At 44.9% G+C, this 144,179-nt stretch overlaps 3 protein-coding genes across 4 annotated transcripts; 1 reads left to right on the top strand and 2 right to left on the bottom strand.

The window, feature by feature from the left end:
• Positions 1–7,343: 7,343 nt before the first annotated feature.
• Positions 7,344–11,843, bottom strand: lsm3 (LSM3 homolog, U6 small nuclear RNA and mRNA degradation associated). The gene is made up of 4 exons (XM_030091969.1): positions 11,722–11,843; positions 10,236–10,346; positions 9,984–10,079; positions 7,344–7,884 (listed from the first exon to the last, which is right to left on the bottom strand). The coding sequence occupies exons 1-4, from the start codon at positions 11,740–11,742 to the stop codon at positions 7,804–7,806; spliced, it is 309 nt and encodes a 102-aa protein (XP_029947829.1). The 5' UTR covers positions 11,743–11,843; the 3' UTR covers positions 7,344–7,803.
• A 22,445-nt stretch (positions 11,844–34,288) lies between these two features.
• Positions 34,289–70,321, top strand: abraa (actin binding Rho activating protein a). 2 transcript variants are annotated; one of them, XR_003931539.1, is made up of 4 exons: positions 34,289–35,171; positions 39,597–40,439; positions 64,399–64,416; positions 70,309–70,321. XR_003931539.1 is itself a non-coding variant. In XM_030092300.1 (2 exons), the coding sequence occupies exons 1-2, from the start codon at positions 34,515–34,517 to the stop codon at positions 40,032–40,034; spliced, it is 1,095 nt and encodes a 364-aa protein (XP_029948160.1). In that variant the 5' UTR covers positions 34,289–34,514; the 3' UTR covers positions 40,035–40,740. The 2 variants fall into 2 exon arrangements, 1 of the variants encoding a protein (XP_029948160.1); XM_030092300.1 differs by lacking the exons at positions 64,399–64,416; positions 70,309–70,321 and having other exon boundaries at positions 39,597–40,740.
• rims4 (regulating synaptic membrane exocytosis 4) lies at positions 53,411–92,514 on the bottom strand. The gene is made up of 6 exons (XM_030092301.1): positions 92,257–92,514; positions 69,302–69,446; positions 62,750–62,862; positions 61,563–61,664; positions 58,071–58,210; positions 53,411–53,632 (listed from the first exon to the last, which is right to left on the bottom strand). Exons 1-6 carry the CDS (start codon positions 92,351–92,353, stop codon positions 53,414–53,416), a joined length of 816 nt encoding a protein of 271 aa, XP_029948161.1. The 5' UTR covers positions 92,354–92,514; the 3' UTR covers positions 53,411–53,413.
• Between the last annotated feature and the right edge of the window lie 51,665 nt (positions 92,515–144,179).

Below are 144,179 nucleotides of genomic sequence, written 5' to 3'. Positions count from 1 at the left end.
TCACTGTTGTTTCGGCTTACAGGCTTAACAGCAGTGCAGAGTACCCGGCCTTCTTGGAGTCCCTGGGAGGGGTGCTGGACAGTGCTCCGACTGGGGACTCCATTGTTCTACTGGGGGACTTCAACGCTCACGTGGGCAGCGACAGTGAGACCTGGAAGGGGGTGATTGAATCGCACGGCCTCTCTGATCTGAAACCGAGTGGTGCTCTGTTATTGGACCTCTGTGCTAGCCATAGCTTGTCCATAACGAACACCATGTTTGAGCACAGGGGTGTCCATAGGTGCACTTGGCACCAGGACACCCTAGGTCGGAGGTCAATGATCGACTTCGTTGTCGTGTCATCTGATCTCCAGCCAAGTGTCTTGGACGCTCGGGTGAAGAGAGGAGCAGAGCTGTCGACCGATCACCACCTGGTGGTGAGTTGGATTCGCTGGCGGAGGAGGAAACCAGACAGACTTGGCAGACCCAAACGTGTTGTGAGGGTCTGCTGGGAATGTCTGGTGGAACCCTCTGTCAGCATGGTTTTCAACTCCCACCTCCGGGAGAGCTTCGTTGATGCCCCGAGGGAGGCTGGGGACCTTGAGTCCGAGTGGACCATGTTCTCCACCTCCATTGTCGAAGCAGCTGCCCAGAGCTGTTGTCATAAGGTCTCCGGTGCCTGTTGTGGCAGCAACAACCCCGAACCCGGTGGTGGACACTGGAAGTAAGGGCGGCCGTCAAGCTGAAGAAAGAGTCCTTTCGAGCCTGGTTGGCTCATGGGACTCCTGAAGCAGCTGACAGGTACCGGCAGGCCAAGCGAACCTCAGCCCGAGTGGTTGTGGAGGCAAAAACTCGGGTCTGGGAGGAGTTCGGGGAAGCCATGGAGGAGGACTATCGGTCGGCCTCAAAGAAATTCTGGCAAACCGTCCGACGCCTCAGGAGGGGAAAGCAGGTCTCCACTAACACTGTTGACAGTGGAGGAGGGGAGCTGCTGACCTCAAGTGGGGATATTGTTGGATTATGGAAGGAATACTTTGAGGACCTCCTCAATCCCGTCGCCACATCTTCTGTAGAGGAAGCAGAGGCTGAGGTCTCAGAGGTGGACTCGTCCATCACCCAAGCTGAAGTCAGTGGCAAGGCACCGGGGGTGGACGAGATTCGCCCTGAGTACCTTAAGTCTCTGGATGCGCAGGGACTGTCTTGGTTGACACGTCTCTGCAACATCACGTGGCGGTCGGGGAAGGTGCCTCTGCATTGGCAGAACGGGGTGGTGGCCCCCCTGTTTAAAAAGGGGGACCGGAGGGTGTGCTCCAACTACAGGGAGATCACACTCCTCAGCCTCCCTGGGAAAGTCTATTCCAGGGTACTGGAGAGGAGGATCCGACCGCTAGTCAAACCTCGGATTCAGGAGGAACAATGCTGTTTTCGTCCTGGCTGTGGAACACTGCACCAGCTCTATACCCTCCATAGGGTGCTCGAGGGCTCGTGGGAGTTTGCCCAACCAGTCCACATGTGTTTTGTGGATTTGGAGAAGGCATTCAACCGCGTCCCTAGTGGTGTCTTGTGGGGGGTGCTCCGGGAATACAGAGTCAGGGACCCCTTGTTTAAGGCCGTCCGGTCTCTGTATGACCGGAGTAGGAGTCTGGTCCGCATTGCTGGCAGTAAGTCGGACCTGTTCCCGGTGCATGTTGGACTCCAACAGGGCTGCCCTTTGTCACCGGTTCTGTTCATAATCTTCATGGACAGAATTTCTAGGTGCAGCCAGGGGCCTGAGGGCGTCCGGTTCGGGGACCACAGGATTTCATCTCTGCTTTTTGCAGATGATGTTGTCCTGTTGGCTTCATCGAACCTGGACTTACAGCATGCACTGGGGTGGTTCACAGCCGAGTGTGAAGCAAAAGGGATGAGGATCAGCACCTCCAAATCCGAGGCCATGGTCCTCGGCCAGAAGAAGGTGGTCTGTCCTCTCCAGGTCGGTTTAGAGACTCTGGCTCATGTGGAGGAGTTTAAGTATCTTGGGGTCTTGTTCACGAGTGGGGGACAGATAGAGCCTGAGCTTGACAGGCGGATCGGTGCAGCCTCTGCAGTGATGCGGTCGTTGTGTCGGTCCGTTGTGGTGAAGAGGGAGCTGAGCCGAAAGGCGAAGCTCTCGATTTACCGGTCAATCTACGTTCCCACCCTCACCTATGGTCATGACTGAAAGGACAAGATCCCGGATACAAGCGGCCGAAATGAGATTCCTCCGTAGGGTGGCTGGTCGCTCCCTTAGAGACAGGGGGAGGAGCTCAGTCACCAGGGAGGAGCTCAGAGTAGAGCCGCTACTCCTCCACATCGAGAGGGGCCAGCTGAGGTGGCTCGGGCATCTGGTTAGGATGCCTCCTGGGCGCCTCCCTAGGGAGGTTTTCAGGGCATGTCCCACCGGGAGGAGACCCCGGGGAAGACCCAAGACACGTTGGAGAGACTATGTCTCGCGGCTCGCCAGGGAACGCCTCGGGATCCTCCCAGAGGAGCTGGAGGAAGTGTCTGGGGACAGGGAAGTCTGGGCATCCCTGCTGAGACTGCTGCCCCCGAGACCCGGCCCCGGATAAGCGGAAGAAAATGGATGGATGGCTCTTGATATTCTGTCAGAGCATCATTTACAGTCTGTCTTCCTTTTGTCCTTCTCATTAATAATAAAGAAAGTGGAGACTGCCGACAGCGCCGGTCCCCTCTGGTCTCCCTGACGCTGGTATCGGTGTCGGTATCGGCGTCAGTATCGGCGCGTCCCCAGTTAAAACCTCCGCCTACTCGGTAATTGGCAGGTAACTGGAGAAGCAGCTGCAGTCAGGGCACCTGAGGGACCGGCTGAAACCACCCATGTACGGGTTCAGACGCACACCCTGTTTCCAGGGAGAACTCTGAGCCCCATGGCCGCGCCCTCAGGAGGACGAGTCATGGAGTTAATACTGATTCTTAAAAAAACACAAAGCGAAATGTGACATCTGGCAGCTGCGCTGGAAAACCAATAACCGTCCGACACCACTGCTCGCTGCGATGGACGGAAATAAGCTGCAGAAAATGTTGCCACTGGCATCTCAGACACCGGGAAAATCAAGTGTGTGTGTGTGCGTGCGTTTCATTCAAGGACACATTGATCTAAAGCTCCATGAGCCTTGAATTGGTTTATTTTGGTGTATGTGGGACCCAGGACTCTCTAAATGGCAGTTTTAGTGAGTGTAATAATGTGTGTGTGTGTGTGTGTGTGTGTGTGTGTGTGTGTGTGTGTGTGTGTGTGTGTGTGTGTGCGTGTGCGTGTGCACAAGCACGATGTGCCCTTCAGTCGGCTGTTATTCCTGTCTACAATGCCTCACCATGTGACGAGCCTTCACTGTGAGTCTATTTCCAGTTCTTATCAAGTTTGTGTGTGTGTGTGTGTGTGTGTGTGTGTGTGTGTGTGTGTGTGTGTGTGTGTGTGTGTGTGTGAGTGATTTGAAGTCTAAACCACTGCTCACCAATAGACACACAGGTATAAAAACAGCTCTTTTCTGCGCTGAACCTGTCCTCCATGTTGTTCTGCAGCAGGACCTGAAGTCTTCCTGTTCTCTCACAGCTGATCTCTGGTGCTGCTGCATGTTTTACAGTGCAGACGCTGTAAAAGCTGAGCTGCTGGTAGGACAACAGTAACCAGCAGACACTCACAGTGCTCCGGCTTTCAGCGGAGTAAAAATAGAAGTGTGTGTGAGGAGCGCGATGCTTGTGGGTCACTTTGTTTATTGGGTCGCAGCAGAAGCGGCGCTGAAGTCAGCGGAGCGCCCAGCGATCGGAAACACAGATATTTATATCGGAAATCTGATCTTGTCCCCTTGGTGAAAGACCGGGGTCTGCAGGGGACGTCAGGTCCAGAAGTCCTGGTCTGAATTTCACCAGAACATCACCGAAGACCCCGAACCTGCACCGCGTCGGAGAGATCACCACCAGGCTCAAAGGCCTGGGTCAGAGATCCCACTGCACACCGCCAGGCCACGGCATGTAAACACTAACACACACTCCCTGACGTCCACAACGGGTGTGTGCGCCTCTCTGAGCTCTGGATGAGCGGCCACGTGAGAGCCACCGGTAATCTCAAACACCTGGTTCTGACAGAGGGAGGAAAGTCCAAACAGAGAGGACCAAACTGGACTCAAATCCTGAAAACTCTCAGCAGACTGGCGTGAAAACAGGAGGAGGAAGACATCTACTGAGAGACGGACCAAAGAGACCGTCGCAGCACTGATGCCTCCTGCTGAGAGAACGGTCAAGTACTGAAAATCTGATCGGGTTCATCATGAATTAACTCTTACAGTGATTAGAATGTCCAAACGACAGCGTTCTTAAGCTCCGCCCACACAGCGTCTCACTGAAATGTGATGAATAAAAATGTAGTTAGCATGTTGGGCCGTTAGCAGGAGTGAGTGCACAGAACAGAACGTAAAAGTTGGACTGTTAATATGGGGACAGTCTAAAGACCAGGACCAGGAGAATCTGGACTGGGATTTATGTCACCCTAGAGAAGAACATTGTTCTTGTCCATTTTCTGAGCAGATGAAACTGTTCACTGTGGCCATCGTCCGTATGCAAAGGAACAGAATTTCAAAAAATTTCATGAAGACATTTTCAAAAAGTGTAGTTTTCAGTGGATCTGAGCGCCGTTGCTGTGAAAACAGAGCCTCAGTCGGAGTAACAGGCGGAGACTTCCTGCAGGACCAGACTCACAGGAGATTTCCTGTTCCAGCTGGGGTTCAGGGAAAGAGGAGAGAAAAGGTTTGGACTTGGGGGGGCTTCCAGAGTGGGCCTGCTGCTCATGTGTGGCAGATTCAGAAAGAGTCACCTTGCCTTCTCTCCCAGGTGTCCGGTCAACACGTCTCCAGGCCGGCGAGGCTCTGTGTGGCAGCTGGCTGGACTCTGGCGCGTGGCGTCGGAAATGATTCCTGACCTGCAGCCTTTAAAGGTTTACAATCCCACCTCAATACTGATCGATCCGGAGTGCATCGCAGGGTCCGACCGACACGAACAGGCAGGAGGAGCACGGAGGGAAAACTCTCATGAACAGACACAACCTGCTTTACACACTTAGAGCTCATAAAAATGAGTTTTCACAGCCGAATCTGCAGCATCGAGTCGTCCTCAGTCCAGAAACACGGAGCAGTAAAAACACAACATCCTGGAGATCAGCCAGTTTAAGAAAAGAAACGACTCACCGCTGCCACCTGCAGCTCAGAGGTGGTAACACACTTCAAACCTTCATTCTGCCCCTTTAACGAGCTCGGGAACTTCAGATTAAAGCCCCGTTTCCTCGACAACCATGTCAAGTGAAAATATAAAACCCCCGCTGCGTTTTGGGGTCAGTTTCCAAAACTTTTCTGAAATTAAAATGAAACTTTTCTGAAATCACAAAAACAGAGTGTTTTCACTTGAAACGCCGTCGAGTAAACAAAGCCTAATAATCCCATCAGCAAATATTTCATCTGTTTGTGTTTTGGGATTTTAAATGTATCAATCTCATAAGTCAGATTTATTGTAAATTATTCAAAACGGTGGAAATGATGAAGAAAGTGTTGAAAACAGTTGTTTTCCTCATGTGACGTTTGTGCAGCAGTCACAGTTGTGCGCAGCCCGTTCATTTCTCTCCTCACCGAAGCAGATGCATTTGTGGGATGTGCAGCAGAGCGAGTACACCTCTATCGCAGCGGGGCTGTTTTCTCCGGCCGCTGCCGTGTCGACGGCGAGGAAGCAACATGTTTCTGATAAAAGCACAGCCTGTTTCTCAGAGGGACGAGCGGTCTGGCTGGTTCTGCAGAGCATCGGAGCGGGGAAAACACGCCGTCTTCAAAGAAACAGGAGATTCTCGGACGCCGTGCTCCGTCCGGACAGGTTAACGGGGAACAAAGAAATCCGGCCAAAAATCCTGCAGGAGCTTCATCAGAAAGCCGATCTAGAATCAAGCCGAGGATTTATCCTCTGCTAGGAAGTGACAGAAATCATCACCCAGCACTGATTTACTGGAAATCTGAGAAAAGTGAGATGGAACAAAGAATGAGGTACAAACGTCTTTTAAATGGTGCAAATTAAGAAAAACGCAGAAAACACTGTTAAAGGAGCATCAGCTACAGGCCGATACCGAGTACCGATACCAGCACTGACCTGTATCTATCACGTGTGGTGGACACGCGCCATTACAGTCCAGTACTCTGCGCCGTACCGGACCCGATGCTGGGACCGGCACGATGGAGAACCACAGAACTGAACAGTGCAAAGCATCAGAGGAAAATGATGAAGCCATGAATCAAAAAGCAAGTGAAGAGAAAAAAACATGTTCCCATCAGGAAATCTGGAGCCTGCTGCATGAACTCCACCAAGAAGCTCTAGGTTTCCAGTCTAATAATCTTAATTAGTGGATGATTTCTCTCCAGTGCGAATGTTTCTATTTTTTTTCTTTCTTTAAAATAAATAAGATAATATGATGGACTGCAGATGACTTTGAAATTGAATGTCTTTTTTTTTTTTAAGACAAATTGTCAGATTTGAACTTAATTGCAGACTCCTCGAGGATTTTGTAAGCAGCCCCACAGTCCTACCTTTTAAGACAAAGACAATAAATCTCATTCAAGGGAAATACTGTAAATCTAGAAAGGAAACATTTGAAAATGGTGATTTTCGTCATCTTGATTATTCCTCTGCCGTAACAGTGATTTAGAAAATTAAAACTCATATTGTTTATTTCTATTTTACGTGATGTCAGATGTGGAAAAGCATCTATTTGTGGGATGTGCAGCAGAGCTGAAGGTGAATTTCTGGGGCGGGGGGGGGTTCGGTCTGAAATGATCAAAAAGTGGTTTACAGAGAAAAAAAAATAAGATGAAAAAGGAAAAAAAAAGTGCCAATGATTTGAGTTGCACTGCCATCTAGTGGTCAACAACTGTCTCTATAAACTTTTTTTTTTTAACCATTAACTGCATTTGAGACATTCTTATTGGAACAGACACTGAGATTTAACATTTTAAAAAATGTTACATAAACACACTGACTCAAGTGATTTTGTTGCATTTAATTTAGTTTGTAATAATTTCCCTGCTTATTATTCATCGATTCCGTTTGTATGAACCTAAGGAACAACTTCAATCTGTGTAAATCAGGCATGATCATCTGGATTGGCTTTGTGTGCAGGAAACGTGTTTGAGCAGCTGGTTTTCTGGATGTTTTATGTGGCCAAATGTACATAAAGACAATTTCTGTCACTGAAAATAATTTTTTTCTTCTTGTACATCGATTAAAAAAAAAAAAAAAAGCATCTGATCAGGTCAGTGCTGTTGTCACGAATCTACATACATATATAAAGCAGATTTAAAAAAAAAAAAAAGTATGGAAATTTGGGAATAGAACTTATTTCTGATGAAGTTGGAAAAACAACCCTAATTGGCTGAAAATGTGAAATGACGTCGAACATTTAATAAGAAGTGCCAGAAGATTATTTTTCTAATTCTCTTTTTTTTTAATAAAGTTTGACAAAACTAAAACAAACATCAGAGCCAAGTTTATCTCAACAATATGGAAAAAAGAAAAAACAACAACAAAAACCCGCAAAAAAGTGAATGGGCTCACAGCCGCTTCGGCTCCTGTGAGATTTTTACTGGAACAAACAAAGAAGATTCTTTAAAAGCTCCAAACACAAACCGGCAGTCCAGCTTCTCCCAAACGCTCCGATTCAACTAAACAAACGTCTTTTTTCCTCCAAAGAAACATGAGGAACTTGAGAAGATTGGTGAAAGTGAAGTGAAGATGTTGTCTGGAGAGTCCGGCTTTGGAGCGTTAACCGACCCGGAGGGGCGGAGCTACGAGCACGACGCCGTCTCCTCGCACGAACAGCATGGGGATGTTCCTCTTGGTGGACTGAAACCACACGGAAAGAAACTGGGATTAACGCAGGCTGGAGGAGTCCCTTCAGAACAGCTCGGAGAGAGCGTCCGTCTGGCAGAAACACTGAAAACAGGGTTGTTTCCATGGAGACGGGGTGTTTTCAGACTCCTACAGACCCCCACAACGCTCCAACAGTTCATCATTTTCACTTCTCTAACTGAAGTAACACTGCTTCAGTCTTCTAGTTTTATGAGTTTTTCTTTATGTGAGCAAAACTTTAAAGTGAGATTTTCCTTCTGTGGATGTTTGATTAAATAAATTATGAGAATGTTTCATGAAATCACGCTGATCAGATTCTCTTAATGTTTTGTGTGCAGTTTGATATCTGGGTGTAATTCAGTTTTTTTTTAAGACAGGATTGGTCATTTCTGCATCTCAAATAAATCTAAATGTCATAAATTGGTTTGAACACTAAAAGAAGCTGAATTTATCCTCCAGGCCGAAGGAGTCCAGCAGGCTTTGTTTCAGGGACCAGAGCAGTAAAATGCAGTCATGATTAGGGCTGGGTACCGTTAGATATTTTTCAGGTACAAGTACTTTTTCAATACCTCACGTACGGTACCGCTTCCTGAACGGTACTTTTTTCGGTTCCTGCCTCCACGGCGCACAGACGACGCCATGGCTGCATTTGCACTTCATGCCACTAGGTGTGCTGTTGGCATGTTCAACCTTATTTTACACAGACACCACAGAGGAAGAAGGGCGCTGCAGACTCTCTCTGCATGTAGTTAGAAAGACCGTGAGACGGCAAGACGTGGTAAAATGTTCAATGATGTGATGCACTGTTTTTTCAATAAAAGAGAAGAACTGAACGATCGTTTCCGCGCAGGTTTATTGACCGCAGCCACTTAAAGAACCAAAACTGATACCCGTACACACGTCTTTTGTTCGGTACCGGTATATACCGAAGTTTTTCGGTCGGTACCACTGAGGTACCATTAAACGGTACCCAGCCCTAGTCATGACGACCTTTAAATTTAAACTTTAAAGTTTGTCTTTGATGTGAAAATTTCCATTTTTTTCATGAAACCAAAAAAATTACTTTGGAAAAACACTCCAAACTGTTGCATTGTGGGTGTTTTTACAAACCCCTCCTAACAGCATGGCTTTGAAGCTAATGCTAGTTAGTAGTGATGCAACGGATCACTAAACTCACGGATCGGATCGTTCCTCGGATCAAGAGTCACGGATCGGATCACTTTTCGGATCAGCAAATAGCAACAAAAAAAAAACAAACTATGTTTTGTCTGTTTATTAGAAATTTAAATTATTAAATTTAAATATATAAAACCAGTGCCAATGCATAATAGCTTCTTTTTAACATAATTATTATTGAAAAACAACTTAAAAGTGCAATATACACGAATATCTCCTTCATTTAAAATATAATAATGAACCAAAAATCAATTTAAAGTGCAACAGCAACATAAAAAGGCTGGTTCAAAAGACCATTAATAAAATAAAACTCAAAGGTGAACATAAGAAGACATCTTCCTTGAAACGAGGAGAGGAACCTGACCTGAACACACTGACAGCATAACAGCTTTAGCCCGGTCGGACTGCGCAAGGAGAGGCTGCTTAAACGCTGCGGTGTTGCTTCAAACGTGCGACATGCTCCCTGAGTTTCCACTTTCATATGGCTTTTTTATGCCACAGTGCCGACACACACCGTCGCGGTTTTGCCCACTGACCTCTTTCCTTCGTTGTCATATTTGACAGGGAAACCAAAATGCAGGAGATTTAAGTGTCGCGGGGCGTTAAGCTCCTCCTTTCCTCCGCTCGCCATGTCTGCTCTCCTCCTTTCTCTACTTAACACAACCTGTGTGCGGCCTGAGCACAACTTTCTTTCTTTTCTTTTCTTATCGATCCGCAGGTCACTTTTGTGCCAAACCGATGACGTTGATCCGAACGGATCAATGATGATCCGTTGCACCACTACTAGTTAGCTAGCTTTCATGCCAGCATCTCCGGTATCTCAGTATTTTGTTGGTGTTTTGGCCAGATTGGAGCCTCACTGTGTACCGGTTTTGGCCCACGGGCCTTATGGTTAACATCCCTGTGGAAAAACATACCTTGTAGAGTTCTTCATAAGTCTCCTCGTCGATCTCCACGGTGGTCACCGTCTCCTCCACGTCACCCAGGATCATGTTCAGATGCTGATCGTACGCCTGCAGCACACAGAGGACACGTCGGGTTGGAAACAGGTCTCAATTTGCAGCAGATGCAAAAGAACACTGGTAATTTTTCAGCGTTCCGGCAGATTAACAGCAACATCCAGCTCCCCCTGTGACCAAAACACAACTGACGAGGTGACGAGGTCTCACATGCAGTCTGCCGCGGAGCTCCCGGTCGTTCTTCATCTTCACGTAGATCCGCTCGTCCAGGCTGAGCCGGATCAGATCCAGCGGCTCCTCCACGGTGTTGGTGGTCGGTTGCTGCAGCACAGATCAATCAATCAATCAAACTCTATTTGTAGAGCACTTTTTCATATTTATAAAAAACAACGCAAAGTGCTGAACAATAAAAACAGTCATAAAAACAAAAGAATAAAAACCGCACCATCAATCAGTTTACGCCACACCCCCACACACACACACACACACACACACACACACAAACAGACACACTCCGAATTATTTGCACACAGCAGAGGAGACATGGCATGGCACTAAGCATCATGGGAAAACACTACCGGTGGGGCTGTCCACACCAGGAGAAGGCTAAGGTCATTAATACTGGGGCCCCAGCGCTCGACCCCCGACCACGACCGACCGAGGTGAGGGGACTCCCAGGCCTGCCGGGACCAGAGGACTCGAGCGCAGTGACCCCAGCAGAGGACCGGAACCAACTCCCGGTGTGAAGGACCCCCCCTCAGGAAACACTGGAGTTAAACAGCTAAAAACATAAAAAGACATGATACAAAGTATAGTGATATAGAAGAGCCATTCGTTTGCCTTTAAATGGGTAAGAGCAACGAAAAAGTTTGGATTTCCAGAAGAAATTGCAAGCGTGAGCACTGTAGATGAAACTGTGAAGCTGAAAAGGTCAAATGGAGCTAAAGTGTCAATAACAATGAAAAAGAATTAATAAAGCAACACTGTGTCTTCGGGTGTGTGTGTGTGTGTTGACAGGGAGACAAAGATTGACTCTAGCTTCTCTAAACTGCGGCGTTAATTTAAGTTACATTACAATTAACTTCAGGTTCACATCACTGATGTGGTTAACTGGTTAACTTATGATCAAACATCTGGATAGAAAACATACAGGAGGGACACTCCTACACATTCTTAGAAAGAAAATAGACTATAACTAAGAATTCACGTATCACATAAGCTTAACGAACGCAAGATTTAACCATAAAATGTTGTATTTGAAACTGGATACAATAAACTTTACTTTCTAAATACATCAAAGACTAACAAAATACAACATTTACACGAGACTGTCAATGCTATCAGAAGGTAGCGTGCATTCAAATACACAGAGGAGAGGTAAACATGTGAAATAAAACACATACTTTGACTTTTGGCCTCCTATTATATTGATTTTAAACTATACTTTAACCAATGTTTATTGAAGAAAATCCCTCCAGAAAAGCACGTTTCTAAAGCTCCGTTAGCTTAAGCGGCTAACGCAGCTAGCTTCCAGACAGGCCTCTCCGCTCTGCAAACACGTCCTTATTACGGTAACAGTCGCCAGAAGCCCGAGGAATCAAACTACAACTGCAAGTGTTTTTCTCTCGGCCTTTAGAGATAATAACATGCATGCTGTGTAGCGAAAAAGTGTTTAAAGGAACCAAACTGCGCCGACCTGCTCCACTTCGTCCGCCATGGTTTTTGAGTCTGCGTCCCGGAAGTGACGTTCTGCGTGGGTTGCCAGGTCCAAGTAGAAAGACGCGTTTTCAAACAAGAGACTCCAGCGTCAGATCTACAGAAACTGGATGTTGATCATCTTGGGTCGGCGCGTCATTCTGAGCGCGCATGTTTTTGACCTGGCAACCAAACCATGGGCGCAGGTACATTTCTCACTGTCTGTGGATAAACGATTAAAAACCAATGCATGGACACGCGCTTTTCCAGTAACCACTGTCTGTCGACACACTTTAATTAACCAGTGTTCCGACCTATGTACATTTCCAGTAAACACTGTCCGTGGACACAGATCGACAGGGACGTTTCAGTGGATACCTATAAATTGTGGGATACAGTTCCAACCTGGCAACCCCGTGGTCCCTCTGTCCGCCTCCTTTTTCCAGATCGTTCCATCCTCCATTTCTCTCCTTCTGGGACCGAAAACTCTTCAAAGGTGAGCAAATTTCACTCGTATTTATTTATGCTCATATTTATTGGGCAATCGCAGTTAGTTTTGGTTCTGGACACCGTGTTTGGAGTTTAAATCCACCGTGTTTGGTTTGATTTTCGACCTGTTGTGCAGCTCGGGACCATCTCTGTGTCAAATACTGTTTCTGGCAACTCACTTTAAAATAAGTCACAAATATTACATTTCTAATTGGAACTGAGTCAAAAAAAATTCAAACGTTTTTTTCTGTATTATCCGTGATGGATTCGTTTTTTTTTTTTTTTTAACAGCGACTTAATGTCAGAATTATACATTAATATCAAGAGAAAACCTTCATTTAATAGGGCTTTGATGCACAAAGTCCACATATAAGCACTTATCTCAGTATATTTTACTGTACTTTCTCAAAATTTTAAATTATGCTTCAGACTTTGTACATGCCACGTGTGCATCCTGCAGGTGGGAGTGGTTTTGTTTTTTGTTTTTTTAATAAAAGTTAATATTTAATCAAAGTATTTAAAGACATATTTGCTTAACCTTTACAAACATTTCAATAGATGCATATATATGTTTTAAACCTGTCACCACGAATCACCAGGAATGCTTAGTAGAATTGGCAATAAGTAAAGTAGAAACTTGTAGTTTAGATTTCATTGTTGTTGTTCTTATCATAGATTTATACAATTGCTATATTTTAGAATCCCTTTCAGCTTCTTTAACGTTATTTAAATCAATTTAACTTGACAAAAGATGCAGAATGAGACAATTTGTTATTTTTATTATTAGTTTGTGTGATAAATTTAGTCCAATTTACCCATTTTCCTCTGTGTTGCCTTTATTTCTTTCTTTCTTTTTCAGTTTTAGGTTTCTGTTCACAGGATGACAGTATTCTGATTTAGTGAAAACACAACTTTTTGAGAAGCGTCTCTAAGGTGGAACTCTTCAAATATGCACTGACTTTATCTCCATGGAAACGTGGAAAAAAATAACTTTACGAAGCAGACATTGTTTTCAATACGTTGCCATGTAAACGCAAAACTCCTCTGAAATGAAAACGCAAAAATGATGCGTTTTCAGTTGAAACGTCGTTGTGGAGACGAGTCTGATCGAGATCTGCAGTGGAAAACATCCGTAGGGCCGTTTAGACATGATCGATGTTGTTCAAAGGCGCTAAAGTGACCAGAAATCCACATGTGTAGTGGATCTTAGTGTGTGTGTGTGTGTGTGTGTGTGTGCGTGTGTGCGTGTGTGCGCGCCTCATGTCCTGCCTCAGCCCCGTGCTCCATACTGGGTGTGTGTGCAGACTGAGGAGGCAGAGCAGAGCAGAGGATTGCCCATTCCACCCTCAGCTGCAGCGAGGCTCCTGGTGGAAGAACCCCCTGCTACAAAACTACAGCCGGCTACAACCCCACAACCCTGTTATCCCCCAACTCTCACTTTTGTGTTTTCAGTCTTTTAACCTTTCCTGGTTTTTCTCCGGCAGGCTGGAGCAGAAGGTCCGCGGGAGAAGAGGGACGAAGCCGTTTGTCTCGGAGCTTCACATCCTTTACATTTTTAGTCTTAAAAAAAGTCAAGTACAAACACCACACTGGATGAATAAAATAAACTTTTGCTCCAAATAAATTGTCTTGAATTGATGTTATTTAACCAGATCAGTCCTGAGGGCGTGAGTTCTCATGGTGTTAAAGCTTTACCGTGTTGTTTTTGAGGAAGCGCCCAGCGGTGTTTTTCACTGACGGGAATCCATTCATTCACACATTCAGACAAACAGCTGCAGAGCAAAGACATAATCCATAAAAGAAAGTTTATCTTCAGAAATGTTCCTTCAAACTGACTTTAACTGTTGTTTTTATTGATTTTGTCATCGTGTTTTCTGAAAAGTGTTAAAAAAAAAAAAGAAGAAGAAATAGTCCAGGATAGGTGGATTATTGTCACTTTGAGGGTCAGAGAGCTGAGACAGCACAGCAGACGGATTACGCCTAATCCCACGTAATGTTCTTACAGGGGTCGTGCAGCAGCGTGGTGGACTCTTCCTCAACTGAATTATTCCTTCTGCTGCTCAGTTAGCTGAATTTTAATTCCATTCAAAACATTTTCCAATGTGAATAAAACAAATCTGGAGTGAGGTGTAGTTTAAAGTAGTTTATGTGATTGTCAGTCAGCTTTTATCCTCAGTATAGTAAAATAAACATCATATTCTGCGTTATTTGTTACTTCTTGACTAAACACAGCCTCCACATGTTAAGGCATTTTACTAGACAATTCTACATTGATTTTAATCTGAACTTTTCAGATGAGACTCAAAATGTGTAGCAGCTGTCCACTTTTGGGCCGTGAGCCACCATTTGAGAAGGATTAACAGATGAGCTGTCTTCACATGTCAGCAGAGATCAACTCAGTTTGACTTCAATAAAGTGGCAGAAAAGATGTTTATTTCAAGCAAAGATAAGGTGGGTGCAGTTCCTGTGAAGGCCACAGGGTGGCAGTGTCCCACCACGCTTCATCTCTTCATGTTCCAGTTATTAGAAACACCTTTAAATTTGAGGTTTTATGCAACTAAATTTAATCTTTTTCCACCATTCAGTAATTAAAAGTCAGTAAAGCTGGTTTTAAGACATATAAATAGTAAAACAGGTCTGTTTTGTCCAAAAACACATAATTCCTAATTCAGAGTGGAAAACGAATTAAGACAATTTAATATTGATCCAGGTGAATAACTTTATGTAAAAAAAAAAATCTACTGGTGTAATCACACTGGTTGGTTCACGGATCATAAAAACAAGATAAAAATGTCTTTTTTGACAGAAAAAATCATTCAAGTGGATGAATCAAAGGAGTGGATCCTTAAAATCAGTTGAGCTAATGCTAACTATATAATCTCAGAAAAACAACCACACACATCATTCAGTGCTCGATCCAGGAGTTTTTTATTTATTTATTTATTTTGCAGCTGTCGCTTGATCGAGGCTGACTTTTCAGACTTTTCAGAAATGACTGTTCCACACGGTGAAAGCTGAAGTTCTGCTCACGCCAGTCAAGTGTGATTCTGAGTACTTTCATCTCGCCTCCACCTCCAGGCTGGCGCCTTCTTTTTGGGAAATGTTCCTGTTGATCTAATGGTGAAAGACAAGGCGACACTTTCTCAGGATAATTCATTTTCTGGAACAATAATCCGGTTTGTCTTGACGGAGAGTAGAAACTCACAGCAGCTGTCAGAACTCTTCACCCCACAGACGCGTTTTCATCCATTTAGAAAGAGTTCAGAGGTCAAAGTTCAACCTTTCCAGTTACTCCCTTCCTCTGACCCGCTGACAGGTGCCAGAACACCACTGCAGCTTTCCAGGGACTCACACTTTGACCTCAGGCATACCCTGACATGACCTTTGACCTTTCCCCCCTCACCTGGGTGGGTCTGCGCTGTAAAGCGTGTCGTCGTCGTCGTACGGTCGCCTCGTCTTCCGCAGACGGGATGAGCAGAGCTCTGCAGCTGGTCTCTGCGTCTGAGGCTATTTTTATATGAAAGCTTGTCCCAGTTCAGGAAAACAGCATTTCACCATCAACCGCCCCACATACGCCTGTTTTTAAAAACAGGAGCGCTCAGTGAAGCTCCTCCGTTAAGGTCACGGTAAAACTTCTGAAATGAGATCCGGGAACTTAAAAAAAGCCGATTCTGACAAAGTGATTGATGTGGCATAATTAAACACGACGGCGTTTTCCAAAAGGTCGCCGGGTCACTGACAGCTGCGTAAAGCAGCTCCTCATCCTGCAGACCGCCGGGTGGAAGAGTGTCCCTGAAGGCTGGCGTGAACGACCGTACGGCGAGGAGAAGGATCTGAGAGCAGCAGCACCGAAACTCGCGCTTCATCTGACACACACGGACCAAAGAAGGCTGAACGTTTCTCCTTTAAAGCGAAAAGAGAGACGACGGAATACAGGAGGCCCAGCACTGAACCCTGAGGAACTCCGTGGGCAGTTTCTGATAAACTGTTCAGTAAAACAGTAAAAACAAGTGTAAACTGTAATTTAATTTTATCTTATTTTAATAAAGTTTAATTTTTTTGTTTAACTTTTTTCTTTTAATTCTACTTTATTTTCTTTCACAAACGACTCTTCTTTCAGTTTAATGAATATTTTAGCTGATTTTATTTTTTAGTGTAGTTTTAAAAACAGCTCACCTTTCTCTCCTTGCTGGCTTGATTTTGGGTTTTTGTACATTAGTAACATGGACTTTGACTTTGTAATGTTTTATAAAAGTGTTTTCAGAATGTGATGATCTCTGTGTTTAATTCAATGACTGCTAATAACCCTGTACGTGTGTTTATGCATCTGCATTCATAACGACTGAGGCTTTATCCTACCAGCAATTAAACATATTGGACTGTATGTTTGGATATTTAGATGTATCATTATCATTTTTGTATTCTTTTAGTTTTCTTTAGTATTTAGTATCAGTATTTTGTAATGAACCTTCTCATTCTATTAGCTAGATTTGTCATCCGCAGATGTAAATTTACTATATTTCTTTTACTTTTTTAAAGATGTAAGGCAACATATCCAGTCAATATCAGACTCCAGTGACGACAAGCCTCTCATAAAGATTAATATTGTTTTTTATAGTATATTTAACAGTCCTGGTTCTGTTCACTGTGTGGCTTCAGCTGTATGTACGCTGTATGTTTGTTCAATAAAATTTATTTGAAAACAACATGCTGCATGTCTAATAAGGTTTAAGACCTTCAGTAATTATTACTCATCATTATCATTATTGATACTGCAAAATGTTTGTCCAGTATTTATTGAAGTTACTTAAATTACATGAAATCATTCCTGATTAGTTTCAGATGAATTAAATCATCTGGTTTTACAGTGGATGCAGTTATATTCAGGCTGTAAAAACACGATGTTGAAGCATTAAATAAAAGATCCTGAACTGGAGTCAGGAGAAGTGAAAAGAAAACTGCATAAATGAGCTTTTTCTGCATTTTAATTCAAGTGGAAGACGCAGCAGAGCGTCCCGTTAACACAGCTGATGTCTGACAGCAGATTCTCTGATTCTCTGTAAAATAACGTCTCCTCAGAAGTGATGAGCTTCATGTTCTAAAAATACTGTGAGTCTGGAGGAGGAAAGGCCAGCAGATGAAGGAGAGAATAATGGATTGTTGAATACGAACCTGCTGGGTGGGCCTGACCCCAGAATAGACCCGCCGTCATTAGAACGTCGCTCGGCTCCTCGGTGACTGACGGAATGATTCACTCCCGTTTCATTATGGATGAAGCTGAAGTCGGCCTGAAACACAGGGGAAGCTCATCGCCGTGCGCCACATCTCTCTCTCTCACACACACACACACACACACACACACACACACACACACACACACACACACACACACACACACACGATATTTACTCCACTTCACACACCTCAAAGCTGTCAGAAAATCACCTGGAATTTAAAAGAAAGAAAAGTAATGTTGAAACTGTGTTGGTGTAAAAAACACTTTTATCTTTTTAAGCCTTTAAAGGCAGCAGAGACCGAGTCGAACCGGTCTGGAGCACGACGCCTCGCCTCCTGCAGTGATTAAAGCTAGCAAACTGGACAGAAAGCGTAAAGGAAGAATTCTGTTTTAAGATTAAATTCTAAATCTAACTGTAGGACTTTTATTTTGAAGGCGAATCTCCGGGTTGCCAGAAATTCTATGCTAACTGTACCGAAAGCCCCCCATCCTGGACTCAAACAGCAGGTCCCAGAGTGGGGCAGGGGTGTGCCAACCACTACATCGCCCTGCTGCCCAGTCATGACTGCTCCATGGAAAATTCGGCGTTTTCTTCCCATCTCGTTGCATCAATTTCAAACACACATCCAAACCCCGCTGCGTGACGTTCAGATTCGTCTTCAGACGTTCAGCTGATGTCGTCCTGAAGTTTCCTACGCCAGAGGACAGTTCTGGGTTCCTTGTGTTCCGTTCTGGGACAGAGATCGGATAATGGAGCGGCGAGCGGCGAAGTGAACCAGGGCAGGCAGGAACGATGGCCATCTGTCAGGATGCTCGGCCGCCGTCGCCTCCTCTCCCACCCAGGGAGGGATGATGGGAAATCACAGAGGAGAGCAGAGCGGAGACGGAGGTGTAGAAGCATCAGAGGACAGACGAAGAGACAGAAGAGCTGCTGATGAGGGAGACAGTGCTACACAATGCTGCATGCTAGCAGGTTGTTAGCTACAGCACCAACTCCTCCAGGATGGAGGTGTCTGATGTTCTGGAGTAATCCACGTTAAACGAGACTTTAATCACTTCTTCTTTGTCATGATAACAGTTTTCTGAGTACCGGGACTCTTGTAAAGGTCTCAATAATGGCGATATTAAAAAGGACGAGCAGTAAGAGGCAGTGCTGCGCGCAGCGGCGGTCTGGAAATTAAAATCTTATTTTTGCCACATGACACACACCTGACTGAGACCCGATTGAAAAAAAGACCAAACCAAAACCATGAAGGACAAAAAAAAACAAGAAGTGAAACCTGAAACTGTCCCTTCCACTGTTTGTTTTCTGTCCTCAGAAAGACAAACCGTGGCCTGCATGCTCTCCGATAACCATGTCTGTGCCTCTTTTTCAGCCTCCGGCTCCGTTGAAACCGCCGCCCGGCCTCGCCATGCATCAAAGTCACCTTCCAGCAGTACAGTGGAGCTGCAGGTTAATAATATCCGAGTGTGTTTGTGCATCAAGGACTTGTTAGTGGGTCATTGGCTCTATTCTCATGAGCGGCGGCGGCGGCGGCGGCGGCGGCGGCGGCAGGACACGCCGTCATTAACCGGCTCTCTGTAACGACCGTGTGCTTCAGCAATGTCAACAGCGAGCGCTCAGAGGTGAGCACGGAAATAGAGCGGCTGACAGCAAACGATGACAGTCAGACACACACACACACACACACACACACACACACACACACACACACACACACACACACACACACGCACACACACAGCTTCCAATTAGACAAATTACCAAAGATACACAAGTGGGAACCACAAGGCATCATGGGAGTTTTGACCTCCCATTAATCTGCTTCATTGTCCCTTGGAATGAACCATTTGAGGAAGTAGAGAATGTTATTAATGGTTTCCTGCCAATAAGAAACATCTCAGACTACCTGCTAACTAATCTGCTGGAGGAAGCGAGTGTGTGACTGGTCCTCGCTTTATTCTGAGAGAAGCGACGGCGGTGGAGATGCAGATCAAGAGGAAATACTCAGCATCTCTGCGCTCTCCCGTTTCCAGGAAGTTGTGTTTTCAGTGGCTCCGTTGTGTGAACAGCAGGTTTGAGAGTCGTCTAACAGTCGACTCCCCCTCAGGCTGCTCTGAAGAAATGTTCCCGTTTGGATTTATTCACCGTATTTATGGCGGTGAGAGCAGATCGAGTGACTTATTGGTCGGGAGGACGGCACAATGAAAACTAATGGGCACCAGCAGTTCATCTGCTGGAAGCGGTGACTCTGCTAATGACATTCATTCATTCATTCATTCATTCTGCTTCTAGCAGCCGCTCTCGCCGTAATGGAGAAAACATTACTGATAAATCAGCCTCAGTGCTGAGAAAAGCTCTGCGTAAAGCCACGTTTCCTCTGTTTATTTAAAGATGATAGAGCAGGGCGAGCTGCAGTGAATTCAGTGTCTCACTCACTCACGTTCCAGTTCAGAGGGCTTTGCTGGGCCTCTGGAAACAGGCTGAGGTAGAACATGTGGATCAGCCTCAGGTACCATACACAAGATTATGTTACCTTCGTTAGACGGAATAAACAGAATATGGAGAGAAAAAGGTTTAAAGGTGGAGGTGAGTTGGTCGTACATCCTCCACCTCAAGCCATGGTCCGTTCTGACTCAATAACAGATGAGGACTGGAAGGAAGGACGCCTTCAGGTCTGAACAGAAAATAACATCTCAGCATGGAGAGAGATCAGTCGGAAGGGGAAGAAGGACGTCCAGATAGAACAAATCTTCGAATTTATGTTGCAGGGGTTCTGGGAAAATGGCCTTCTTACTCATATATAATGGGATTTCCTAAAGAAGAAGAATTTAAATAAGGAGAGAAGGAAAACTTTGTGAATTGAGTTACATCATTACCCTGTTGTTTCCTCTTCCTCTTGTTTCAGTGTTTGGAGGTTTAACATTTCCCCTGACCCCAGCGTCTGTTATCAGTCAGTCTGGTCAGTGAGAATGTCATCAGGACATGTTTTGATATTTATGATACAGCCGATTTCACAGATTTCAATTGTCATATTCAATTTTTTCTTGGTTTTCCGTTTAATAAATCATCATAGAAACTCTTTATGACACCAGTATTGATGTCAGTAAATATCGACTGTCGGCCATATTGATATAAATATTGGTCAAAATCTTCATGGGTCCCTAGAATTGATCATTTCAAAAATACACCTCTCAAAATTCATTGAAGAAATATTTAATCATGTATTCCATCTCATTATTGTGCTCTCAGTTAAAAAAAAAAAAGAAATCAGCGTAGAGGTGATTTCAGTATTTCTTTCATAGCTGGACCATCTAAACACACACGTTTCTTCTTCTTCTGACAACAGCATTATACCAATAAATCATAACTCCAGGGTTATTCTTCTCCCCGTGAGCCTTTCCATGTAAAAACTGACACTTCATTTATCTTCAAGCTTGTTATATTAAGAAAAAAACCCAAACAAACGCGATCCAGAAGACATGAGCTGCTCATTAAAAGAGAGAGATGTGACCACCAAGCACCGGCGAGGCGGCGGCGCCTCGGCGTGGCGGCTGCATGACGCCACGTGACGAATACATTAGATGAATACATTAGAAGCGTCTCTGACAGCGGTGATATGTTTCAGAGCAGCGGAGCCGGACGGGAAGAGGATCATTCATCACTCTGCTCATTAGAGCCACAGCAGTTCATAATAAGTGTTGAGCGCCATGCAACATGGAAGCCGTCTGTGCTGGATCCACAGACTGTACGTATTCAGCTGAGGGCCACAGGGGGCGGAGCTAAACCCAGAATACCTGCAGAGGCACTTTAGAGCAATTTACAATCTGAAATTCACTTTGATTTCTGTAGCTTTAAATACAAACCAGACATTTCAAGACACTTTAACAGAAAAAAAAATAATGGGATATTTTAGTTGAGGAAAGATAAAAGTCTCTAACGGGGAGAAACCTGCAGAACCAGAGTCAGAGGAGACAAACGTCTCAAATAACGACAGTAAAGCTCCTCAATTAAAGCCGGGTTGTCAAACCGGCACCCTGCATGTCTCTGCTCTCCCTGCTGCAGCGCACTTCACGCTCATGTTGGCGTCGTCCTCAGGCTGGTAGAAAAGCCCGATCATGGCACTCAGCTGTGTTGCAACTTGGGTGTAACGAAATGGTCAACTCACGAAACGATACGAAATACGAAACGGGACTCACGATATGAAATACTCACGACATGAAATACTCACGATACGAAATAAAGATTAAAGGAAATCCCCAACAGTGGGAAGTTAAGCAAAAATCTCATTTTCTTTATTTTATTCTTTATGCAGACATAAAAAATGCTGCATCAATACAAAATAAATTCTCTTTGAAAAAATACAAAAACTGTGCAAATACAAACATAAAAATCTCAATTAAAAAGTGCTTTATTGCTACAACAAATAGGATAACTACAGCATAACTACATTCCTGCTGCCTGTCTTCAGTTCAAAACAAAATGCTTTTTGAAAAAGGAAAAATTGCAGTGTTTATCCTTGCTGTGTTTATCATGGTCGTTCTTCTCCCCGCAGTAAACGGCGAGCTGTAGCGACATATTTTGCACACGGTTCTTGTTTTATCCGCAGTCTTCTCGCCGTCCTCTCGTCGTTCACATGGGAAGCCAGAATAGGGCAACGCAACCGATTTATCTGACGAAGGAGCGATAGCCTAGCCGCTAATTCACCCTCATCTTCCTCCATATTGAAACGAGTGTTTTGCTACGGCAGGCGAGGAGGGCCAGAAATCATCATTCGCAGTTTTGCGCGGCACCCTTTCGCGTTTTTTATTTTGTGCAATTATTTCGTGTGTCTTTGAATTTCATTTTGTCATTGTGCTCGAATTTCCATGACACCCCCTAGTTACAACCAGGAGAGATCTAAAACATGGAGGGTCACGACCCCTGAGGACTGGAGTTTGACACGTCTGAATTAAAGACACTCCCGCCTGCTCAAACTGTCTGTTTTATTAATCAGTGCTTTGAGTCAAATCGCTGCGTCCAAACTTTGACTCCTCGCTCTTCCAACGGTGGCCATGAGAAAGTGTCGAGTCTGAGCAGCCAGGCACCGTTTTATCCAGGAAATGTTTCAAATCTTCATTTCTTAACCTCGTTTAAGGAAAGTTGAGCTGAGTTGAGCGTTCTGTGTTCCAGCCTCCATTATCTAATGGGCCTGGACTGCTGCGCTGCACTTCCTGTAAAGGCTGCAGGAACCGCCGGAGTCATCACAAACTGTCCATTATCACAGACCGGGAACGAGGGCGACCGAAACAAAGGGGGGGTGGTACGGGATAAATGGTTGGTTTCCAGTGTCTTTAATGGCTGGAACCCAAACTCAGCATAAAGTTTCAGTCTTACATAGTTTTATATCAAAACCAACGTCCCGAGGAACCGACAGACAGCAAAGGTCGAGATTCTGTTGGGAAAAAAAGGCAAAAACTCAAACTTTCTGAAGATTTTAGACAATTTCACAGCCAAAAGGATCAGAAAAAAAAAATGTCGCTGTCGAAAGATTAATTTTTGAATCATGATTAATCACATCATTTCCATAGTTAATCAGAATTAATCATGCTTCACATTGCATAATTTGAATTGTGTTGTATTGCATTTGAAGGCGGTTTTCAGTCCAGCCCAGAGCTTTACAGCTCAGCTGCTGGATAACAACTCAACAAAACTCCAGCTCAATGCCAGGAGGAAACCCTCACACGCTCAGGGAGAACATGCAGAGAACTCCGAGAACCAGGAAGACTCTGCAAGGGAGAACCGACATGGAAACGTGAAAGGGTTCTGATAAACACAGCAACATGAGCTGAAGTCACAAACCAGGCATGAAAACAGGCTCCACAGCAGTTCTGTTAATGAGGAGTGATGGATGGAGAGCGAACATAAAGAGTAAGAACAGAAGAGGATAAAACCGAGTGATAAGAACGTTGTGAATTTAATGACGGCTGAAAGAAAGTGTCACACAAATCACCGTCCGCATTGTCTGTGGTGACGTTACACTGGAGATGACAATTACAAGATGATTAGGCATTATAATCCGCTTTACTGCACACACACACACACACTTCACAGCGGAGCGGTGCATCGGTGCGTTGGTTTATTGTCAAGACAGAAGATTGAAGTTGACTGATCCTATTAGCTTTTTTCTGTTGATTGACACACAGGAACACCTGAAAGATCCTCTCTCACACACACACACACACACACGCACACACACAAGCACACACACACGCCCAGGCGCGTCCAGCCGGCCGATGTGACTCAGCGGTGTGGCGGTCCCCGTGCAGGGGAAACAGAGCGGCCTGCAGAACTGTCAGCTGTGTTTGCGTCTCCAGGCCGCCGCCAGCGGAGCTTCATGCTCTGATCTGCTGCCGTCCCACTTCCCCGTCCCCTCCGCCTGGCCTCGCTCCCCTCGCCCCGCCTCGCTCCCCTCCGCCTGGCCTCGCTCCCCTCGCCCCGCCTGGCCCCGCCCCTCCCGCCAACAATCCCAATAATAAACACAACCCCGCCGTCGCCGTCCTCTGTCCTGCTTTGTTTTCTCTCACTGTCTGCTGAAATGCTTAAAGTTCATCTTTCTCTCTTGCCTTGTCGGATCAGGCCTGTGTGTGTTTGAAACCAAGATAACAGCGATCAGACGCCAGAGAGACAGTCGCATTTGCACACTTTGACCCCGGAGGGCATTTCCAAGTGACCTTTGAACCCAACAGGCATTTCTGAGCCTCGTTTCCACGTCAACATCAAGGGAAAATGCAAAAACCTGTGGTGCATTGTGGGTCTGCATTTATATGACAGCGCTGGAAACACAACTTTTACAGAACAGTCGGACTCCATCGCCATGGAGACGGCAGAGACGATGCTCCTGCAGCAGGCGAAACCACGGTATTAGTGAAGAGCAGTTCTGCACACGCTCAGTAGATGAGTAAGAGCAATGTTTTCCTCCAGAGGGTCAAGACTAGAACTGCCACCTTAACGTGGTGGGGGAGTTTGAGAGCCCGCATGATCCCAGGAGCTATGTTGCCGGGGGGCTTTATGCCCCCTAGTAGGGTCTCCCATGGCAAAAAGGTCCTGGGTGACGGGCCAGACTGAGAGCAGTTCAAAACCCCCTATGATTAGAAAAAGAACAAAGGTCGTTACGTCGCCCGGTATGGCGCAGCCGGGGCCCCACCCTGGAGCCAGGCCTGGGGTTGGGGCTCGTAAGCGAGCGCCTGGTGGCCGGGTCTTTGCCCACGGGGCCCGGCCGGGCTCAGCCCGAAGGGACGACGTGGGCCTGACCTCCGGTGGGCTCACCATCCACCGAGGGAACCGTAGGGGCCTGGTGCAGTGTGGATTGGGTGGCAGCCGACGGCAGGGTGCCCGGCGACCCGATCCCCGGACACAGAGACTGGCTCTAGGGACATGGAATGTCACCTCGTTGGCGGGGAAGGAGCCTGAGCTTGTGAGGGAGGTTGAGAGGTACCGGCTAGATATAGTCGGGCTCACCTCCACACATAGCCTGGGCTCTGGAACCCAACCTCTCGAGAAGGGCTGGACTCTCCACTTTTCTGGCATTGCCCGCGGTGAGAGGCGGCGGGCTGGTGTGGGTTTGCTTATAGCCCCACAGCTCAGCCGCCATGTGTTGGAGTTCACCCCAGTGAACGAGAGGGTTGCATCCCTGCGCCTTCGGGTCGGGGATAGGTGCCTCACTGTTGTCTCGGCTTACGGGCCGAACAGCAGTGCAGAGTATCCGGCCTTCTTGGAGTCCCTGGGAGGGGTGCTGGACAGTGCTCCGACTGGGGACTCCATTGTTCTACTGGGGGACTTCAATGCCCACGTGGGCAGCGACAGTGAGACCTGGAAGGGGGTGATTGGACCTCCCCGATCTGAACCCGAGTGGTGTTCTGTTATTGGACTTCTGTGCTAGTCACAGTTTGTCCATAACGAACACCATGTTCGAGCACAGGGGTGTCCATAAGTGCACTTGGCACCAGGACACTCTAGGTCGGAGGTCGATGATCGACTTTGTTGTCGTGTCATCTGACCTCCGGCCGCGTGTTTTGGACACTCGGGTGAAGAGAGGGGCAGAGCTGTCGACCGATCACCACCTGGTGGTGAGTTGGATTCGCTGGCGGAGGAGGAAACCAGACAGACTTGGCAGACCCAAACGTGTTGTGAGGGTCTGCTGGGAACGTCTGGCGGAACCCTCTGTCAGCATGGCTTTCAACTCCCACCTCCGGGAGAGCTTCTCTCATGTCCCGAGGGAGGCTGGGGACATTGAGTCCGAGTGGACCATGTTCTCCACCTCCATTGTCGAAGCAGCTGCTCGGAGCTGTGGTCGTAAGGTCTCCGGTGCCTGTCGTGGCGGCAACCCCCGAACCCGGTGGTGGACACTGGAAGTAAGGGCTGCTGTCAAGCTGAAGAAGGAGTCCTATCGAGCCTTGCTGGCTCATGGGACTCCCGAAGCAGCTGACGGGTACCGGCAGGCCAAGCGAACTGCAGCCCGAGCAGTTGTGGAGGCAAAAACTCGGGTCTGGGAGGAGTTCGGGGAGGCCATGGAGGAGGACTATCGGTCAGCCTCGAAGAAATTCTGGCAAACCGTCCGGCGCCTCAGGAGGGGAAAGCAGGTCTCCGCCAACACTGTTTACAGTGGAGGTGGGGAGCTGCTGACCTCAACTGGGGATATTGTTGGACGGTGGAAGGAATACTTCGAGGACCTCCTCAATCCCATCGCCACGTCTTCCGTGGAGGAAGCAGAGGCTGAGGTCTCAGAGGTGGACTCGTCCATCACCCAAGCTGAAGTCACTGAGGTGGTTGGCAAGCTCCTCGGTGGCAAGGCACCGGGGGTGGACGAGATTCGGCCTGAGTACCTTAAGTCTCTGGATGTGCAGGGACTGTCTTGGTTGACACGTCTCTGCAACATCGCGTGGCGGTCGGGGACGGTGCCTCTGGATTGGCAGACCGGGGTGGTGGTCCCCCTGTTTAAAAAGGGGGACCGGAGGGTGTGCTCCAACTATAGGGGGATTACACTCCTCAGCCTCCCCGGGAAAGTCTATTCCAGGGTACTGGAGAGGAGGATCCGACCGATAGTCGAACCTCGGATCCAGGAGGAACAATGCGGTTTTCGTCCTGGTCGTGGAACAGTGGACCAGCTCTATACCCTCCATAGGGTGCTCGAGGGTTCGTGGGAGTTTGCCCAACCAGTCCACATGTGTTTTGTGGATTTGGAGAAGGCATTCGACCGTGTCCCTCGTGGTGTCTTGTGGGGGGTGCTCCGGGAATACGGAGTCCGGGGCCCCTTGTTAAGGGCCGTCCGGTCTTTGTATGACCGGAGTAGGAGTCTGGTCCGCATTGCCGGCAGTAAGTCGGACCTGTTCCCGGTGCATGTTGGACTCCGGCAGGGCTGCCCTTTGTCACCGGTTCTGTTCATAATCTTCATGGACAGAATTTCTAGGTGCAGCCAGGGGCCGGAGGGGGTCCGGTTCGGGAACCACAGGATTTCATCTCTGCTTTTTGCAGATGATGTTGTCCTGTTGGCTTCATCGAACCCGGACCTACAGCATGCACTGGGGCGGTTCGCAGCCGAGTGTGAAGCGGCAGGGATGAGGATCAGCACCTCCAAATCCGAGGCCATGGTCCTCGACCGGAGGAAGGTGGCTTGCCCCCTCCAGGTTGGTGGAGAGACCCTAGCCCAAGTGGAGGAGTTCAAGTATCTTGGGGTCTTGTTCACGAGTGGGGGACGGATGGAGCGTGAGATTGACAGGCGGATCGGTGCAGCGGCTGCAGTGATGCAGTCGTTGTATCGGTCCGTCGTGGTGAAGAAGGAGCTGAGCCGAAAGGCGAAGCTCTCGATTTACCGGTCAATCTACGTTCCCACCCTCACCTATGGTCATGAGCTTTGGGTCATGACCGAAAGGACAAGATCCCGGATACAAGCGGCCGAAATGAGCTTCCTCCGTAGGGTGGCTGGGCGCTCCCTTAGAGATAGGGTGAGGAGCTCAGTCACCAGGGAGGAGTTCGGAGTAGAGCCGCTACTCCTCCACATCGAGAGGAACCAGCTGAGGTGGCTCGGACATCTGTTTAGGATGCCTCCTGGACGCCTCCCTAGGGAGGTGTTCCGGGCATGTCCCACTGGGAGGAGACCCCGGGGAAGACCCAGGACACGCTGGAGAGACTATGTCTCTCGGCTGGCCTGGGAACGCCTTGGGATCCTCCCAGAGGAGCTGGAGGAAGTGTCTGGGGACAGGGAAGTCTGGGCATCCCTGCTGAGACTGCTGCCCCCGCGACCCGGCCCCGGATAAGCGGTAGAAAATGGATGGATGGATGGATGGGTCAAGACTCCCGGTCCAGATCCCCCTGGCCCTGGTCCTGGCCCTGGTCCAGATTCTCCTGGTCCTGGCCCTGGTCCAGATTCTCCTGGTCCTGGTCCTGGTCCAGATTCCCCTGGTCCTGGTCCTGGCCCTGGTCCTGGCCCTGGTCCAGATTCTCCTGGTCCTGGTCCAGATTCCCCTGGTCCTGGTCCAGATTCTCCTGGTCCTGGAGCTGAACTGTTGCTTGTGTCAATGCTTTGTGTCTAGAGGTAAATAAGAGAATTCAGGTTAGTAGTTTCTTCTGATAAAAACTTTTATTACAGGAACAATCGAGCATTTCACACCTTTCACATCTAAAAACATTTATTTTCTCCGATTATTCATGACTGGTATCAGGCTGGGCTGCACGGTGATGATGGCTTCAAACCTCAGCCTGGCCTTTCCGTGTGCAGCTTGCATGTTCTCCCTGAGTGCAGGGGTTCAAATAACTGATTTTACACAAATACGTCTTTTATTTGGGAGAAAAACAACCCCAGTATCCTTCATTGCAAATCGACATGATCACAGGCGCAGCCCTGCTAACCACTGCACCACTGCTGCATGCAGCAGCTGCTGAGGTGGAGAGTAGCGTTTCTGACCTCTCCGGTCCCCTCACTAAACATCGTCACACACTGGAACCTTCTAATGAGAACTGTAACGTTACAGTAATGCTTTTGGTTGTTGGATGAGGGATTCAGGAAGCAGGCTCTGCTGGCACAGCGGCGCCTCGTCCACAGCGTTCATGAAGACATGAGAACATCCTGCACTGGGTTCTGGGGAGCGGAGCGTCCTTGACTGTAGCGTTTCAGTGATTTTCCAAAGATCAGGCTGTGACACTGCATTAATAATACGGCCTTAACTTCAGCGTCTGAGCTGAACCTGCAGAGGACGGAGGGGAGCGCGGCCGGGTTTGGCATCGCACGGCGAGAGGCGCACGTGAAACATTCACAGCCGACGAAGAGGCACAACATCGCCGCCGGAACGCTCCGATCATCCACTTCACTGCAGATCTTTGCTTCCAAAGCTGTCAGCAGAACTGAGACGCTGTGGACAGAGACAGGCGGCGGATCAGGCAGTGTTGCCAGGTTGGACGGGTTTCCGCTTCATTGAGGTTCTTTTGAACCCGCTGGGCTGGAAGAAATGGCACCGGACAGGTTGATAAGATGTGGACTGGTTTTCACAATATTTTGTAGTCTTTAGAAACTATTTACACTCATTTCCAAACCCCCGATGCTGCTCTTAGCGTGATATCTGAGCCACATGGACCACATGACCACATGAACATCACACCATGAGCCGCCCTCCTCTGTCTCTGATTGGCCAGAATTCACTACACTCACTGATTTGATTGGTTAGTTTCTGTGTCTTGTGTGTTTCGTGTGTGTATGGGCGTGCATGTGGGTCAGCAAGAGAGAGAGAAAGCTTATTGCCAGGCAGCCTGTATGATTTTTAATGAATAATTTAAGTGCAGTAAATTGGATTGAGGTGTTTGGCTGCTCATGTTTCATGTTAGAAAATCCTTTTTGCAGCTGCAGTGACTGAAAAGAAAGTCTGTGTTGACTGTTGTTTGATTTGTTTTACTGCGTCGTGTCTTTCTTCATTCACTGCTGCTCTGTGTTCATGACATGTTCTTTATGATGCAAATAAGAATTTTTATGGTTTCAACATGAGATGTGGGCTGGTTTTTCTTGAGTTGGGCAGTTTACACTGGAAACAGCGAGTCCGATCTGGCAACCCTGGGATCGGGACCCGCTGTTCATCACCCCCACAACCAGGACCACAACCGAGCATCAGCCGGCCCCTCACACACAGTCTGCCTCCGTACTGTCACACTCCGACAGGGAATCCATCAGTGTGTGTGTGTGTGTGTGTGTGTGTGTGTGTGTGTGTTTGCTGGTTTTCTGTGTGCGTCCTTCCTGGTGACCTTTACAAGCTGGCAGATTGGAAATAAGCAGATTTATATTAATGTTGGTGGCGACAGTTACAACATATAGCCGGGATGATTAAAAGCCGAGGTGACTCGTTGTTAGAGAACGCAGTGTGTCCATCAGGGTGTGTGTGTGTGTGTGTGTGTGTGTGTGTGTGTGTGTGTGTGTGTGTGTGTGTGTGTGTGTGTGTGTGTGTGTGTGTGTTCCTGGCACTCGCAGCTCGAGCAGTAATGAGATCTCACTTCTGGCTTGTCTTGCTGCTGCGATGGCGTCAGCACACACTGAAAAAAGACTGCCGTCCGCTAATTGGCCCAAAATAAAAGTCATTATGCAAGAGAGGAACACTCAGAGCAGGATGGAGGAAAACTGCACTCGAGCTTGTATCACATTACAAATGTTATTTAGTGAAAAACAGCGGCGTCGCCGCCGGTCTTCTCTGAAGAAATGAAGCGATTGTCGGTGTTTTCTGCCCGGGTCACTGAGCTCAGGCTGATTCCATCGGCGGAGAGAAGAGGTGCCGAGACGTTTCTCTTCAACGGCGTCGTAAATGACTTTCATTCGGAAAATGAAAAATGATAGTATCATGTTCTCAGGCTATAAATACCGTTTAAGGAACGTGAATACCAGAAGGCGACGCGGCGGCACTCAGGAAAAGGTGCGATCAGGCGCTGAAGAGGGCATGAGAGCAACGTGACGAAGGAACGAACGTCCCTTTAGATTAAATACATCACCTCAAAATCTGGATTAAATCAAAAGCTGCGCGTTCAGCTGGTGTGTATCGGCTCCCTGGTCGGGTTCAAGCCTCCACGCAGAACATTCTTTGTAATTTCGATCCCCGATCTCGTTTTTTTCCATTTGTTATAAAATGTTTAAGCAAGATCCTGAAGCTCAGCTTGTTCCTGCTGGAGGTGCAGAACCTCACACAGCTGAACCCATCCTGTCAAATGGAAACGTGTTCTACTGGTGAAGACAATGGCTGCACTCAGCTGCCGTCCACATCAACACTCGGTTTCCTCCATGTTCACATCTACAGGCACATTAATCACCGTTTACACAACGATTAATGTGAAAACACATTCTTGTGCCTTTTCCATTTCAGTAAAATGTGGAGTTTTCACTGCATTGTTCTGAAAGCGAAGCACTGAGACCTACGCAGTTAGCATGCCGGGCCATTAGAGGGGGCTGCTGTTTGTCACACGCAGCTCAAAAATCCCCTTTTCTCAACATTTTGTCACCAAACCCAACAACAGCAGATCAATCGATCATCAAAAGCTTCAATGAACAATCACTCTACGGTCAAAGTTTGCTTTTTCCATGCCGATCATTCCTCAGCGGGTTTAGTTTCCGTCCTTATCTTTATGAGTGAGAGCAGACGGAGGCCTGGCAGCCTGAGATTAGCCAAGCCCTCAATCTTACAGCAGTCTGGAGACGTGAAAATGAAACTTTTGCAGTTTTCTCCCCTTTAACGGCCGTTCTGTTGTGATTATTTAGTGCATTGATGTGATTTTCTCCGGGCTGCAGAAGGTTTGATGGTGAAAATGAACCACATAAATGAATAAATACCGTATAAATACAAATCCACATAAACAATGACCTTTAAAAGAAACTGTGATAATGCATTGTGTGACATGAATTTCCAACAAATAGAGGAAACAGGAGCCGCTTAGGCTCCAATCTGCAAAGAAAATATTAAAAAGTTCTGCTTTACAGAGGAACGGAAGCTTCATATTAACTGAAAATGAATCAGAGAGAAAACTTCTGAATCTCTTGTCTGATGAGCTCGGTTAGTTTCGTTTTGGTTTTTTCACTGAGTGCAGTTCAGGTGAATTATGAGGATTCAATTCTTGTAAATATTAAGAAATCTAGATTTTATGAAAACACATTTGCATAAAATAAATAATCTGTATTAAAGTATACACTCACCAACACATACTTGTATCGGTAAACTTAAATTCATTTAATGCTGTCCCATTCTACGCTTCTTCCTCTTCATGATTCTTATGTATTAAAACACTTTTCTACACGCACACATTTTTTTCTTTACAAAGCTTCTCATGGAAAGCAGTCCTGGCGGCGTTTTGTCCTGTATGCATGTGGGTGGAGGACGGTGAAGCCCTTGGGAGAATGCAAATGTGCAAACAGACAAAGGTGTGCATTTTAATCCCTTCATTATAATCTACATCGTATTGATCATATGCATAGCTTTGTTTTTGTTTGGAAAGTTGAAACGTATGGTAATTAATGATTCAAGTAATTAATGTGCATGAAAGAGCCTTCGCCTGGCCTCGTGGCTTCATTAATTAGAAGTAAGGATTGGATGTGACCAAGTCGAAAGAGCGTCATGACGCCGATTCCCCGTTCACACGCCGCTCTCTTCGCTTTCTAGTGCCAGCCGTGCCTATTTCTGTGTGCGCACGGCAGGGAGCGTGCACGTGAAGCAGCTGCCGGCATGAGGCCTGGATCCAGAAACACACACACGGAGCAGAAACCTGAGCCGGCGACGGTTCGGTTATTTCAGTGCGCAGACACCCAGAAGACACGGCGAGCTTCGCCTGGCCCACATTCAAACAGGCGGAAACGCTTCAGCAGGCACCGATGGAAAAACGGGAAGAAAACGCTTCGGTTTGTCAACGACATGAAAACCAGCAGGTGTTTGACACCGAACTAATCAGTTTCGTTTACTGTTAAAGTAAAGAAGCAAGTTTTTTTTTATTTTGTTTTCATTGATATTCATGAAAATTTAACCTTGAGAATAGAACTATACTGAATTTTTACTTGATATAGGTTTGTTTCAGACACCCCCACGCCCCCCCTGCACGCACCAACGGTCATCAGTAAAATATTTAGATCAATATGGTCTGCTTCAGCTTGATCAGTGGAAATAACACAGATCAGAATTCAGTCCTTCTTGAAGTGTTTGCATTAAAAATGTTTCTATTTAACTTGAAGTTATGAAATGACCGAAACCAAAATTGGACTACAACCCGAGAAAACGCATCGTTTTTGCATTTTTATTTCAGAAAACTTCCATGTTCACACAGAAACATTTTGAAAATGACGTGTGTTCACACAGAAACTCTGAAAATGATGCAGTAAAAAAAAAAAATGAAAGGGCACAGAGATTCTCAATACAGAGAGCTTTCTTACTTCAGGTTGTCTCGTTTGTTTTCTCTTCCACGCCGGATTGTGTTTTCTAATCATTTAATAAAAGAGTGTCAGGTTTTACTGTGTTTTGATCGTAATGAGCCGCTCTAATGAGCTTCGCTGCGTCTCCACGTTACATAAGGACAGAATCGCCGGGGACTTCCAGCAGCAGAACAAACATGAAGACTCATTTCACATGCAAACAACAGAAAGAGCTCGCAAAACAGCTGCTGCAGGTTTTCCTCTCGAACTTAGATCATGTAATTAGATCTTTCTTTAATCATGATGAGACTGATTTATGTAAAATAAACAAGAAAGTAGAGATAAATACAATTTCAGGCCATCATTACCTAATTTGTTCATCGGTACATTTCTCCACTGTAAAATATAAAAAAGTTGCCTTCACTTCCTTCCGTTTTTAGCTGATTCGGCAGTTTTTCCAAGGTTGTTTTTCCTTTTAATCCGTTTTAGCCTTTTTACCTGGAATTTTTTTGTACGATTTTAACCATTTTAGCTGCATCAGCAGTTTTGATGTTATTTTGTATTTTCGGTTAAATCTAATGTTACTGTATCTGCCTGCTTTTGCCAAACATTTTCTTTTTAATTGTAATTTCTGTCATGTTTTTTGTGAAGCAGGCTGAGTAATCCGTTATAAACTGTCTTTGACTTCTTGAAGGTGTGTCACTTTTCCCTTCAGAATAAAGGCGTGCGGTATTTCAGGACCCTGGGAGTCATTCGTCAGCGTGAAGCATGACAACAGCCCCCCGATAAAGATCTATCTTCAGCGACAGGAAGAACAAGGAGTCCTGCGACAGATGGCTCGACCCGCCGAGCCCGCCCGGTCTGGAACGGCACGGAAGACAGCGAGCGGCGAGAATCTCCGAGCCAGCTGCCAAATACCTGGAGACGGTCCACGTGACCAACCCTGGAAGTGGTCAAAGGTCACTTTTTAGCCACATCAGCCCCACAGGTAAATGAAAGCAGTTTGAGTGAGTAGAGTCTGAAGACATGAGTCACTCCGCTGCAGCGACGCGCTCAGACGTGCAAAGTGACCCACGGCGGAAGAATTCACAGTCGCACCAGGCGGCTCCATCCAAGCATACCGGGGAAGTTGTGTATCAGAGTGAAAACATCCCTAAATATACACAATACCCTCACGCTGTGGCTCTCTGAGGCCGAGACGCGTCTGTTCGGCTGAATTCATGAGCCGCAGTCGCTAAAAACACTGGACACCTGTTCCCTCCATCCCCCTGGGAGAAATTCCACCCGTGTGTGTGTGTGTGTGTGTGTGTGTGTGTGTGTAGGAATGTTGACGCTGGACCCTCATGTCTCACGTGGACGCGGTGAGACATCACTTCCTTCTGGACCCTCCGGTATTTAAAGGCCGGCGTGGAGCCGGAGGGGCTTCAGACGGGATTAAACCGGAGTCCCGGCACTCTTCACGCCGCCGACTCACCCACTGACCGGCCGGCGATCCAGAAGCTTCCGGATGTTTCCCTGCAGCGCCGTCCCGCTATAAGAGCTCAGACGCTTCCTGGGTCATTTGGAGATTTCACTTCGGAAACTCGTCGGGATTTTCTTTCTGAGACCTTTACTGGTCCTAGAATTCAGGACTTTCCGGGAGTTCTGGGATCGGTCTGGTATCCTGCGGTCATGAGCAGTGGCGCGACGTCCACCGTCGCTCCGCAGGAGCCTCAGGCCTTCAAACGAGCCGTACGGAAGATCCGATGTGCCGCCATGGTGGCCAGCCTGGCCAAGAGCTGGCAGGGCTGGGCCAGCGAGCACGCCGACAGGCAGGACGCCATCCCGTCCGGCTGGATGCCTTCGTCCGTCCAGGAGGACGACGGCAAGGGGCGCAGCCACGTGGCCAAGCTGAGCATCACGCCGCGCGTCATCGCGGCGGACGCCGGCGACAGCGGCGGGAGTAAGATCCGAACCTGCTCCGTCACCAAGACGGTCCGGCCGAAGCGCAGCGAGTGCAGCAGCAGCGACGTGGTCAACGCCATCCGGGGCAGGATGGAGTCGGGCCCGGAGGACAGCAAGCCCTTCCTCGGCAACGAGTCGCCCACGCGGCGGCGCCAGATGAGGGCGCTGCAGAGCGCGGCGGGAGGCGGGGGCGGCGTGATCCAGGACAGGAAGCTGATGCTGCAGGAGAAGAAGCTGAGCTCCAGGAGCAGCAGCGTGGACACGGAGGACAGCGGCCTGGGGGAGGACGGCGGCCCGGGTGAGGACGGCGGCCTCAGCGACAACGGCGAGCCCAAAGCCGAGCACGGCGACGCCCCGTCCAAACGCCCCGCCGCCAAACACAAGGTAACGTGAGGGAATGCGGTTCGAATCCCAACAGGAAAGAGTTTGGTTTGGAATTTGGATCAGCAAAACAGAGCCATAATGATCAGAAAAATAAAATCAGCTTTAGACTGAATTCATTTGCTCTTAAACAGTATTTTTTGATTACCAGTCAATGACAATGGCAATCAGTAATCATACTGAAAAACCCACCGACGAGTTTCAGCATTCCTGGATCTGTTCCGACAGGTTTCTCAACATATGAAGAATCAAATGAAAAATGAGTGAAGTGTGGTTCATAAATGTTAATGAATTCAACTGGAGAGATATTTTCCTGATGTAAATCTTTTTAAAACTTCGTCTCCTACAATATTCTCTTACACTGCATCTTTATTGCTGCTTCATTCAGGCTGGGTTCCACCGGCTCAATAAATCCAACCAGCTTTCACAAAAACAATCACATGAATAAATCAGTTCTCCGATAACAAACACACCTTTCTGCCAGAGTCCTTTACGAAAGAAATGTTACTGATATGAGGCGTGATACTGCGGCGCTCGTCCTCATGAATAAAAAGCTGCTTCAGGGTGCTTTAACTTTAACCTCTGTCTCTGGCAGACTCCCAAAGCCCAGGTTTTGGTGATGGAGGCTGATTTTGATTGTTTGTCTGTGAGTCTGAGAGCTGCTGCGGAGCTGCTTGTGCCCTGATGCGGCTGCGCTTCAATTATTTTTAACAGGGTCCAAAACACCTTTGATTTTTTTTTTTGGATGGGACCATTGAAGTTACTGCTTCACGCAGCTGCTTTAACCCTTTATAGTCTGCTCAACAAAATACTCTGAAACCGACGAGGATGTTCTGACAAACACGTTGAAAAACACAGTTTACTCTTTCTAACGTAAAAAATTACATAAAGTAGGTGAATTTATCACTGGATTTATGTAAAATAGTGATGATTTCGTTCACTATTGTATATGCTGCTATATAAAAAATATCCTTAAATAGGACTTCCATTAAGCAGTGAATCCATGAGTTCAATGTAAACGTTACTATTTTCAAACTAAGTGCATCAGTCGAACGCAGAGACTGGGAGGAAGTGCAAAGAGACAGCGCGCAGCTGCAGCACCGCCTTCTTATCATCATCTGTTACTGTTACACTGACGAAACGTGAGTCAATATGGGCCGAAATCAGAGGCAGAATGAGACCAAACAGCCCTGTGCCGCTGGTATAATCCACCGGAGCAAACCAAATCTGCAGGATGAAAGTGCATGTTTATCAGTGCAACACAAGTTTCAGCCACAAGGTGGAGTATTGAGCAGGGACAAATGAAGCAGTTCAGCCGCAAACACAGTAAAACAAGAGAAAGAGAAAGAACACTGGCATTTGGAAGAGGAGTAATTGCATAAAAGTTTGTATTCAGTCCACAAATGGAGTCACAGTGACTGAAGCTCTTGGTGTAGTGTATGTTGTGTGTGTGTGTGAGATCAACAGATTTATTCTAGCGGGGTTTACACACACACACACACACACACACACACACACACACACACACACACACACACACACACACACACACACACACACACAGTCCAATTTGATCACAGCTGCAGGAATAACGACCTGTTAATCGTCTCAAATGATCTCATGCAACATGAAATCTGACATCATGCTCCTTTAAAAGTGTCTGAACGATGCTGGGAGGAGGAAAATGTGTGTGAGAATAGAGTGGAAGTGCTCACACACACACACACACACACACACACACACACACACACACACACACACGCACACGCTCAGTCTTGTATTTCTATCCTTGTGGGGACCGTCCATTGACTCCCATTCATGTCTAGCCCCTAACCCTGACCCTTACCCTAACCCTAACCCACACCACAACAAAGCCTAACCCTAAAGAAATGTTTTTGCACTTTTACTTTTTTCAGTAACAACAACATGGTCAAGAAAACACTGTTTCTCCTACTTAGGACCGGAAAAAGGTCCCCACAAGGCACGTCGTTCCACGTTTTGCTATCCTTGTGGGGACATTTGGCCCCGACAAGGATAGAAATACAAGAACACACACACACACACACACACACACACACACACACATACACGCCGTCAGACAGCGTGAATAAGCAAGTTCCAGCAGAAGAGCCTTTGATGTCACCTGAAGAAAACCACCTCCCTCCTGGACACAATATGTTGCATAACTGGGTTACTAAATACTATCCTTTAAAAGGCAAAGGAGGTGCGCGCGCGCGCACACGCACACACACACACACACACACACACTCGTTAAAGTACATTCTGCACCGCCTCGCCATGGAATATATGGAAACAAATATAGTGACAGGCTGCAACGTGCTGCTCCAAGCTGACCTTCAGGTGGGACAGGCAGCTGGAGAGGGGAGGGGCGAGGGGGGTGGGGGGGGGATCAGGAGGCGGGGCAGACCCACTCCCAGAAAACACCGGCTTCCTCCAAACTCACATGTCCCATTCTGGGCACGTGTGTGGTTTTGGCAATGCGGTGCAGCGATTCAGGTCCACATCCGCATGGAACCTTCCAAATGCTCAAAAAGCAGAGAAACACACAGACTGGACCCCAGTGAGAGAATAAAAACAGTCCTGGGGATTGGCTCCAGCTTCCCCGCTGACCTTCCTTCACCCACCGTCAGCTGATCAGCCTGGAGATTGATGGCTACACTTGTCGTCTTGTTTCCGTCACTTGAAAAGGCTTCAGATTCCACGGTGAAGAGACGCTGTGGGGGAACTGAGAGGGTTTAGGAGAAAGGATTAAAAAAAAAACAAGCCTTTTTCTTTTCTCAATTTGACTATCTTATCGTTGAAGCTACAGTCCTGATCAAGTCTTTGAAATAAATTAGACTTAATTAAGCATCTGACATCTTTTTTTAGTCACAATCTCCATAAATGTATGGCATGTGCAGGAAACATGCATCTTACTGCTGAACTACAGATGATTCTGGGTCTAAAATGTGCTAAAAATCCTGTCAAGCTGAGAATGTGATTCTTCGGCGCCATCAGATTGGTGCTGTTTCAGTACTCTGATCTGTGTGCAAACAAACAGCAGGCCGGGTTTATTTCCTCGCCGTTCTTTCTCTTCCCGCGCTGCGGTTTGATGTTGAGCAGGTAGCATTCATCCGTCTCCTTTTTTTGTTGCTAAAATCAAACTGTGCCGCAGCTGGGCGTGACGCAGATGAGAGCGAAGCGGAACATTAAAGGCTGAGCCGAACCGCCGAGCGGGGCCAGCTTTGAATTTACAGCCTTTTCTCATCACGCTTTGAAATAAAGTGAATTATGTTTAAATCCGAGAAGCAAACACACACACGAGATTCGACAGCTTCGCCGCTGCACAGAGTTCACAGAGTTTTTTTGTGGAAGGTCCCTCAGTGGCGGCTCTTCACTTTCCACCGAGAATACCAAAGAGATCTGATGACACTGATGTGAAGGACTGAGAGCAGAGGAAAACAGCAGCAGGAGGAGGAAGGGAGGCAACAGGAGGGCTGCAGGCTGGAAGAAGAAGTCAGATTTCCTCATGAGGGGGGGAGGAAAAGGACATTTTTTTCATTAAAAAGTGACATTTTGTTTCTAAATTTATATATGCAATCGAACTGAATCATGAAATTTCACCAAAAACCTGCAAATTACAAGTTTTAATGGTGCAACAAATCCACATCCACACCTGAAGGAGCAGGTGCTTCTCACATTTGCAGAAAAGTTTCATCTCTTTACAGCAACACTACAGAAATGAAACAGAAAATTCCAAGCTGGAGATCAGTTAAAGACAGACTGTCTTTCCTCAGCATTAATGTAAAGACAGAAAAGAGGGTCAGTTCAGGTTGTCTGAGGGTCCCGAATGATTTTTGTACATATCAAAAAAAAAAAAGAAAGACACAGTGGAGCGATCAGTCTGTCATCCACTCTGCTTCTTTTCCGGGTGAAGGAAGGTCGAGTCAGGTCACATTTCTGACGTGTTGCCAGTCCAACACAGGACAAATCTGAGGACAAATTTAGAGCAACTTTCCTCAAATGCATGTTATCGGACTCCGGGAGGAAACTGGAGCACCTGAAAACAGAAAACACGTGCAGCAGTGGAACGTAGGGACTGTACGGAAACACCCCCGAGTCTGGAGCGAGGACAGTTCTCCACCCTGAGGCCCTGTTTAGACCGTGTCCTCAGGCGAAAACGCTCAAGTTTCTTTGAGTTTTGGTCATCTGTTCACACCGAAATGGTGCTCAGAGTACTGAAAACTGACTCAGTCTCCGTGGAAACCGGTAAAACCCGGTTTCACCTGTGACTGCATGAAACCGGGGCCTGAGACCAGACGACTGAACTACAGCTGGCAGTTTCGCCGCCTGAAGGTGCATGAAGGCCCAGAAAGAGATGGAGCTTTTCTCATGATGGAGATCCTAACGGGGCCGTTCTGTCCGCAGATCAAGATCGCCACCATGGGGGACATCAAGAGCCGCTGGCAGCAGTGGTCCGAGCAGCACCTGGAGGGCCAGAAGCTCAACCCCTTCAGCGAGGACTTCGACCACGAGTACGCCATGTCGCAGCGCCTCCGCAAGGGCGACGAGGGCTACGGCCGGCCCAAGGACGGCTCCAAGACGGCGGCCAGGGGCGACCGGGCCCACAAGCACATCCACAGGGAGATGGAGGAGATGGTGTGGATCATCAGGGACATGGGCCTGAAGGACCAGCAGGGCCGGACCGTCATCTCCTTCGGCCGCCTCTTCGACCGCTACGTCAAGATCTCGGACAAGGTGGTGGGGATCCTGCTGCGCTGCCGCAAACACAAGATGCTGGACTTCGAGGGGGAGATGCTGTGGAAAGGACAGGACGACGACGTCATCATCACGCTGAGGGACTAACGGCGGGATCCATGGACGTCTCTCTCCGCGAGGAATGGAGATTTATTGAACAAAAGTTTTGTCGACTGGTTTTCAAAGTGTGATGTACATGAACTGTGCGTAAAATACTGAGACTGTACCTGAACCCTGAGTCCTGTACCTGAACTGTGTGTACACACTCAGACTGTACATGACATGTGTGTCCTGTACTTCCAGGAACAGTATTTTTCCCCCCTTGTGCCTCGCAGGTCGGCCCAGACTCAGCTCCCGGCTCCTGATCAGCTGTTCTCTTGTACCTGATGGGTGTGATGAGGGGAAGCTATCTTTAGCATGCTCACCATGCTCACCATGCTCACCATGTCAGCCGCGCTGCAGGAAGGATCCTCCCAGCTGGAATTACAAGTCAAACTGCAGAAACTTTCACAGGTTTTCATTTCATCCATGACAAACGTCAAAAGCTGATGATTAAATCTCGTCAGCAGAGAAGGATTTTCTGTTTTATCTTTATGAACTTTATTTTATTCATTTGTTTGTGTATTTAAAGTGTAAATTTAGTTGTGTATTTAAAATGTTTACTCGTTGACAGACACTGGATGAGTTATTTGTGAAACAAAAAGTTTTAAAGGGGCTGTATCATGCTTTTTTAGTTAGTCCAAACCCTAGAAATGGCATTAACATGGTAATTGTTTATTTTTGGAGCTAAGGAAAAGTCATTTTGTGTTAAATAAAGGATTTTTGGAGGTTAATTCTGAAACCCGGAAGAGAAAACGCTCTGTTTCACTGAAAATCCCGCCTCTCCCCCTGTGGACTTTGACTGACAGCGTACTTCAACCAATCAGCGCTTCAAAACAAATACACTAGCTAGCTTTAGCTCTTTAGCTCTAGCTTCTCTACACGCAAAAACGTCTTTTCCTGTGAGAAACTCACCAAGCGCAGACCCTTCAGACCCTTCAGACCCTTCAGACCCTTGCTCTTGCTTGACTGTTGCTTTCAGACGATGGTCAAAGTTTATCCTTGAAATTGGAGTTACAAAAAGCAGCAACTCTGATTGCCGAGGGCCTGCTGGAGGGGGGGTCAGGGGAGCCAGCTTCACAGTGTGACGTCAACGTGGGAAAACAGAGCGTTTTCACGGTGTGGGAGGGGCTGCCTCTCTGAGCAGCACAAACACTTGGAAAGCTCAAACACACAGGCACAAAGGAAAAAAAACGCTTTGGGGGTGTTTTAGGTGAGTACATAGCCATATAACAAGGTTAAAACATACAAAAAGTGAATTTTGCATGATACAGTCCCTTTAAGTCATATTGATCACTGAAGAAACCAATAATCTGATTATTGATTAGACTTAATAAATGTTATTTGTCCTCTTTGGCTAAAGGAAGCCTCTGATCTAGTTGGCAAATGTTTGCATTGTGAGATAAAGTGAAATAAATCAGATGATTGTCAGATTTGCTCGACTTTTACTGTTGGAATCACCTCAGAAAAAAAAAAAAAAACCTTTCTGTTTATACTAGGGATGTGCGATGCCACTTTTTTTCAGACCGATACCAAGTACGAGTACTTCATCTTCAGTACTCACCGATACCGATACTTGCATACCGATACTTTATACACATAAAATTTAAAATAATGCAATGAGATTATTTTTGAAAATGAATTTTATTTCCAATAAAAAGGCAGCCCTGCCACTATGTTTAAGTCCAAAATAATAGTCTGAAAAATAAAACAAGCAACTGAGTTTGCACTTATTTAAATGAAATTAAGTGCAAGATAAAACAATTTCTCTGAGTTTTACACTTTACATAAACTAAGGTTTTTAAATGTACTAATTTGAATGATTTTTTTATGAACTAAAGTCAAAGATAGAACAACCCCCGGGTTTAAAGAGTTGCTCGTGTTATTTGTGCTGCTCTCGGATCTCTGCTCTTCAGTTTCTCGGTCTTCTGCAGAGTTTGCCGTCGAGTTGCTGCAGGAGTTTTCTTTTTTCCAGCACAACAGCGTCAGACTCTCGTCCACAAGCTTCGCCCTGAGGTGTTTAAACAAATTACGAGTGGTAAATGAACAACATCGCGCACCTCCTTTAGCAATTTTAGCATTGCAGGGTTAGCATTCTGCAAAGCTCGGCTCGTTTTCACTTATATAACAGAATTTCCACACCGGCGGTTCTGGTGAGACGAGCAGCCGTTCTGGATTCATTCGTGTTGTCTCTGCTCTGGATGAGACTCATGGAGAATCAGCCCGCTGCAGTGAAGCCCTGCGCCTGTCAGCGACTCCCAGAGAGCAGCTTCTTCCTCTTTCATGTTTGTCGGCAGCTTGCATCCCATTTGGTTGCACTACCGCCAACTGCTGGTGAGGAGGGCTTACTACGCGTGGGGTTTTCTTGCCGTGAGTATCGGCGGCTGGTATCGGTAGCCTTCACGAGTACCCGATACCTTGAAATAAGGCCAGTATCGGACCGATACCGATACCTGGTATCGGTACTCGCACATCCCTAGTTTATACATTCAGTGGTATGAATGAAGATCAGCCATAACATTATGACCACTGACAGACTTGGGCTCTGCTCCCAGTCTGCAGCGGTTCAGATGAATCTGAAGAGCAGAGAGTCAGCGGAGGCAGCGGCACTGAAGCCTTGAGGACAAGTCGTCTCAGCTTTGAGACTTCACCTCCGAGCCTTCCAGACTTTAATCCAGTCAAACGTCTGTAGGACGTGTTGCAAAAAGATGAAGATGTTCCGTCACATCAACACACCTTCCAGGACAGGAAGACGTGCTGTCCAGGTCTCCACGGGTTCTTCCTGTTTCCGCAGCAGAACCAGAACTTTCATCAGGCAGTAGGAGTGTAACTGTATTTGTATTCGTCACGGTACGGGGGTCACGGGTCAGCACACACAATCACACGACGAATACACGAGTGAGTTAAAAAAAAAAAAAAAAGTGAGTCCTGATTCCAACCTTAGGTGGCAGTAATGAGCCTAAAAGCTGCCGGCGACCACCATTACCACAGAAGAAGAAGAAGAAGAAGAACAAGAACAAGCAGGTCCAAACATGAACAAACGAAGAAGAAAGTACAAGCAGAATGAGAGCTGCAGCGTGTGGAGTCGGAAGACCCGCCAGTCTCCTGTAAATCTGTCGCCTGGGAAAGCTTGGGAAAGATGTTCTGGTACGTTTGTGAGGTTTTGTTACTTTTTCCACTGTACCGAAAAACGTACCGAACCGTGACCCTGACACCGAGGTATGTACCGTACCGTGGCTTTTGTGTACGTTACACTCCTATCAGGCAGACTGTTAAAAAGGATGTAGAATGAGTTCTGACGAATTCTGAAGTAACTCAAGTTGTCTTTACTTGGTTCAGTTTATTTCTATAACACCGAACAACACAGACACAAGACACAACACATCACAAGACAACTTTACTGAGAACAAAGAGCAATTCCACCTGAGCAGCAGAGGAGGCAGTGGGAAGGAAAAACTCACTTTTGACAAGAAGAAACCTGCAGAACCGGACTCAGAGGAGACTTTCTGTAGAACCAGAAAAACCGTCTTTTCCCTGTTTCCACTGGAGGGGGTGTGTTTTGAAACGGCTGCACTCTGAAGCTCCTCAGTTCACAGCTGGTTTGACGGACCGACGATCCTGAACTCTTCTGCACGGATCCAGAGAAACCTGCGTTGGATGCTCTTTGGAGGTTTTCCTGCCTGCCGGGTTTCATGTATCAGTTTCCTGGAGGTTTTTCTCATGTCGCAGTTGTACTGAATTAAGACTCCTTCCTCTGCAATGTCTGCAGGGCTTCACAGCTTCAGAGTAACAGAATCCTGGGGGAAGCTGCTGGAAGTTGCAGAAGCCCTTTAGCGCTCGCTGATGCTGCGCTGATGCTGCGCTGATGCAGTCTGAAGCCTGGACCTGTTTCTGTTTCTGATAAGAAACAGAAACAGTGGGTACTAACAAAATCACAGTAACAGTGAATAGTAAATAATATGCAAAGCCCTACAATTCAACACGTCTCGTACACGATTGACAGAGACTTTGAAAACTTCCCTTTTATTAACAATGTGTTTTTTCCAGGATAATCTGTGGTCAGTCACAACCTGGTCAATTTTCAAATGACAAATTTTCAGTTCAGTAATATAGTTTATTTCCTTCTGCTTTCCAAAATGAATTTTGTGTTCTTCATATTCAGAGAGGCGTTATTCAAATCAAACCAAGACTTCAGGATTTGCAATTCCCTTTGTTCAGTAGTTCCTTCAGATTTCTCCAAGAACAAAACAATTTAGTGTAATTTGCAAAAAATTAAAAAAAATAAGTGCACCTGTAACTTTACAGAAATCACTAATATACAGTAGAAACTATTCGGGACCAATGACAGAGCCTTGGGGTGCTCCACAGGTGATCTCCTTAGATCCCGACCCGGTGTCTCTGATGTGGACAAAGTGCTGTCTGTCTAATGAAGAACTCTCTGGATAAGAGTCTGTTCTACCCCCAGAATCAGAGTTCTCCAGTTTCCTCGTACCTCAGCTAGCTTCATATTATTAGGAAAGAAACCCAATGGCACTTATGTCTGTTGATGTTTTGTTCTGTATCGCATCAGTTTCATTAACTCCATGGATAAACACTGAATTTAGGATCTATCAGATCAAACTTATCTTATTTATCACCAGTGGTTCACAAATTCACAAACACCCACCCCAGTAAAGAGACGGTTTGGTTTCACACATGATGGAATGATTCTGGTTATTTTCAGCATGTTTGAACATTTTGACAATATTGTCATTCAACAATACCTGCCAGAAAACAGAGAAACCAAGCTGTGCGCCATGTCCACAGAAACACAGACAGTAACAGTAAAGAAAGGCCATCACTTCAGGTTTCCACTGCTCTGCTGCATCCAGGCATCATTTCTCTCCACATGGAGTCAGCGGGACTTTTCCCAGCTCTGGACCAAACAGGCAGCAGGCCGGAGCCTCGTCCCAGTGGGGAACAGGAATCACCATCCGAAGATCAAACCCAGCGATTGATCGTCACGTAAAACCTTTCTAGCAGAGACTTCCAGCAGCAGTTTGGCCAAAAGGCCTCTTGGTTCAGGTGTGTTGGAGCAGGAAGTGGCTGGAAAGAGGCAGGACGGCGGCCCTGCTGGGCCAAAATTCAACTCATCCGCATTCAACAGTTTCTAAAGTGGAGAATTAAATGTAGATTAATCAAAAAAGGGTGAAAAGCAGAGGCAGCAAGTGCAATAAAAAGCAAGAAACACTAAAATCAGAGACTAGAGAATTAATAAAGAGAAGTTTCTTTATTCTGCAGGTGAGGAGTGTTGGAGAGGGATGCAGCAGGGGGAGCCAGAGCGAGGCCGAGCGGCGTCCGTCTGCAGCTCCTTCCTGTCTGCTGTCGGGTTTCAACACGCCGCTGTTTGTTTCTGGAGTTTCCCCCCTGGAGAAAATGATTCATGTCTCCATTTGCACCCGAGCCCCTCCTGCTGCTGCATCCATTAAACGGTGTGAATCTGAGTGTGGGAGACGTGGACGTCTTCTCTGCCTCCGTCTGCGCATGTGCATGCAAGTCATGCCTCTGTGTGCGTGTGTGTGTGTGTGTGTGTGTGTCTGTGTCACAGAGAGAGAGAGAGAGACCTTAATGCGAGCTGATCAGTTTGGTCTTTGGGGAGTCTGGACGTCTGCCAGAGACGGAGACACAGAATGAAACAGAAAGACGGAAAGACAGAAGCTAGATGAGGAAAAGAGGAAGAGAGAGAGAGAGAGAGAGAGAGAGAGAGAGAGAGAGAGAGATGGAGGGAGGGATGGAGGGAGGGAGGGAGGGAGGGAGGGAGGGAGATGAGGTGCAGCATCCAGACAGAGCAGCTAAAGCTTTGAACTTGGACGTCCTCTCTCCTTCTGATTCCAGCTTCACGTCTTTTCTTATTGTTTCTCTTTTCGTCCTTCGACTTTTCTCCCGGATCTCAGAATAGCTTCGCAGATGATAAAGTTTCAGAAAACAACCGACACTGACGTTTAGATGTTTTGATAGTTTGTGCTGAGAAGTAAAGTTCAGATCAAAACCTCCATCTTCTTCTAGCTTTCATCTCTTCTTCAGTCATTATTTCCTTTTTCCTACAGGGTTACTGTTGTCTTCCACTTTGTGGTCTTAAGTTGAGATTTCCTTTGCTGTGATTGGCTGGAAGGGGAAAAGGGGCGGGACCAGAGCATGGACTGAGACTGAACCACTTTAGAACTTGTTTCCAAACATGAGTGATATAAATGAATCAATTACCATAAAACCACACGCTTCATTTCATTGTTCAGGCCTGAATTATTTATCCTGAGTGGAATAACGTTAGCGGTGAAACGGTTCAATTCCCCGCTGAGCAGCAGCCGCGCTCGTCTCCACGTTTCATCCAGGAAGCATCTGCAGGGCGAGGACGAGTTTCAAGAAGACAACAGTCAAAAATCAAGCCAAGCACAGATCAGAGCAAGTAATGGTGGAGTTAAACTATTTTATTGACAGCTGGAATAGAAGAACAACACACCAGATTGTGCATTTTACTCAACAATAGAACCGCTTCGCCAAATAGTCTGCTTTTAAACAACAGTGTGGTGAACGGAAATAAAGTCTCATTCAGGAAAACATGAGCAACGCATGGAAGCAACGCATGGAAGCAACGCCTGGTGTGAGAATGAAGGGAATTCAAGTCGATCAGAAAAATGGCCGCTGCTCACGGGAAGCAGGACGCCTCTCCATGTTTCAGGACCGTTCAGGTTCTCCTGCAGAGGAAAGTCCACTGAACGTGACATTTAAATACTTCAAATTCAAATTTGTATTTCTTGAAACGGTAGTCTGCTGATAACATTGGATTGATTGGCGTCTCAGTGGGATTTTATCCAACTGGAATCATCATCACTGCATCTGTATGGAGTTTACTGAGGAAACACTGAATGAAACACACACTTCCACTGAGCATCGCTTCCATAGGCTGCACACCGGTCCTGCTCTTCCTCTTTCACCTCCTCCTCCTCCTCCTCATCCTCATCCCATAGAGAGAACATGAGTCGATATGTCTGGAAACACACACACCGTCACACCAAATAAAAGGAAAAGGACACCAACAGCGATCTCCGTAATTAGAACTTCAATGGAAAATAAATAAAAGATATGAATGATTTCAGTTCAGGTAACAGAAAACTTTTTGGAGACTTTACTAACTTTCATCTTTTAGGCATTTTCTGCAAAAACAGACACAAACTGCTCAGCTCTGCCTCGAGAGCAAGCTGAGACTGAAGCAAACTAATGTAGTGAGTGTGTGTGTGTGTGTGTGTTCCACTCAGCCTCTGCTTTCTTTCCCATTAATCAGTTTATTTGAATCAGGTGTCGCAGGAGCAGGAAGCGCAGAGAAACCTTCTCACTTCCAAGTTATTTTAAAAAGTGAAAATGCGACACGAGAGAAAGAGGCTCAGTCGAATCTGATTTGGAATCAGTTTTTAACAGTCACAAGTGGAATTCTCACAAATTTAATCAACATTTTCCAATTCAGTGTCACATTTCTGCAGCAGTAAACTGATTCTCCGGAAGATAGATCAATATAAAACACATATGAAGCAGTTTGATGGAGGAAGTTTGACGAATGTCGAATCGCTCAATTCTGATTTTTTTTCACCAAATTAGAATTTAATTCGCTTTTAAACAGTTTGCTGTGTAAAATACAAAGTATTATTGTTAACACAGTTTACCAGGTTTTTTGTAATAACGTATGTGTAGAAGATAGTTTCATCAATGATCCACATGATTTTATTTCATAAAAGTGATTAAAAGAATTATCTGCAGATGCCTGTGAGGCTGTTTCTTGTTGTCAGAAGGACAGGACGAAACTTTTTTAATGAAGTTTCATAAAATAAACAGGTGAACAAAGGTTTCTAGAACCAACAGCTTTAAAAGTCGTGTGTCTGTTTCTGCAGAATCACAACCAAACAAACGAGAAAGTGACTCCGGTATGACAAGTGGATCCCAAATCAACAACAAATGAAAACACTATTTGTCTAACTTTAGAAAATCCTGTTTAAAAACAGAATCTTTTAACACTTTTCTGCAAAATAAAGCATTTGTTTTGTTTTTTGCTCATTTGTTGTTCATTGCCCATGTGGGGAATAGACAAAGAATTGATTTTAAATCTCAGTATATCAAAGATGATCATTTCCACTGATGGCACTGAATCAGTCGGGGTGATGGGTTGAAATGGGGACACTGGAAAACTTTTTTGCGTCGTTTTGATTACCTAACGTGACATTTCTTAGTCCTTAGCCCTGACAGAATGTACATAACGTGTTTAAGGCCTCTACTTACATTACAATTGATAGAAGTACATATTTAACATCCAGGTGGTGGACAACAATCAGAGTTATGGCGGGTGTGTGTGTGTGTGTGTGTGTGTGTGTGTGTGTGTGTGTGTGTGTTGGGGGGGGGGTTCAAAATGTCAAATACAACATTTAGCTCATCCATTCTGCTTCCAGAGACACAAAATGTCACAAAGACGTGAACGAAAGGAGCTAAATTACATTTCTTTTTCAACAAATACTGACTGTTGAGGATTTGATTTAGTTTGCTTTTACTTCCTGGAGTCTTTCTTCACAATCACTTGTTTTTTTTAGCATGTCTGAACCTGTGTCAGTCAAAGAAACTCATATTTCACTGGAAACACAACGCCGCCTCACTCCTCCGAGACAGTTTAAGCTTTGAATGGATCATTTTCGCTCCCTGGCGTTGGTCAGATGGCTGCTGCAGGATGTAAAGGTGTGCAGCAACAACCTTTGAAAACCATGATCTGGTGTCACTAAATCTCCATGATTATCAAGCATTAGGACTTTCCTGGGATGCAAAGCGTTTTTTTCTTCTTCGATGCACTCTGCTCTGTCAGCGGCTGGCTGAAAGAATCCAACACTGCAAACGTCTCTTTCAATAGTCCTCAACTGGGAAATCAGTCCTCAAAATCTACTCACATTTTGGCACAAAGAACCCTTTGCTGTTTTTAAAAGTGTAGTTCAGCTTGTTAGAACTATTCTAACATCAATTTTGAAAAATAGCCCCTTATTTAAAGTTGAATCAATTTCACAACTTTGATTTGATCCTGAATGATTCCAACCAAAACACATTCTCCTGCCCATCAAACTTGTAATGTTTTCATCCGATGAGACGAGATGAGACGAGATGAGACGTCAGTTTTGTCTGATGGAGATGAACATTTATGAGCCTGGTCATGATTTAACGGCTGGTTTGATCTTTCTGGCGTCCGGCTCGTCAGGTTCATTCAGGGGTCTCATGCAGCGGCGATGCTACGTGCTGCTAAAGTCGAAGAGTAAAATCCCCCCCGGACGAACTAAAAAGTGTTATTTCTCACCCAGAATGAAGTGTCTGGACGAGCAGAGTCTAAATTCTCAGTTAAAACAGAAAATAATCTAAGAGACTCATGGGGGCGGCCATTTTGAATGACATCATCAATCTCCCATGATCCTCGGCACTGGGGCGGTTATCATTCATTCTTTCCCATCCTGCCCAGAAGGAGCCTGAAACAACATAAAATGTTCACCTGTTGCCATTTTTTATGCAAAAAATTAAAACAAATCAAAAAAACTTGCAAGTGGCTACGTTTAACTTCAGACTGGAAAATGTCTCGTCTCACTGCTCCAAGGATTCTGATTCTATGCAAGTTGGCTTTTCCGTTATTTAAAGACTAGAGATTTTAGGCTGCACACGGCTGATGAACTACACATTGTGCTACAACAAAAGTTTATGGGGGATTTGTATGAAATGAGGAACAATATTTACTAAGACTTCTTCATTTTTTGCTGATTTATGCAGTTTAAAATAATAATAATTTTTTTTTTTTTTTTTGCTTTGCATGTCTGAATGCTACGAGAAACTGTGTGGTTGCAGACCCCTGACTTAGATTCAGGGGTGTGTGTGTGTGTGTGTGTTTGTGTGTGTGTGTGTTTTTCCTCTACATTGCCTGATTTCTAGCTCCTGACTGACACCATGTCCATCAGAGGTAGCAGTAAATGTAAATACGAGTCACTTCGACCAGCTTCAGAAATGGATCGCTGCTGTTTTCACAATACTGAACGTACATGGTGGCAGACGACACGACGGTCACAGGAAACAGAACATGACATTTCAGACAGGCGATTTTCAGTTCCTGCATTTAGAAATTGTCAAATTAATCAGATTTTTTTTCCATAATATCACAAAAATATAGCGTCTCGTTGGATATCTGAACCAATAAACCTGACTGCAGTAAAAAATCACATGTACAAGTGTCATTTTCCACAAGAAACTGAATGACTGGACGTGTTTTTTTGTTTATTGCTTTACAGAACGTAGCTAACTTGTTTGGACTTAGAAACAACATTAATATCCCTGCCACACTGCTACTGGAAAAACAGGGCACTTGAGTCAAGTTTAGAGTGAAATCACTGATTTCAGTGAAATATTAGCTGATTAATAAGCAAGAAATCAGATAAATCAGTCTTTTTTCTAGAAATCTTGCTGCAAATAAAAGAAAAATCGCTTAACTTCAGGGTTTTCTTTTAATTTATAAACCATGTTAAAGACAAAAGCTGAAAACAATATATTGTCACTTTTTTAAGATAAAAAAAAAAATCTGAATTAGACTGCTACATGTGTATGTATTCCTCAGCTGAGGTTGGGGGTCAAGCCGACAGGGTTCATGTTTCTTCCTTCGGTGTAGCATCGAGCTCATGCTAGTCTTATCGAGGTGTGCTAATTAATTAGAAGTTGTAATTAGTCATGCGAATGCTACCAGCTAATGCTACAGTCTTATGATAACTAGCGAGGATATCCCTTCCCTCCCTCCGAGGCCCCGTTTCCATGACGATTCCAGTGAAAAAGCATCAGGTTGTATTTTCCATTCAGAAAGTTTTCACGTTGAAACGGTGTAGTTAGCATGCCAGGCCACAAGGTGGTGCTGAACATTGTTATTGTTCGTCTGCTGAGCATGTGCAGAACAACATCTTACTACGGCCTTTGAGCGCATGAGCAGCAGCAACGTTCCAGAAAAGTTGCAGTTTCCTTGTTTCCACGGAGACGGCGGGTTGTCAAAAAGTTGCATTTCCCCCGTTTGCATGGAGACGGAGAATGGCTAAAAGCTGCGTCTCAAAAACTAGCGTTTCCCGAAATGCAAGGAGAGTTTTGCATTGTCATGGAAACGGGGCCTCAGTTTTAACATTAATCAACTAAGTCATTAAAGATTAACTTTGGCTCACTCCAAAAGACAAAAAGAAAAAAAAAAAAAACTAAACTGAATATTTACACATAAAAAGACATTTAGGAATCATAAAGTGCCCAAACGAAGTCCATTCATAAACTCTAAATTCTCCTGCAGTGTGCACGTTGTGTCCTGTCTACAATTCCTCCTATTTTTGTGTCCTTTATGTGAAACCAGACGTCAGAACAGACGGATCCTTTGTTTGGATGATGCAAAGTACATTTCATGCTTCCTTCCTCTCCTCCTCCTCCTCCTCCTCCTCCTCCTCCTCCCTCCACATGGAGCCGAAGCATGGCTAATCACCAGGTGCCTCGGCGCTCTGTGGATCAGGCCTGTAATTTGGAAGAAAAGGGACACTTCTGCTGTCAGATGTTGGGCTGCTTGTTTCTCGCCCTCCCTCTCAATGGCACATGCCGCAAGGTAATTGAAGAAGAGGGAGGAGAAGACACTTGCTGGTAGAAATTGGCACAGTAGAAACTGTTATCAGCCACAGCTTAAAAAAAGGGGGAGGAAGGAGGGATCGGAAACATCTACTTTAATATGAGGAGGGATCTAAAACGTTCCAGCTAACAGACTGTTCCAGTCTGCGTTAGCGCTGATGCTCACCAACGACACTTTCCCCCCGTTTACGAAGCCGACGGTGACAGTTGGCCGAACCGTGTGAGGAGAAAACACTCCCGACATTCGAAACTCCCCCGTTTCCACGTGGCTGTTTCATGGCAGGCACAAGCAGATCGTATCAGCTCTAATGACATTTAAATGTGCTAATTACATGCATTTATGGCTGGCCCATTTGAATTCCAATCATAATCTGATAATGCGTGCATAAAATCCAATTTAGTTGAGCGAGGACACTATCGCCGTCTCCCACGCTTGTTTTATTACGTGTCGGGAAAGACTGAATAAAACATTAGTGCAAGGAACAAATATCTTCAGGCAGTGCGATTTCCAACAGATTTGTCTCGATTGTATTTACACGTCATTGCGTAAACACGATTTGATTTGTAAAGAATCTATGTGACGTCAATTCAACCAACAGCAAGAAGGTCTTTTTGTTTTTCCAATTGGCCTCAAACACGATGCAAGCTGATTTAATTGAGGTGCATCATCGGCATAAGATGAACAATCAGAAAAGCATCAGCTCGTATGGTGAGAGTGTTTTGGGTTGTAGTGGCACATTAAGTGTGAGAACTCAGGTCCTGCTAAGTCTTTGTTTGAGCCACATTAATGCAGTAATTCAAATGAAGCACTGGAAATAAATGCAGGTACCTTCAGTTCCAGCAGCTCTCTAGAAGAATTGAAATTTTGGCTTGATTTCCATGATCCACAGGAGGAAAGGGGCGTCCATTCATGTCTCCTCCATGCACAGATCCCAACAGAACTGAACAAAAATGAGACATGAAAATTAAAACATTCCAAGATGTTTTGGTCACTTGAACCAAATAAGATACATTTTCGATAAAGGTCCTTTCAGTTTTGTTTGCACGTATTCATTCTCGAACCGGGCAAAGTGGCAGTCTGGCTTCTCAAGGGACTGGGGGGTACATTTCCCCCGCGGTGTCGACTCTCGGACGGACGAGTGGCACCCGGGACCCGTCCAACCCCGTAACTACATGGAAAGACGAGCAGTCCTGGGAATGGGAGTCGAACGTAGGCTGTGAGGGAGGCGCACAGCTGAAGAGCAGAGCCGGGCCGGCGGTGCCTCGTGGTCCCGGTAGGATGTGATCCATGTTGGCAGCGGCGCCTTCCTTTGAAGTATCCTCGTTAAAAGGGTTTCTGTTGTTTTGGGCATTTTTTTTCCCCCAAAATCTGAAGAGAGCAAAAGTCTCTTTGGAGTCTGAGAGGCGGTCGGCTGCAACAACAAAGGAAACGTGCCTCCCTTGAGTCTGAGGAAATAATCTGACACAATATCAAAAGAATCATTGTACATTTCCAATAAGCGTCCGGAGGATCTACTGGTTTGTAAAGTCATCTTCCAGTCAGGAGAGATTCCTCCCTCTGCCTTGGCCTGTTGCAGCACCCTTGAGAGAGATACTTAACACCTACTGGCTCTGGGGGCGGCGCCACCTGATCCAGGTCTACAGGGATTATCAAAAAACTGGACTGAGCGATGGAGTCTGAGCCGCAACAAATCAGCTTGGAGTGAGTCTTAGGCTCGCTCGCAGCAGGGGGCGATGGTGCTCTCCAGGGACATCTGCGAGGAGTGGCGGATGAGCGGCGCCATCGTCGGGTCCACCATGGAGGAGGTAGGGAAGAGCTTGTACCAGCCAATCACCATTGTGCTGAGGTCCAGCTCCTCCAATAAGATTCGAGCTACTCCCATGAAGCATTTGCGGTCCATCCGTCCGTAGTTTCCCCAAACGATAACCTGAAAATGAGAACATATCTGAGATTAGGAGAAGTTTGTTCATCCATTCATCGTCTGACCTGATCGTCTCTCTCTTCCGATCACTGGATCATTGTATTCAGTCGGGGTGACGCCACAGCAAGCTAGCATTAGCCTCAAAGCTACACTGTCAGGGTGAGTTTGAATGCAAGTTTTGTTCTTTTGTGGGAATTTCACTTTATATTCTGTCGCTGTGTTTGGCTTTATGTAGAGATTGTAGTTACTTTCAGTAGGAATTGTTTGGTTTAGTGACATTAGCATTTCCATCACGTTAACGCTACATGTCGACAAAGAAAAAGCTTGAGGTTTACATTAAAGATTATTGAGGCAATCTTTCACCCGTCCAATCAAGATGAATGAGGCTGCATTTCCCTAATCAAAATGTGACTGACAGCCCGGTACAGAAGCTGAGCTCTTGAGTCTAATTCGAACTCAGCACGCTGCCTTTCCAATAAAACCACCATGACAATGATAGCCATGCTGAATTAGCTTGGTAGCATTTTATAATTAGCTCAGAACAAAGCTGAGTCTGGTGGAAAAGCCAATCAGTAGAAAGGACGATTGATAATTGACATGGAGCTAAAAAAAACCAAAAAAAAAAACCGAACAAACAAAACAGAGAAAAGGGGGGTGGGGAGGTGTGTGTGTTCAAATGTCAAGAGGAACACAGCACACTCACGCGTCTGGCGTCGCGGTTGCGGATTTTGCAGAGCTCTGTGCCCAGCATGCAGCTGACCCGTCAGGCCGGGGTTAATTAATATTCATTCAGATTTGACTTGTAAATCTGTTCCAGAGCAAAATCGAATCGCGACAGTTTGTGTGCGATACAGCTGCAGGCTGAGCTGTCATAATGAAGAGGTGTGTGTGTGTGTGTGTGTGTGTGTGTGTGTTGCAGAGTCCCATCCACGTCTGCGTGGCGGGCGTCCTCACAGCCCGATAGCGTCGGGGCTCATCTCAAACAGCCTCCACTTCTTGTCAGGCGGACGACAAAACGATCGATATCCGTCAGCAGCGTGTGTCTTCTGGTGTGGCGCTCTGATGTGTGTGTGTGTGCCAGCATACCAATTTGCCTGGTGTGTGTGAGTGTGTGTGTGTGATTTCCACAGAGGCTAAAGCTGCTTCAGTCTATTGTCTGGTTCTTTAAAGATGGAGGATCTGCAGCTCGTTCTCCGAGCGGAGCGGCCAGAAAACTGAATGCTGCATGCTGTGGATGATGAACAATCAAGTGTTTCTCTTTCTGGGGTGTGGAAAACACATAAATCTGACGAGAAGAGAAGCAAAAGACTGGAAATAAATAATCCCAAGCTGATAACTGCTTCTACACATCAGCCGGAACGCTTCTCTGTTAGAGACACTGAATGAAATAATACTCTGGCACCCCAACTTTCTCTACCTCACATCTCCAAAACTGGATCTTTACCTGCCAGAGTGATTGATCAGATCAGCTGGATTCAGGAAAGGTTTGGCTGAGGCCTCGAAGTCATGAAAACAAGAGCAACATTTTGGGAGCTTTGGTTCAAACTGGACTTCACTAATGCTGTTTTCGCTGGACAGGAACAAATCCCCGCTGCCTAAAGCCTTCCTGGAAGAGTGCAGGCATTGTAAACACGAGCTTAATGTCCCTGGCTTCAGAACCAGAGGAGACCAGAACGCTCGAACCTCGCCGTGTCGCTGCTGCTGAACGTCCGGACCATGTGAGAGAAGCAGCTGTTGCCCGGTGAGGTCGAAGTTCACCAAAGAGGAGCTCCACACAGAAGCAACGTGCAGATTTACTCTGCTATTCGGAGAGTGGTGGCTGAGCCTCAAAGTACAAAAACCAAGCAGCGAGATTACTGGTAATGCCTGCATGTCCCAGTCTGCACCCGGAAAATCTCTCCGTGATGGAAGAGTGTGAAATAACACCAACCCTTCAGAATAAAAGGGGAAAAGACAAAGAGGTTACATTTATTTACTCGTTCCGGGTTGGCAAAAAAGTCCATATCCACTCAACAATCAGCCTGAAACACGCAGGTGTCCTCATGGAAATAAAGAGTTGGAGCAGCTCAACTCACAGAACTGGACGTGCAAAGCTACTGAAATGATTTACTCTGAGTTCATTCAAGATTCAAGATTCAAGAAACTTTATTGTCATCCCAGTTCACATTAACATGTTTGTGGCACAAAAAGGGGGTACTCAGGTCCCGGGTCAGAAGCTTAACTCTAGGACTAACTCAAGGGATACTAATAATAACAAGGATAAAAAATAAAAAATAAATAATAATAAAAGTATTTGCAGACAGTGTTACAAGCGCAGTAACCTGGTGTGCAAAGTGTCCAGTGCTAAGTGATAGCAGTGTCTCTCTTCATGGCTTCAAGGCTGTAAAATGGCTAAATAATGGGCGATCAGTGCTTCTCATTCAATAGTTTTTTCTTAACTGAAATGTACTCAGTTAGTTTCTCATTATGTTTGAATGAAATTCCATTTATTTTTTTATTTAAATTTTACATTTGTCCTTCCAAACAGGTTTAACAGGGCATTTAGTAATATTTATATAATGTCACTGTTGTGCAGTGGGCGGCCTGGATGTCTCTGCAGGATCCAGTTTGGATTCCTTCTCTTGTTGGATTGACTTAACGGGACTCGTGACTCCACCTTGTGGTCCACTGTGGTACTGCAGCAGGTTCAGCCTGGTGAATTTATTTTACTCCCCTTATTTAGATTTTGTGGCTGCGGGATTGTCTAAAAATGTGACATGAGTCAGAGATTCTGCAGCTGTTTTAGAAATAATATTGAGCAGTCCTTCAGTGCTACACAAACAGCACATAAAACAACTGGCTATGAGGGAAAAAAAACACAATAAATCCAGGGATCAGAGGATTTGAGCAGAGAGAGTAGAGCGAAGCCGTAAGATGGACAGCTGATAATTAGAAAGGAGGCAGTCAGCGGCTAATTATGCAGCGACAGCAGCAGAGGAGCAGCTTGGGGCCATTTTGAAACGCAGAGATGTAACCTCAAAACCACATTCCCTCTCAGATACCTGCCACCACCGCAAAAATTAACATCTATCTTTCAATTATCGTTACCTGAAATGCTCTAGTTCAGTTATTGCATAATCATTGCAGCCTCATAATCAATGTTTGTGGAGGATTATCACACACAAACACAGAAGTAAATGATGTGTTTTCATACCCACCCATTAAACTCATGGATTAATAATGGAAACTAAATTGTTTTCGGCAGTTCTGCTGTTGAAAATCTAAACATGAAACCTTTCCCAAACAAAAACACATCATGAAAATGTCCTCATTCTGACAGAGAGTCAGAATAACAGGTGAACAATGCAGCTGCTCAGACTGGAGATTTCCCTAATCTCATTGCCTCCCTGAGATTGCAGCAGGAAGTTGGTTCTGTGTGTTAAAAGAAGCTCGGAGTCATTTAAAAACATTTTCTCAATGAAACTTCAGCGTGGGATTATGCAGCTCCCTGCTCCACTAAATCAGGAAGCGACAAATTGAAAAGTGCTGCTGATTTCAGCAGTTTTCATTATCCGGCGCTGAATGAGCTTGATGAAGCTGGGAGGACAGCGGCGCAGACAGCAGATAATTAAGAGGGAGGCGTTTAGTGGCTAATTACACAGCGACAGCAGCAGCAGAGCAGCCGCAGGCAGAGCTGCAGGCCGCCGCGCTCGACACGCCACCACTCCACACACACACACACACACACACACACACACACACACACACACACACACACACACACACACACACACACACGTGGCGGAATGTGTCATTTAACTATTATGAAGGCAAGATAACATGGGACTATAAATGGATGACAGGGAAAAAAAAGAAAAACTGAGAAAAAATAAACAGTGGGAAAAAAAACAAGGAAAAACAAACTAATCCATTGAGAAAGAAAGAGAGAGAAAAGACGGGGAATGAAGTAAAGAGAAAAAAATGGAGAAAGAAAGAAAGAAAGAAAGATTATGAGGAATAAAATGTGAAAATGATGCATTTTCCGGTTTTATAGTGTGAGATGTTTCCAGCCACACTGGAAACATCTGTTCATGAAGATCAACAACATAAACACACATTTGTCTTATTTAGGGTACTTGGGGACAACAGAAATAACATTTTATCATTAACACTGCTAAATACAGACATACTGCTGTCATCCACTCTCAGTTAAAACCATGACCAGAGGAAAGTCAACTTAGTAACTCAAAAGAAACTGATTAATACCATAAAAATATCAACACAATTTAGATTACTCTTATTTTTATGTTGCTTGAGCTTCAGAGCTGCTGTCTCTCAGTTTTGAGAAAACTGTTGGTAAGTTATTACTGAATAAATTGCCAAAATCTGCAAATGTGCTGTTCATGAGGCATTTCCTCAGCTGGCCCTCCATGACTGTCTTTTCTCATGTTTGAATCCATCTTACCTGCACCACTTTGCCCTGTGGACTTTCAGAGAAGACCAGGACCTGGTTGTAGAGAGGATCCAAAGACTTCCTCACTGACTTGGTCTTCTTCTTGGCCACACACACTCCGTTCTCCAGGAGGTAAACCTTGATATAGGCGGCTGGAAGAGCAGCAGACGGACAGAAGAGCGCTCAACACAAAGCTCATTCATACATTTTCACTTGAAATGTGTGAAAAGGCCAAAGATTAAAAGTTAGACCTTTAATTCTGTGTGAGATAAGGTTGTCTTCATGCCATACTTCGACTTTCCTTCCTCTCAGACTTTCTATTTTTACGTATTTATTAGGGATTTGCACATCATCCATTTTCTGCTCTAATTATTTTTCCTTTTTTTTTAAAGTCTCTGCTATAATCAGTTCAATACAAGGCCATTGTGTTTGTTGAATTCAAGGCAGCATTTTTCAGTCCAGCATTCAGAAAAACAAAAGCAGGTCTGACTTATTTAGTGCAGTAACTCCCTGAGTGACGAAAACACAATTTCCTCCCTTCAATCTTGAATTTTTCATGTCTTCAAGAACCAGAGCTGTGATTTTGGAAGCTGTATTCCATTAGGTTGAACATTCAGCCCGCAGGCTGGAGCTGGCTTCTGACACATTTATGAGACTCTGGAATCTGTAAAGTCTGAAGTTATTGAAGGTGCATGTTTTGCAACCTTTTCCCAAACTTTTCTGTTGTCTTCTTTTTATGGCAGATCATCTTCAGTGTTGAGTTTTCACTTCAGATTTATGTGCTGTAATGCTCCAATATGTTACTTCCTTCATAAACACATGATATCCTCCACTAACATGTCAGACTCTATGATTTCACATTTAAGTTCTCTACACAGCAGTGTTTTCATGAAAATGGGAAACGATTGTTCCATTTTGGGTGTCTGTTCACAGACAGTCGGTTTCTGCCATTTCCATGTAAACGGACATCATTTTCAAAATGTTGCTGTGCAAATGGAAAAAATTCTCTGAAACGAAAATGTTAAATAAACATGGTCTCAGTTTGAGCCTGTTGATTCCCAGTGATCAAGCAGATTGTTTTCATGCCAAAAGGATCCAGTGATGGAAGGAATGACATTAAAATAAACGGTGTTACTATTTAGTAATAAATAATGTCACTAATTTCTCTTCCCACTGTTACAACGTCGTTACCATTAAAACTATAGTGCGTAACTTCGGTCGCCCTCTAGCGGAATTCTGTGTTCTTACAACAATAAAGCCGGCGCTTCCACATGAAGTAGGCCCAGTGTCCCCTGTGTCCCCCCTCCCCCTCTCCCCAAAACTGCTGCCGCGGTGATTCGCGTTGCGTTGCGAATCACCGTTGGAAACAGTTTTTATTCTGAGTGAATAAGGACAACTGGTGAAAAAAAGATGGACTCTTCTGAAGAGGTAATTATTGTTTTCCTTTTTTTTTGCGGGGGGAGGGTGTGGTGTCGCTGCTAACGCTGCTAACGCTGCCGGTGTTCGACCGTCGGAGAGTTTTTTTTTTTCTCCTCTCCATTGTCCGGGCGCTGCATAATTTAGCGCGGGCGGGGCGCCCGGAATGAAAAGGTCTGGCGGAAACCCTGAAGTAGCACGTCGCTTCCTCGGTCTGCCTGAGACTGTGAGCTGAGCCTGTTGCTATGAGACCCTCCCGTCCTCCCCCTCCCTTCTTGTTGTGACGTAAAATGCGTAATTTCCTGCGCGCCAGCGCGGGAATGTCGCTGGTCGACACGCAAAGCAATAATTATATATATTGAAAAATCCCGCGAGTTGTTAGAAGAGCCGATCGGCTTAATCTGCATTTTGTCATCTCCACTGGTAGTGGCTTGGCTAAAACGGACATTCATACACATTTAAAAGTTACGCACTATAGCTTTAATGACAATAATATGAGGCGCGGTTCCGTTTCTATAATTCACTGCTTTCAGCTGGTTTCTCCTCCTGCGGACTCCAGCTGAAGGTGGAGCATGAAGTTTGTTTACAGAAAGAAGGAACCATATTGGTGCAAAATGACAAGATAAATCCATAGAGCCCTGATCATGAGAGCAGATAGAGATACAGCCATAGAGCCCTGATCATTCAAAGGCAGCTTTTAAATGGAAGTACAGACATCTATTTACATAGATGTATATTACTAGAATAGACTTATCTTCTTAGTACAATGTCATATTAATTTAAATAAAGGTGTATAATGTAAAATAATGAAAATATTTATATTAAATGCTTGATGATGCTTCACATTAAATATGATGCATGTTATTGTTTTGTAAAAAAAAAAAAACTGTTGCTTTAAAACTGATACATTGTCGCCAACGCCACAGTAAGGAAAGTTCTAAATGATGTCATCATCTAATTTGCATTTCTGCTCATTTGCATATCTAGGACAAATGAAATGATGATGTCATTTTAAACAATTTCATTGTTGCAACTCCTCAGAAAAGTTCCAAATGATGTCATCACACAGAAACAAGGAACTAAATAGGTGCAACGTGACGTGATAGAGATACAGCCATAGAACCCTGATCACTAGAGCAGATAGAGATACAGCCGTAGAGCCCTGATCACTAGAGCAGATAGAGATACAGCCGTAGAACCCTGATCACTAGAGCAGATAGAGATACAGCCGTAGAACCCTGATCACTAGAGCAGATAGAGATACAGCTGTAGAGCCCTGATTATTCAAAAGCAGCTTTAAAATAGAATTACAGACTTCTATTGACATACATCTGCTGTGTTTTATTACTCTTTCACAAATGTAGAAATGTTATCTACAATTACAAATCAAGTTTGACTGATGTCTTGTCTCATATTATCACAAGGCAACATCTGAATAATTTAGATTAATGTAGTGTTTCCTGTTTGTAATTTATTCTGTCAAGTGTCCATTTATTTCATTAATATTATATTCAGTTTTATCATAAAAATAAAGGGAATCCAAATTATTTGACATATTTAAACACTTTTTTTTAAGTAATGCAATAGTTACTTTCCCTAGTAATTAGTTACTTTTAAAATATTGTCACTCAGTTACTAATTCAGTTACTTTTTGGAAGAAGTAACTAATAAGTATAACTACTTATTTTTTAAAAGTAACTTGCCCAACACTTACCGTATCCAAGACACACAAAACATAAGTGCAATGCAATTATGTGAACACGCTTCATGCAGGATCTTAGTAAATCAGGTCTTTCTGGATGGTCTGTCATGATCTCTTGCAGTACAAAGTCAGACCACTAGAAGGCGCATTGAATCCTTCAAAATGTCTGAAGCTCTTGTCTACTGAAAAACTGCTTTACTTCAGCTATTCCTTCAACTGCACCAAACTTGGATCATAAACAGCTGAAAAAGCAAAGCAAATGCTGAGTGGTGCCTCAGTAGGGCCACCCAGTGGACAGCTGAGGTATGGCTCACATTTCACTCTGCACCTTCAATGAGGAGCAATGAAGACGTGAAGACGTGAAGATGTGCACGGCACAGACTGACCTGGAGGTCCCTTGGAGCCAGGCTTCATGGTGAGCCCTCGGGCCTGGACCACCTCCACCTCCAGACCCCCGTTCCGCTCCATCAGGCCGATCTCCACATCACCTGGATGGTCAGAACAAACATGCAGGTTCAGACAGTGAAGGTTACTGAATGAAAGGTGCAAAGATCTATGATATTAAGCTAAATATTAATACTGAAATGTTTTGGTTTTAGTGACAGTTTTAGGCCGTTTACACGACAATGTTTTGTTTTTGCCTCTTAACTGATGTCCGTTTACATAGAAGCAGCAGAAGTTAGCATGTTTGACCACTAACTGGTGCTACTGGTTGTTTTTGTAATGAACACAAAAAAACATGCTGCAGAGAACAAGTTGAGTAACAGTTTAATACTGATGTGAGGAAATGAGAGTCTTCCTTCTTTCCAGTCACTGGGAATAAGTTTGAAATAATGGTTTCTGCTGAATGTTCCCCAAATGAGAGATCCGTTCGTCTGAAAGCGACAGAGAACAGATGACAGCCAAGTTATTCTGGGTCCTCTGATATTATATAACGCTGGGCTGGACAGCAGGTCTGGAGTGGAGCTGGTCCAGTCAGAGTCACTGTTGTCGGGCCAAGGACACCGTCTGTCTGCCAGCGAGGAAACTGACCCACTTACAGTCCGTAACAGCTGAATCCTCCACGTACAACCTGGGAGGGAATGAAGACAGCTCAGAGCCTCAGGGACCATCGTGACTATGTCCAACCTTGTGAGACTGTCCTTTTGGACACACTGAGGTCTCCAGACAGCCTTCAAAAGGAAACCGGAGCAGTTTGGATGTTTTGGTTCCCACTAGCCCGGCTGCCTCCATGCAGCCGCTACATGTTTTCATAAACTCATCAGAGAACGATGAGAGAATTCATCAGTCGTGTTGTTTGTTGATGACACTATGAGAGCTTCTTTCAGCTCCGCCTAGTGGTAACACTCAGAAATACAGCAACAGTCCAGTTTCATGATTAGAACTTAATGTGGACCAATAAAAAAATGGACATCGGGACAGAGTTTATGGCTTCGTCCAAACCCTTCAACTTTTAGCTTGATTCCACATCACTGAAGCCACTTCTCCGTCCTCAGACAAATGAGTCGGACCGTCCAGAATCCTCTCTGGTATCGTAATCTGTGGCTCAGTTTAAACCGCCGTCCGCTCTTACCCATGGATGTGGTTGCCAGCGTCTGTCTTCCAACAAACTGCGCGGGACCCATCCCGTCCAGGAAGTCGCTGAACTGGGCGTCCGACGCCAGACACATGCCGCTGTAGTTCAGACTGCAGGGACGAGGAGGAGACGGATGGTTAAACACACGGCGACGGTCCCCAAAGCAGTCCAGAAAACAAGAGGCTGCGTCTGAGGCTGAGCGATAACGGCAGAGCGCAGGAGAGGAGCAACAAGCGGGAATCAAGACGAACCGATAACCAGCAGCCGGTTCTCAGGCCGACCTCAGCTTAAACCCAAACGACTCGCTGAAAAGAGTCATGGCGGTGGAATCGGAAGTTCGAGCCCACATGTCCTGATCGTGTGTGTGTGTGTGTGTGTGGGTGTGTGTTCTCTCAGCCAAATTCATCTGATCAACATGATGAAGTGAAGCTGTTTCTCAGGCGGACAAAGGAAACCTGACTTCTGCAGCTGGTTGGTGATTTTTTTTTTTTGTGTGAAATCTATGAAGAAAGGCTTCATAATGCATGATTTCAAGCTCATGTAGTATCTTTCCCATGTGATTTACAGAGGATAACTATGTCGTCAAACAGAAGTGTTCAGATCAGAGACTGCACACAGAGACGGAGTTGGAGTGTTTCAAAGAAAACATTTCTCCTGAGGAGCCATTTTCAGGAAGTTGTGTTTTCACTGGATCTGCTTTATCGAACTCCCAAAACGCAACAAAAGTTTTTCCTGTTTAACTGGCCTCGGCTTCGTTGTCCCCGTCCTGCGGTTCTCTTTAACCTACTTCTATTCTTCTGCTTCACGGTCGCCTGATCTTCATTCAGCTCTGCCCTGATGGGAGTGCTCGGCTTTAAGGGAACAGGTGGATTACGGTTTGAAGCCCACGGTGCTTTGGAGGGGATTCAATGTGAAATGAAGGGAAAAGGTCATAAAATATTTATTAGATTCTTTCAACAAAGCTCGACGGAAGCGGAGAGGCTGACATTTCCAATGTCTCACATGAGAAGAAGTCGAAGCATGAGCCGTTTGTCCGCGCAGCAGCAGAAAGACAAATCATTTCAAGAGATCATAAAATATCTTGCGAACTCAAGGACTCAAGTGGAAACATCATGTCTGTGTTTCAGTTCAGAAAAGCTGAAAACAGTGTTGTTTTTATGTTCAACCAGCTTGAAAGCCGTTTCCAAAAAGTTGCATTTTCAGTGGATCCAAGGACCAAAACGCAGCAACAGTCTGGTGTTTTCACTTGAAACCATCGCCATGAGGCTCACGCAATGAAGAGAATAACTGATGAGAGAGATCATGATTAAAAAAAAAAAAAAACAACCTGTGTGTCACTTTGTGCATGCAGAGAAAGTTGGCATGCCACATGAGCCGAGTGGGTATTACTGGGTGATAAAACCCCCAGCTTTAGATTATAATGTTAGAGTGTGTGTGTGTGTGTGTGTGTGTGTGGCATCTGAGGATTACGCTGCCGTTTTACAGAAATCTTACGTTCCGACGTAAAACGCAGACATTTCAGACTCGGGGAGGCTGCTCTTGATTCCCGCCCCAGAAGGTGAAGCTTTGGCGACTCCTCTGAAGGACTGATGCCCTCCACTGCGAGCGTCTCTCCGCCGCCGGCGTGTCGCGGCGAGCAGATCGAGGACACATCGGAACAGCGTGTCTCTTTCCTGCACCGCTGCCAAGTGACAACATGTCATCTATGCCGTGGAATGTATGCAGGAGATTATGCTGCACGCTATAACGTCAGCGCCGCGGGCGGTCTGATGTGATTGGTGTGAAGAGACGGCAGCATGTGGCGAGTTCAGGAGCAAATGCATCAACATCGCTGTGTGTTTTCTGTTCATCAGTCTGTGCAAAAACAGCCCAAAGTCAACTTTCCTAATGTCCCAAAATGTGCATTTTTTGGCAAGTTGTTTCTATTTTCTGTGTCACCCCACATATGCTGTACAGTTGCATTAAAGACAGAACATTTTTTTTTTTTTTTTGTAATTTAATAATTTATCTAAGAGGGTGAAACTTCTTTATAATTTTAGTTACCAAATATCTACAAACATCACAATATTATTTAAGATTTTTCTTTTTTTCTGTTTGCTAATTTACTCTAATTTAAAACCTATGACGGATCAGTTTTCCAGTCGGTCGTGGGAGGAGCTGATGCTACTAGATTAACGTACAATTCATGATTTGATTGACGTCTGAAAACAGCTGTTTGATGAGACGACCTTTCCTGATCTTGACCCCAATGATCTTTTCTTTTCTTAGACCTTTTTACACATAGTTTTGTTGCCGTGCCTCACACTTTCCGACCAGTCATTTCACTTTGGTGACTCAGGACATTAGCTCTGTTACAGGTGTGTGAATTGTTGCAGCTGTTCGGTTGAGCTCTATTTATCTCACATCCATCAGGTTAGGGAGATGATCTGCAGCTGAGTCACTGGAGCAGCTGCAGCGCTGCGCGGCTGGAATCGCCCCCCACAGAGCGCCGCGCGTCTCTTTGTCCGTCTGCGTTTCCATCAGCTGTTTGGCTCAGTGTGCTGATTGAAAAGCTTCGTGCCTGAAAACGCACGGCCATGAATAAGCACTTTGTTAGCTAACACCATCCAATCACACTTATGAGCTTATTGATTTATGGTCGGAGCAATTCAGCCGCCAGTGTGTGTGTGTGTGTGTGTGTGTGTGTGTGTGTGTGTGTGTGTGTTGATAATGGTGACGAAGCAAATGATGTTAAAATAAAGCTACATTTTTATTTATCAAGCTATTTGCATAGACCCTTTCATGAAGACACTCTAGCTGGGTTTATTCTCAGACATTTGAGTTCGCTCTGCTGTATTCCGGCTCCGATCCGTTTCCCGACGCCCTCCGGCTGCAGCTTCATCCGCACCGTGAAATTTAAAACTCCACAGCAGCACTCTGCAGTTAACACTGAAAACAGCAGCAGAGGTACAATCTTTAATCATGTACCACCGTGTGCTGCTGTTTTTACAGCAGGATCAATTTTCACAACATAATTGGGGAGAAAAAACTAAATTGCAAATTGTTAACTGGTAGGTGGAAGGATGCTCATGGTTCTGGAGGACCGTGGTCCTGGAGGGTCACGGTTCCGGTGGGCCACGGTCCTGCAGGTTTTCAACATCTTCCTGCTCCAGGAAACAGAATTGGATGAATGTTTCATCATGAAGGTCCGCAGAAAGTCTGGGAATGATGCCCTCATCACAACCAGGGTCTGGAAAGCCCATTTTTAGGTTTCTGTTCCAGTAGTTTGAGGCGATTCATGCAGGTAGTTTCATCATCTCTAATGAAGGGATGCTGGAGAACCTGACCTGAACTGTGGCACAGTACGGACTTAGAAAAAGATGAATCAAAAAACAGAACAAAACTGAAAAAGCAGTGTATCGCTGGACGTGTCAGGAGTCACTGCTCACCATATTGAGGCTGTACGTTCCAAACATTTCATATGGAAATACAGCATTATGTCTTTTCCTTTCAGAGCAGCGGTGTATTTATGTGATGTTTTTAATACAACGTCCGTTTCCATGGAAACAGAACAAAACCCTGTAGTTAGCATGCAAGGTCACAAGCTAAAGGTTTAACTTTGGACAAAACAACTCTGCCAGGTGGTGTGAGGAATGTAGGAAGTACCAAACATTTCTTCTTTCTTTAGATTGAACCAGATTGAAGCAGAGATGGTAACGGTGGATAATCCAGCACCATCAGTGTGCTGCACCAGAGTCAGTGTGGATTAAGAAGTTCCATCGTTGCACAGTGGGACCTGTCAGAGCAGTATTTAATGGGAAAACATGGCAGAAGATCCCAAATCTCAACTAAAAAAAGAGTCACATCCTTCAGTGGTTCCTTCCAGAACTGGATCTGTGGCGCTGAGCGGCTCTGCAGATTCACAGAAGAGTCCTGAGCTGTCCTTCTGTGAACTTCCTCATCACGCAGCTCCACGGCGGCTTTGTTGTGATGGGCTGTCAGTCACGGCCGTCACTCACGACAATGCAGACCCTCTTTATAGCATCAAGTGCTTGATAACAGGTGGATTTATGTGCACGAGCAGCGCTCGGGTGTTCAGCTCCGGGCCGACAAGCACTCCGCGTACCGGGATTACTGCTGCACTAAAACCTGCTGAAAGTGAGACTTTGTTTGTTTTATTTCTACGTTAGGTTTCTGACCTCTGCTGCCAAAAACCACCAGGCAGCGACCGAGCGAGCTCAGCTTCTCCTCTCAGTGTGAGGTGAAGAGAGAGGAGGGAGTTCAGGGCGAATGGTGGCTCACATCCCGAGTCCACAGAGCCTGCAGCCTTTCTGATCCAGAACACAGGCTCTACTTACACAGCGATGTTTCAAATGAACAGGTATCTTTTTTGTTTTGTTTTTTTAGACACGTTTTTCCCTCCAGCGAGCTGCTCTTTACACTCTTTCACACACTGGAAGTGAAGCTTTTCTGAGTGAGACTCTGCACGTGAGCGAACTGTTGTCAGTGTTTCTCTCTGTTTTCATGCACACCATTAGCTGTAGCCTTTGTGTGGCAGTAATTCTGTTTGGACATTTTTGGCGTTTTCACCTGAGAATGAATCATTTCTGGAATGATTCACAGAACCCAGAATCATCACATCGCATCTCTTGTGGGGTCAAAGCTCGCCTGCCACAGGGTTCAGTCAGCCCCGCAGTTTGACTTTATGAGGATGAAAACGACAAGGAAAATCTCAACCGGAATTTTGAATTGAAATGACTTCTGTTCCAGAGATTTGGCCTCACAGTGAGAGAAGCAAACACCGAGCTGTATCACCAGCGTCCCAGACAAACTGAGGCCCAATGAAAACCGAACACACTGCGCTGGTTTACTGATGTTTCACCACATTTTGCATCAGGAGGGATTGTTAAATGATAAAATGAGACTTATCTTTCTTTGTAAATGTCATGTTGTTGTGTTGTGAAGACAAATTCAATCAAAAACAAACTTTTAGCACTGAAGCGAAGGCGACAGTTTGTTGCTCCTGGTCAGGAAACTGATGGAACGGGCCTGAGTGAGTCTGACGCCTCTGAGCAAACCTCTGCTTTCCTGTCTCATATGAAATACTAATTAAATCCTGTTCATCTCCACAAGCTCATAAACAACAAATCTGCATATTCCAAATATAAATGGAATATTAATATCCATGCAAACACAGTCAGTGATGCAATCCCCCCCCCCCCCCCCCCCCCCGCCGCTCCCTGCTCTCCTCTGGCTGTCTGTCTGCAGCACTCTTTCTTATGTAACGGCAGGAATTCAAGCTGGTCGCCAGGTTGGCACTGATCTGCATGTGTCCGTGTGTGTGTGTATGTGTGTGTGTGTCCGTGTGTGTGTGTCTGTGTGTGTGTTCGGTAGTACTACGCTGTTTTTGCTGATGTCATAAGCACTTTTCCACTCGGTGTGACTGTACACACACACACACACACAGAGTGTGTGTGTGTGTGTTCGTCCAAACCCCCGCTGACTTCCCCTGTCAGCTGGATAACAGAAACGCGCAGCAGCTGCAGACGGCAGCACACAGGAAGTAGAGATGTTTCACAGTTTAAAGCTTCACCTGCGGAGGATTTCGTTCGCTCACTGAAATCTTCATTTCCGCTGCGTTACACTCTTAAACCTGCTGCGTTATTTTCCCAACAGATTTTCTGGGTGGCCCCAGATTTTGTGCCGATTGGGTCACTTTTGCCCAAAGCTGGGTAATGATGTTGACCAGCAGACTGGGTTGATGATTTTGCTGAAGGGAGGAGAAGGATCACCATTTTGGACACTCCTGCAACTCCCTCTCCATCCCGCATCCGGAGGCTTCCGGCAAATCGACAGAAAACTGGAGTCCTGTGTTGTCACAGAAAATGACTGAAATGGCCACGAAGGGGAAGACCTCTGACAGCCTTCTCAATTCAGACATGGCAGGAAGTCAGATTTTTTAATGAAGGGGCTGTGGTTCAGTTGGTAGAGCGGTCATCTTGAAATTGTGAGGTTGTTGGTTCAATTCTCCAGCTCCCTCCTGTCAATGAAGTGTCCTTGAGCAAGACAGTAAACCCCAGTCTGCTCCCAGTGGATGGTCTGACCGCCTTGCATGGCAGATGCCTCCACTGCTGTGTGAATTTTTGAAGGAACCTTCCCAGCCCTGCTGATATCCTGATAACCCATTTCTTGGTAGCTTTAACCCTCCAGCATCACTAAGTTTTACCCATTTTTGAGTCAAGAATTCAGGGTCAAATCTTCAACCCAATGCTCTGGGTAGAAAAAACCCAGCACTGGCTCGGTCCCTTTCGGACCCAGCTCTGGGTTAGCAGTTTCACCCAATTTGGATTACTTTTAACCCAGCAGTTTAAAGAGTGTATGCATTTGTCTGGTCAGTGATTATAAAAGTGTTTCTCAAACTCATTATACTCAGTATCAGTCGGTAGCTGAAGGCTAGCTCTCATATTTGTACTGGTTCTTTAAGAAAGTGGCATGGCTGTGTCCCTGTTTGGTCACGTGTGTGTGTTCCGTGGCTGTGTTTCTGGTCCTATCAGAGCGGGCCGGACTCACTTCCCCTCCGAGCCGTAGCTGTTCATGCTGTCCTCGATGGACTCGTGGCTGGCCTGGCGGATGGTCCGGCTGGGCATCTCCACGGCCAGCCCCGTCTCCGTGCTCCGCTGGATGGCCCCCTTCAGCTTCCTCCCATCAGGGTCCACTGCAGGGAGACACGCAGGGAAACATGCCGTCAGCTGGGGTGAAGGGATGAAGAGACTTTATAAATAAGTAACTATATGCTTGGGAATTACATCTTTGCAATTACATATAAAGATTTTTGTAGAGTATTTGCCAAATGTTGCATTAAAATGCAACAATATGTGTCTTTTTTTCTCAGGGTTAATGCGAGTTATGGTGGGTGATTGTTTGGAACTGAAGTGTATGGACATTTAATTGCTGAATTTCGGTCAAAAATACTTGAAAATGTACCGAGGAGATAATCCTTGCATGTCTGCAGGAGATTACAGGTACGTATGTTTGTGTCCTGCTGCGACCTGATCAGGCGAAGGACGAACGCAGGGATGAGAAATGACTCGAACAAGGCCAAGGACGAACGCTGCGGCAGGGACATACATCTTATCGCCAAACAGACCACAGAATCGATGCACGCCGCACTTTATGGGACCTATCGCCGCTTCAAGGTGTCCTGTGTGTGTGTGTCTATGTGTGTGTGTGTGTGTCTGTGTGTGTGTGTGTCTGTGTGAGAGAGAGAGAGTGTGTGTGTGTGTGTGTGTCTGTGTGTGAGAGAGTTTATAATGATGTGCTCGAGCAGGTCTTGACCTTGTTTTTAGGGTAGGACAGGAAAAAGGCTTTAATTTTAATGGAGGACACACAGGAAACACACACACACACACACACACACACACACACACACACACACACACACACACACACACTTTTTTTCGAAAATCTCTGCAAGTCGTTTTTACAAAACAAATAAATTGATGAACTGAAACGTATAAAATCAACCGATAAAATCTCACATATGTGAAAAGAAGGGTAAAACAAACCTTATATATTAGCGTTAGGGAAAGAAATACATAAACACACGGTCATATTTCATCTCTGAATGCTTTATGCTGAGTCTGACTGAAGAGACCTGGGCCATGTTTTCTCAACATTTCAAGTGAAACATGACCATTTTTACATTTTCGTTTTAGAAAAATTTCACATATCCACGGCAGTATTTTGAAAATGAATGAAACCACTCACAGGTGTGCAGAGAGCAGTACGCTCTAAACTTGAACAATGGGAGAACACACGTTCATATGGACAGAACACCAACTTCTACTGTCATGACAGTGACTGTCAAGTCTGAAAACGACCAGGACCAGAAGAATGTGGACCGGGACCGGGACCAGGACCAGGAGAATCTGGACTGGGAGTCATGACACTCTGGATTAAAACATGACCAGAACTCCTATATACGGCGGCCGTGGCGCTCATGCATTCTCCTCCTGTTACATGGAGCTGGAGTCAGAGCGTTTTCAAAAAGCTGCATTTCCAGTGGCTCCAAGCACCGTTGTCATGGAAACGGAGACTCAAAATTAAATTAAGGTTTTTCTGTCCTCATATGAAGAAGCTGTGTAAACACAACCTGAAGAAGAAACAAGATGCACCTTCATGCTGCTTCATCGACAAAGTCAGACATGACATTTAGAGACTAAATAACTGAAGTCGAGCAGAAGGACTTATGAGAGAGAAGAGGGGGTGAAAGGTTGACCCCGTGTGGAGGAAAACTGATCAATTAAAAAACAGGAAAAAACACGTCCGCCATTCTGAGAAACGTTCTCGTTCGGTTGTTTTAAAACGCGATGTGGTCCTCACTCTGTACCATGAACAGGAACACACACACACACACACACACACACACACACACACACACACAGAGCTGTGAAGTTGTCTCTGCAGTTATTAAAAAGTGACCTAGAACGGTGCTATTTCCATCGCCTTCATGTGGGACAGGCTGGCAGATCTGGGTTACAGCTTCTGCCTTCTGCCTGCTTCCATATGATCACCGATCTCCTGTCATGTGACGCTGCTGCCGCCGCAGCGGCCCGCACAACCTCAAACGATAGAAATATGTCGTTTAACATGCGAGGAAAACAAATACATGCAGCCTGTCCAGTTACCCACAAACATGGATTAGTATGGAACATGCATGTTTTATTTCAGTTGTTGCAGTATTTACATTATGTTATCAATCACAGTGATTTACACTGATTCTGATTATGCTTCAAGCTTCTTGCAATATCGAAAATAAAAGAAGAAAAAGTGGGTCAGAATGCAGATTTAATGCCCGTGTGACCTGGACAGCAACCTGAGCGGCACACATAAAACCTTTACAGTTGTAAAATCAATGTTCTAATCCTAATCTCACCGTGCGTCGGGATTTAGACGCAACCAAATCTGCTTTGGGACTCAGAAGTGCAGCCAGCGCAGCGACAGGAGTCGCAAATCGATGCGTCGTTACTGGAATCAGACACTTCAGAAGCTTTCAGTTGTTCAGTCCACTGTTTGATACTCAATCAGAATCTAAATGAGGAATTCACATGACGTCCTCCCTGCAGTTAATTCACATTACATGATGGGATTAAGACAGACAATAACACACCCCATCGCAGAGCTTGGGTTTCCCATCATGCTTTTCAGAGAGAAGGTGCTGGTGAAGGCAGGAGCGGTTTTGGACACGTCACATGTTTGACATGGATGGAGATGGTGTTACTATGGCGACCGCAGCCGGTAGCCAGGATGCTACGTGCACGTCGCATGCTAATTTCTGCTCAAATCTTTCGGCTCTGAAAACACACTTTGGGAGAGAGACAAACTCAAACGCATGTTGAGTTAAAATTAAGTTTAGGGTGAAATTAGCGTTGAGGCTGAGTGTCGTCCTCATGGACTCAGTAAGTGAATATGACGTGTGTGTGTGTGTGTGTGTGTGTGTGTGTGTGTGTGTGTGTGTGTGTGTGTGTAACCCCTGTCACCTCTGGTGACCGCTGGTGCATTGAGGCGGAGTGGAGCGTTACATAACTGATACGGCGGGAGGATAATGGCTGGAGACGCACCGGCCGCTCTGATTGGCCGTGACCCGTTCATGGCACTGATGGGATATTATCTCCGCTCACTTCAATCCAATTCAACACGCTTTATCTGGAGCCGAGTGGGGGGGGGGCAATCAAGATGAAAGATTAAAAATCATAAAAATGACGGCTTGACTTTCTGCTTTGTTTCTCAACGACTCTCTGCACAAAGCTGCAATTCCGTCGATCCGTCTGTCGGCACGATTATGTGCATTCACCGTCTCGCTGGTCTGTAACACTTAATAAAATGAGTCTTACGCAACGATTTCTGCATAAAACTAAATCGCTTGCTGTACAGCGGCAGCAGCTCGAGTAGTTTGATGAAGAGACGTCAACTTGGTTTGGAAGGCAGAGATTTGCGATCAGAGCAGGAGGAGGTGAGTTTATCCACTCAGACTCACTACCGCCACCTGAGGCACATCTGGAGGGTTACTTCTTTTTCAAATGCGTCTTTAAAGCTTCTGTGTCGACTTCATTCTTTTGAAACTATCCAGATGACAGACATGTAAAAAAAACTAACTGAGTTGCTGTTTTAGTGAAAACAAGCCTGATGTCCCCGAAACACAAATGTTCATGGGTAAAAAAAACCCAGACAGATGTTGGCCAGCCAGCATCTGCTTGGAAAGCCAAGTCCGACCACTTTCTGTCTGCCACCAGCTGCTGCTGTTTGTTTGTTTGCAGATGTTTTGGGGTCTTAGGCCGGGTGGAGTCACGTGACGCCCGAACGCTCTGATGGAGTGAATGAAGCAGGAGCTTAAAGTCTGGGCGTGTGAGGAATCGCCGCCGCCAGCTGTGATCAGATTAAACTCCAAAGGCAAACACCGTCAAATGTCACATTTATTTAAATGTAAGCACGAGCGACTCGCCCGATCTGCTCGCCGCCGCTCGTCTGAAGGAGGAAGGCGGTCTGAAATAGCGCCCGGCGCCGGTGATGCATGCGGCTCGCAGCGTGCGATGTGGAGCACCTGCTGTGATGTAGCACGAAAAGCGTCCGGGTTGACGCACACGCGTTGTGATGTAGCAGCCGGAGAGCCAGGACTCATTAGTTTGTCTCCCAGCAGAGAGATATTAATGAAAACGGAGCAGATACAAAAATAGCCGCCCCCCATTCAGCCAGCTCCGGCCAACGGTGACTGACGGACGGGGAGACGGGGAGACGAGGCCGCCGCTACCTGCTGGCCTAAATGACCACAGATAGCCTTCAAGGATGATCTCACAGTTCTTCATTCAACGATTGGTGGGGCAACCGGTGACATCTCATCCTCCTTTGGTCTCAGATCATCAAACTGGAATCTTTTAGTTCTTCCAAACTCATTACTGAAGACAACAATGGATGAAACCATTTGAAACTGATTCTAATACCACAGGTTAAGAACTTATTTACAAAGAGTCTGTGTCGTGGAACAGCTTTACTATCCATGTGACCAAGACTGAATTACACCAAAATGTACGGCTTTTGAGTTTAGAGTCAATCTCTGAATCCATGACAGGCGAGAGCTTTGCTTTACGCAGACTTTGGAACAACTGACATTTTCACCCAGTAACTCAAGTAACTTTAAGTAGAATGCAGGTGGAGCTGAAGCTCAACCCTCATCTCGTAAAACAATAATTATTAAAACATCTGTGGCTTCTAACTGAATTCCATCAAAGTTTCCTTAAATTATTAGTAATATTTCAAACAGTCTGGCAGGCTGTGATTTTAAAATTAGCACAAATGAACCGAGCGTCTTCAGAAAGTGTCATTTTCACCCGTGGGTGAACAATCCAGTGAATTCTGCTTCATAAGGAAAAAAAAAAAAGTTGCGTTTTCAGTGGCTCCGTGTAAACAGACGACCAAAACGCAAAGAGAGCGTTTCACTTGAATGGAAATGAGCCCGGATTCATGACACAACAACAGCAGCATTCACTTCACCATCGGCCCAGATATAATCAATGACTGTCTGTTTAAAGACAGGAGAGCTGATAGGAGCGATAAAAACCCGTCCGTTGCACAGTGACTCATGGATTGCTCCACATGTTGAAATGCTGGAGCCGTTTCTTTCAGGCATGCTCCCCATAAAGTTTGACAGACTCGTGTCTTGACGCAGATCTGAAGCTGAACCTGACTCCACCTGCAGTGCTGAGAACTTTCATCGCATCCAGTACGTTCAGCCCAGAAAACCTTCAGTTTCACAAAGTGTTTCCAGCAAACTGTTCCAGCTCTGGTTTGTTCTCATATTCGTGATGACTTTCAGATGCCGTCACTCTCAAAACACAATGGGAGTTTAAGTTTTCAGTCAAAGGAGTTGTGTAAACGGGGCGTTAAGTGACGCACAGGAAACTAAAAACATGTCACATGTTCCTAAAAGTTGAGATTAATCACCGAACATGACGCGAATGAACCAAGGAGAAATATTTAGTGAGAGGATGTTTTCAGTTGGTGTTTCAGGACGATGTGAGTCGGGTGTCTTTCAGACGCACAGCAGTGTGTATCGTAACGACGGTGACTGGAACTCCACCGCTTCAGGCGGAGGCTGCGGGTCCATTTTCTGAGCTTTGAGCCGTGTTCGTCTGTTGCCGCATTAGGCCTCGTGTCATCGCGCTCGTCTCTGAATTAGTGTTGACAGAAGCATTTTCTTCATCCCGCTCCTGCGTGGGCAAGAAACAGGCGATGCTGCACGTCGGGGCGTCTGCCGATGATTAAATGGTTAAATAAAATGAAATGGATGTTCCGCAATATCCAGAGAGCGAAATTGCTCTGTCACCATCAGCCTATTCATTACAGAAAGAGACTATCTGGCATACGGCGCTCGTCAGAGAGAGAGAGAGAGAGAGAGAGAGAGAGAGAGGGGAGGGAGAGAGAGAGAGAGAGAGAGAGAGAGAGAGAGAGAGAGAGCGAGAGAGAGAATGAAAGAGTTGCAGCATTTATTTAAAAATGACTTTCCCGGTGGAGATGCTACCGACGATGACGAGCGATGACTAAACCTGGAGATGAATAAGAAGCTGATTTTTCTGAAACCTCTTGGCATCACAAACGTTGGGCAAAGCATGCTGGGAGACAAAGTCACAGCTAATTACTTTATTGGTAGATAAGCATTTTTTAACCTTTGTGGAATAATTCGGGGCGGATTTGCTGAACACCTGGGAGCAACTTCACCAAGTCCCGTCCCAGTCTGGGCTTCAGTCAGTCGTTCAAGGACACATTAAGATTGATGGACACTGAGAGGCATCAAAGTTTACAAGCTCTTTTATGCAGAGAGAGATAAAGGCGGTGAATGGGCAGCTTCCTGCGCCGCAGAGCGCATAAACCAAATTCCAGCCTTTAATCGCCGCTTCAGTCTTTTCCTCTCACAGACATCGAACCGGCATTGAACACCGACGAAAAAGTGCAATTAACAGTCCCGAACTGCTTCAGTGAGAGTTGAGAGGATTCCATTAGTACTGGCCGACGGCGAGCGCTTGGTGTCTTACAGAGAGCGCCGCTGACTGACGAGACGAGGCCGTCAGGAAGCCGTGCAGTGGATTCATACAACGCCGCTCGGGCAGCGCTTTGTGTAATCTTGCCAATACGTGCAGAGAATGACGATCAAGCTAATGGAAGAGGAAGACGTCACGACTGGGAAACCTTCCCAAGACACCAGATCCATGGTTTGACCTCTCTGCCAAAACAAACAGCTCAAATCCTGCTGCAGTCATTAAATATTTTGCCAAAAAGTTTCTGCCAGCCTCTCATTTCTGACTGAAACTCAGTGAGACGCTTCGGTTTCTCCTGAATAGCCACAGAGAACAGACGTGTGAGTGACAGGCTTCTCTGTAATGTTTCAGAAATTCATATTTTACCACCACTCTATAGACATTTAGCACCAAAATTTAACCAACTCAGAAGACAAAAAACATTGTCCGAGTCATTTAAAGGAAAACTTGAGCTAAAGTTGAGTTAAAAATAAAACTTAATTAAAAGTAGCATCGCTCCATGTGAGCTGTTCTGACATGAATATGTACGGTTCTTACATGTATTGATCGCTGATATCATCTCTATCTTTCTCTTCCTACTTACAAAGGATTATTAATGATAAATCACAGTGGCCGTTTGCCATCATTTCCACTCCAGTTTAATGGAACTTCCTCACAAACCAACAGAAAAGTATTGATCAGCACAAGCAGTCGGTTCACTCTGGGTATTGATAACACACTTCTCTATCAAAAACCTGGAATTCATCATGAATGAACCTTTAACCTACTGCACAGCGCTGAAACGTCTTCACCACCCGACCACCGAGCAGCTGAGACATTCTGCTCAGGGTCTGGGTCTGGAATCGAGATTGGGTCTGGGACTGGGTCTGGGTCTGGAATCGAGATTGGGTCTGGGTCTGGGTCTGGGACTGGGTCTGGGCCTGACCTGGATCTGGAAGTGATGGGCAAAAGCAGCTGCTCCACATTACAACGCCCGTTTGCATAATTTAAAACCACTGAAATAACAACGCGTGGCATGAGAGACGCAGCTGAAAAACAAGAAAGGTGAGTCAACGAAAGAAAACCCGAATGTGGCCACTTTTCACATTGTGGATGTAAACATCTCCAGCAGATGCCCTTTTAACACAGTTGATACGGATGTTTAATGTCATTCATTTAACATATGCGGCTTCCCAAAGGGCTGAAAGAAAGAAATTTGCGACACAAAAAGGAGAAAAAGTGTCAAATGAAAGAAAAATGGTGGGACAAAGAGGAGATAAAGACAGCAGAAAGACAATGACAGCGTTCATGAAGTGTGATCAGAAAGGACAGAGGGAAGAAAGACCCCAGATTTCTGGAGTAATGTGTCTCCAAACAATACAAAAAACTGATAAGCCGAGTTTTCTTGCGGGGAACTTCAGCGTATTTGTCTTGACTGTCAGACGGGCTGCAGAAACCGAGGAGGTCAGAGCGAAGTGCGCCGCCGTCGCTCCGATGGAACAACAAACGGTTTGGAGTGTATTCATGTCACTGTTTTACCATCCTGGACTTTTTAATTTACTTCCTGTTTTTAAAGCTAGGGTAGGAGATGTTGTCCAAAAGCACTTTTAGTCATACTGAGTGAAATGCTCCTCGCCCCCTGGAAGAAGTCAATACATTATGTGGACGGAAAAAGGCGCGGAAAAAAAACTGACAACTGTAGCGGCCAAAGGACAGTAAAAACTCCGACCAATCGTATCGCGCGGACCGCTCTTACCGCTTCCGCGTCCAGTGCGTTCGCTCCCAACGGGAGCTCCTCCAATGGGGTGGGAGCTGGGCGGAGCCTTGGGGAGATGCTACATTCGTGCTACATGCTAGTTTCCCAAGATCGTCGACCCTAGCTTAAATGTAGCTTTGATTTATTGCTGTACATGATCTGCAGGTTTTTATGGTCACCGCTGCCTTTATTACCTCCACAGCGACTGTGTCTCCGTCCGCCTAATTGCTCCTCGGGGATGAATGAAGTTCTTTCTGATTCTGATTCTGCAGAGCGGGACGTTTTTAAATCCCAGCACTGGTGGTTCGATCCCTCAGCCTGAGCGGCTCGTGTCTCTGTGGGAAGACGCTCCAAATGGAGGCTCCTCCGCCTTCGGCCACGTTCCTGGATAAATGAGGCTGCAGCGCCGATCTGAAGGCTTTGTTAAAGAGGGCAACGTGTAAAGACCGGATCTAATGAGCCGCTGGTCGGGTCGGGCGAGGGTTCAAAACATCAGGCTCATTATCTTAATTCAGTTTGCATTTTTTTAACCATGAAGGCTTTGTTAGGGAAATAATGTGACCATCTCAGAGGACTGTGTTAGCACGCATCGCTGCACTAAATACCACAGAATTCATCGCTGTTTTCTGGGCTCTGATGGAAGAATTTAAAAAAAATCTTATATACATATTAATTAACAGGACGAAAAATGCAGAAACAGACCGAGAGGTGGGATTCAAACCCTGGTCCAGGTAAAATATAACATGACATTAGTCAGCAAAAGTTAGAATACATCGTTTTCTTACTCAACGTTGGACCATTAACATGAAATCTATCTGGAATTCACAGCCTGGGTGTTGTTTCTTTAGTTTCTGTGTCGTGTTTCCATTTCTACCGGACAGGAATGACTGGACGCTTTACAGTTCTGCTGCAGGGAGAATAAATCACTTTAAGAGGGCTGGTTTTGATGTAGAACTCACACGAAATGCACTGGTGTTGGAATCATCTCACACACACACACACACACACACACGCACACACACACACACACACACACACACACCCTCCATTACAGCTGGCACTGCGATGATTCGTTCCCGCCAAGGTCTGCATTGAGACCGCAGGGCAGAGCAGAGGAATAACCAGCCCAGAGAGGAAGAAGAGGCTCCAACAAGGCCTTTCTGAAATGAGGAAAACACCTGAGCAAGGACTTTTGGAAATGAAGAGCACTCTGAAGACCCGCTTTAACAAGTATGACTTGATGAAATGTGAAAAAGGCTCCATCAGGGCTTCCAAAGCCAAGAAGAACCTGTAATGAAATGCTTCTCAATTGATACTAAAGGGCATTTTTAAGGTCAGCCTCACTACAATACATCCCTGGTTCAGTGTTTCTTCACTCACTGGGACTTCGCCTCAGGAGAGTCTTTTTCCTAGTCAGGTAAAATGATTCTATTCAGCTGCTTTATCCACACTCTTCTCCCAGTCCTTGACCTGTGAAGACACTCAGTGTTCAGTCTGAGATCAATCCCAGAGTGGGAACAATCAATAAATCCATGACTGAATCAAACATGTAAGCTTGAGGTGAGAAACTTCAGTCCATAATTACTCTCATTGGTCCATTTCATTCATCCATTCATCCAACAGTTTTCATCACTTTTTCCTCTGACTCCGGTGTGAACTGAATTCCAAACAGCTGCTCACACCATATCAGACTGAAGGGGTTCAGAAAAGAAACGTTTTGGTCTTATTATGGATGAATTTCAAAAACTATCAGAAAACAGAGGAATCACGCTTCACTCTCCTAAACTAACCATTACAGCGGTTCTGGGATGTTCACATCTGACTGATCAAGGAGAGAATTCACCAACATGGCAACACTTCTCCTGCACATTTCTGGATAAACAGACATCATTTTGAAAAACTGAAATATAACTGTGAAACTTTGCGTTTTTACTTTAGACGTTGTGTCGACAGAACCAAACACACCAGAACGAATCAAGTTCACTGCATTGATTGCGAATCAGTCATATTCTCCAGCGATGCCTCACAGTTGTTTCCTGTTCAGCCGTCGGTCTGCTCAGCTCTGAGTCTCAGCATTCCCTCACATTAACCTCAGTAATTCACTGACGCTAAGGAGGCTGTTGTTCGGGGCATGAAGGTGTCTTCGGAGGATTTGTAACTCCATTGGAAGTGCTAATGCATTTTGCTTCATGGCACTCGTTAGAGACAATTAAATCAGAGCTTCTTTGCATTCAATTATTAAGCAGCAGACAAAAGTCCTCACACGAGGCACCGGTTTCTAACAGCAATGCATTGAATTGTTTGGATCGTTTTGCACCTGACGTCATGTAATCATGTAATTACATCTTAATCGGATGAGAACAATAAACAGTGTTCAGGTTTGATTCCTGTCAGTTGATGAGTCTTCAGTCGATGAGGCTTTTTTGCAGCAGCAGCAGCACCTTGAATTTAGTCTAGTCCAGTGTTTCTCAAACTTTTTAAACCGAGTACCACCTCAGAAATAATTAGGCTTTCCAAGTACCACCATTATGACCAAAGTAAAAAAAAAAAAAAAAAAAACACTCACAGGAAGCAGGTATATTTCTAATAGTCTTGGTCTTTATGTTTTTGTTTAATTCAGTCAGCCACAGTTAGCAGAGGCAGAACACTGGAACTGTCACACACAAAGGGGCAACTCTCCCTCTCACTTACATCCTCACCCTCTCTCTCTCTCTCTCTCTCTCTCTCTCTCTCTCTCTCTCACGCGTGCGCACTCACGCAGCGTCGTTTGTTGCTAACGCTAGCAGATGCCGGTGCTTCGGCTACGCTGCTTAATTAGCCACCTGATAGCCTCGTGTTCGCTTCAGTGTCGTCAGCTTCAGTTTCAGCAGGGCTGCTGGTTCTATTCTCCTCCTGTTCTGCACCTCTTTTCCTAATAGCTCCTGTTTGGAGCCACATTTGTAGAGTTTTGGGACCTCTCGTTTCACCTCTGCACGCTCATGACGGTGAAGCTAAGCTAGTTTAATCGTCGATGACTACTACGTGACTGAACGTGACCACGTCACAGTCCAACACATTATATTAGAAGAGAAAAACTGAATGTGAATTGCAGTGGATTTGACGTGTTTAAATTTGAAATTATGTATTTTGGTGGTATTATTTGTTTCTGAAAGTTCTGACTTTTAACTAGTCTTCAAAGAATATATACATTTCTGTGATTCCCCCGCGTACCACGAGAGGGAGCTCACGTACCACCAGTGGTACATGTACCACAGTTTGAGAACGAGGGGTCTAGTCTATTAAAACAAGCTGCTCACAGAGAAACATGTTAGTTCATTTCATTCATTGTGAAAAAAAATCAGATTTCAAGCAAAAATACAAAACTTTTGCTGTGTCTTTGTGCTCAGAGGCGCTGAAAACACAAACTTTTGGAAAATGCCCTGGCTCCACCTCTATGTAAACAAGGAAAACACAACTTTTCTGAAATTGATGACAGAAACAATCAAACACCACCCACTGGTGGGACAACCTGAAAAGTCCCTCATTTCAGTGTTTCTGCCATTTCAGAGTAAACGGACTTTGTTTTCAAAAAGTTGCCGTGTAAACGTGAAACTTTACTCCAGGCGTTCTCACTGGAAACGTTGTCGTGTAAACTGGTTCTCTGTCGTCGCAGCTCACAGGAGCAGTCATGTGAGGTGTTGTCTGACGGCGGTGGTGAAGTTCCTGACAGTCAGGAGTTTGCTCCAGGTTGTCTGTTGTCATGACAACAGCTTTCCTGTTGTTTTGTCTGAAATCTCCTATAATTTGTTCCAGGATGTTGAAGTTAGAGGTCGACCTGAGTTGGTCAGATCTGAGTAAGACAAAAGAAGACTGAAGTTTCTCTCAGATTTCTAAAACTTTGCAGAGTGCTGGAGTGAAGCGAGCGGTCACCCAGAAATCTCCCGGAGACGGAGGTGAAAGGTCGGATCGCCGCAGAAAGGAGACGAGACACGAGTGTAGAGGAGATTAATGGGAGAGCAGGAGGAGAAGACAGAGAATTACAGGCCGAATGAAGACTGAAGGGGGAAGAAGAAATGTTAATGGAAAGAAAAGCAACAAGGAGGAGAAGAGAACTGAAGGAGGAAGAGGGGAAATGAGCAGAATGCAAACTAAGAGTCTGAACAACTCTGCTAGATGTGACAAAAAAATCAGCAGTGAAATGTTTTTATTTTCCCCTTGACTAATATTTCAGAGCAATTTAGGAGCTGCCCAAGCAGGAAGGAAGAATTTAACCTGTCGTCAGAAACAACGGGCGGCGGCTGTCAGAGCTCGTCGGATCAACACTCCCAAATTGCCTCTGGCTGATTTCCTGTCATTATCGCACAAAGCGCGGCTGTTAACCGGCGGTGGCATTAAGAATGAAATCACACTCTCATTCATTATGTAAAGGTCTGTTTGAAGAGCCCGTCTCGTCTGGCTTTGTCTCCACTCCAGGCCCACGCCGACTCCACTTCCTGCTGGGATCCATCCGTTCAGGACAACTCGTCATTTCTTTGTGTTCGTCATTTTTCTCAGCTCTTTGTTTCCCGTCAGTCTTTCTAGTGTCTCTTTTCCAGCTCCATTCAGATCAGGATGTTTTCTTTCTTTGTGCTGTAACGACCATTCAACAAGTTCTTCCAATAGAAATGAATGGAAAATGAATGACAGCCGCCGTGCAAGGAACCTGCAGAGATGTTGTCCAAGGACAGTTTAGAAGAACAGGGTGGAACTGGGAGAATATCAGTTTAACTGAAGGAGGCACAGAATCCCAGTCCCCTGAAGTCTTCATAGAACCACGATCCACCCTGCCGAACAGGCAAACGGAGATGCTTCGGGGTGCCGGATGGTCCGAGCTCGCTCCCACCAGTGAAAGTTTAGCATTTCCACATGAAGACACGTCCATGCTAACAAGGCTCCAGTAACCAAGTTGACTGGGTGTTAACTTGGACTTTCTACCACACTGTGCTAAGTGTCGACCGTAGACCGAGACACCTGATCCCTCATGCTGGTACTGGAGCATCGCTGACTCACATCGTTAATCTTTTAATCTGTTCTCAATGTTTTCGGTGTTTTAGGTGGACAGAGGTTTTCCATTTGGACCCATCATTGAATGAACCAAAAAAAAGTTGCTGAAATGTGACGTGAGAAATCAGCACGGATACATTTTTCCACCAAAAAGAGAGATAAAACTCGATAAAATCCCTCCTATCTCTCATGCTGGTGAGACCTGCCCACCTCCAGCATTTGGGTTGTGGAGGTCCTGTGAGTTCCTGCATGTGCAGAAATCCCGGCGCCGCTGGTTTGGAAAAGAGGGCGTCATCCTGCATTATAATCCCTGGGTTTGAAATCCTAATTCATCAGAGCTGTCTGGAGCCATGCGGAGCTGCTGATGTGCAGCAGTGTTCGACGCCGCCTGCAGCCCGGAGGTGAGGAACACGGTGTGAAAGCAACGACTACAGCCGCTGCCGCGCCGAGGCGCCGCGCTGGAGAATCCTCTCCCGCCTGCCATATTGCTCACTATAACAAATGAATACCTGCAGCCTTCCCCTCTCCTCCTCCTCCTCCTCCCTGTAGAATAGACCTCCTTTCCTGGCAGTCCATTTTTTACTCCTGACTTTTCTGGGTCATTTCTCCAGCTAAGAAGCTCACCAGAGACCTCTCTCCTCCTTTCCTTCTTCCCTTTTCTCCTCCACTGTTTCTCTGCTATAATTATATTTTCATATCAACTCAATGCATCTTCACTGCCGCTCCGGGTTTGACTTTCTAATCCTTCATCAGGCGAGTGACATTACTAGGAAACTTGCACATCTTTACTGGTTTCCTTAGCTAACGCTGATCAATAATAATAAAAAAAACTTAGAGAAAACAGGAACAAATATTAGTATTGAGAAATTATTTTAAAAAAAAAGTGTCATCCATTATGAAAACCTTAACTGCTTTGGTTCAGCATTAGGCTCCATTTACAGAATGTTTCAAGTGAAAATGCATCGTTTCCATGTTTTCGTTTCAGAAAAGTTTTGCACTGATGCAGCAAAGATTTGAAAACGATGTCTGTTACCATGGAAACGGCAGAAATAATGTAGTTTTCAAGCACAGCCACTAGTGAGGGCTTGTTGTTTGATTTTGTTCATAGTTTCTTTGTATATAACAATACATTGAAACCCACAACGTTCATAGAGGTATTCCAATTATTTTTAAATATTTCCATTTCTAAATCAGAATTTCTTAATTGCAAAGAGTCAAATATGTTTGATTTAAGGATTTTTCATACAAGCAGAACATTACAGGTTAAAGTTCCAAGATTATTGTTGTTGTTTGGAGTTTTCTTTACTGTATTCAAAGTTTTAAAGTATGAAATCACCTTGGTGCTGAAACTTTCAGTTTAAACATTTTGATGAGGTTGAGAAAAAAACTTATCATCTCATCAAACATTAAAGACAGTCCAGTTAAATAGCAACACAGCTTTACAGAACTTTAAATTGACATAAGAGATGATCTTCCACTCGTTCCTAGTGCAAACCTAATTTGAAAATAGGATTACAACATTAAAAATTATGACACACACAGATAAAACTAAAGACAGTGTCTGTGATTCACTGAGCAAGTCACTCTCAGTAATTGAGCAGAACATGTTCCGCTGTCAAGATGCACGTTTTGTTCAGAACACATAAGTAGCAGGTTAAACAGCCATCAAAAAGTGTTTGAAAAGCAAAAAAAAAAAAAAAAAAAAAGACTTCATAAAGTAGTCTATTTAAAATAAAAGAATACGATAAAGGTTATGTGCTTCCGTCTCTTATCTGCAGGAGTTCAACCTTCGTTTGGTTTGAGGAACCCAAACGGGGTAAAAACGGACGAGAAGAAGAGAAACGGATTGAAAAATGATTAATGAAGGGCATTTTTCATCCGTCCATGGGTCTGGGTGCCGCGGCTCACCTCTCCACTGCTCCATGCATGTATCCCCTGCCTGGCGTGTGATTAATATCCTCTTCTCCTCCTCTACTGTCCTCCGCCTACGATCGCTCATCCATCGGCGCCGAGCTCTGCCTCCGCTCGTCGCTCTCCGTCCGTCTCGCTGCGTCTCCTCTCACTCTTCTGGCGTCTTGAGATTCATTCATGGTTAATGTCCCAGTTCCTGCCTGTCGCTGACATCTCATTACCTTCTCTGCTTCCTGCTGATATAACACTCCACGCGTGTTTCTGCCACTCATTTGACTCATTGGGAATTTAGTTAAGAGGAAGTTTGAGTGTCTGATGGGAAAGTTTGAAGTTTGAAATGTTGAAAATGAGCGAATTCCCTCAGTTGTTCTTCTTTTTATGGGAATATTTGGGTTTCCGCAAAACCAACAATTACAAAGTCAGTAAGTTTTACAGAACCAGTCGTACCTGTTCTGTTTCTATAGCTGACATTTATTCCTCCACTGATGAAGATTTCATCTGTCTTAGAACCCATTTAACAAGTGAAGACGCGTCGCTTTGATTTCAGAAAAGTTCCATGTTTCCACAAAAATGTTCAGTCGGTTATTCACCCATCCATCCGTCCATTTGTCCATCCATCCATCCATCCATCCATCTATCCATCCATCCATCCTCTCAGCATGAGCAGAACAAGTCTTATCCACAACCGGCAGTTGTAGTAGATATATTCACATCTCTACGCAGCCTGAGCATTTCTTAAGAAAATCTCATTTACCCTCATTTACACGCAGATGGACTCGCAGTGATTTCAGAAAAAATTTGATTTTCAGCGACTCTCATCATGGAGACGGCGCCCCAAAATAGAACACAGCTGTTTGTTTTTGGGTTTCTTTAAACGTAAACAGGGTCTTTGATAACAGCTCGTCTTCTAAATATCTCCTATTAAAAGCAAAAGACATTGTTAGTTTTGAACCCAAAGACTCGTCCCACAGACGTGTTTTCAGCGTCATTTTTGTATTTTTGGTCATTTTTGTTTTCATGAAGGTTCAGACTAACACCAGACGACGTCTTTTTCCGACATCTACCAAACACCTCGTACTGACGTCCACAGGACCTTTAGGTCTACCTCAGTCGCGATGGACGTCTGGTCAACGTTGAATTTAATCTCATTTTAGATGTGGGTTTTACAATAACAATGCATTTGTTTATGCAGCGCACTTTTTTTCCAGGGAACTGAAAGTCACTTAAAGTTGCATTATTCATTGACTTCATAGAGTAGAAAGCCACCATCATGGAAGGAGGCAAGGCCGCCAACCTGCTCCATCAGCCCCTCCAACCACCTTCAGCCACTCCCTCTCACGCTGCCTCCACCCAGGCTGTCCCTCAGGGTCTCACATCTACATTCAATAAGCTCATCTACTTATTTTTATTTCACAGTTCAGGATGATAAAAACATGTTTTCATTAAATGCTTGTGTCCTTCACATCTTCCATTATGATTTCTCTATAGATAAATAAATAGTCAAAAACTTGAAAATCCACAATTTTCCACAGTTTTTGTATTTAATGATCTATTTTTCTTCATGCATTTTTTTCCCTCAAATTTTTTAAAGAAAGATAAGTTTCTTCCTCCTCTCTTCTATTTAGTTAACAGTCGACATTGATCAACCTTACAGGAAGAAATCCGTCAAAACGACACATGAACCAGCGTGAAGCAGGAAACAGCGTCAGGTTTTCAGAAAGCTTTGGAACAACCTCTTAACATGTCTTCTCCAATTTATTGAAAACAATTTTAAAAAATCAGAAGAATAAATAGGCTACAGGACAGCTGAAACCAAGAAGAGGACACTGAGCAAAGAAAAAAATCACAAGCAGGAGTGGAAAATGAATCTGGGGCAAAAACAAAGTGTTTCCTCGCAGTTTATAAGGCAAGCAGTGAAATGCTGTGGATTAGTGAGCGTCCCAGGTTTTGTGAGCGGTTCCCCGTCAGACGAGCTGCATGCGATCCTGGAGGAGAATCGATGTGCGACTCAGCGGACAGAATCATCTCAGCTGTCAGTCTGTCACCTCCAATGGTGAGATCCGATAACGCTGCACAGTGTGTGTGTGTGTGTGGTGTGTGTGTGTGTGGTGTGTGTGTGTGTGTGTGTGTGTGAGAGAGAGAGAGAGACAGAGAGAGATCATCTGGGTAATAGAAGGAACAGATGTCTTTTCTCTCGTGCTTCTTTTAACACATAGTGTCAAAATGATGCAAATCAACATCATGATGAACACAGCTGCAGCCAATACAGCATGATATACACACAAAATGTGGATAATAATCACATTTATAACATATAACTGTCTTTTAAGTGTTGAACTCGCAGATCTGCAGCCACATGTGGCTCCTCAGCTGCTCTGTAGCGGCTCCATGAAGCATTTACCAAATGATACATCGATAAACACTGAGCTTATTTTTACTATATTTTCAACAAGGACTCTAAACTCTGAGTTAAAATGGGATTCCAAAAAAAGGTACGAGCAAAATGATGGGAAAAACGACCAGTGGGCTTAAAAACAAAACCTGAAAAGACTCCATTTCATAAAGGAACAAAATAACTTAAAGCAGAACTATGCAACTTTTTTTACCCCAATAAATGTTTTTCAGAATCCCTGTGGAGAACGTTTCCGACAGTGAGCTTTCACAGGAGACCAGTAGGGGGAGCGCTAAAGCCAATCTTGCATAGTTCTGCTTTAAAATGGGGGAGAAAAAAATCCAATACTGGTTAAAACAGCTAAAAAGGCAAAAAAAAAAAAAAAAGAAGGAAGAGTGAAATGTTCACCATCCCATCATAAACATGGAGTTACAATGGAATTAAGTTTTTGTACGTGTATGACATCTACATGTGGAACTTTATGAGCCACATTACCGCAACACTTCTAGGCCAGCTGGCTTTATGCTTCTCGTCACGCTGCCCCCTACAGGTCTGGCATGCTCATAACAGCTGGTAAATGTCTGCTTGATGTAACCCAGCTCTGTGTAAATGTGGCCTAAAGTGGATGTATGTGAAAGACAACCACACACACTCTCATTCACACCAACCACTGCTCCACCGTGATGCCTCTTCCGAAGTCATAATGCATTACTAGCTTAAAGAGTAAAGATTAATTCACCGTGCATGTATCTGAGAAGTTGCAGTAGATTTTTTGAGTGCAATGCTTTATTCACAGTTTCTTTTTTTTTTTAGCTAAATGCATTAATCAGGTAAACAAAATGCCCAGCAGAACAATTCAATCACGTATAATAAGATTAGTTTAAGCACTATTTATGATCAGTTTTAATGAAGAAATGCAGAAGCAACTAAACACCAAGAGTCAGGGTTGTAGTTTTTTAGTGGGTATGCTTCTCTTTACTGTTGGGAGATCAGAGTTTGTCCACTCAATGAATTTGGATTAAAGAGGAATAAAATGAGAGTAAGCAGCTCAAAGCAGTGGAGAGAACAAGACGACAATGCCATTAGAATGCAATTTGAGGTGGGAAAACCCAGTTAACCTGCAAACAGGTTTTTTAAAGCAGCCAAGTGAGAATGGATCTGCGGGAGAGCGCCAACGATCGGCGGAGAGACAACGAGATGGGAAGAGAGGGAGAGAGAGAGAGAGAGAGAATTAACCTGCAATCGGGCTTCTATTAAACCGCAGTCAGCCACAATCAGCAGCCGAATTAGCATTTAATTAGACGGAGAGCCACAAACCAGGGCCTGGCGCTTCGCTCTGATTCCCCCACACACTGCCTTCATGTCTGGGAGGGTGTCTGCAGACTCACCTCCGAGTGTGTGTGTGTGTGTGTGTGTGTGTGTGTGTGTGTGTGTGTGTGTGTTCACCTTCAACCTGGCTGGGTGTTTTAGATCTGTTCATCAGGACATCGGAAAGGTTCTGTTAATGCGCACGTGTGAAAAAACACTGAGGTGATTACTGACTGCGATCTCTGGCATCCGGATGGAGAAGGTGTCAGAACGTTGGGATCGAATCTGAGTGAAAAGACAAATGTGTCACGCCTTGGCTCATGTGATGCAGATTGTCCCGCCTGGTGCCGGTGAGCACACACACCTCCGAGGCAGCTGGCGGCGCTCACGAGGTTATCCCAACATACCAACATGCTCAGAGACTCTGACCATTCATATTTAACTCCAATCTTAAACATATTAATGAAGTAGACTGTGATGTTCTCACAAATACATTGTTATCTGAATGTTAGCTGAAGTTAGCAGGAGGAAGACGCTCTATAATGTGGATGTTAGCTTGTGTGCTATCTGTTAGCAGTGAAATTAGTGTATTGCTTCTCCATCACTGCCTCACCACCATGATATTTTCCATGGACTTTACTCTCAGAAGAGCTGGCGTTCGCTGTGGTTCAGAGACGCAGATCCGACTGCTGCTGGTTTTTATTTGACTCGTCTGGTGGCGTCGATGCCTTCACTGTCCACCACATGCAGGCACAGCTGTCAGACAACGTGTGCGATGCTCTGCCATCTTTATTTTTCCGGGGCTGCTCGTGTCTCTGAAGCATGAAATTAAATGGCGAATGTCTGAAAACATGTCTGTATTTATAGGTTTAGGACAGATCAGTGGATCCTGAGCAGGCAGTGAGAAACAGCACCCCTCATTTCCTGGTGAATCTGACAGCGTTTCACTCTCGTCCTCGTCTCTGCCGACTCCTGAGGGAAATATGTGGCTCTTTAGCAGCTCCGCCCTCCACCCGGCTGGCCAGCGTGTCTCTCCTGGTCTATGACTGCTGTCTGCTGCTGCTCAGGCTGGTTACGAGGCGTTTTCTCTCAGGAAACAGCCGCCTGCAGCACCTGAAAGCAGATTTACAGGACTTCCGCTTCCTTCCTGTCAGCAGCTGTTAATGAACTTCTCATCACCTCAGAAACACTGGTTTGTTTTATTTTTTGTTTTTTGTTTGTTTGGTTTTTTTTTTTATCCCGTGGTTAGCACTGAAAATATTTCTGGTTTGAGTCTCGGTTTAAGCACATTTTCTACTCTTCTCATTCGATGTTCTTTTTAATCCTAACGCTCCCTGTTTATACTGGACTTGGAATGACGTTTCAGAAAATGTTCACATTCAGACTTCAGAAAACGATCGACTTACCCAAGTAGTACAACTGAACGCGTTCTCAGACCCTGTTAAACCACAAGGTTTGGAGGGAAAACTCGTTTTCGAGCTCCTTTTCAGAAAAGTTTGGTGTTTATTTTAAAGACGACGGGCGTTTCCATGTGGTTTCCTGTTTATTTTTTAAAAGTTGTGCTTTCAGTGACGCTGAGCACCGTTGTCACTTTAACGGACATCCAAAATGTTACAATACTTTTGTGTTTTCTCTTGAAAACATGGTGCAAACGTGGTGCAAACGGGCCTCCAGCTGTACCTAAATAGATTTATGTAAGATTCTCATGTGCTCTAAGGAAGCACTGACTGCAAGATCTGTGTTTTGAGCATATTGATTGCCTCGCCCTCGTTTAAATAAAGCTACTCTGCTTGATGTGTTGGTTTGAATCTCGCCTGTTTGGTTGGATGACGTAGCTACATGGAGTGAATTCAACTGTTTAATCACATTACATCTGATTTCAGTGGATTAATAGACTTTAAAAATCTTTTCAACCTCTGACCCATCCACCAGCTCACCTCGGTTCCTCACTCAGCTCCTCTATATCAACATGACTATGACCTTCATTTTATTATTCCTGGTATTTTATGCCATTATCTTAACAGGGTGGCTGATCCAGCAGCACTAAAAGCTTTAAAAACACTCTAAAGAATAAATCTAAGCACACAGATAGTTGAGCAGCCACGAGTGAGTTTATCTGAGGGTACAGGTTGGTGGGGAGGTATCGATGAGGCAGCCCTCGATAAGTTTAATCCATAAAAATGAGGGTCCCCAGAACCGGGGGAGCAGAACGACAGCATCAAACATCTAAATCCATCCAGTTCACGTGATCAAACCACTTTTACGACTTTATGCCACACACAAAATATCCAACAAACCAAGGCAGAGATTTAAGACTATTAGGGCATATAATTCTCAAGCAGAAGTGCCGCCACCCCACCCCACCCCCCAAAAAGATTTTATTTCTTGTGAAGTTGTTTTTTACCAGTTGATCACAGGTCTTATCCCCTTTTTGTGTTTCCCCCAAGTCAGTTTATCCAAAACAAGCATTACAAGTAGAGGACGGATCAAATACATTTCAAATGTTTCCATTTAAACACATTTGGTTGGGTCAATCGGTCGATGATTCAGTTGCTTGGTCAGTCCAGCAGTCGTTCGGTCAGCCGGTGGATCAGTCAATTGATTGAATAGTCAGTAATTCAAGTGCTTGGTTGTTTGGTTAATCGATGTTTCGGTCATTGCTTGGCTTATTGATTAATAGGACAACTCAAAAACTTGTGGATGAAGCTTGATTCTGGGTGGCTCTCAGAATTTAACCTTTTCCTTGTGTTTCATTAAGATCTGTTCATAACTTTCCTATATTTTAAGAACAGGCTGTCTTTTTGGATCTAGGATATGGTCCAAAAAATCAATTCATCTTTCTCTGTCTCTCCTGCTGCACTATTCTGGATAATTTATCCAGAAGGATATTTCTATGATCCATTGTACTTCAGTTAGGAGGCTGGAAACTGTCCCACCAGGTGCTGTATGCATGCGCTCTCTGACTGGCTGCTTCTTCTTAGATTGTTATATTTATTAGAAACCTGATGGTAGACCTGATTTACAGCCTTGTGTCTGGTTGTCCATTAGGTGGCTAAAGCTATGGCTTTTCATTTGCTCTTTGCATAAAAAAATGCGACAAAAAAATACCCAACGAAGAGCTGAGCCTTGCTGTCGCATTAAACCCTTTTTATGTCTACGAGTTTGTGATGGATGAAAAGAAGAACAGAAACATTGTGGCTGAATTAATGCCTGATACTAAGCAGTACAAGCACAGAGTAAGATAATCTAGGAGTGCGGTTCTACTGGCAGGATTAGTATGACAGAAAATCAAAAGTAATACACAGAAGCAATAATAGTAGTTCAGAGCAAAAGACATTACATCATCCGATGCATCCAATTTGAGAAAAGGCTTGATCCTGCAGACAATCTCATCATGGAGACTGGACGCAACTACACTGGTACACACACACACACACACACACACACACACACACACACACACACACACACACACACAGTGCAGTTTTAGCTAAATGCCAGCATTATCAGCTCATACATCCACACTGCCTTTCCTGCTGGCATTTCAGAAACATCAACGTTAGCACTTCGTATTTTCAAAGCTGCTTGTTTTAGATTTTTTTCTCAGTTACTTACTTGATCAAGTTTCTCACAAATGAAAAATGGCCATCATAAATTTAAAAAAAAAAGGCCAATGTTTGCATGTCTCCTCCATCTTCCCTTCTTTATTCTGCACCGCCAACAGTCTGAACACCATTTAAAAAGCTGAGCCTGAAGAATGTTTGGCATTTTAGCTTGAGAAATTACTTCCATCCATTATCAAAACCACTGGCGGTTAATTTTCTGCGGGCTGATTAATCCATTAATCAGCGAATTGCTTCAGCACTACAAGCGGGCAAGCCAAATTGGATCTATCATTTAACAGACTAGCCAAATTAAAATATGACTTATGGAGACTGTGAGCACTCAAGTGGCCTGCGATAATAAAACATCAGAACAACTTCTGTGAAGAAAGACTGCCCTCAGCTTTCAGAGGTAACCGAACGCACATGGCTCGCTGGAGCTGTGTGTGTGTTTGATTCCCACTCACCGCCGTCGTCCTCGTCGAAGGAGTTCATGCAGGGGAAGTAGATGGCGAGCGCCTCGAACGACGCCGACAGGCTGATGCGGCTCTGCGACCTCTCCATGTAGAGGCCCGCCGTCGGGCCCGGGTCGGCCGGCTTGGCCAGGCGCGGCTGGGCATTCTTCACGCGGAGTACGGCTCGCGGCGTCTTGGACGGCTGTCAGCTGCCCCCCACGGCAGATCCACCTCAGCCCGGAAAGAAGAGCGGAGCCGGAAGCCCCCGAGGCGCCGGCGCCGGCGCTGGATCGGCAAAGAAACTTACTCACAGGGGGCTCCTGCCGGTTGACATGAAGGAAAGGTTTCGGTCCACTGCCGTGACGAAGGAAGCTAAGATAGGCGGCAGGACGCTGGTGTCCGTTGAGGCCGACTGTAATTTGTTGGACCGGGCTTCTATCTGTGGCTGTGAGCAGATTGGTACGGCTGGTATGGCTCCACTCTGGTCATGATTCCCTCTAGTGTTGGGCTTCCTGTCTGCTCATGGTGGAGTACATCCTAATCTTCCTGTCCGCGGAAGTTGAGGCGATCTTCAAAAGCTCGTTGGCCTCTTTTTGCTTCACAACAGAACTCCCGGACTCCCCGCTCTGCATGTCAGTGTGGCCTGCTGCTCGCCCGTCTCTTCAGATCCCCTTGACGGCGTTGGAGAGACGGCGGGAGGAGACGCTGATGCTGACGCCCGGAGAGAAACGTGTTGCTCCCCGTCTGAATCAGAGCTTTCCCTTCCTTCTGTCCTGCTGCCGTGAACAGAGCCACAACGTCTCTGTCTCGCAAAACAAAGTGACTTTCAAACCTCGGGAGATGCCAGCTGCAGCAGCTGACGCCAATCTGCCTCGTCTCCGAGCCCAGGTCACCTGGGAGAACATCGGCAGCAACTGCAGCTGCCAGCAATCTGTTGCTTCTGCTGCTGCTTTCAGCTGTGTTGCAGGAATTACTGAAATATTGTGTGGCTGTCAGAGGTTTGTCGACTCGTCCTGTCCTCCGTGGCGCTCCGTGGCGATGCCGATGCTCCACTGGCTGTCTGCTTCGGAGACGGGAAAGGACACAGAGAGAGAGAGAGAGAGAGAGAGAGGGAGAGAGAGAAAGAGACGGCGTGAGAGGAAGGGAGAGCGAGAGCGGCACTGTTTAACAGCTTGTGTCTGACTGGATTCATTCATTGGAGAGCTGTATGAAGAGAGAGAGAGAGAGAGAGAGAGAGAGAGGGAAGGGAGGAGGGAGGACCGAGGGGACAGCAAGCAGACTGTTGCTGGCAGACCGGCCAATCGCAGCGCGGATGAGAGAATATGGGCGTGGCCTGGAGCCAGTGAGGCGATGCAGGGTAACACAAGTTTACAGTGTGTCTCCTCTCCGTCTCCCCGTGTCAGACGCCGCCGCCGCCAGCCTCTCCGAAGCAGCCATTAACATAAACACACGGTGAACCAGGCGGCTGCTGCTTTTCAGACATGCAGCAGGTTTTCACTGCAGCGCTCAGTCGCTTTCACCCAAAACACACCAGAGGAGAGCAGCATGGCAGCAACAGCAACATGCATCAGCAACGCATGGAGACAAGACAACATGAGCAACGCAGGCAAATGTAAGACAGAGTGGAGATGAAGTTCTGCTGAAACATCTAGATCAGGACAAAGATTGTTCGTGCAACTTAATCAGAAAATAAGAGTGGCAGCGAAGGTAGCTGGATGTAATGTTGGATTATTAAACCTGAATAGATTTCTACTTTTCAGATGATGGGAAAATAAGGAACACGAAGGACTTGAGGGATTGGTCACGTCTTAAAACTTGCTTACTTTTTCTTGACTACTTCGTTAACTAATTTTCTTCTCAAGTTTTCTGCTTTGTTTTTATTTCAGTTTATTAACTTATATTAGAAATATCCTTTTTTTATCCAACACTATCTCCACAAAATTACGTTCAGGGACATGAACTTCTTTCTCAAACACGACACTCAGAAGAACGAAGTTTGTCCCTAATTCCGTTCATCTGCAACGGATTATCGTTAACACTGTCAGCTAGCATGTCAGGCCACCGAGCACCATCGTCATGTCAACGGAAAACCAAAACACAATGAAAGAGTTTCTCTTTTAATGTAAACGGGGCCTCAGCTTGTTTTCTTTTTGTTTTCAATACAGGAAAACAGCTGATTTAGGAGAGATTTGATTCTGAATAGAGAGAACGAATCGTTGCCATCCAGATCGTTCAGCTGACAGCTCGGCAGAACTCTATTCTGAGAGCTTTTTGTATTCCGTTGCCTCTTCACTGTGTTCTGTGTGACTCCATATTGTTTTTACGTCTCTGTTTCGCTCTTCCCCCCCTCCGTTTCGCTTTGTGTTGCTTTCTGAGCAGCTGACGGCGATGGAGAGTCTGTAATCAACGCTGCTTCACGGAGCTCCATTCAGCTCCCTGCTCCCACATAAAGAAGCCATAGGAGACACACACACACACACACACACACACACACACACACACACACACACACACACACACAGCATTTTGATACCTTTGCGGGGACTTCGTTTGACTTCCACTGGTTTCCTCTCACCCCTCCTCCCTCCGTGTCTCTTTGATTCATGCCTTCACCTCAACACCTCCCCAGTCAGAGTGTCTCAGAAGTGCTGAAAGCTGCGCTCACACTCGGCTGGCAGGAATGATCAAGTTGTTTACCCACATAACAGAAAACTTCATTCCACCGTGTCGCCGGGACAAATGAGCGGTCCGAACCTTCATGCATCACGGCTCATTCGTGAAAGTGTCACGAGTGGCGACGGCTCCGACGGCTGGACAAACTTTTCTCCTGGAACAGTACAGCGAGGAAAAGCGGCATTATTGACCAGGGTTATTAATTCTGACAGGGAAATGAAACAGCCTCCAGCTAACTTCAAATACACAGAGGAGTACGAGTGGGAGCTGAGCGTCTCTGAAACGGCAGGAGTGAATAGCTGCTCTGCACATGCTCAGTAGGCTGATGAGAAGAACAATGTCCTGGTCCTGGTTCCAGTTCTGATTCTCCTGTAGTTTCAGACTTGACAGTCACTGTAATAACAGTCCAGCTTGGTGTTCTCCCGTTGTTACTGTTTAGTGTGTTGTTCTCAGTGTGTGTGGTTTCATTACAAAAACAACCAACAGTACCAACCTGTGGTCTGGCCTGTCAGCGGCTAGAGGTGCTGCATTAAGATTCTGAATCAATCCCTAATTTCCAAGTATCGATACTGAAGCCACGCCTACTGTCACCACTCAGCCCGAGTAGATTTTCAATCTTTTCCTGATCATCCTGATCGCTCTCGCTGTCATCTGATCCAAACATCGAGCTGGTAAAAACACCGCCACTCACACTGAAAGTGAAAACGGTTTACGGTTACTTGAACAGAAGCGGAACAGTTAAACATCTATTTTTAGGTATCGATAAATGAGAGTTCATACTTTCCATTGAAATCTGAGACGTTCACATTCCATTTGTTGAAGTTATTGGTTGAGACTCAAACGTTAAACTTTGGAGCCACAGGAACTTGAAAACGTTCCCTCTTTGTCAAAAGACTGTTTATAAGTTTAGGCTCACTTGATTAACCTTGTAAAGCTGCAATTTCCAGTTTTCTTTGAAGTAAATACCACTTTTCAGCTTTGAGAGGAATGTAGTTCTTCCTATTGGAACCTTTTGTTGCTAAAAGACATCGATCATGAATCGATAATGGTTTGAATCATAAGATTCACAGTCGCGTCAGCTGCGTGGTTTTCCGTGTTTCTGCCTCTGTGTGTTTTCTCTCTCTCTGTTCTCCAGGTTTCCATCTTGGCGGCGTCTCCTTCCGGCCTGCTGAAGCGCTCTTTCCACCGCCGTGCCTCCGTGATCAGCCAAGTGCACCGGCATCGTGTTGACAAGCGCCGGGCCGCTCGCTGAGAGCTCGCCTTGTCGCGGGAGCGCTGACCTTTCCCTGCCGCCGCCTCCCTCCTTCACGCCAGTCACCTGTCCACTCTTGGTTCCTCCCGGTGGTCTGGATCAGCGGGATTCCCGTCTGTCACCTCAGTTTCTCCCCTCTCGTTTTCGGCTTTTAACTCGATTTGTTGGCCGTTTAAGTCACAATATTTCAGTCTTTATGTCGAAAAGTGTCTGAAAGCAGCTCAAGAGCAAGTAGAAGAAAACAGTTTAATTAGATTTTAATTAGATGTGATATTTCACCCTTTATAGATTGCTCATTGAAATGCATAAACAGTTTTTAAACAATAATAATAATAATAATAATAATACATTTAATTTCACAGTGCCTTTCTGGGCACGCACAAAAAAAAAGTTTTATTTAAATGTTCCATTCAGTTGAGGCTCAGTCTCAAGTAAAAAAGCATAATGTGTGCGTTTTTGATTCGAGACGCTTTTGTGTTTAACATGGCAGCGTTTTGAAATCGACGTCTGTCTACATGGAAACAATAGAAACTGAAAACTGCCACAAGAGTGAGAAGTCCCTCCCTCCGTCACTTCTCATTTATAGCCTGTAGAGACTCATCAGATCACACAAATCCAGAGGAAACAGATGTTTCAGCTGGACAGAGAAACCAGAGCTGCGTCTAAAGCCCTGTTTACACGGAAACGTTTCAAGTGAAAATGATTTTTTTTTTTTGCATTTTTGTTTCAGAAAAGGTTTGTGTTTTCACCTGCTGTGTAAAGGAGCCAAAGCCGTGGCTCCAAACGTGATGCTGGAGAATCTGAAGCTGGACCGGACTTCACCTATCGACAGCGACAGCCCCGTCGGCTGCAGCTGGAATCCTCCATCCTCTTCTTTCTCCACATCAATCACACGTCTGTGAACAATCCCAGCTCTCTCTCATTAAACATAACCCCCTCCTGGTGACTGATAAACAATCGATCCCCCCGCTGACGTCAGGAGCAGGAGGGGCTGTTTCATCAGGATTGGAAGCAAATGACTCTTTTTATGTTTGAGTGAGATGAAACATCCCGGAGTGAGAGAGGAGAGAGTGAGACGGATGGATGTGGGACAAAAGGTCCAGTCTGGGTTTGCTGAAGGCTGAAGGCAGCAGAACGTTAAAGGTGAGGAGTAAAGACACAGAGCCACGAGGGAAGGAACGTGTCGTCCTCAAAGACAAATCAATGTCACCTCCATATCAGCACACACACACACACACTCATACACGCGGGTCTCACACAGTGCTGCCAGGCTGCTCACCTCCCATGATTCAACACTCCATCAGACACAAACACAGCCAGATAAGACGATTTACACTTTGTGTGTGTGTCTCTTTCGGTTGTGTGTGTGTCTCTTTCGGTTCTCGCTGTGATGGTAATTATGTAAGAGTCCACATGTGGAGACGTCTCTGCTTTATGTTCCTACATGTGAACACAAATATCCTCCACGAGGAGAGGGGTGTGTGTGTGTGTGTGTGTGTGTGTGTGTGTGTGTGTGTGTGTGTGTGTATGAGTCAGCTTTATAAGGATCATATCATTTTTTAATATGACAGTTTGTGTATTCTGTTCAATGCTCATTCTTCAGACACAGAGACAGAACAGTGTTTCTTCTCTTTCTATTGATTTATGGTTTGATCCACATTATTCACATTGTTGTCCACCATTAATAGTTTTGCCATTTACAGTTTTTTTTATGATTGCAAAACACTGTAAACACAAGGATCACATAATTATCAATACCTTACAGTCAAGGAGCAAAACACGGGACCATATGTTCACCGCTATAAACACAAAGTCAGCCTCACACTTTTTGCAGAACAACAATACACACAGTCATTTGCAAAACACTAAACACATTTGTATACATTAGACACAGACGTATATCAAGATTTCACTTCCTTGCAATTCCACAGCACTGATGGACAAATCACCACACCCATGAGCCATTTGGCTAAACACCCACATCAGCTGTGCAAACACAGGATTGCTTTATTGTAGACACACCAATCAGGGTTGAGCACTATAAAAATGCAACAGATGAGAAACATCATTCAGTCAGTTCATCCAGCTCAAGTCCTTCACCTCTCAGCCTTCCCCCATTACTTCTGGCGTGCCCCAGGGCTTTGTCCCGGGGCCCCTCCTCTTCATCATGTACCTTCTTCCCCTCGGCAGTATTTTCCGTAAACATGGTATTAACTTTCATTGCTACGCGGAGACACCCAGCTCTCTCTCTCCAGTAAACCAAACTCCACTCTCCCACCCTCCTCCCTCACCCTCTGTATCTCTGGAATCAAATCCTGGTTCACCTCAAACTTCCTGAAATTAAACAGTGATAAAACTGAACTTCTTCTTCTTGGCACCAAGTCCACACTCTCCTAATCTAGCAGGTTTTCCCTCACCATCGACAGCTCCACAGTGACCCCCTCCCCTCAGGTTAAGAGTCTGGGTGTCGTCCTCCACAGCTCACTGTCCTTCCACTCCCACATTAATAACATCTCTCGGTCTGCATACTTCCACCTACGCAATATAAACCGTCTCCGCCCCTCTCTCACCCCTCAGACCACTGCCATCCTGGTCCACAGCCTCGTCACCTCCTGCCTCGACTACTGTAACTCTCTCCTCTTTGGTGTCCCCCACAAATCCCTCCATCAGCTCCACCTGGTCCAGAACTCAGCAGCTCGCACCGTCACCAAAACCCCTTCCTCTCACCACATCACTCCTGTCCTCCAGCAGCTCCATGCTCCATCTCCCTGTCAAATTCCAGATCATCTTCAAAATACTTCTGTTTACATGTAAAGCCAGCCACAATCTCACCCCCCCCCCCCCCCCCCCCCCCCCCCCTTCGTTCCATCAGGTCTTCCTCCTCTCTCCTCCTCTCTGTGCCTCCACCCCCCTCAGGACCATGGGGAGCAGAGCTTTCAGCCGCTCTACTCGTCCTCCTGAACTCTCTCCTCCAGACATCCACCACATCGACTCTCTGCCTCAGTTCAAATCCAGACTCAAAACTCATCTGTTTGAATCTGCCTATCAGCTGCAATTTCACTCTTTTTCTGTTACGTTGTCTGTTGGTTCCTTTTGTGTTTTATCCTCAAACCATTTGTAAAGCATCCTTGAGTGTTTAGAAAGGCGCTGTAAAATTCAATTTATTATTATTATTATTATTAATATTATTATTATTATTATCATTGGCCACAGGGCTATAATTAATGTCCCAGGGCAACGTGGGGGGAACATCATTCTTTACGCAGCCATTTTCCTGAGTGGCCTCCTCCACCGTCATGCCAATATGGGCCCTTACAACACCGATCAAATGATCAGATTTTTGGACAGATTGCTCAGCCTCCTCCCAGTAAATAACCAAATGCACCAGATCCACTGCATGGTCCTCTGGGACAAAGTGTCCTTCCACCACTCTGCTCTGGTCCAGAACTGGTTTCAGCACCATCCACTGTTTACAGTCCTATACCTTCCACCATGCTCTCCATTTCTAAACCCCATCGAAGAATTTTTCTCAGCATGGCGGTGGAAAGTTTATGATCTCCAGCCCCAGACTCAGACCCCCTCATTCAGGCCATGGAAAAGGCTTGTGACCAAACTGACGCTGCAGCTGTGCGAGGACGGATCCGTCATTGAAGATGGTTCTTCCCACGTTGTCTTGCCACCGAAGATCTTGCCTGTGATGTAGATTAAATTCTCTGGTCAGATCCAGCTAGGCGAAGAGATGTTTAGTATTTAATTTATTTTACTCAGATTTCTTTTGTTTTCAACATTTTCTTTACATATTGGGACATGCTGGGAGGTCACCAGACCATGGAAGTCCGGCTTCGCATCAAGACTTTCAAGAGAGGAGCAGCAAATACTAGCTTTCCATGAGGGAATCATACTCTGTTCACATGGCAGCATTTCAAGGGAAACCACATCATTTTTGTTTTTAGTTTTAAGAAATATGTAACTTTTATGCTGCAACCTTTGGAAAACAATGTGTGTTTACATGGAAACAGCAGAAATGCTGAAAACGATGCAGTCAGCATGCTAGGCCAGGTGGCACTTTTTTGTTTGTTTCTGTATTGAAGCATAACTTTTCACTTTTTTATTTTGACTGAATTTCTTGAGCAGCTCACACAGTCAAACCTTCAGTCACAAGCTGATTTTTCTGCGGGGAAATACAGAAGAAATTCGATAATCAGATCATTTTGAATTAAATTCTCCAGAGTACTGAGACACAATTCTGCTGTGTTGAGACTGGAGCACTGTGTGAGCAGAAGAGCTTGTACTGACTGAGCTTAGCAACACACACACACACACACACACACACACACACACAAACACACACTCTCTGACGTCAGTCTGTCAGTCTTGCTGTGTCTCTGGGGTTCATCCAGGAAGAGACAGAAGGCGAAGCAGCCAGAGGTAAAGACCTCCACTGAGCTGATAGAGTGTGTGTGTGTGTGTGTGTGTGTGTGTGTGTGTGTGTGTGTGTGTGTGTGTGTGTGCACGTCTGAGAAAAGATTTCCAACCTGTGCATAATCTTACTGTAAATCTTCTGTCAGCTGCTCGATAAAGTATGAAGATTTTTTCCTGCACTGTTCACAGTTCAGAAATCTTAAAATGTTTTGAGAAAAACACTCCAGTATTTGTCTTCGTCCTCGTTCAACCAGTTTATTCACTGTTTTTGCTTCAGTTTCACTTGATTCAAATCAGATACTTGAAGATCAATGCGATAAGAAGTTGTTTGTCAATACATGATTCAGTTAAATGATTATTTTAACACAGATCCAGGATCAGAAAGACAAAACAGCCTAACTTGAGCCTGGAATTTTGATGAAGAGGAAAAAAAACATTTTAGTTACATGTACTGTTTTTTGAGGAAGAAGTGTATATTTGAGTAAAATATACATTAAAAACACCCCAAATTCTAATTTAAATGCAGAGATAATTGAAAAGTATTGAGGAAAATTACAAGAGCTGTAAAGTAATGTAAAACTATAAAGAAGAAATCAAAGTGAAACGGATTAATTAGAAAAAATTTAAAAGAACGTGGGGTTTCTTGATATTTCTTTAGAGTTGAATTCATTCAGCTTTTTCTTTCATCCTAATTTCATCTGTCAAGGTTCGATTGAGAAGCATCAGATGGAAAAAGATCAGATATTTCTGTTCAAACAATAAATAAATCCTGAAGTGAAGTCGAGATATGTGCTGAATCTCCCTGAGTCTGATTGATTCTCAGCAGTTTGACTGTGTCCGCCTGCTTCTGGAGAGTTTCGCAGAAGAATCCAGGATGTGCCGCAGCAGCCGTCCCTCTCTGTTCATTTATTAAAGACTTTCTTCCTCTCATTCTTCCCCTCCGTGTCGTCTCACATCAGCGTCAGCTGATCCTGACGCTGCTGCAGCTCGCTGTTGCCGTGGTTACACAACCGGTGACCCCGATGCCCCCACCCCCGACCCGTCAAACCGACCTCTGATGTTCAAATTACCCACTGTGTCTCCATAACTGAGGACTGTCTAAGGGACAGACAGAGAAAACAAGGCCAGCAGGTGGAGGAACAAATGTCTCGACAGTGTTTCCCGCCACATCTTTAAACGCGACACAACGTTTCTGGGAATTGTTCTGCGGCGATGTTTTCAAGTGAAAATGCAAAACTTCCGTCACGCTTTGTGTCTGTTTACATGACAACGATGCTCGGAGTCCCTGAAAACACAACTTTTTGAAAATGGTTCCAAAGTGGAACTTTTTGACGATGCTCCGGCTCCGTCTCCATGGAAACGGGGGGAAAGATATTCCTCAACTGTCCCACAATAGGGAACTTTGCGTCGACATAGCAGCCAGTTGGACATTAGTTTGAATCTGAGAGGAGTCACCAGCACTCCACCCTGGAAAAGTCCTCTTTTGCTCCCTCTGGAAGTTTATCGACATCTGTTCCATTACTTTAACCAAGCACTAAAATGGTTCTATAGTAGATAGTCAGATGACCTCTGACTCTTTCATGACCTTCACCCCGAGGTGGCAGTGGGTTTGTCTGACTGACCTGCTGGGAGACATGAATTCAATCTTCTCATCTCCAGAATGCAGTTTTGTGCCAATCTGTTCTTATTCCAGATTATTTAATGCTTCCAGCATCAGTTTACCATCCTGGAGATCACAGACAGTAATGACAGTATCACATTTCTGCTCTGACAGGTCAAATATTCACCTCTAAACACCGACTGAAACCTTTCACAGCATTTTTGTTTCTATCCACAAACTCAGGAAATAGTGTGTAATATTATGTTGGCTATTTAAAGCATCTCGCTCTCTCTCTCTCTCTCTCTCTCTCTCCCAAACACACATACACACATACACACACACACACACACACACACACACACACACACACACACACACAATCTTTGTTTTATATCTTTGACCCTGAACGCCTTATAAAGAATGCAGGAGATGCTTTATATAGGTATGGGATTGCATATGTCATTGTGTGTGTGTGTGTGTGTGTGTGTGTGTGGGGTGGGGGGGGGGGGGGGGGGGGGGGGGGGGGCATGTTAGTTAATGGCTCTGGTCTCTCTGTGCTGCAGGCTGAAGCCAAATCACATGTTGGGAAGGTCTCAGGAGACTGATAGAATAGATGAGAGGCTGGAATGAGAAAGTGAGCCTGCATTGTGTGTGTGTGTGTGTGTGTGTGTGTGTGTGTGTGTGTGTGTGTGTGTGTGTGCGAGCGTGTGTGTGGGCATGCGTGCATCCAGGAGCACAAGTGTGTGCATGTGTGCCTTACAGTGGATGTAATTAATAATGTTTGCGGTCAGTAGCTACATACAGCTGTGGTACTGAGGTGTCTGGATGCAGGGGAACGGAGGAAGAGGCGGATATGAAGCCGTTCTCCAACCGAGACATGGAACATCAACAACATCACATAAGCACAAAGCTACACTGGCAATAAAGCACACAGAGTTTGCGATGTGCTGAACAGTATTTTCACAGTGGAGTTGCTGAATGCATCGCTCTTTATTCACCAGTGTTTGTGCAGTAAAGCTGCATCAGTTTGTCGGCTCTACTTTGCTTTGGTTCTTTCTGGGGCGGTTTTTTTAATTGTTTTTTTTTTTTGCTTTTTTTTTTACTTTAACCAAATTTCCATCATAAAATTGAGCTAGAAAATATGACATTGTACCAGCTCCTTCAGCATGTCTTCATTATAGAACCATTTTTTGATTATTTCCCACAAAGCCCCTTTAATACATTTAATGCTGAGAATTCAATGTGAAAACTATTGATTGTTATTCAGACATGAGTGCAGTGAAATCCCCCTTTTCATTTATTGAATGAGTCCGGTGTTGTCACAGAAATCTCCCGTCAACAGTCGTTCCGTCTCAGTGGGATTTATGTTATAATCAGTCAAAAGGTTCCCGGCGCCCAATCAGCTGCCATCTTAGTAAATCACAAAGGCTGCAGCTCCACATTCAATGAAAACAGTGGGGCGCATTTGCTCCGTACTGATTCCTTAATGTGGCCTGCAGCGTGCATGTGGCGTGCACGTGGAGCCAAGCACAGCTGTGGAAGCGGTCTGACCACGGAGATTGACAGAAACGGTTTTTGGTGTCATGTCTGCACTCACCGGTTCAGAAGACGTGTGTTGGAATGCTTCATCTCTGCTGCGCCGGCTTTCCTGGTCTTCACGTCGTCTCCTTCCTGCTCGTGGCTTCAAGACGTCTCCTTCCTGCTCGTGGCTTCAAGACGTCTCCTTCCTGCTCGTGGCTTCAAGACGTCTCCTTCCTGCTCGTGGCTTCCTTCCAGCTTCCACCTCGGCCAGTCGTACGGTGACACCATGTCTCTGGAGGCCCGTCGCTCCAAGCGGTGTTTATTTCCTCTGCTGTCATTTCCATAACAGCAGTTTTGTTTTAACGGATCGGGATTGTTGATCCAGAGTCAAACTGGTGGATCACACGTCATCAGGCCTATGCCCTTTGACCCTACCAGGACACAAAACTCCCATAAGTCTGACTCTCGGGGTCACAGAGATGTAAACCCACCAACCCCTGCAAGGTGAAATCCACTCTGAACTACCAAGCTCCACACCGAGGGAACATTTGCCTGTCATGACTGGATTTATATCTATAAATTCACTTACTTAGCTTCATCCGATTGCTGTTAATCAACCTCCACAGTGCGTCTAATGGAATGCTTCTGGAAGTTCTGCTCCCAGTGTTCTTCTACAGGCTCTTGGGTTCAGATGGCGCTCCAGATAACCATGGCATCCCGTCCAGAGTTTGGACGTGCATGCAGGATCTCCGGAGATGTTTGCAGAAACACGCTGTACATCTGAGAACGTGTTCGATTCTGCAATATGACGGCGACGACGTGCGTTAGCATGGAGCAGCTGGCTCCCGCTGTGAATGAATAATGCCGTCAAGGCTCATACCCAGGGAGCTGCCACACACACACACACACACACACACACACACACACACACCTGACTGTACTGAACACTCTGGAATGATGTGAGAACTTCGGCGTTCTGTTGGATTTTAGCAAACGTGCAGAACATGTTATGATGACGTGTTCGGGCTGATGTGTACGAACACGTCGCACAGCACGGCGGCTCCTGAACGGGTGAGTGAAAACTCGTCCGTGGCATCAGCCACAAGCCGTTCCTTCAGAAGGTGGAGTTTCTTCACAGGCGTCGATGTGGCTTCACCGTCAGCGCGGTGCTTCATACCAGTGCTGCTTGAAAGAAGCTGATTATTTAAGTGATTTCAACAAGAAGAAGAGGCAAGATGAACAGATCAATGCAATCAGAGAGAAGATAACGACTGACTGAGGACTCGTTCGCCCGTCCACTGAGCATGTGCAGAACAATCACTATGACCGTGTTGTGTTTTCACCCGTTTCCACAGAGCTGGAGCGTTTTCAAAGAGTTGTTTTCAGTTGTGTTGTCATATAAACGTACCCCGATTTCATTTTCACAGATGTTATCATGTGAACGATGCTCAAGTTTATTCAGGACCAATGAGGAGTTCGGAGGTTCGTGTGACTGTAGCCGTCAGAAACACACATTTACCATTTTATTTAGTTTTTATGAAGACATGAAACAGTGAAGCTCACGGTCAGTTAATTTAGTGCGAACCTAAGACATAACAATGGTTTTGAAATCACAGTAACTGTGGCTGAGTTACTGTTTGAGCACTTTGAAACATCTTAGTTCTGGAACCATCCATCCACCCATCCACCTCTAAACCAGGACCGGGTTGTGGGGGCTACAGTCTAAGCAGGGATGTCCGGACTTCCCTGAGCCCAGACTCTTCCCCCAGCTCTTCCAGGAGGATCCCGAGGCGTTCCCAGGCCAGTTCTCCAACCATAAATCTTATTTTTCTCCTTGTTTCTATCGCTGTTACACCAAACCTCTCATGTCCTCCTTCACTACATCCATCAGTGTTCTGCCAGGTCTTTCTCTTCAGGCACGTCCATCACTATCTCTCCTCAAATAGACTCAGATATGAAGTCATTGAACATTTTGAGTCCTCTGGGACCAACTCAAGTCCTTCACTCACTGGAAAGAAGACATGGCGCCGTCTTTCTCGTGTGTACGTGAAGGCAAATGCGACAAGCTTCATTTTCCCCAAGAAATGGACGTATTTCTCTGAGCTCCATCAGTCGTGGCGTCGTGCAGGACAGTGGTCCCATCATACATCAGTGCTTCATTCCAAACACATCGGACCCTCGGGACTTCAGGCACCAGTGTGCGTCATGGCTGCAGGGTAGGGAATGTCGGTGCGGGGGGAGGGGGTCAGTGGGTCCTACGCTCGCCTGGTCGATTGCTGTCAAGGGACCCCGAGGCGAAGAGGAGAAGGATGACGTGCGAGAGCAGCGTGTACCTCTATACCTGACTGACAGAGCTGGCTTTAAGTCTCTGAACGTGTCCCCAGGATTCCCAGGATAGAGTCTCAAACTGCATTTGAGAGATAAGATCTCTCTACTTTCTGAAAATAGGATGTAATAAGTCGTCTTGTCGTTGAGAGTAAGATCACTGACATTGGGTGAAGCTGAACCAGCTGAGAGATAAACAGCCGCGGTGTGACAGTGAAATGCATCACCTGGCAAAGCCCGAGCAAAGCTGTTGTTTTAAATTCCATTGTAGCACTTTGAGATTTGTTTTACAAATGTAAAGTGCATGACAAATAAAATTCATTATTATTATTATTATTATTAATGCTAAACTTTTCCGAAGCCAGAAAGATGCATTTTTACCCGGAAAGTCACGTAAACAGGACCTTCAGGTCGCAGAGTAACCCCACGTGCAAGTTTATGAACTAATGAAGGAAATTTACGCACAGGGAGAACATGTACACCTGACACAGAAACGCCTGGCATTTTAACCCATGACCTTCTCACTGTGAGGTGAGAGTGCCAACCACTGCTCCGATGGTTTCATGAAGCCGTCAGTCTTTGGACCAGGTTGTAATCACTTCTGATTGGGACTTTTTCAATCGCTCAGACAGACTCTGTTAAAAGCTGGCAGCTGAATCAGAGAACTGACGATGTGCCCAGAAGCTTTCCGCTGTGTTTTCAATATGCAGAGGATTTATTTTTTCCTGCACGACGGCCTTTAGCTCCCCGGTAGCTAAATAAAGCATGTCATACCGCACAGGTAATAAAATCAGATATGCTAATCTAAGAATAGTCCTAACCTCAAGTCCTCAACAAAACTTAATATAGATGTGGGAAATCTCTGAAACGTTCCAGTTTTTTCATCGATCTCCGAGGTCACTTCATGCTCAAAGGGGAGAAAAGAAGAAACGTACAACGGCCGGCACGTCACCGCTCACACATCAAGTACAGCAGCTTCACTGAACACGCCATCTCCGGCTGTGGCGGTGTTCTGGAGTGTGAGTGTGTGTGTGTGTGTGTGTGTGTGTGTGTGTGTGTGTGTGGCCTCGTTCTCCGTCAGCAGGGAGGAGAAGAGTCGCAGGCACAGATGGAGCGGTGAAAGAGACCAGAGTGTTTGTTTGCATGAGAGACGAGCCTCTTTTCTTTTTTTGGCAGGCATTAAATACCGACAGACTTTAACGGAGCTGCAAACTAAACCTGAGCGAGCCAAGAGAGCAGCAGCGAGCGCGACAGTGATGGAGCGAGTCCACGCCTGCTTTTCGCCTGAGTCAGTGCTACAGCCGCCGATTCATCGCGCCTGCTTGTTGTTTTTGCAGTTGTGGTTCCAGTCGAGTACGAAGCACCTCAACCAGTCCATCGTCTCCGTTTTAATGCTCTGGTGTTTGATGCACAAGTTACTCCTGCAAGAGGCGGGTGTGACGGAAATCGGTTATGCCGCCATGAAAGCTAGCAAGCTAGCATCAGCCTGAGAGCTGTCCTGTCAGAGTGAGTCTGGAAAATTCCTCCTGTAGCTGCTGCTTTCTGCATATTTTTCCAGACGTTTCACCAGAAGGTTACATTAAAATTGACTTGATGTTCAAATTGTAGCCAGTTTGGGGAGTAATTGTTGAAAATATTGACATTTTTAAAATTTAGAAAGTTATCCTGGCTGTATTTTCCCAGTCCGGCCCACTCAGGATGAAATTGGTCTGAATGTGACCTCTGGACTAACGTGTTGGACAATCCTGCCCTAAAGTGACCATATGAATGACTGAATGAGTCTCTTTGTTTGTCCGTCCTGAGATGTACCCTGTCTTTCGAGAATCAAGGGAGACAATCTGTCTCTCATGCCAGTCCTCGCTATACAGTCACTGGTCTGGGATCTGAAGCAAGGTCTTGATTATCCTGGAAGGTTTAGCAAGGTTCTCAGGAACTCGGTGCGCTCCTGGCATGGTCACCGAAGGTGGACATGTTGGAGCTGAAGGACAAAAACAACACGGTGCAAAATCCCCTCATGAATCAGGAACATAGAAGACTGTGTACCTGCTCCAGCTTAAGGTCACTGCGATGTGGTCCTGGAACAGGGCCTGAGGGCGGGCCTGACCGCAGGACTGCTGGGCTCAAGCCGACAAGGCCACACACTTGGACAAAACAGGCAAGCATGCATGAGAGCTGCAAAGGCAGGAAAAATGAAGCTAAAGATACCAGCTGTGGGGGTAGAGGGCTTTTCAACATCTGGAAACATGACAAAATGCATCATTTTTGAGGGTTCGTTTCAGAAAAGTTCAATTTAAACGCTTTGGAAACAATGCCCGTATACACAACTATGGCATAAATTATGGAGTTAGCATGCAAGATCATGAACTGGTGTTGTCGGTTGTTTTTGTAACAAAGCCACACAATAATATACTCTAAACTTTAACAATGGGTGCTGCCGGGGCTGCAGCCGCCCCTGGTGGTGGCTGCAAGCTGTAGCACTTTACATTAGCGTTGACTATAAAAATATAAAAAAAGTATGTGTGGAATGGATTTACACAGAACTGTGGGCATATGTGGAAAAATCTATTTTAAAAGAAATTAAATTTAAATTGAGACTCCTCCCGTCGCAGCTTCTTCCCAATAAAACAACGACGGCAGACAGCAGACGAGAATATCAGGTTTTTTCACAGGCAATACTTCCAAAAAAATCAAAATCAAATGTTCCCGAGGATGACAAAGGTAAAAACGACAACATTGTGGCAGCTGAAGCTGAAGTCACGTCAGCTACAGCTTAGCACAACCCGTCTCCTCAGAAGACAACAGCGGGCGCTGCGGGTAATAGTCAGTTGGTGCCATTTCTGCCCGCACTGTGAAGAACAGGGTTCCCGGTGGCGGAGACACTGAGGAGCCCGTTCAACAAAACAAAATATCCTGGAAGAAGATTTTGCTCAGAAAGTTTTGAGAGATCGTTGTTTTGTTTTGTTTTGGGTTTTTTTGTTTGTTTTTTGTTTGTTTGTTTTTTTTGCATCTTCAGCACCAAGGACAGCACTTAAAATGGCAGTTATTTACTGCTGTGAAAGTGTTTCTGTTCTCGTTCCGAGATGGATTGTCATTACGGTGACTGTCAACTCTAAAACTACGAGGTCCAGGAGAATCTAGGCTGGGAGTCCTGACACTGTGGAGGAAACGTTCTTAGTGTCCATCTACTGAGAAAAATACGACCATGGTTCACATGACCGTCCCACGCAGGACTGAGCTCCAGAGTTTCCACAAAGTTTGGTTTTTCCACGATTTACACAATACCAGGGTCACAGCTTTTCTCAAAAAGTTGTGTTTCCAGCGGTTCCAAGTACCGTATTGGCCCGAATATAAGACGACTCTGATTATAAGACGACCGGTATTTTTCAAATATCATTTTGCAAAAATAAAAATATGTTGAAGACAATAAGGTTACTCATAAAATAACTTTTTATTGTACAATTATTCTAAACTCAAAAACTCACAACAAAGATAACATTTCATGTGATTTAAGATAAAAAAAAAAATTACTGCAGTATTAAAGGTGTAATACAGGATTTTCTTGAAAAGACGATGTATCACAACATACATCACTGTCTAAAAACAAAACAAGTCAGTATTTAAAATCAAAGCCGCTAGCTCAAAGCTAACTATTAATGGAAATGCCATTAACATGCTAACAGAATTAGCATCTGCATTGAAACTTCAAACAAACTGACAAACACAAGTATCAATTTCACCTCTATCCACAACATCAACTAAGTATATTCGATTACTTACAGGCATATACACAGCTCACAAAAATTAAAGGAACACTTTAAAGAAACACATTAGATACATCAGATCTCAATCTGAAGTTGAATATCTAGACAAATGTAACCCCAGTCCCATGTAGCTAAAGAATTTGAACTTCAAAATAATAGGGGTATTATAGTACAATGGGACGGGGCCTAGGTTCGTCTGGCGCAACCTGTAATAACTTAAATTAACTTGACAGTGCCTCCAATAAATCTTAAGAAGTAACCAAATTTGATACTTCCCCTTTAAAATAAAACTCCCTATAATCTGATTAATACTTATCCCAAAGTATACTTTTGTAATTACTACACAGAATTTAATCAAACAATAATAATTTATTACAAAACTAAGAATTGCAAAAATTAAATTCACTGTTGACCTTCAGTTTCACAAATAATGCTCACAAAAAAAAAAAAACAACCTCAATTAATACTCTGGTTAATTAGACCCACAAATGATCTCTGGTGATCTGAATACAAAGTCCAGCAATTCAAATTGATCAGAAACTTAAACGTCCACAGCCCACATTCACACACACATTCACACTGGGCTAAAATAAAAAACGTTGTAGGCCCAGTCGATGCTTGTGAGCGGGGAGGCCAGAAACAAATGGCCGCTTCACTGACAGAAATCAGCAGAAACAAAAAAGCACGTGCAAAGTGTTTAGAGTACTCACAAATCTGCAGTCAGAGAAGTAGAAGGGGGAAGAAGGGGCAATTGGCAAGTTGCAGTTGCAGTGGCAAGGGGGTGCAGCGTGCAGCAGCACGTGGCAAGGGGATGCAGCGTGTAGCAGCAAACCAGATCCAAGTACAACAGCGACAACCTCTCCCACGGTCCAGGGCCCTCTCGGTCCTCGCTCTCTCCAGTGTATGGCAACAGTCCAGTCCTCTGGCAGCTTCACAGGGTTGACCAACATCCACCACAGGACGACTCTTTGTCAGCCTTGGACGTTAGGAGGGCTTTCACAACGTGTTTAATCCTTACAGCATTCCTCCTCGGACGCTGAAAACAGCCTCTGCTATTATCAACGTGTTGCGCACGTAGGCCATGCTAAGCCCCGCCTACCCGGAAAAGTGCGATCAGGATTGGTTCAGAAGAGATGCATACAAAGATCAGAGGATAACAAAATGCTTCACTTCCCCGCAATAAACGTGGTCTCACATCCTTTTTGCAAAAAAAAAAAAAAAAAAAAAAAAAAACATATGAATGGATTATAAAACAAGCTCTTTTATCTCTGACATCTTAACTGTAAATTAAATGACTGATTTTAACCTTTTTAAATTTTATGAGCCGACATTTTAACACTTCATGAACTATTATTTACAAACATTTTATTATTTACACAAATGAAAGAAAATAATAGCCACAGGGCTACAATCTCCCCTTTCTAAAAGGTGTCGATGTCCTCATCGCACGAATTTAAATCCGTCACATCCAGTGTATGTCGATATCAATGTCTGGCAAGTATGCTACAGACTAGAGTCACAAATATGTTTATGTCATGGTACATCATCCCAACTTTGACGTAGCAATGGGGAGTCTCTTTTAATAATGATCCTCAACCCTCTATGAACAACTACAATAGGTTCATTGGTGGAATGGCCAGGTCTATCATAGCTTAATCGCACAACTGGCTTCACTTGTCTCCGGGTGGGACGGTTACAGACAGGCTCGGCACTACCTTGGGACTGACTAGCAGAGGGGAGCTCTCCCCCTTCTAGTCCCATGTCCACCACAGTGTCCTTTGGAAGTTGCCGAATTTGCTCTGCACCTTGTCCTTCCGGGTTTGCATCCACATTCTCCTCAGTATCCACATCAATGTCTTCATCCATACTATGAGGCGGAGTTGGTGCATTTTCCATGGGGAGATCTCCTCTGAAATGATCCGCCAGCAGATCAAGTGCCAGTAAGATTTCCTCCCTCCGGTCAGCAGGTAAGTTCCAGTTTTGCTCTTCATCTTCCGAGTGGTATTCCTGGTTGGGATTATCAGATGACTTTTTCTTTTGATGTGATCGTGTCACAGGTCTCTGTGGTAGTTGTTTCACTTCCAGGTCTGAAGGAAATCTGACCAGATACCCTATGGGTAAAAGGTGGTCCCTGTGCAAGGTCTTGACCATGCCTTTACCCTTTTCAGGTTTTACTCGGTACACAGGTAAGTCAGGTAATTTTTCGATGACAACATAAGGGTCAGAATGCCATTTGTCACCAAGCTTGTGCTTTCCAGGTAAGCCCAGGGCTCGTATGAGCACACGATCCCCTTTCTCCAAAACTTGGTCTCTCACTCTGTTGTCATAGTACCGCTTGTTTTTGTCATGTGACTTATTAGCAACTGTTACTGCTAACTCATATGCCCTTTTTAGGTCACTTTTCAGTTTCTCAACATACTGCAGGTAGTTGCGAGAGTCATCTCCATCCGGAGAAGTTCCAAAACACAGATCAATGGGCAGGCGAGCCTCGCGCCCAAACATCAAGTAATACGGAGAGTAACCAGTTGCATCGTTGCGAGTGCTGTTGTAAGCGTGGACGAGCGAACTGATGTACTGGCTCCAATGTTGTTTTTGACTGGGTTGGAGAGTACCGAGCATGGACAAGAGCGTCCGGTTGAAGCGCTCAGGCTGAGGGTCACCTTGGGGGTGATATGGACTTGTTCTGGATTTCTTTATGCCCAACATGCCCAGGAGCTCTTTAATGAGACGGCTCTCAAAATCGCGCCCTTGGTCGGAATGGATTCTAGAGGGCAGGCCATAATGAACAAAAAATTTCTCAACCAGCACCTTGGCAACGGTGGTTGCTTTCTGGTCTTTGGTTACAAAGGCCTGTGCATATCGAGTAAAATGGTCTGTCACCACAAGAACATTGGTCATCCCTTTTGTATCAGGCTCTATAGACAGAAAGTCTATACACACCAAGTCGAGTGGACCACTGCTTGTCATCTGTTTCAACGGTGCAGCCCTATGAGGAAGCGTTTTACGGGCAACACACCGGCCACAGTTTTTGATGTACTGGGAAATGTCTGAGGCCATCTTTGGCCAATAAAATCGATCTTTGACCATGTCAGTGATTCTGTCAACTCCCAGATGGCCAGAATCATCATGAACAGACTTAAGCACCTTAAGACGATGTTCTTTGGGGAGGACCAGTTGGGAAATCTGCCCACCCACCGGTCTGGTGGTTTTCCTGTATAACAGGCCCGACTTTATCAGAAATCTGCTGCTTTCTCGTTGCAGCAAAGCAACATCTGAACTGTGACTCTGGGAGGTAGGCCAGACTCCACTTTGGACAGCTTTTTTAGCAACACTGATGTCGGGATCCCTGTCCTGCGCTTTGCGGAGTTCTTCGGTGCTAAGCTGCTCTAAAGGACTCACCCCGAGATGAGTGGACAAAGCATAAGCAGGGGGAATGACAGTTGGGGGAACTCCTAACTGGTCTATGAAACGGTTGGGCAGTTTAGCTGATTGAGTGACACTAAACTGGCGACAGAGAGCTTTAACACCTGACTGGGGAATGTGTCTCCATCCATCGTCTCCTTCCATGGCGTTCCTGGACAACCAGTCAGCATCCACGTTTTCTCTGCCAGGCTTGTACTTAATGTCGAAGTCATATGTTGTCAAGCTGGCCAACCACCTATGGCCTGTAGCACTCAACTTGGCTGTGGTGAGAACATAGGTGAGCGGATTGTTGTCGGTTCTCACTGTGAATCTGGCACCGTAGAGGTAATCGTGGAACTTATCCACTACAGCCCATTTCAAGGCCAAAAATTCAAGTTGGTGGATGGGGTAGTTTTTTTCCGATTGGCTTAGCTTACGGCTAGCAAATGCCACAGGTCGCAACCCATCAGGGTATTCTTGATTGAGGACCGCCCCAAGCCCGTCCATGCTGGCATCTACATGTAGGATGTAGGGTTTTGTTGCATCAGCAAAAGCCAACACTGGAGCACTGGTAAGACATTGGATGATTTGGCGAAAAGCATCAGCACAGGCTGGGGTCCAACGCTCACCAAAGGGCTCGGATGGTTTGAAATAATCACTAGCATTGGATTTGGTGGGTTTCTTCTCCTTCCTCACAGGAGGGTATCCCTTTGTTAAATCAGTGAGTGGGCGAACTATGGCTGAGTAGTTCTTGATGAACTTGCGATAATAGCCACAGAACCCCAAAAAGGACTGCAGCGACCCCAAGTTGGTGGGTGGCTGCCATTGAGCTACAGCCTTGATTTTGTCTGGGTCAGTCGCAATACCAGCTGCGGACACAATATGTCCCACATACTTTACTTCTGGCTGGCAGAACTGACATTTATCCAGCGAAAGTTTCAAACCAACTTCTGCGAGTCGGTCAAGAACACGCAGAAGACGCTCTTCGTGTTCCTCCAGAGTGCGACCAAACACGATGAGGTCGTCGAGGTAAACCAAACATTGAAGCAGGTTCATATCTCCCACTGCCTTTTCCATCAATCGCTGAAATGTGGCAGGGGCCCCCGTGATGCCTTGGGGCATCCGCTCAAACTGATAAAACCCCAGCGGGCAGATAAATGCTGTCTTTTCCTTGTCCTCCTCAGACATTGCGATTTGATAATAGCCAGACCGAAGATCGAGGACAGAAAACCAACGGCTTCCTGAAAGACTGGCCAAAGCATCGTCAATCCGGGGTAACGTATATTGGTCAGGTATGGTCTTCTGATTAAGAGTGCGATAATCGATGCACATTCTTATTTTCCCATTCTTTTTCCTAGCTATCACTATGGGAGAAGCGTATGGGCTGCGGGATTCTTTAATAATCCCTGCCGCAAGGAGCTCCTGTAGATGTTTGCGAACATCATCGATTTCTGCAGGTGCGAGGCGCCTGACTCTCTCTCGGAAAGGGCTAGGGTCCTTCAGCCTAATATGGTGCTCCACTCCTTTCGCCAAACCCACATCCCACTCAGACAGGGAGAAAACCTCAGGCCGATCAGCCAATTTCTGGGCCAGTCGGGTTTTCCAGTTCTCTGGAATAGGAGAGTCACCAAAATCAAAAATAGCAGGGTCAAGTGTGGTAGGTGGGGTCTCTGCCTGCTGCAGTTGGGTGACAACTTCTGCTTTGTGCACGTATGCGATCACCGTGCCTTTGGGGATGGCTTTTGGTTTGGCAGACTCATTTTTTAACAGCACTGAGAATCTGTTGCAATCCATCTCAGCAGAGAGGAGAACACAGGGGGGCATTAACACTCCAGCTGGAAGTGTCCCGTTGGAAGGAGTCTCTACCACGAGAATACTGTTGTCAAGGTTGTCATTACACAGCACTTTACAAATGGCTGAACGCTCACTACCAGAAGGCACGGTAAGAGGTCCAGGTCCATCCCACTTCACTACTGCCAGAGGATCACTTTGAGACAGCTGTGCATGTATACGCATAGTTTGAGCTACCTTGGGGTCACAATGAACGTCACTGAACCGTGGGACATGACTAAATGCTCGGGCATTGGTGCCAATGATGAGTGGCAGTTTTTCAGGGCCATTACTTTCTGGGCAGACCAAAACAAGCACCACCTGGGGCTCACACTGCTCACCATCTTCAAGAAACTGTATCTCAGCTGCAATGTAGCCTTTATATGGGTAGCTAGTCTGACTTAGACCCCATAGCTCCAAGCTCGAAATGGAGTGAAGTGGTAGATGAGACAAGTGCTTGTTGTAGTAATCTTCGAAAACAATTGACACATTAGAGCCGCCATCCATTAAAGCGTCACATGCCTGCCCTTCGATCATGACTTTCCCCATGCTGGACTCACCAACTAAGCCTAGAGGGATAGCGGCTGGTTCACTGAGCCCGACTGAACTGCTTTTAAGTTGACCAACATGTCCTGTTTTCCCAGGGGAATTAGAAGGGGAACTCTTTTGGTTTTGTTTGAGCATTTGGTTATTTCTGATTAGTTTGCCGATCACTTTTGAGGGGTTCTCAGGGCCACTGCAAGCTTTGGTGATGTGACCATCCTCTCCACAGCGGTAGCAAAAAACACTCTGGTCATCTGTAATGTTATGGCTTTTCTTCAGTTTGAAAGGCGGCCTTGGTTTAAACTTTTGGGGGTACTTCTCCGTTGTTGGAATCTCCTCCTTGGCTGATTGCTCTCTGAACTGATTTAACAGTTGCAAACTAGCCACTTGTTCCCTCAGTGACTGCACTTCAGGGTCAATGTGTAACACTGGAGGTTTCTCTTTGGCTGATAGCTGTTGTACTTTAGCTTCTAAAGTTTTGACTTGACTCCGAAGGATGTCTAATTCAGCAGAATGGGCGGTATTATCATCTGTGGTCCGCACAGTGTGTGCGCTGGTGGTGAGATTCCGTCTTGTGGCTTTCTGATCTTCCTCAATCCTAATCTCACTCAGCAACTCCATGAATGAGGGAGGGTTCCTCAACCTCTCTTTTAAGCGTAACTGGAGTAACAGGATGTCTGACTCTGACGCTGCACCTCTTAATAACTGCTCAACCCGTGCACGGTCTCTGGAAGTGTGGGGAAGTCCTCCCTTCTGGACTGCTTTTGACAGAGCTTTCTCTAATCTCCTCAGGTAATCTGAAAGCCTTTCACCCGACTTTTGCTGCATGGATCGGAATGCAAAATAAAAATCTTCACCAGACCGGGTGGTCCCGAATGCATTCTCAAGGGCTGCTAAATAGTCTTCAGGACGTGCATCTGCATCATTGCACCGAACAGCCTGGATTATCTCAAACGCTGGGCCTTTTACACTTTCAACAATCCTTTTCTTTTTCTCTCTTGCAGAAACTTCGCACTCATCCAGCATTAACTGTGCCTGCTCTAGCCAGTTTTCCAGGGTCTCTTCTCCAGCAGGGGTGGGCATCACTCCTGAAAAGACACGTAACCGGCGGAAAGTATTGTTTTCTGGTGGAGGTCGCATTGTTTTTTCCAACAACTCTCCCACAGCACGAATGATGGAAGCGGGGTCTGACTGTGCGGGTGTGCTTTGCTCTAATAAAGGCTGGAGATCATTCAATGACTTCCCTTCACTTTGCAATAGGTTCATCAACTTCAATGTGAAATCTTCAGGCGGTGCGGTGGCAGGCGTCAGAAGGGTCACTTTCCAAGAGGTTTCACCATTTAGGGGGTGGATCTCAGGGGGAACTGTTTTAGGGTCAACTGGGTTTTGGCATTCACAGAGTATCATGTCTTGCTGTAGCTGAGAGACTAACTTTTTAGAGTTGTAGCGAACTCGGCCGAGTACTTTTACAGCCTCTAGTGACTCTGTTATATCAGCTACAGTTGTCTCTGTAGGTACATTACTGAGTATCAAAGCATTGGCTGGATCTACTTTTGCATCTGCACACCATTTCAGCAGTTCTGCAAGTAACTGAGGGTTGAGGGAATGAGCCATTATAGTATGTGAGCGTTGTTCTTAATTACTTAAATTTAACTGGTCAAACAATGAACACATCCCAGCGGTGCCTCCAATTATGTAACCCCAGTCCCATGTAGCTAAAGAATTTGAACTTCAAAATAATAGGGGTATTATAGTACAATGGGACGGGGCCTAGGTTCGTCTGGCGCAACCTGTAATAACTTAAATTAACTTGACAGTGCCTCCAATAAATCTTAAGAAGTAACCAAATTTGATACTTCCCCTTTAAAATAAAACTCCCTATAATCTGATTAATACTTATCCCAAAGTATACTTTTGTAATTACTACACAGAATTTAATCAAACAATAATAATTTATTACAAAACTAAGAATTGCAAAAATTAAATTCACTGTTGACCTTCAGTTTCACAAATAATGCTCACAAAAAAAAAAAAAAAACAACCTCAATTAATACTCTGGTTAATTAGACCCACAAATGATCTCTGGTGATCTGAATACAAAGTCCAGCAATTCAAATTGATCAGAAACTTAAACGTCCACAGCCCACATTCACACACACATTCACACTGGGCTAAAATAAAAAACGTTGTAGGCCCAGTCGATGCTTGTGAGCGGGGAGGCCAGAAACAAATGGCCGCTTCACTGACAGAAATCAGCAGAAACAAAAAAGCACGTGCAAAGTGTTTAGAGTACTCACAAATCTGCAGTCAGAGAAGTAGAAGGGGGAAGAAGGGGCAATTGGCAAGTTGCAGTTGCAGTGGCAAGGGGGTGCAGCGTGCAGCAGCACGTGGCAAGGGGATGCAGCGTGTAGCAGCAAACCAGATCCAAGTACAACAGCGACAACCTCTCCCACGGTCCAGGGCCCTCTCGGTCCTCGCTCTCTCCAGTGTATGGCAACAGTCCAGTCCTCTGGCAGCTTCACAGGGTTGACCAACATCCACCACAGGACGACTCTTTGTCAGCCTTGGACGTTAGGAGGGCTTTCACAACGTGTTTAATCCTTACAGCATTCCTCCTCGGACGCTGAAAACAGCCTCTGCTATTATCAACGTGTTGCGCACGTAGGCCATGCTAAGCCCCGCCTACCCGGAAAAGTGCGATCAGGATTGGTTCAGAAGAGATGCATACAAAGATCAGAGGATAACAAAATGCTTCACTTCCCCGCAATAAACGTGGTCTCACATCCTTTTTGCAAAAAAAAAAAAAAAAAACAAAAAAACATATGAATGGATTATAAAACAAGCTCTTTTATCTCTGACATCTTAACTGTAAATTAAATGACTGATTTTAACCTTTTTAAATTTTATGAGCCGACATTTTAACACTTCATGAACTATTATTTACAAACATTTTATTATTTACACAAATGAAAGAAAATAATAGCCACAGGGCTACACAAATAACGATAGGGCGATGTCTTAGGAACAAAGGGATGCAAGTCTTTTAATGGAAATAAAAGTTTTCAGCTTACAGATGGCGCAATTGTGTAGACACCCTCAAATCAGAGTGAAATGAAGATGTGGCAGGCTAGTCAATTTTTTTCCAAACTCAATTTCTGCAACTCAGAATGCTTTTCAGTACCTTGTGTGGCCTCCACGAGCTTGTATGCATGCTTCACAACGTCGTGGCATGCTCCTAATGAGACGATGGATGGTGTCTTGTGGCATTTCCTCCCAGATCTGTGTGAGGGCATCCCTGAGCTGTTGTGCAGTCTGAGGAGCAACCTGGCGGCGCCTAATGGACCGAAACATAATGTCCCAGAGATGTTGTATTGGGTTTAAGTAAGGGGATCGTGAAGGCCGTTCAATTGTTTCAATTCCTTCATCCTCCAGGTACTGCCTGCATACTCTTGCCACATGATGCCGGGCACCGTCATGCATCAGGAGGAAACCAGGACCTCCTGCACCAGCGTAGGGTCTGACAAAGGGGTCAAGGATTTCATCTCGATACTTTATGGCAGTCAGAGCACCGTCTTCTAGGCAGTAGAGGTCTGTGCGTCCCCCCATGGATATGCCTCCCCAGACCATCACTGATCCAACACCAAACCTGTCTTGTTGAACGACGTTGCAGGCACCATAACGTTCTCCTTGTCTTCTCCAGACACTTTCACGTCCATCACAGGTGCTCAAGGTGAACCTGCTCTCGTCTGTGAAAAGTACAGGGCGCCGGTGGCAGTGACCCAGGGCCCACTACAGGACGTCGGGCCCTCAGGCCACCTTCATGAAGTCTGTTCCTGACTGTTTGGGTAGAGACATTCACACCAGTGGCCCTCTGGAGGTCACTCTGTCGGGCACGAGCAGTGCTCAGCCTGTTCCGCCTTGCACAAAGGGGCAGGTATCGGTCGTGCTGATGGGTTGAGGACCTTCCACGGCCCTGTCCAGCTCTCCAAGAATAACCACCAGTCTCCTGAAATCTCCTCCATGCTCTGGAGATTGTGCTGGGAGACACATTAAACCTTCTTGCTGCAGCATGTGTGGATGTGCCATCCTGGAGAAGTTGGACAACCTGTGCAACTTCTGTAGGGTTAAGGAATTGCCTCATCCTGCCAGTAGAGATGATTACTCAAGCCAAAACCAGCACGAGTGGAAAACCAGCCCAAAAAGATCAAGAGGGAGAAACTTGAAATGACCGCCACATGTAAAAGCAGTCCTGTTTTGAGGGTTCCCTAATTGTTGCCACTGTAGTGCACCTGTTGTTAATTCCATGAACAACAATGCAGCTGAAAGTGTTTAACGATGCCCTCAGCTGCTTAAACAGCCACAAAATTATCACACAGCTGTAATTGATTTCATGCCAGGCCCAATAAAATAAGTGTTCCTTTAATTTTTGTGAGCAGTATATTTTCAAAGCACTGTTTGAAATGAACCTTAGAAAAACAAACAGCAGCCACACTGCTCAGTCTTCTTCTCACACTGCTGTAGGCTTACACTGTGGCTGAGCCACTGCATGAAGCAGAGGCAGTACAGCTCACCGGGACTCTGGCTCCATCCAGTCCTCCATTACAGCACCAAACCATTTTTGAGAATACCATTTCTGGAAAAAATATCATCTTATATTCGGGCCAATATGGTATTATTGTTGTGTCAACAGATCCTCAAAATGCTTTGAAAGTTTTGCGGCTTCCATTTTAAAACATTGTCGTATTAACAGATCCTTAGTCTTTATATCAGTGCACATGGTCTCTGTGGACAGGAGTAGGGGTGTGCCATCTAAGGCACCTCACGATTCGATTCGATTACGATTCAAGGTTTCAATTATTCAACGATTATCACGATATTAATGATAAAAACGATTATCACAATTTTTCGTGCATCTTTTTTTCCCCCTCACTTAGTGCCCACTTCATACTTTTAAACAATGTACAGCTATTTCTCAGTACACAAACATCAAAGTAATCAAACAAATTCAAAAAGTATTTTTTATTGATGTCAAGTGGTCCATCAGCAACCATGGCATCAACTTTGTGCCTGTAGCTGTGGCCTAAAGAGCCAATACAACAAAAGGCTGCCCCTATTGAGAACAGATCAACAGTTACCTCCCTGAAGTGCAAACAACAACAGATATGTCATATATGCAGATATATGTTTGATTTGAATGTACTACTTGGCGTCCACGCGTATGTAGACACCTACACCTACATATCTATGTCTATATGTCTGGGCGGTGGTGTGAGGAGAGCTACGGAAGCCGCAGTGTTGTTGTGTGTGTGTTTTTTCGACTGCCGATGCTAACGCATGTTTCTGATACCTGCTCTTGGAATAAACATCCTCACGCTGCCAAACGCCTCTGGACTTCTTTCAACCATATTACAGAGATAAATGTCTTGGTTGTTGTGTTGACCTCTGAACTGAAAGCTTTGTTTACGGCGCCGCGCCATGCGCAGTATGGCTCATTGTTTCCCGGGCAACCTGAGGCTACACACGGTGCTTTTTTTCCCGTGTAGTGTAAAATGGAGGAATCTCTGTCGGATGAGGATGTTGTGGATGAGAACTTTGAATGATTTTCTCTTTAGCAAAAGCAGCATTAGCATTTAGCACTAGCTTGTAATCCAGAAGAATGACGCTCACGCTCTGTGACTGTGGCTAAAGAGCTAGCTGTCGCCATATTAACTGGTCTGTCACTACAGATGCGTAGGAACAATACTTTGGTTCCGCAAGTGGCGTCCATGTTCCTGGCATGAAAAATCATCGATTTTGAATATTTATGAATCGTAATGAAATTATTACTTGTTGTATCGCGATTAACATAATAATTGATGTATCAGCACACCTCTAGACAGGAGGATGGATGGACGATATCAAACGCTCCAGTGTCCAGTCTGCTGTTTTCACACGTCGGTGACGCTCTCAGTGACTCACCGGAGTGAGAACATGTTTTGAACATCGACCATGAACACAAAGCGTCTGGGCGAAAATCAGAGCAGTGTGTCAACCACTCCCACGCTTCAGCAGCTTCGGCTGCATTATTTATTGCTCCGATTTGGCCGTTTGGTATAAACACTCTTCGAATTCAGCAAACAAAATGGATCAGTGACACATAGGAGCAAATAAACAAGCTGTGAATACTCATACCGGAGGATTATCAGAGTTTTGTTAAATGGCAATACAAATGCTGTGAATTAAAGTGAGGAGATGAAGAGATATCTGGAAATCTGTCGAAGAAAACGATGAACACACTTAGAATCCGCTCAACTGTCATTAATTCTCTGAAGGCCAGGCATCCTAGGCGTGTGTGTGTGTGTGTGTGTGTGTGTCCCTGTCCTCGTGTTCAGTTAATGAGTGTGTGCACTGTACTGCAGGTACAAAGGGACAGCGGGTCCTGTCGGGGCAAAGCGAACATGCCGGCCTGTCAAGGACACAGATGCTGTCCAACTGTTGGGCATACAGCACCTGACATCACACACACACACACACACACACAGTGTGTGTATGTCAGGAGGGGTCTTCCTATCAATGCAAAGCACTACTTTGTTTCTTCCAGTGAGCCACCACATGGTGCCTCATCCAGGCCTGAATGTAAATCCAACCTGTGGCTCTAATCCCAAAACATGAACATCAAATACACACATTGTCTTTGGAAATTGTTATTTCTCTGTGTATATTATATTTACTTGTTAAATATGTGATTCTATATACTAGTGTCTCTCAGCTGTTCTACGATGTGCCAAGTTTAATAATCAATATCAAAAACATGACCACCTAGAAATTGGCACTCAGAGAGCGCAGACCTCCACCACAGCTCAGATCAGTCACCAACAACCATAAGAACACCAGATATAATCACACAATATTGTGATCGTGGTGTGATCGGAGCGGAGCGCTGCAGCGTGTGGTGCCTCTCTCTCTCGCCCTCTCTCCCTGTGTGTGTGTGTGTGTGTGTGTGTGTGTTTATCTGAAAAGGAAAACCGAAAAGCAACATAATTTATGTTATTTTACTTCATTGTAATTTGAAAAGTGACCGGATTCTCTCATATTTTCCATTCCTGACTTCCTGTCTGGTGCGATCTGCTCTGTCCAGCTTTAAAACTGGCGGTCCACGGCTCGCGGCTCGCGGAGAAAATAGAGAGGAGCGGAGCGGCCGCGGTCCACGGCACGAGCCGCTACACATGTGGCGCTGTCCCGCGCCTCCTGTATGAACCGTCAGATAGGTTAACAGGGGCGCCGGCCGGTCTGACAGTCAGTGCGCGGCACGTCCTGTGTGAAGCAGGCGTTTGTCCCCCCTGCCGGCGGGCCTGCCCAACCATGTGAAAGACTCCCTATCTGTCAATGATAAAGAATCCTTAAAAAAAATCTTGGATCCAGACAGTGATCCGGATCATCACCAAAATTTAATCAATTCTAAGTTAGCCCAAGACCCACCTTTCCACAAAGTTTCATTGCAATCCGTCAATTACTTTTTCCATAATCTTGCTAACAAACCAACCAACCGACATGATTACATAACCTCCTGGCGGAGGTAACAAAGGCTTGAGAAAAGGAAATATTCCTTTTTCAGATCAATTAACTGCGTTTTTAGCTCTCGACTTCGGCCATTTCAACCTTTTTTAACAGAATCAATCATGTTTTCAGGCACACATAAGATAAAATATCTGAAATGAATTTCATTTGAACAAATCTCATGGTCAGGTCCAGTTCTGATATTAAAAAAAGATTATTTCATTTTGTAAACACAAATCTTAGATGTCTTTTATCGTCACTAACACGTCAAGCTGAAAACTTTCTCTTGCCACTTTTCAAAAGTAAAAAGTAAAAATTCAAATATCAGTGAAATAATATTTTCTGTTAAAACGCAGCTTTTCTGAAACTGCTTAGGCACATCATGGATGGAGCAAAACATCGTTCCGTACTAACCCGTGGTCTGACATGGTGCATCATTTTCAGCATTTCTGTCATCTCATTAGAAACCTACATCATTTTCAAAAAATTGCAAATGAAAAACGTTTCAAAAAAGACAAAACGTTGTGTGAACGAGAGGGTCGGGGACAGGTGCCTCACTGTTGTTTCAGCTTACGGGTCGAACAGCAGTGCAGAGTACCCGGTTTTCTTGGAGTCCCTCCCTGGGAGGGGTGCTGGACAGTGCTCCAACTGGGGACTCCATTGGACCGGACATTCCCTCTTAATAACTCTGCGTGGAAAAACAATTTGCAGAAAAAAAAAGAGCATAAATTGTATGTTTCGAATGTTAAATCAGACCCAAGATGTGAAGATTAGAGTCTGTCTCATGCAGTATCATCCATTTTGGATTTTTGCATGATGAAGGCCAATATTTCTTCTGAAACTAGCAGGCGGCGGGTGGAGTGAGGACAGGTCCAGTCAACAAACAAGAAATCCCAAACAGAGGAGACGAAGCCGAGCGGGACCAGAGGAGTGTGATTTGTGAGTGTGTAAGCAGCATTACTGTGATCTAGTGTCTCCAACACTACATAAATCTGCAGCGTCGGTTCAGCCTGAGCGTATTTCACCGCACATACAGGGATGAGTCCGTGTGAAGCGCGGAGTCTGCAGAACACCGACGACGGCCGAAACACTCTCTGTGCCAACATCACAGAGCAAGATTGTTTTTTTTGTTGCTCTGTAACTTAAAAAAAAATGTTCAATTTCAGCATGAAAATGGCTAAAATCCACTGATCAATGAGTTAGAGGCAGTTTTTGTCACTGGTGTAAATTAGTTTCATTAATTTGAATTATTAGGTGAAATTATTGCCATTATTGGAAATGTGACTGTATTTCCAAATTTCTCAAGCCTAAGCAAGAGTTAAAAGACAAAGTTACCCAAGATGATTTATAACTCAATACACAAAGCATAATTCCTGTATATGGATGGAAAGACTTAGAAAAGCATCTCGACTTCCAGAAATCATCTGTTATTGATCAAATACAGCCTATGACAAAAGAGTAGCTCACTTTTGAAAAATATATAAATATGAAATAAGACTGTTTTATACATCCACCTCAAACAAAATATCTTGACCTGTTTTCGCTGGACTGACTATAAGTTGTTACGCAATATGACGGTGCAACAAACCCGTTACCACACATTAACCAATTTAATGATAATTATATAGCAACAAACACAGTAGAGGCACCTCAAAGTACAGAGAGAAACCCAGCTGAAGCTCAGCAGGTACGATTTATTATCAGCACCACATTACAGCTGTTTTCTGCCATCAAAATAAACAGAAACCGCTCTGATCGTTTGCTATACGGCTTTACAAATCCATTTCCCTGAAGTGGTGGATGCGTGGAAATTTACATCAAGCATTCAAACATACATTTCCCAGTAGAAAATCTGCATGCATGTATGTTTCTCACAGTGCGGCAGAATTACATAATTATCTATTTATTATTTGCAGATTGCTTTTTGACCACTGATGATTTGCTAAACACTAAAAAATGTGTCTCGCTTCCTTTGGCTTTAATTCAGATCATCACTTTTCATGACATGTTATAATTACGGCCACCAGAGATCAAATATTTATGAACACTCAAATCAATTTTCCAGCTTGTATAATGAAAGTAGGCGCCTACAAAGTGCAGCCTGTGAGATTCACGCTAACCGAGAGGGCAATCAATAGATGCCATTTTGTCTAATTTGTCAAATTCATTACATTCATTTTCAGATTTTTATATAATAGATCTACAATATGTTCCATAGCAGACCTGGGAACAGTCCAATGCTGAGACTGGGTTTGTCCATCGGTGTTTGGCTCCACTGTCCTGCAGGGCCGTCAAACATGTTCAGAAAATCTTCTCCTACAGAAACCATTAAACTCAAGTACAAAAACAGATGGAAATGTAAAAAACAATTTTGATCCTGAATTGCAACTGAAAGTTAAGATATGGGTTTTTTTTTTGTTTTGTTTTGTTTTTTCTTTACACATATCAGAATTATATTTGAAGCTTCAGAAGCTGCATCAGCTTCATGTTTTGCAGCTCCATTTAAGTTTGGTTTGGTGTAACGTCTGTTGGTCGTAAAGGTTGCAGACCTCTGACTTTGTGGTTTGATGGACCAGATTGGAGCCTCCTGGGTCCCAGTTTTAGCCCACTGGCCTTACGTTGGACTCCCCTGCAGTAATGCAATGTAACTTGACCATCATGTGTGTAAAGTTGGGATTATTCTGTTGTTTCACAGCACTCTGTGCGGCTCTGTCATGCCAGTTTTTCTTTGTGAACGTCCTCTTCTTCTTCACAGACGAGGATCATCCCCGGAGGGTTCAAACTGTGCAGGAGACTCCTGCTCCGCACCATAAATAGCTGGCGGGCCGCCGCCGTCTGCCAGAGTGACATTTCCATCATAAAGGTTAGACGCAGCAGATCCTGCAGGACGGATTCCTCTCATAACTGAGGCCTGTTGCGCTGCTCTTTGTCGTCGCCTGCAGTCACGCTTGTTATGTCACCCGGACGTGTGCGATCCGTTCCTGGAGATCAGACTGAACTGCCGTCGCTTTGTTTGGCTCTGTGTGTCTTCTTCTTCTTGGTATTCATTGTTTGGGCCCGTCAGAGCCGTTACCTAATGCGTCCAGGTATCACTGGGACAGAAATGTTGGACCGCTGCCCATGGCTTTGACTCGGAGCGCAGTTCCATAAATGTTAGCTTTAGGAATAGGTTGGGTCAGTTTATTCTATTGTGATTCCTCATGGAGTAAGAAGTTCACCAGCTCAGCTCCAGGTTTGGGAGGTTTTTCTGTGCAGAGTTTGCATGTTCTCCTTCTGTATGAGTGAACTTTCTCAGAGTGGTCTGATTTCATCTTACAGTCTAAACCCACTTGGTGATTTTGCGTAGATAAGGGAGTTTGTTCGCTCTCTGTTGGTAGATCGGATTCGATTCTCTCTCTCTGTCCATGTGTGGAAGTGTACTTGAGCAAGACGCTGAACCCCAAACTGCCCCTAGTGAATGGACTGTGCGCCTCACGCCTCCATTGGTGTGTGAATGTGTGTGTAAATGGGTGAATGTGATAAACACGATGGACTGGGACAAGCCGAGTCCTGCAGGCCAACTTCCAAATGTCTCAGTGGAACTTGGCTGCAGACCGAGTCCTTCCTCAGCATCGAGGTGCCCTTCAGGGGAAAGTCCGACGCCATTGCTCCTGCCATCGTATACAACCAAGTCGTAGAAGTACAGTAGTCTAAAAATCTATGTTTACAACGGTGCCTGGAGTCACAACTGTTTGAGAACAGCTCTCAAAATGTTTTCTTCGTTAATCATCGGCATCTCTGGGGGAGAATACCGAAGGTCAACTTGAACTTGACTTGCCTCTGTCTACCGTCAAGGTCATGATGCACTGAAACCAATCCCAGCTGAATAAACAGGTTTACAATGAAGGACTGCATGAATGAAATATTATCAGCAAGCTGTTTCAGCGGCACTTATATCTCAGAGTCACTGCACAGAAACTCAAACTCTGTGAAGAACTGACTGGAAAACATGTTAATTTAGCTCTGTGTTGTCTGGCAATTTTGCCTCATCGGAATTTCAAAGCTGGATGGCGTACACCACCCTCGCACTGTCTGACTGGTGAGCAGTGTCTTTTCTGGCAACAGCAGACGTGGATGAAAAAGCTGAAAAAGTGCCGATGACAGGAAAGGACTGAGGAGACCGTCTGAAATCTGAAGATCTGCTGAATACAGAAGTCATTCATGTATTCAGCAAGACCTCGGCTTATCAGTTATGAAGGCTTTCATTGCTGGTGAAAAACAAATGTTTCTGTGAAACCATGTTGCACATCAAAGAAATACTGTGTATGTGCGTGCATGTGTGTGCATGGAAGAGGGCAGTAGATCACTCTCAGACTCGGTCTGATTTCTCCATTTCTCAGCATGATATTGCCAACGTGTCATCCAGCAGAAGACGTACCTGCAGCCTCACTTCCTTCCACTACTTTGTTTTCATATCTCATCAAATGTGTCCAGCTAGTAATGCATGTAATATTTTGTCGAACAAACTTAACTACTTATTGACCTTCAATCAGGTCAATATCAGTGACTGCAGTTCTTCCACGGGATATTTGAAGTTGTGCCTCTGAGGTTGGTCCTGGGCCCTCTGCCGTTTGTCAATATTGATACTAACATACAAGGTCACAGTATGAATTTCCACTTGTATGCAGATTACTTGCAGCTGTTTTTCTCTTTTGATTCAACAGTTACCCTCATTTTAATTAAATTTGGAGAATAAGAAGCCCTTTTAACCGTTCCACATCAAACACTCCACCATATCTAAAAACAGCTTGGCTCAGTAGAATTCTGCTTTAAGTGGCCTATTAAAAACATACCATACTTCTTTCATCTATTTCTGAACAGTTCCAGAGTTCAGTTTTCTTTGGACTGTCGTCGTATTCTCCACCACATGTTCAGGTTACTGCTGCTCCTTGTCTGCCCAAAGAAAATCTAACTCAAGTCAAGATTCCACTGCACTGATACCTGAAGAAAACTCTGATCCAGTTCAACTTGCATCATGTAAACACTTCTGACTGGTTTGGACAGTGTGTCAGAGGAAGTTGTGGTGAAACCCTTTATACAGTCCAATCAGAATCCATGTAAACAGCAGATCAGAAACTTCAAACTTCAACAGTTTTGTTCATTGAAGAACAAGGAAATTTCCAATCCACAAAGCAGCACCTCAGCCGCTCAGCTGAAAAGTGAGACAGTTTGGAGATAAAGTTATCAGCACATCTCTGCATCTGGAGAAAGGAAAGAAAGTTAAGAGTGGAGTGAACTCACATGATTTCAATTCACTGAACCTTGCGAGCTCCTCTGAAGTACAGCAGTCACTTCCTTTCGGGACATTTCAGCCTAGTTTGGAGGGAAAGTGGAGCGTGGCCTCAGACAGACTGTTTATATAGAAACTGGAAACTGGAGCTCAGACTCACTGATCACCTCCTCTTCCTTTCTTTATGTGAGTCTCTTCATCATCTCCCATGTGAGTAATTTATATCTCCATCCAGTCCTCCTCTGTCCATGATCAGTCTTTCAGAATCACTTTTACCGTACCTATATATAGCTGTGCCTGATTTCCCAATCAAGCTAGGATTTATACAGTTTTTAAAGAAAAACATCCTGAAAACAGTGAGTGTAGTTACATTACAGAAACTAACAACAGCTCCCACTAGTGACCCGACATGGAAACTACCATTTTTTTCCGCAGCGTGAACAGAGTCGTCAAAATGTTGTTATGTAAATGTGAAACTTTTCTGGGAGTTAAAATTACTGATAATGGATTATAGAGAAACGGGGAGAACAGTACTGGGCTTCATCTTCAAATCTATGTAGTTTTTTTTTCCAAGTATGTCTATAATGTTATTTTGCATAAAGATTCCAGAAAGTGTTAAATTGACCCAGTTTAACATAAATGTCACATTTCGTGCTGCTGTGAGACAAAACCATCAGTCATAAACACGTCAGAGGAAATGAGTTTGAACTCTCTGGTTGTTTGACAGTAAAGGATGTGAATGCTTGACTGATAGTCCAGAACGCACAAAAGTGGGACATCCTGCTTTAATATTTCATCCAGCTTTACAAGAGGGAAGCCTGCATAGAGCAGTGGTGCCCAATCCTGTTCCTGGAGAGCCCCTATAAAGCGCCCCTCACTGCTTCAGCACACCTGAATCTAAGGGTTCTGTCCTCACCAAGCATCAAGTCGGTCAATGCAGAGAGGACTAAAACCTGCTGGACGGGGGCTCTGCAGGAACAGGGTTGGACACCACTGCTATAGACGGACAAGCCGAGCTGGACGAGTTCAGCTTCAGTTGAGATAAGAAGCAGAAATAACTCAAAACTCAGTTTTACCGACTGGATTTTGATTGTGTTTTGGGGGGAAAGTTACAGTGAACCCTTTTGGATGCACTCAGTGACAGGAGTCTATAAACACAGGAACCTTAAAGGAAGTGTTTAAACCCAGTTTTCATGCCAACTGTTCAAGTGGCATCCTTTTGAGAAAGTTCTGTGTTCACATGAAAATGTTTTCAAAATGATGGCGACAGCAAAAACAGAAGAAGCCGTTTTCACAAAGTTGCTGTTTCAGTGGCTCCGAGCACTGCTGCCATGCATACGGACACCAAACTGAAGCGAAAGTTTTGCCTTTTTGTTGCATTTTGGACACGCGCACAACACCATACTAAACATCTAAGTACTGTGCATTTTACGAAAGTACAAATAAGTGAAACAATGTTGAAAAAGTAAGATAGAACCTCTGCTCTATAATAGGTCTTTGGTTTGTGTGAAAGAGTTTTCAGCAGGTTTTGACTGAATTAGTATCTCGTTTAAACTGATGATGCAGATATGGACGCTGTCTGGGACTGGAGGGGAAACCAAGATCCTGGAAGACGTAGGAATGATTGTCATTAATGAAAAAACAAAACTAGCTGACTGACATTACAAGGTAATGTTTTATTTTCTCTTTTGATTAACAAAGATTTTCTTTCATTGGCGCCGTGCTGCTGCTGCTTGTTTATTTCAGGTAAAATGGATGAAGCTGCATCGTGTCAAAACGCCGTGGGCAGTGTGGCCATTTGGTCCTGAGCTGATTGTCCCGCCGTCCCCTCTGCTCCTCGTCTCCAGGAGCTCGATGTGTTTTCTGCCGAGTCAGCGGGGGCCCGCTCTGTATTCTGCTTTTGCAGATTTCCCAGAAGGCCGCTGACACCATCCTGAGATTAAGAAGCTTTCCCACGAGGCCCGGCAGAGTCGAGACATCACTGGGGGCAGTTATTACTTTTTTTAATCTGCTCTGTGGGATGCTGGGAAAAACTTCTATTAACAAGACCATCAATATATGAAAAAAAAAACATGAAATTTTAAATTATGACATTTTCTCTATTTAAATCGTTTATCGTCATTACAGCATACTAAACATATCATTTTCAGTGTTTCTGCCGTTGCAACGTACACATTTTAAAAAGATTTGCTGTGTAGACATGAAACATTTCTGGAAAAAAAAACTTGATGTGGGAGGTACACTCAGAAATAAAAGGTTGCCATCTCTATATCCTCGTCTGTCTCACTTTGATGACTGACATGATTTGAACACGCAGCCTCCATAATACATTGAAAACATTTGAGAATATTTTTTTAAAAGAAACACTGACTCATTTTATTTTCTAAAAGTTCAGTTGTGTAGTGGAGAGGACTGAGCAGTGGATAGAGGAAACTCAATTTGGACAGATCTAGAGGAACCGCCAGAGATGAAGATGGAGGCCTGCAGGTTTCAGCGAGGACAAAGTGGGAGGAGCCTGGAGCGAGTGGGGAAGGGCTGGAAGGTGCAGGTAGAAACCTCAGGGTCCATGCACGCCTCCTCCAGCGGAGGGAAACGCCTCCACACAGTCACTGCAGGAGTCAGGGAGCAGGTCCTCTGATCTGTGAACTCGCGCTGCAGATGCTCAGGTGGGTTGTTTCTTGTTTTCTTGTTGTTCTGGAGGAAGCTTGGGTCATTGCTATAGTAACCAAGTTAGCATGAGCGGGCTCCTTTGTGGTATATCCGGTAGTGTGACAGCAAACTTAACTTTAGTCATACTCAAACAGGTCTGGCCATATAGCCCTATCCTCTAATGTCTGAATGTTATTCCCTTTAGTCCGTTCATTGCTTCTCACCTGCTGTCCCCCCCTTCGAGGGGGAGTCTTCTCCAGTTTCAGTTGCTGACTCCATTATTACGAGGGCCTACGAACAAGCTCCGTCCGGACCGGGAGGACACTCCTGTCGGTGCTGCCCGCGGACTGGCTTCGGTTCTACTTCTGGGATCCGTCGTTCTTGTGCTGGACCGTCCAACGGACTGTCCTCAACATAGTCCTAGGCTTTACTTCTTATTGTCTCATGCTAGCTGTTGCCAAAGCTGTCCGTCCCTGGGAGAGGGATCCCTCCATACTGTGGTTCTCCCCAAGATTTCTTCTTTTCCCACTGAGTTTTTGGAGTTTGTTCTTGCCGGATGTGAGGGTCTAAGGCGGTGGTTGCTTCGTTTTGTCTCGTTACTGTGAATTTGACATATTAACATTATGCTTATTCACTGTTTTTATTTTTACCAACCAATGTAACATCTTGAAGCCTCTGAGGCAGCTGTTGTTGTGATACTGGGCTATACAAAAATAAACTGATTGATTGATTGATTGTACACACTGATGCTCTAAAACACATACATAGTGATACTCTAATACATACATCCTGACCGACACAAAAAGCAAGTACAGTTGCACACATTACAACAATAATAACAACAAGTATTTACAAAATGCAACACTTTAAAATAATTATCGACCCTGATATTATGTGCCTCCCCATTATCTGTCTGTTCAGACACACTCACATACAATAAGACACATACACGAAGAGGTTAATTTCGGCAGGTTTGATTGTTTCCTGACCACTTTTTGACTTCTGAAGAGAAATTTACATAATTTGTTTGGTTTTTTAGTTCATTTGGAAGGTTGTTCCACTCTTTGATAGCATTGTAAGAAAAAGCTGTTTGTGCAAATGAAGTTTAGCATTTGGGAATGGCACACTGCCCCCTGGTGGAGGCACGTGTGACTCTGGGTGTGACTGTAGAGGTGTAATGAACAAAGTGCTTCAGAGGTGCAGGTGCAGTATTGTTAAGGATTCTATGAACCAGGCGAATTGAGGAGAATCTTTGGATGTTTTCAAAGCTGAGTAGTTGATATTTCTGTAGAATATGGCAATGGTGGTACGCTCTTGGTTTTCTGTCAAGTGTTTTTAGGGCTTGTTTATGAAGAGATTCTAATGGCCTTAGAGTTGTTTTGCTTCCCTGGGACCAGCATGTAATACAGTAATGAAAACGGGACATGATCATAGCATTAAAAAAGGTTTGTGCTGCTTCCTGTGAGTGAGTGAGTTTCTGATGCATTTAAAAGTTTTGCAATTGTATTTGAGACTTTGGCACATTTGTTTGACATGTTTTGTAAATGTGAGCATGGGATCCAACATGACTCCAAGATATTTATACTCTGTGACATTGTCTATTTGTTCTCCATTTACCGTAATGTTTGGAAAGGGTGAATTTTTGGACTTACTAGTGAAATACATTGTGGCAGTTTTCTTTGTGTTTAATGTGAGGCATAAGTCATGTAACCATCTTGCTACCTTCTCCATTGCCCTGGTGAGATCAGTGGCTACGTAGTCAGCATCCTTTTCCCATGTATAAATGACCGTGTCATCTGCGTACATTTGAATTTTTACACCCTCGCACACAGATGGCAGGTTTGGCAGGTCATTTATATAGGGGGAGAAAAGGAGAGGGCCGATGTTTGAGCCTTGTGGTAGTCCACAAGTGGTGGTTTGGAGAGATGAAATGGTGTTATTAATGCGTACACAGTGAGACCGGTCGGACTGATCGGATTTAATCCAGGCCAGAATGTTTGAGGACAGCTTGTATTGTGTGAGTTTTGAGAGCAGTATGGGGTGGCTTACAGTGTCAAGTGCCTTGTGGAGATCTAGAAAAACTGCCCCCACGACCCCGCCGTTATCCAAGTTTGATTTCATGGTTTCAATGAGCAGGCAGCAGGCAGTTTCTGTCGAGTGGTTTGTTCGAAATCCAAACTGTAACTTGCAAGTGCAGAGACAAAAACATTGTATGTGTTTTTATTACGTGATGTGTTTGATTGCTCCCCTTTGAGCTATTTATTTTTTTGTTTATTGTAGAAGATGTAGAAGGTGAGGTAGAGATGAAAACATTCCAAAGCGCACTAAACGTGATTTCCTCAAAGTGTCTCCCCTCGTTTCCTTCTCCTTTTTCGTCTCCACGTAGTTTTTCTGAATTGTGCGGTCCGTGTACGGCAGTTATTTTGTTTGCGGTGAGGACCGCAAAGTCTAAAGCATTTGTTCCCTGCGGTAGATTTTTATAAGTACCAGCTTTGGCGTAGAGGAGCCGCAGCGCAAAGTTTGGGACTCATTTTGTGCGCAGCAGCTTCATAGGTAAAGCCCCTGAACTGTGAACTCACGCTGCAGACGCTCTGGTGGGTTGTTTCTTGTTTTCTTGTTGTTCTTGTTTCTGCTGATGCTTCCTGTGTCTGCAGCATCGAACACAAGATGCTATCTGTGGCCACCGTGACGAACCACAAGAGAACCTAGTGGAATGACAGCTGTGCTATTTGTGGCCGGGGAGCTGCTGCATGGGGCTTTTGTCTTTAATTTCTCTTCTTAAAGGTATAATACACGATTTTGATTTCCGGGTGGATCACCTAAATAATTGGTGGGTCTGTTTGTCAATCATTCTGACGAGCTGCTTTCGTAAGGCGGTTCTACGTGCTTGCGCCCAATCAGCTTCTCCCTTTTGCGCATGCGCATTCCGAGTGTTTATGTAGCCGGTGAGCTTCTGAGCTAGTACTTACCGATGGCGAGTCTGACATAATGAAACTGGAACTGTCTCGGAAAAAAAGCTTTATTTATGAGCGAGGCGGATCGCAGAAACTGTAAACAGAGCCGTGCACGGCGGAGAAGAGGAGATCGCGCTCGTACACTTCCGCGTTTCCTGGGAGAAGCAGGAGAGCCGGGTGGATGGTCTGGCGCATGCGCGTTGTTCAAAAAGTGAGTAACAGACGTGGGGCTTCGTCTTTTCGAGAAAATCGTGTATTAGACCTTTAATAAAAGTTTTAAAAGTTGGACTTAAGTGTTTGATTATTAACTCTGCTTACCCATTATGGCATTAAGAGAACCTGCATAGATTTTATTGAGTCCAAGGCTCTTTTCCTAGGTGGCGTTGTCAGCTTTAATTTTAATCCTTAAACTACAGAGGAAGTTTGAAAGTTTCGCTGTTTCACACGAGGAAAAAGAATGACGTATTATTGACGTTTTGTGTTTTACTACACCAGACACGTCGGAGAAAGCTTGGGTCGTTGCTATGGTAACCAAGTTAGCATGAGCTAACCTTGCGATATACCGGCAAACTTAACTTTAGTCGTAGTCAAACAGGTCCGCTCATACATGCGTTTTACCCTTGATGTTGGCACAAAAGTATCCGAACAACAACAAATAAATGAATTTATTTCTATGATTTTTAACGCCGCCAGCAATGGTTTGACATTTGCTTCAATTCCCAGATGATCTTGTGATCTTGAGATACCACTAACCCAGTGCTCCTAAAATAAGTCAGCTTTTGTCCATTGACAGTGGATGAGATGGTTTTGGCGCAGGGCCCCAGACAGATCTGGAAGGCCGGATAATCTGTTTCCTCAACGTGGCAAACAGATGCGCATCTGAGAGACACACAGCTGGCTACCTGTGCATATGGGACCGTCCAGTTTTCAGTCCATGCTGTTTTGACTACAGTTCCCATAATTCTCTGCGTCTTGATCACATAGGCAAACTGTTTTTTCTTTTTAACCCAAGGTGAGAAGCAGATGCTTGAAAATGAATGTGTCTTGTTTGAGAGACTGCGGAACAGCAGAAGTAGATCACTCACAGATTTTGGAAATGTTGTAAAATTACATTTTGGGAAAATATACATGACAGCATATAAAAGCTGACAGGCCATGATACACCCAGGAGTCATAGTATACTATATTTGTGTCATTTCAATGTTCTAAAAAAAATGCACAGAAAACTGATATATACTTGTTAAAAATATTGATTGCTGCAAAGAAAGCAATCGCAAGAAAGTGAGGTCAGCCGGACCCGCCTCAACAGAACCATTGGATAGATTGAAATTTATATGATGGAAAAACTGACACACTGGTGGAAGCTACAAGAAATACCGATTAAAGAAAAACGGAAGAAGTGGATTCTGTTCAAAACCCAATAAGCAACAAAAGATACCGAAAAAGATACCAAAAAAAAAAAAATTAAAGGTTCAGTGATATTCAGATGGATAATATGAGAAACAACTCCCAGAGTTTTGTGTTCATTTTTTTCTGTTTTGATGTACATGTCTGTCTGTTGGAAAAGGTCATTCAAAGGAAATCTGGCAGACTAGATAATCACAAGCACCAGCAACGCACCATGTGGTTGTAGAGGTGAAGTGTTTATGCCATGTGTCACACAGCCTCGTTAAGAAATCCGTCAGGAAGATGAACAACTCCTTTCATCAATGTAAACAGGACATAACCTGACATAAGTTTCACATTTTCTATCGCTCATTCAGGCTTCAACAAAATAAAAGTGATCATCAAACAATGATTAGGAGCAAATAATTTCACTATCGTTCCAATCTCTTTTTAGCAAGGGAACAGCTGGGGCATAACGTGTCTCTTCTCTACAATACAGTCTGACAACTCCATTCAACTGCAAAACATCCATGTTTTTGGGTCTTTATTTTTCTTTTCCTCAATCTTATTAGACAAGAGGAGTCAGGAACACAGAGCACACAGACTGGACACACTCACACAGCAAGAAACACAGACAAACTGAAAACCAGAGAGCAGAAGGACAGCCCCTCATAAACCCAGGCACCAGGTGACTGCAATCACACAACCAGGCACAGGTGAAACACATCAGGATAGGGAAGAGCAATCAAACCTGAAGGGAGGAGCCACAGAGGCTGAAACCAGACACAAAGCCAGAACGGCACCAAAACACACAGGACAAGACATGAATCATGACAGCATTGATTATATCCGCTGGCCAGATGTATGATGGTGGAATGCCTACTGGAGACATTGAACAGTTTGTCTCCAGGAAAGAAAACTGGTACAATACCGTATGTTGGGAAAAGTCTGGATGAGGTGCTTATGTGGGAAACTCAAAGCGCTGATGCAGAAGAGCACAAACGGTTCAAAGTCAGTTCAATACTCAAACTCAGCTGCATTCACCAATCATCTCATTTTCTGCCTTTGAGAGTTCGTGTTCAAAAGAAATTGTTGTACTTACATAAATACACAAGTAGAGGAATTTGACTTAGGTCATGTCCTCCAGACAGGAAGTTGATGCACAATCTACATTTATCTTAAAGGTAAGACTCAGTTGATATTGGAACCTTCCACACCAGTATCAGATTTGTGTCATGTTAAATGCACGGTTAATCTTTCAGGCCATCCTTCAACACGGACGATTAATGGAAGTCATTATGCATGTAACGTTCTCACTCTCACTACAAATCCTCCGAGATAGTCACATGATTTTTACAAGGTTTGACTTCCCTGTATGCTGAGGACAGAGAGCGGTTAACGGAGATGCTCTTCACTCCCTTGAGCCTCTGCCCTGCTGAGGGCACATGAAAACTTCCAGTGATGGTCTGAATTTGAGGTGCCAGTTCGCCACCCCCCGTCCTTCATTTGTCTTCTCTGCTTGATCCAGTCAGCTGTCCGTTCACCGAAGTCTACCTAAAGAAGGGGTACTCTCATCCATCACACCAGGGGCCTCATCTATAAAACATGGCTTAGGATACATACTAAAAGCTAACGTAAGAACAAAAGCCAAAAATGGCACTTAAAAAAAAAGAGTTAGATTTATTATACCGGCGTACGCTCACTTCCATGCCCTATTCCCTTTTTAAATCACAGCCAGCTTGGAAAACAGTGCAGGTGGATTCTCTTCGTGCCCTGCCCTGGACACTCCCACTTTCTGCCATAAATGGTAAATGCAAAGTACTACTTAAGATTCTGCCTGCTAATCAATGGATATATGTATATATATATATCCCGTTTGGAATGGGATATATTGCTAGTACAGTAGTAATCCCAGCGAAAGGGGATATATGCAGAGAATGTGGGAACAATGGTTACTTCGAAACCCAACATCCAAGCTGACTAAGAAACAGCTACTAAGTCAGTGCTCTAATATCCGCAAGAGGAACTTACTGTCACAGTTGGAGATTGATGAGGTGCAACAAGAATGGATACCAATCCCCAGCACCTCACCCACGGTACAAGATGCTACATCAAGGGGGAGCCAGGACGACAGGTCATACGAGACTGGGCACCAAGCCCCAATAACAGAGCTGAACACGAGAGCAGCTGACCTGAGAGAGGAGATCATGACGTCCTGGGGGAACTCCACACCCTCCTGGCTGCCAAGGCTAAGTAATGATAAAGTACCATCAGAATCTCTACTGGAAGATGTGAACACAGCACTGCTAACTATCCCTACCAGCACCATCACTGAGACCAATCAGCTGATATATGCAACAGCAACAGTCGTCCTAGAGATGCTTGGCTACAAGATGAGCAGCATGAGTGGCCGGAGTGACCAAGAACCTCCATGGAAAAAAAGGCTAGAGGCAAAAATCACAGCAACACGGAGAGAAGTCAGCTTCCTCACAGAACTAAGCAGAGGGGTGAATCTCAAGAAAGAACTGCCCAAGAAATACAGAAAGCTGTCAATAACTGAGGCACTGGAGACTGCTAAGCAAAGACTCACAGCCCTAGCTACCCACCTAAAGAGATACACCAGAAAAGTGGAGACCAGGAGGATAAACAGGGTGTTCTCCAACAATCCAGCTAAGGTCTACTCTCAGTGGCAGGGTAGTAAGACCACAGCAGACCCACCCAGGGCTGAGACTGAGCAATACTGGAAGAGTAACTGGGAGAAAGAGGTGTCACACAACACCAATGCCCAATGGCTGGCAGGCCTGCAGGCAGAGCACAGCAAACTCCCAGAACAAGAGCCAGTAGTAATTACAACAGCAGATGTACAGGCAAGAGTGGCCAAAATGAAGAGCTGGACAGCTCCAGGGCCCGACAAGATCCACGCCTACTGGCTTAAGAAGCTAACTGCACTCCATGAACGCCTTGCAGCACAAATGAACCAGCTGCTAATATCAGGGACCCACCCAGAGTGGCTAACCCAAGGTCGGACAGTCCTCATCATGAAGGACACCCAGAAGGGAACAATACCATCAAACTACTGGCCTACAACCTGCCTCAGCACCACATGGAAACTCCTATCAGGCATCATAGCGGCCAAGATAAGTAGGCGCAAGGATCAGTACATGAGTAAAGCACAAAAAGGGATTGGCAATAACATCACAGCGGTGCAGCATGCGGTGCGCGGAGCGGTGCGTGCATGCTGTGTCGGGAGCTGTGACTGGATGACAAACCCCCCCCAAACCCTGGGCCTGGGACAACAGAGCCGTTTGTCCCCCCCTGTCGGCGGGCCTGCCCAACTATGTCAAAGACTGCCCTATCTCTCAATGATAAAGAATCCTTTCAAAAATTTCTGGATCCAGACAGTGATTCGGATCATCACCAACATTTAATGGATTCTAAGTTAGCCCAAGGGCCACCTTTCCACAAAGTTTCATTGCAATCCGTCCATAAGTTTTTCCGTAATGTTGCTAACAGACAAACAAACCAACCAACAAACCAACAAACAGACGTGATTACATAACCTCCTTGGTGGAGGTAATAAACTACTTTTAACTTTGTACCATTCAAGATAGACTGTTGTAGACAAGGCAGATAACAAGACGTGCTATGGTTAAAGATTAACCTTCACCACCCTCTAACACACACACACACACACACACACACACACACACACACACACACACACACACACACACACACACACACACACACACACACACACACACACACACTGTATCCATATTTCTGTGTCGCTGCCATATTAGAAGGTTTCCTGCTTTACCTCAGCAAAACCAAAATGATCACAACTGGTGTATAAATGATACAGGGTACTTTTGTACATGTACAATCTTGCCTTTTATAATAAGATGCTGTTTAAAAACAGTCGTTTTCAAGGATTTAGCTCCAAGTGATCTTGTGAAGATAAAAAGTATGTAACCCAAGCCACATTGGTATTATTTCCTCATAATTTAAAGGAGAAATTATCTAAGCCACACACCAAACCAACCGTCCTCCTGTGGATGCTTTAATATCCTGTCCTGTTTCTGTATGCAGCCAATCCCAAAATAAACAGCAACCTGCTGCTTGTTTGACTCATCCACCAGGAAATAAAAGTGTCACAGAGCCAGAAAACTGCAGGCGAATTCCGACACGAGCTGCATGTTTGTTTGTGTGCATGCCGTCTGCATGGATACCGTCAAAATACCCGAGCAGCCATTTCACAGCGCGATCAAGATCGGAAGAAATCTACACTAACTGTGCAGAGAGGCGACGATGCACAAACAAAAAAGAAACATGCAGTATATACCCAAATACACACTTCCACACCTTCAGTCATCAAAGTATAATTGAGCATCCAAAACACAGCAGGAATAGCTCTAATCCCCCGTTCTCCATGCTCTATAAATAACTGTTTTCTCCTTGCTAATCTGAGGAAGCGAGCGGGAGCCGCTGCTCGTACAGGGACACATCCTGCCTCTGCCCACTTCCTGCTCTCCTCACACCATCACAGCTCTCAAGGACTGAAACCCAGTGAAATCTTGTATTCAAATTTTCTGCCGATATCGCACCACAGTCCACATCGTGTCAACGCACTTCACGTGAAAAGAACAGGACGTCAACACTCTGTCCAAAACATCCGATGAACACCTCAATATACATAGGAGATGGAGGGATTTAGTGTCGCTTTGGTCTCCATTTCTCCTCTTTCAGCATCGCAATTTCCACCACAGAATGGATTTAAAGCATCTGCGTGGTAAAAATCGAGAATGCTCCAAAAGGAGACCTGAGGGAAAAAAAATCCAAATGATGTATTTCAACAACTGAGTGAAACAGAATTGTTGCCTATTATATAGGTATTTAAGTGATGAGTGTCAAACATGAGGCCTGTGGGCCAAAATTGATCAACAAGAGGCTTCAATCTGGCCAAATCACCAAGAAAATAACTAAAATTTCAGCGAAAACATTTTTTTTTTCTGTCAGGGGGAGGTTGGAAAAACTCCCACCAACAGTATTTTTGGGGCATTTCACTATATTTTTTTAATCACATTTGGCTTCATACTGAGATTGTAGTCATTTTCAGTCAAAACAATATTTTGTTCTTGCAAAAATATAGAAATTTTTGTCACTAAGGCCCATTTACACAACAGTATTGAGAAGGAAAATTGATCATTTTTACATTTTCATCTCCAAAAAGTTTCTTGTATACACAGCAACATTTTGAAAATTATGTCTGACGGAAATGACTGAAACACTGAAAATAAGGTAGTTTTCATGATGGGCCACTAGTTGGTGCTGTTTCTTTTTGTAATGAAGCCACAAACATGCAGGGAGTAATATGCAATAAACATTAATGGGAGAACACACCCAAAACGTAGCAAGTTTTGATTCAAGTCTTGATGTCCTGCAAGTAATAGACAATTAGTTTCAATGTGAAATGTTTATTTTTGCCGTCCATTTTCTGTTTTACCACCAGTTTGCTTTAAGAACATATTCCACAATGTTTCAGACATACTGTAGACGTGAATGTCTCTACATCACTGTGAAGAGCGTAGGCCTACACATCATGCTTCATCTTACCAAATTCTAAAAGTCTGCACCTGCAAAGAAAACATCTTTCACAAATGTCTTCAACATAAGATAACATGTAGTAACCACAGGGCCCGAAATGAGGGACAACATGAAATCACCACAAACACACACAGGACTGGACAAACTGCACCACCATGTACTCGATCGCAGGGTTTTCTTTTCCCTTCTTCATTGTATTTATCTCAGCTTGTTGGTCTGTGTTCACTGTGTCTTAATTGACTCAGTGAAAGAATATCTCCAGTCTTTCTGTCCTGTCCACCTGACTTTGGCTCCTGTAACTCTCCTCATGTTATTTTTAAAAGCTGTCACCTTCAAACCAACTGGCAGCGATGGGAAATGGAGTCCCCATCGATTTTCAGCAGATCCTTCTTCTGCCTGGAGCCTTGCGGCCAGTTCTGAGTTACAGTGCTTCATAACGTATTGATTAAAACTCTGTCAGATTGATTGAAGAGCGGAGAGATTGGACGACTGCATCAAACACAGGGCAGCGCTCCGTCACGTTTCTGGACGGCAACCAAATCAGTGACGCCTCGCAGCCGAAGCAAACCTCAACTCGGTGATGTTTTCAGGATTTTGTGCCGATGACAGCGTTGGGAGAGAGACCTTCTGTGTTCGACATCTCCACCCCTCTTTGTGTTAAATCTCAGGAACACCTGATGGCGAAAGCCTAAAAATAGAGACATTTTTCAGATAAGCCTAGATGTAAGCCTTTATTTGGGCATCCGTTGGAAGACAGTGTTGTATAAGCATATTTGAAAACACTCTAATCTGCTCCACTTTTTAAGAGAATATACTGAAAAAAATAGTCATCAAAAGCTCACATATTGATTCAGTTCTAGCTAAAGAAAGTATTTCATTTGAATAATTTCTTGCAAAAGATTGGTTTCATGTATTATTATTATTATCATCATTGTTGAGAAATATTTCAGAGACTGAGTCTCTGTTTACATTTGTCGGGTTTTGGGTTTCTTTTTATACTGGAGTCACTGAAAACGCAACTTTTTTAAAATGCTGGAACCGCGTTTTCGCACCACGTTCATAGTTGTTCTACACATGTTCAGATGAGCAATGACGATGTTTCCCTCCAGAGTGTCAGGACTCCCAGTCCAGATTCTCCTGGTCCTGGTTCCGGTCAGATTCTCCTGGACTTGGTAGTTTTAGATTTGACAGTCACCGTAACAACAATCCAACTTGGTGTTCTGTCCATAGGAGCGTCTGTGTTCTCCATCGTCAGTGTTTACACTGTAGTTTTTTCTGTGTGTAGTTTCTTTGCAAAACCAGACATCATCAACTGGTGATCGTACATGAAAACTAGAGCATTTGCAAAATGTCTCCATGTAAATGTGAAACTTTCCTGAAACGATAGTGCAGAACCGATACGTTGAAACGTTGTCATGTAAATGGGATCTGATAGTCCAGAAAATACAGTGGAGTTATCCAACGAGTATCTCATAGTAGGCCGCAACAAAAACCTGCAAACGATGAGCAGAAATTAAATCACTGATATAAACCACTGGTGGGATTCATACTATGGAGAATATATTATCTAAGGTGACACTGTGAAACACTCGTTTTATGTGTTGTGATCCAAATGCTCACAGATCTCGATTGGGAAGAGGCTCCATCTGGAAAATTACGTTGAACATACGTAGATGTTGTCGTCACTGGTCTTTTTCGACGGACTCAGGTTTAACTTTCAGCTGTAGTGTTTGTTCCAGCGATTTCTGCTGAGCTGTCAGCTGTGATGGAGTCAGCAGAGCATCACTTCCTCTTTAGAACCGCGTCTCCCATCTGATCAGGTGCTGTTTTTAATGAGACGACTGGCTGTTAATTCTCTGTTGGCTTTTTTGGCAATAATATGTGAAACTATTGATTTTTTCATCACGTATCCTCTGCGCTACAAAAAATAAAAAAATTAATCTTTGAACATAAAAGGTTATTATAGCACTAATTTACCGATCCAGCCCACTCAAGATGAAATGTTGACTGTGGCCCCTGAACTGAAATGTTTAAGACTACGAAGCCAAACAGTGGTGGACTCAAACAGTCCAAGCACCGGACAGTACCCAGGTCTGCTACCCTTCTAGAAATGGTCTTGTTCTCGTGTTTAACATGGACCAATCATCTCTGTACAGTCCCATCAGTCTGAATTCACTGAGCAGAGTCAGAGCACGAGGGAGCCGATTCACATTTTAATGGTCTTTACTTCCATCTAGTGGTTATTGGTGTGACATACAGAACAGCAGCAGCGTTTGGTTCAGCACTGACTGAAAACTACATTTATTAACATTGGAACACGTGACGTGATAAACTAAGAAGGTATATTTATATTTATATAATATATATTGTTTCATTTTTATCAGTTCAAGACTGCTGTGTGAGAGGAGGCCAGCTGGGTCTTTAGTTCAATCGCTCTCTCTCTCTCTCTCTCTCTCTCTCTCTCTCTCTCTCTCTCTCTCTCTCTCTCCCTCCCTCACACACACACACACACACACACACACACACACACACACACACACACACTTTTAGCAATAACCACTTCCCCCACTCTAAAAAGTAACTCAGAGAAGCTTCAAGCACCACTTGATTTAATACATGGATCCAAGTAAAAAATGGTAATTAAGTTGATTTTGATCAACTTTTTAAGTTTCAAACTTATTCATTTCAAGTTATGAATAAATAAAAATGTTCCTAAATACATCATTTTGCTTGCAGTTTGAACTCAAAATTCATTGTTTATGGGTTTAAAACAAAATTCAAGTTGTTATAACTTAACAAACTTGGCTGGATAATTTAATTTTGTCAATATTGACTTCACAATTTTAAGTTCCCTCTCGCCACACAACATGCCTGGACAGGTTGGACAGTGGGTTAGCAGGATGAAAAACCTCGATACAAGCAACATGTCATTGTGACTAAAATGTATTTTTAATAGTTCTAGCGGGGTAAGGACAGCACGTCGGCATGGTCAGTGCTGGTCACAGTATAAAGGAAACAGGCTCTGTGAAGAATTTAACAATGATGATGGTAGTGCCGCAATGCATCATGGGAGTTTGGGATGAGATATTCAAGATTTAAACATTGATTTCATGATTTATTTCAATGTTCTGATGTTAAAAGTGTTATCGGTAGTTGTGTTTGTTTGTGTTCTTGTTGTTCAGTTAATCTAAATAGTTAAGTTACT

Source organism: Salarias fasciatus, chromosome 5 (genome assembly GCF_902148845.1).
Source record: "Salarias fasciatus chromosome 5, fSalaFa1.1, whole genome shotgun sequence".
Taxonomy (NCBI): domain Eukaryota; kingdom Metazoa; phylum Chordata; class Actinopteri; order Blenniiformes; family Blenniidae; genus Salarias; species Salarias fasciatus.
This window is presented reverse-complemented; position numbering and strand designations above follow the sequence as displayed.

Coding starts and splice junctions, on each gene's coding strand:
- lsm3 (XM_030091969.1), bottom strand. CDS start 11,742: ATGGCGGACGAAGTGGAGCAG. Junction 10,347..11,721: donor TGGCGGACGAAGTGGAGCAG/GTCGGCGCAGTT, acceptor TCTGTGCTGCAG/CAACCGACCACCAACACCGT. Junction 10,080..10,235: donor AGCTCCGCGGCAGACTGCAT/GTGAGACCTCGT, acceptor TGTGTGCTGCAG/GCGTACGATCAGCATCTGAA.
- abraa (XM_030092300.1), top strand. CDS start 34,515: ATGAGCAGTGGCGCGACGTCCACCGTCGCTCCGCAGGAGCCTCAGGCC. Junction 35,172..39,596: donor GCCCCGCCGCCAAACACAAG/GTAACGTGAGGG, acceptor TTCTGTCCGCAG/ATCAAGATCGCCACCATGGG.
- rims4 (XM_030092301.1), bottom strand. CDS start 92,353: ATGGAGAGGTCGCAGAGCCGCATCAGCCTGTCGGCGTCGTTCGAGGCG. Junction 62,863..69,301: donor AGCTACGGCTCGGAGGGGAA/GTGAGTCCGGCC, acceptor TCGTCCCTGCAG/TCTGAACTACAGCGGCATGT. Junction 53,633..58,070: donor CACAGGGCAAAGTGGTGCAG/GTAAGATGGATT, acceptor TCTCATTTTCAG/GTTATCGTTTGGGGAAACTA.